The sequence below is a fragment of the Rosa chinensis genome, chromosome 2 (genome assembly GCF_002994745.2).
Source record: "Rosa chinensis cultivar Old Blush chromosome 2, RchiOBHm-V2, whole genome shotgun sequence".
NCBI classification, from domain to species: Eukaryota; Viridiplantae; Streptophyta; class Magnoliopsida; order Rosales; family Rosaceae; genus Rosa; species Rosa chinensis.
In genome coordinates, this window is record NC_037089.1 from 47,381,589 (window position 1) to 47,512,336 (window position 130,748).

Consider the following 130,748-nt stretch of genomic DNA (forward strand, 5'->3'; position numbering starts at 1 on the left):
ATCATTTAGCAATTAATATTGTTAATATAGAATTGTAGATATTGTAGACGAAACGTTGAGGGAGAGAGGTCTGATGGGCACACATCACTATGAGTCTTCTTCAACCTTTATCTTCAATATTTTCATCAATCACCGATCATCCTACTTCATCTCCGGTCTTTATCTTCAACATTTCTCTTCAAAATTGCTCTTTGGTTTCAATCATCTCTACTCTCTCATCACACACATAGAGCACACTCCCTCTCTCTCAACGGGTTAATCACCGGAAACCACCACATTTGATTAAGAAGCCAGTATTCCAGCAATCCGGCTTCATTCGGACCACCACCACCGACTCATCATCGCGCCCTCCTCAACGACGGTACCTTTCTTCTTCTTCTTCACTTCTTCATCGACGAGGATCTAAAAAAAAAAATTTGCAGCACCTAGGCCAGCCACCTACACCGCCTAGACCTCCTAGACAGCCGCTGAGGAGCCAAATGATTAGAGCCATCGCCTAGCCTATAATCCGATCGGTAACCAAGCGCCCAACGCCTAGGGGCCGCCTAAGCGGCCTCCTAGGCCCTTTTTTAGAACCTTGCTCTTAGTTCATACGAACAGTCTTAGTTCGTTAAACGTGAATCCCCACAATTCCACTTTATTAAATAATTGAACCCATGTTCGTATATTGAAAATCCTGCAGAAAATAAAGGAATTTAAAAGACAAGAAAGCAGAAACTTTAATCTTTAAAACTTGTTGAAATTCGGAGCAGATTCGCTTCTGAACAACTCCCACTTCGAATGGTGTACAGATCTCAAAAATACTCCAATAGGGCTGAAATTTGGAGGTCAGATAGAAGAAGCAGAGACGAACAACTTTAATGAAGGAAGGATTTTGATCTGAGGTACCGATCAAGAAGTTTAGGGGCATGTAAACAGGCTGATCTGCACAGGAACGAGCGTGCTGCTGTGCTGCAGGGGCTGTAGGAGGCACATGGGTGCTCAAGGGTTGCAGGAGCAGCGTACAGTATGGCTAGCAAGGGCTAGGAGTTGAAGCAGTTTTTTGTGAAAGAAATTTTGGGTGTTAGGGTTTTTTTTTCTGGCCAGGGCTTGGGTTAGAGTATCGTGCTGATAACGTGTTGTATAAAATTGGATAATTGTATTGTATTCCTCTCACCATGTGGTTTATATAGGGTTACATCATGTATACAAAAGGCAATACATAATAGCTATACTAATCAATCGCATACATTACGAGTCTGTCAATTGCATACATTAAGCAATACCTATTGTATGAATAGTCATTATCATTTACAACAAACACTGCATTCTATTCCCAGTTGTTGAATTTGAATGTTGGTGTTTTTATATTGATCTCACTAAAACATGTACAAGATACAAACTATATAAAGAGGAAGACATAGCAAGCCAATGACCAACGGGTCAAGGACTACATGTGCATCATTAATAACTCTCAACTATGAGCTATAAAACTAGGAACTAGATGGCTTTACTGCATAAGACTTTAGAGTGAGGAGAAGCCTTAAAACAAGGACGACTAAAGACTTCTAAACCAAGAAGAGTACGGGAGCAGGTAAACCTATAATTTTGTAGCTTCTAATACTCCCCCTCAAGTTAGATCAAGAGAGCTCCTTGAGCCAAGCTTAGACAGAAGACGTTCAAACTGAGCGGAAGCGAGAATCTTGGTAAAAGTGTCTGCCAGTTGATTGCATGATCGTGTGTACACTGTTTCAATAAGTTTGGACTGAACTGGATCTCGAACAAAGTGACAATCAACTTCAATATGTTTGGTGCGTTTATGGAAGACTGGATTGGCTGCGATATGCATGGCAGCCTGGTTGTCACAATGTAGAGATATAGGCGCAATGAACACAATACCCAAGTCACCTAACAATTTCTTTAACCATATGAGTTCACAGGTTGTGGATGCCATTGCACGATATTCAGCTTCGGCACTAGAACGAGCAACCACAGTTTGTTTTTTACTTTTCCAAGTAACTAGGTTGCCTCTAATGAAAGTACAGTACTCAGTTGTGGATTTTCGATCGATGGCATTTCCTTCCTAGTCAGAGTCTGAGTAGCCCACAAGGTTGAAGTGACCATTGTTCTTCATAACAATTCCTTGATCAACTGTGCCCTTTAAGTAGCGAAGAATCCTCTTGAAAATCTGTAGATGATGAGTGGTAGGGGAGTGCATGAATTGACTGACCAAACTTACAACATAAGTGAGGTCTGGTCTTGTGATGGTGAGATAGATGAGCTTACCCACAAGGCGTTGATAAACACAAATATTTGAGAGAGGTTCTCCTTCAATATCTATTTTAAGTCTGCTACTAAGAGGAGTGCGTGCAGGCTTACAATCCTTCATTCCTGCCTCATCAAGAAGATCAACAACATATTTGCATTGATTTAAGTACCATTTGAGGAGTGATCCATTTCAATTCGAAGAAAGTACTTCAATGGTCCAAGATCTTTGATGGCAAAGGTATTGTACAAGGCTAACTTGAGAGACTTAATCTCATCCATATTGCCTCCAGTGATGATTAGGTTGTCCACATACACTAGAACAACCAACTTGCCAGCCTTTCCATTTCGAACAAACAGGGAGGAGTCTGCATGACTTCGCTTGAAGCTTGAGGCAAGAAGAAACGAACTCAGTTTGGCATACCAAGCACGTGGGGATGTTTCAAACCATACAAGGCCTTGTGAAGTTTGCACACCGTTCCAGCTTCACTTTCACGTGGATGTCCAGGTGGTAATCTCATATACACATCTTCTTCTAGATCCACATGCAAGAAGGCATTCTTGACGTTCATTTGGTATAGAGACCATCCATAATTCACAGCAACAGATAACAAAACTCGAACTGTGTTCATTTTAGCAAATGGAGCAAAGGTCTCCTTATAATCAACACCAAAGGTTTGAGTGAAGCCACGAGCAACTAACCTTGCCTTATGTCATTCAATTGAACCATCGGAGTTGAACTTGATTTTGTAAATCCATCTTGCCCCTACAATTTTCTGCCCTTTAGGAAGCTTAACTATACTCCAGGTTCTATTATCATCAAGGGCTTTGAGTTCATCATGCTTAGCTTTCTTCCAAACTGGTGATTGATTTGCTTCTTCAAAGTTCCTTGGTTCGGTTTCTTTGGAAATCTTGATAAGGAATGCTCTGTGTGGAGAGGAGCTATTGGTAGAGTGAGCAACTTGTGCAAGAGGATAATGTGGTGTGTAAGTCTCATATTCCTGAAGTCTTGCTGGTAGATGACTCCTCCTTGGTGGGTTTCTTTGAGGTTGGGACGTGTTTGGTACCACCTCTGGTTGATGATCTTGAGTGTTAGAGTCTACCTGTACTCTTCAGTGTCCACAAATTATTGAACTGGTTGTTGTGAACTAGGAGTGTCTACTACAACTTCAATAGGAATTGGCGTGGGAAACAAGTCACAAATATGCTCCCCCTGAGGTTCATTATCAGATAACTGAAAGAAAGAGTCAAACTCATCAAAACGAACATCCCTTGAAACAAACAATTTTATGGTATGTGAATTATAACACTTGTAGCCCTTTGGGGTAGATGAGTACCCTAGGAACAAACATTTGATAGATCTAGGATCAAACTTATCTCGGTGATTTGACTGAACATGTACATAACACGTACAACCAAATACTCGAATGTGTGTTATGTCAACTTTTCGACCTTTTAGAACTTCAAATGGAGATTTGAAATTTAACACACTGCTAGGAAATCTGTTTATGATGTAAGCTACAGTTTGAATCCCTTGAGACCAGAATTTTTTTGGAACATTTGTTTGAAGCATCAAGGCCCTAGCCTTTTCAAGTAAATCTCTATTTTTGCGTTCTGCAATGCCATTTTGTTACGGTGTTCCCACACAACTGGTTTGATGAATAATCCCTTGAGCATTGAGATAATCAGTCATGATTTTGGATGTGTATTCAGTGCCATTGTCTGACCTTATAATGCAAATTTTAGATGAAAAATAATTTGTGACAAGGTTATGAAAATCTTGGAAACACTTGAAGACTTCACTCTTAAATTTCAAAAGATACACAAAAGTGGTTCAAGTGAAATCATCAATAAAGGTGACATAAAACCTATAGCCATCAAATGATTCTAGGGGCGTTGGTCCCCATACATCATAATGTACAATCTCAAAAGGCTTAGTTGCTCTAGATTGAGAGATTTGAAAAGGCAATCTAGTAAACTTTGACATATGACATGTCTCACACTCATGGGAGACTTTACAAAAACTAGGGAACAACATTGACAAAATATGAAAGGAAGGATGAGCTAGGCGTTCATGCCACAATTGTTGCTATGTTGCAGATTTGGACTCTGTTAGAAAACACTTTGAAAAGCTTGATGAAGTTGATATGTAGTACAAGCCATTTAGAAAGAACCCTTCACCAATCTTCTTCTTGGACACTCAATCCTGAAACACAACATTATAAGGAGGGAAAATGGCTAGACAATCCAACAAGTTTGTTAACCTTCCTACAAACAGGAGTTGGAATGGAAATTAGGGTACAAATGACTCAACGATATCTGAAAAAAGCTTTATTTTTCCTTTTCCTGAGATGGGACCATCATTGCCATTTGCAATTGAGACATGTGAAGGTTTTGACAAGGTTTCAAAATCATGTAATATGGAAGAATTGTTTGTCATGTGATCTGAGGCACCTGAATCCACTATCCAAAACTCATGATTCTTACTGACATCTAAAGCAGTAGAAATGGCACAAATAATACCTGGTATATCCTCTAAATAAGCCATATTTGATTTTGCCAGAAAACCAGCAACTTTTCAAGCATAGCAGTTGTGCTTCCATTTTCATTGCTCTCTAAACTGCCTTGCTTCTTTTGAAGATATGTAGCAAACACATTTATAAGAGTTATTGGATTGGATGTGAAGTTCATCATATCTTCAGAAGTGTTGCTAAAGTTTACCTTTGGAGTAGAGATGTAAAAGCTTCTTATGGTGCCTCTTTGATTCTTCTGCTCTTCATTGAACTTAGGTTTCAGTTCTGGATGCAATATCCAACATCTCTTTCTTGTGTGGCCTATACCAGTTCGTCCAATGGGTTCACAATGTGTGCACTTTAGATCTGGCCTCTTTCCCTTGTATGTTCTATTGCTTGTGACACTTTTGTTTGTAGCAAATGCTCTAGCTTCTGACCTTCCAGCACTTGTGTCCACATTCATCACCTTTTTGCTCACTTCTTCACGTTGAATGGAGATGCATACTATTGTGAACGAAGGAAGCTCAGGGCTCATCAAAGGATGGCTTTTGAGATCTTCATATTCAGATTCCAGACTTGCAAGCAGTTGGAACACTTTATCTTTTTTTTTTGGAATAAGAATATTTCATTAAAACAAACGGGCAAAGCCCAACAGAGGCCCAACAAAAGGAGAAACCTCTTAAGCAAATACAGTCGGCCTGCCTGGTACTCCCTCTCAGTCAGGAAAGAAAGAGGAGTTGGAGACCAGTAGCTCAAAAGAAGAGGAGACCCGACTGGGTTCCAACTATACTCTACATATGAGGGCATGGTAATCCATCATTCTTGAGTACCAGAGTGAGAGACGGTGGTGGCGTTTCCGCCCATCTGTAAAGACCCAACGTCCAACTTCCAAGCAAGGCAGCCTCTTGAGCTGCTTGATTTGCTTCCCGGGGAATCCATTCCCAATCCACTTGATCCACAAAGCTCTTCCTCTAATTGATTTCATCAATAATCTGGGAAGCTCTCCAATTCAAGTATTTTCCATTTGAATTCAAATCAGCAATTAGGTTGAGAGAATCTGATTGAATCCTAACATTCTTCATATTCATGTCAATTTCCAGGTTCAGACCGTGGAACACTTTATCTTCTTCAGCTCTTTTCAGCAATATGGTGGCATCAGTGGTGTGAGGTCTATACATATCAAGTTCATTCCACTTAGCTTTTAGGTTGCCAAGATGTTGAACAAATGAGAGATTACCTTGTTGAATCCCTGCAAGATCCTTTCTGAGTTGGAACACTCTTGCTGCATTTTTTTGGCTCCATTGAATTAAGGAGCCATGACATAACAAGTTGGTCTTTGGATAACAAACTTTCATATTCAGATGATGAGGCATCTAGAATGTTGTTTTTGTAGTTGATCGATGAACCTGAGCTTTGATCTTCCACCAAGAGCTAGAGTGATGGCTCTTGACCAAGGAAGGTAGTTGAACTCATTTAGAAGCACTAAGCACTGAGCACAGACGCTGATTTGGATTCCCATCTGGGCTTTCTGTCTTTGTAATGAGAGAACCTTCTCTTTCTATCATCTTAATGAGGATGATAGAGGAACACGAGAATCTTGAAAGAACAATACAGATGCAGGTTCTATGAGGATTTCTGCTCTGATACCATGTTGAATTTGAATGTTTGTGTTTTTATATTGATCACACTAAAACATGTACAAGATACAGACTATATAAAGAGGAAGACATAGCAAGCCAATGACCAATGGGTCAAGGACTGTATCTGCATCATTAATAACTCTCAACTATGAGCTATAAAACTAGGAACTAGATGCCTTTACTGCAGAAGAATTTAGAGTGAGGAGAAACCTTAAAACAAGGAAGACTAAAGACTTCTAAACCAATAAGGGTACGAGAGCAGGTAAGCCTATAATTTTGTAGCTTCTAATACCAGTCGACACCACCACTGAGGTTATTTCATCATTTACTTTCTTTGGAAAGCAAATTTGAATTTCTTCTTCCTCCAAAGAAAGAGCTTTACCCTCTCTGCGCAACTTGTACCCTCTACACCTGTATCAACAGTATGCTCTGACAGTTTAAAGATCAACACTACATCAATCGAGATTATCAGTTGTTACAAGGCCAGGACTAATCCACTATCAACCATATATCCATATACCAGTTGCCATTATTCAATTTTTTTTTTTCAGTTAGTGATGCACGTTTCTTGAGAGAAGGTAAACAATGCAACAACACATTCTTTTGATGAGCTTAGGGAGTAGGGAGAGTCACTCATAGAAACCAGCAGAAAAATGGGCACTATAGTCTCTAGCATTCAGGAAGTAGAAGAGCTTATTCACCACCATTAATAGATCTACATTACTATATGGGCCAAATACTAATTACTACCATGTGGTTTAGGTCCAAAATCAATTCAGTTCCAGGAATTCTAATTTCATCAAAAACACCCCTATACTTTCAATTTTGATCAAATAGGTTCAATTCGTTAATTTTCTGTTGTGGGTTCCAGTTATAGTTAGGTTATTTATTGAAAAACTTACTATTTGATAGATTTGTAATAGTGGGACTCACTCATAAGTTGACTATGCATGTCACCTCAACACTACATTATAAAACATAAGCTCTACGTGCGCCACATCAGCAAGTTAATGGACTCGATTAATGGAAGAGTAACAAATTGGACCTATTAAATCAACATTGAAAATGCAGGGGTGTTTTTGATGAAATTAGAAGTTCAAGGGCTGAATTGATTTTGGACCCAAACTACAGGGTAATAATCAGTATTTAGCCCTTACCATATACATAGAAAGAAAAACACTTGGTTACTTAACTCTACCTCAGACTATACATAAAAGATAAATAAATGAATAAAAACAGGAGCCAAAAGTCAATTCAATATACAAAGTTAACTTCATTTGTAGCTTTTTCATTTGACAATCTTTTCTAAAACTCACATTTTTATTCCTGAAACCTGGATAAGATGTTATTCTTAGTCTTCACTTCAGTAGAACATGAATCTTCATATTACAACTTTAAAAATGAATTGCCTAAGCAGGATTCATCTACAAATCTCCCACTTTAAGCCGCTAGAAATGACATGTTCTAATAGGGTGGGATTACATTGTTCATATTACATAATTTGCACTTCCAAATAGATAGATAGATAGATAGATAGATAGATATATATATATATATATACACACACACACATACAAATACATGTGAAATGCATATATATAATGTGTGTGATTTTTCATCATGTGACATATTTGACAAATTGAAATTAAAAAGAAGTAACATTAGATTACTTCAAAAGTTCAAAATATAGTCTATTATTAGGGTGCGTTTGGTACGGCTTTTAACCTCCTGTGCTTATAAGCAATGTCCCATTTGGTGTTTGGTAAATCAACTTCACGCGGGCTTCTTTTGGAAGCCAGGGCTTATAAGCTGGAAAAGCAGAAGCCAGGGGACCCTTGCTTTTAGAAGCCAGAAGCCGCGGCTACTGTAGCGAAGGTTTAATGAATTTTTCAAAATACCATTGGGTACCCTTATGAACTTCAAGGAATTACACACACGACCAGCCTCTTCTCTTCCTCAACTCTCCCTTTCTGTCTTCTCTCTCTCGGTGCTCTTAGGACGACGTTGTGCATCCATCGGTGCCTCCGCCTTTGCTCTCCCTTGTGGCCACCTCGAGTTCGGTAAGGAGTTTTGTTTGTGATTTTGATTTCTTGGGGTTTGATTTCATTTCTCTCTGTCCTGAAAACCTAAAATTAAATAGTCTCTTGATTTGGGTTCGATAAAATTCTGGGCTTTCTGACTGTATCTTGATCTGGGTTGTTCTGGGTTTCTGTTAAGAGTGAGGTGTGTGATTGTAGTTTGATATCTTGATCTGGGTTGATGATTATGTGTCAATATAGTTTCAATTGTTATGCCCGATTCTAGTTTTTCTAAGAAAGGGCTAATGTATTAACAAAGAATAGCTGCAAGAATTAAGTTCCAAGACAATGACTATTCGATTATCAGTTGTGCAAGGAGATACTCAGTAATAAAGATAGATTATATCCTTATTGGGCAAAATTCTTTTGAAGGCAACTTTTAAACAAAAAAGTGCAACTGGAGTTTTAAATTTGGTTCACGGAGTGGAAAATTTGAGGCCAGGTATGTATGATGTTATGAGCAATGTTGCGATCAGTTTCTTGTGCAAGAGAGGGTTTCATGAGTCTGCATTTGAAGTGTATGCAGTGATGAGGAGGGAAGGGTCGGTTGCAACGAGAAAAACTTATTATTCAATTTTAGAAGGTCTAATTAATGATAGAAAAGAGTGGCTAACTCTGCCTCTTTTAAACATCTTTCTAAAAGAATATGGACTAGTTGAACCTAAAGTAAGCCAGATTCTTGCTTACCACATGTGCCTGAAGGATGTCAATGATGCTTTCTGCTTTTTAGAAAAGATCAAGGACAGACCTACAGCCATTACCTTGCCTATTTCTCTTTTCAAGACACTTATGAAGAAGGGTAAAGTTTTGGTTGCATATCAGCTTTTCATGGAGGCTGAAGATAGTGTACCCGTTCTGGATGCATTTGATTATTCGCACATGGTTGATGGCCTTTGCAAGGGTGGATATATCAGTGAGGCACTAGATCTCTGTGGTTTTGCTAAATCTAAGGGAATCACCCTGAATATTATTGCTTATAATTCAGTTATAAATGGATTGTGCCGCCAAGGTCATCTTGTTGATGCATTTCGGCTATTTGATTCATTAGAGAGAATTAATTTGGTAAAGAAAGTTTTTGGGCAAAGTTCTGCAACATTGCAAATTCATGATAGAACTTAAATAGCTCAAGATAATGGTGGCATGGTATATATATCCTAATCCGTATAAAGCCAAAAGAATATGTTATGACCACTAATTGTGTGTTTCAGCTTTATTTGGTTTCAGCAATCAACTTGTTCTTTCTTTAATTATTTATGACTCCAATCTGGAAGAAATTTTTAACTTAGCATGCAGTCAAGAGATTGTTGAAGATGAACTGGAACCTTGTGGTCCATCTTGGTGAAGCTTATTCTTATTACAAAAATTCTTATTGTGGTCCATCTTGATAGTGCTTGTCTCAGTAAAATGTTTGCTTAACTAATGTGTGCTCCTGTGATCTTTTAGGAAAGCTTCTATTGGAACCGAAGAGTAACCTCTTAAATGAAGAAGTATATGAATTGTAATTAAAAGTGAAAAGTTATTCAAGTAAATATCTTGGTGAATATGGGTAGAGGTCATGGAGCAGATTGGGGGTCAAGTTGCTACTGTCCGAGGCTATACTGTATATAATTATAGTGATGGATGATGATATGCCTAAGGATAAGGACGAGGAAGAACACGAAGATGAGGAAGTAGTTTATAAGGCCACAATTTTAATATTTAGACTTGGTAGTATCTTTTAGTGAACATGTTTATGTTGTTGTCTATTTAGTACATTGATGTTGGATATTAGTTAATCAATGCTACATCTCTATATATTTTTTCTTGGAATAAAAGTGAACGCTTCAATTTGACTGGCATTTGATGCATGTCAATGTTACTAATATATTTGTATACGTTATTTTTAAAATTGTCTAATATTAATCATATGGTTATCATAATTTATAAAAATTGAAAGTCGACAAAAATTAATAAGAATATAATAAAGATTAAAAATAATAACAAGAGTATTTGAACAACATTGTATTATCAAACAATCAAAGTAAAATAATCTCTCATGTCCAATTTAGTCATTCCACAAACAAAAAGCACAAGCCAGTTTGATTTTACCAAACACTTTGTCAATGCTTTTGCCACTGACAGCTCTTATAAAAAGCCAGTTTACCAAACACTCAGCTACTTTGCTTTTCAGCCACTTATTCTCAGAAATAAGCAGAAGCCAGCTTTTCTGAAAAGCCCAGCCGTACCAAACATAGCCTTAGTATTATTATTATTTGGTTGGTACATAGTAAAGAGAAAAAGTACAAGTTCCCCCGATGCCTGTATACAATTAGAAAATGGCTTGTAAAAGTGGAGTTGGCACCTGACGACATGATCAGCAGTCCTTTTAAGTTGGAAACCCAGGCACTGTTTCAGCTTTGATAATCTATGCTGTAAAGGAAACTGGAGGAAATCGACACTGTCATGACATAGGTGGCTGCATAGTGGATCATATTGGCGGCTTTTGTGTACAATGGACACCCTAATTGATGGTGTCCTGTGGCTATTGGTTAATTCTAGTAGTGCTAACATTCCCAGTGAAGAGATCCTCTTATTTCTATTCTAGTTAGCTACTACTAAGGAAAGGACTAACTATTCTTCTCAAGCATGGATCATTATCCTAAAACTTGTAAGGTATACAAAGCTATTTCAATATGTTATCATCAAGAAAGGAAAAGATCTATGGCCAATCATATGATTGTTTTTCGGAAGTGAAGGACCATAAGATAATTTTATGCTCATAATGCTTGCATAGCTAAGACTCGAAATCTGGCCTAAACATGCATATGGTCATTTTCCATCCTTGCAATGTAAATTAGAAATCTGTCGACCAAACCTTAATCCTCATATTGGTTTTGTCAGTGTCATAGATTTCAATTTTTAACAATCTAAAACATCATATACTCAATCCAAGCAAAGACAAAAGAAAAGCTAAACATTTGGATTCAGTATAGAATATTTCTATTCATTGCAGGTACAAGACCAGTGACTTCAATTGCTCTAGAGCCAGTAACCAGAATACTTCTCTAATATTTTGGATTTTTGGTACATCGTCAACTAACAAAGTGCTTCATTAAGTGAACAAAATGTCAAACTATCATTCATATATGAAACACAATACAAAATAAAAAGCAAATCAATTTCAAGCAGCAGGTTACCAATTATTCGTCCAATAAATAAACGTTTATTGTAGTTTGCTGTGATAGAAAAGAAAGACTGACACAATAAGTGAAATTCAAGTGTTAGACAGTAAAAACAAAGTGCAACCATTACATTCATACCTTGAATTTATATTCTATACTTCTGTTTTGGCCCCAGTTAAAATGCTCTTGAGCAAAATGAAGGTAGGAACATGACTAATGGCTTCATAATTTGATCAAGATCCGCAAAGCTTAATGTATTTGTATGTTTGGTCTTTTGGGTGATAGTACATGAAGGCATTACTACTAGAATGAAAGATCACCAAACCTCCATTGTGTATTTCATCGGTTGATATAAGCCAAACGGCCACTGCTTTTCATGACTATGTTTGGACCTAAATTTAGCTACTCTCGTGTACGACCATGTTGAGGAGAAATGGGACTGAGTTGGCACCCATTCAAGATAAATAGTTCGTGAAGTCATACAACCAAGGGAAAAGTGTCGGTCGGTCACCCAGCTTGATTTGTGGTTTTAGGAACGGACGACCGAGGGAAAAGTGAAGTCGTACAACCGAGGGAAAAGTGTCGGTTGGTCACCCAGCTTGATTTGAGGTTTTAGGAACGGACGACCGAGGGAAAAGTGAAGTCATACAACCGAGGGAAAAGTGTCGGTCGGTCACCCATCTTGATTTGAGGTTTTAGGAACGGACGACCCAAAAATCAGTGAGTTGGACCATGCAGCCATATGTTTGGTTTAGTCCGAGTTCAAAAGGGTGTTATGCATGTGGGACGAAATGAGAATTAAAAGTGTTCGGCCAAGTTTAGGCAACAATATCGACTGAGGAATCCTCGCAAGGAAGGAGTTCGAATCAATTATAGATTTCGATTGTGAAGATTTCATATATCAGCCAAGTCAGGATTTTATGAGACGAATCAATCCTAGAAGAAAGGAAAATCCTACTTCAATTCCACGTCTTGGAGGACAAGTTAGCTAGGGTTTTTGACTTGTATATATAGCACATTGTAAATCATTGTAAAAGGTCCTGCACCACACAAACAAATCAATATACAACTTTTACTCAAACTTTTCTCTTACTCTTTCATAGGTACTTTGCCTTCTATTCAACTTTCATAACTTGTTTTCATTTTATAGTTTCTTACTTTTATTTCAGTCGTTACATTCAAGCACTTTACTTTCTTGTTCTTTATTTTATATGTACTTTACTTCTCGCACTTAGGAGTAGTTCGTAACGTAGAGTTATCATCCATTGATCTCTTTTGGCTAGTCCGGATTGGATTGATGCGATTCGCCATTCACACACGTATCATCTCACAACGTTTTGACAACGGAATCCACTTCACCTTCGTCTTTACCGTGATTTGCGAGTATCTTCACCCAATAGATCTCTCGCTTGTCACCTGAACCTTTTAGTTTACCCAAGAAGTGAGTGTGATAGAAGATCCCGGTCAGGATTGACGCCTAACCGAAGTCCTTGCAACAGAGGCATCAGAATTTAAAGGCTGAGAGAGTTCCTTCCTCGGCCTACAATCATTTGAAAGAAGTTAGATCACGCACCATTCAAATCAGAAACCTCGCTTGGCCGTTCGGCCGCGAGTTGGCACGCCCGCACAATTTCAGAAGGACGATTCAACCACAAGTCCCTCGGCTCTCATTTCGGCCGAGACGATTTTGAGGCAAACATCTTTTGGCACACCCGGTGGGACATAAATGTATTAGCATATTTACAAATGAGTTTCTATGAGCCGAATGCAAACGGCTCTAATTCAATATATGATGCCAATGGTCGATACAGCTATGCGACGTACAATAGTTTTGTTGATTTGAATAGTCATGCCGAATGGAGTTTACAAACACCAACAACTCAATATGGTTTTAATGGCCAATACATGGATGGAACATGGACTGATCAAAAGACTGGATATTTGGTCAGCCCACGTCCAAAATTTGTTTCAAATCACCAACAAAATTGTTGGAAAATCATTGAATCCATAGAAAGGAGTACAGAAAGCTTATATGAAAACTCTCGAAAGAGCCAAGAAGAGTTGGATGAATACTTTCAAAAGCGTAAAGAGAAACTGGACGACGATTGGAGGAAGTATGAGGAAGAGTCCATGGAGAGAAGGAGAAAGGTCGAGGAAGATTATCAAGCACAACAAAATGCATATATGATTTCAATGGTATCTCATCCACCTCACCCATTCATCCAACACGACGAAATTTTTTTTAGTTCAGTTGTAGAAGATAAAGTCGGCCCAGAAGCTCCGCGGTTGGCTGATTTAAAGATTGAGCCCAAAATTGGTCACTCAAGTGCGTTCGAAGAAGTAGACAATCATGTGGTTGAGTACGGAGATCAATTGGTTGAAGAAATTGAACATTTTGACATGATTGTTGGAGACAAAGCTGATCAAGAGAAATCACAATCAGCAAAATTTGAGATAAAAGCTAAAGCTTGTGATTCAGAAACATGTCCGAAGGTTGAAATGTTGGCCTACATAGTGGCCAAAAATCAAGAACATACTACAAGGGTTTTGAGTATGATGCTTCATGGACTCCAGAAGTTTGAACCAAATGCTGAAAACAAAGAAACTTATGAGTTTGAACTAAAACATCGCTGGCCACCTCCATAACAGCCACAAGAATTTTTACATTTTGTTTTCTTGCTTTCGTTTTGGTAAATATATAAAAAAAAAAATCTCGGCCGAGGTGACCAAGAGTTGGGTCGGCCGAGATAAGTAAAATGAAATATCGGCCAAGTTAGACCAATAATTTAGTTGGCCGAAACGAAAAAGTATGGTCAGCCGAGTCGAACAAGAATTCGGTTGGTCGAAGTCAAAATAAATCTCAGCCGAGGCGGCCAAGAGTTGGGTTGGCCGAGGAAAAATAAGAAGTATCGACCGAGTTTTAACAAAGAGTTAGGTCGGCCGAGGTAAATAAGAAGAAGGTTGACCAAAGTGTTTCAAAAGTCGGCCGAATCGACCAAGATTTTGTTTGGCCGAAGTGCCTTAGAAGTCAGCCGAGTCGGCCAAGAATTTGGTTGGCTAAAATTCAAAAGTCGGCCGAATCGGCCAAGATTTTGGTTGGCCGAAGTAAAAAATAAATGTCGGCTGAGTTGGATAAAACTTGGTTGGCCGAAGTAAGAAAGAAAGTGTCAGCCGAGTTAGAAAAAAATTTGGTTGGCCGAAATTCAAAAGTCGACCGAATCGACCAAGATTTTGGTTGGCCGAAGTAAATAAAAAAAAGGGGTTGGCCAAAGTGCTTTAGAAGTCGACCGAGTAGACCAAGAATTTGGTTGGATGAAGCAAAATGAAATATCGGCCGAATTGATCAAGATTTTGATTGGTTGAAGTAAAATGGAATATCGGCCGAGTCGACCAAGAATTTGGTTGGTTAAAGTAAAAAAAAATAAAAGTCGATCGAGGTGACCAAGAGTTGGGTCGTCCGAGGTAAATAAGAAATGCTGGCCGAATTTTAACCAAAAGTTGGGTCGGCCGAGGTGGACAAGAAGTGTTGGCCGAGTTTTAATCAAGAGTTAGGTTGGCTGAGGTACTTTAGAAGTCAGCCGAGGCTACTAAGAATTTGGTTGGAATAATAATGTCGGCCAAGTTATCCAAGAGTTTGGTTGGCCGAAGTACTTGAGAAGTCGGTCAAGTCCGCCAAGAATTTTGTTGACCGAAGTAAAAAGAAATCTCGGCCGAGTCAACCAAGAATTTGGTAAACCAAAGTAAAAAGAGAAATGTCGACCAAGGCGATCAAAAAATGGGTCGGCCAAGGTAAACAAGAAGTGTCGGCCGAGTTTAACTAAGAGGATTGGTTGACCGAGATAGAAAAGAGTTGGGGCGGCCAAAATACAGAAATGAGCCGAGTTAGACAATAAAATAGTTGGCCGAGATGTATAAAGAGAGCGGCTAAGTCACTTTACAAAATTAACGGCCGAGTCAACCAAGACCATACACATAAATATAGTAGACACTACAAATGAGCCAAACGGCTTAGTAAAATATCAAAACTCAATGGCTTCTCTATCATTTTCCAAGCCTTGCATGCCGCGATTAACTTTCCGCTTCAAGAAGTCTCTCTTATTGTCACAAGACTTGGCTGAGGACACAATAGAAATACGCATGGCGAGGTCATGTTTTGGATGGAGTTTGAGATAGTTTCAATTTGTTCTTCAGCTACGGCTAATTACCCCTTTAGATCATCCATCTTCACCTTCAGAACATTCACCTTATGCTTCCCCACAACCAAAGAAGTCTTCAGTTTACAAATCTAGTCAAAATTTGTGTGCTTGCGGATTTCATCATCCTCACTTCTCATTTCTCACCTGCTTCAAACTCCTTTCGGGCTTCTAGGTAAGGAGAGAGGCTAAAACTTACAACAGCCGAACAAGCATGAACCTCATAAGCCTCTACCTGAGAGAAATGCTTTTCCTCTACGGGGCTCACGGTGTAGTCTAAAGCATCTAGAAATTGAAGTAGCTCTAAACCGAGATCGTCCGACGTACAGTCTTAAAAAGGTAAAGACATGAGATTAATATAATTCGGCTGAAGGTAAACAAAATTTGAAGTTGTTAAGGCACTCACCACAAGCTCGGCTGATGATGGATTGCAAACTGTAGCTTGCTCACTTGTGGACATCCCTTCGATAGGAAAAGAAGTGAGCGTTCCGAACATAGGGGGATTTGCTTTATTTTGGTTGAGAAGAGCCAACTCTAGGGTCATACTACTGCGAGATTCTCTAACCTGCGCAAACATAAAGCTTTAAGTTTCTTCCTCTAGAGTATTGAAAACAATAAACACCAAGGCGGAATGAAATATACACATACAAGTGGGTGATGGTTAAGCAGTGCTTCTTGGCCGAGCACATTGATATCTTCAGTTTCCTTGGAATAGTTGGTTGAGACTGTAAGTTGTTGGCCGATGCCCGAGGTATTAGGAAGATGAGTCCCACCCAAATCGGCGAATCCTGTAAAAAGAAAGAGTCAACAATCTCAGCCAAGCAAGCATTGAAATCCAAGGAAGGGAATGTGGGAGGCTTACATCCATGTCAATCTCAACCATGGAACTCTCATAAGGAGGCAAAGAGTGATCAATACGGCCATCTCTGTCAAGAAGGAAAAATAATTAGTCAGGCATTCTACATATGACCAAGGTTTAACAGTTTGGTTGTTACTCCACCAAGTTGATTTGTGGGCCAACACAGCCAAGCCTAGAAACAACCACAGCCGAAAAACAATGGCTCAACCAAAGTTAAAGACGACCTAAACCCGGCCAATCTTAACCCAAAGATGTGGACTCAACCAAGCCTAAAGCCTCGGCTAAAGCAAATGGACACCTCGATCAGGCTTTTTCAGTAAGCTGACATGGCCAAATTTTTCTTTTTTAGGCTCGGCCAATTGTTTGTGTCTGGCGAGTTAGCAAAGTAGCACGGCCGAATCTTCGGCCGCTCGACCAAGATAATGGACTGGAATGCTTGATCACTTTGATTCGAATCTCATAACCACTCGGCTTGAGGGCCGATGCTCATGAGACTAGGGGGAATTGTGAATAATTTGAAGCTGATTTGGACTCCCTCTTCCACCATGACCTACCTTGCAGCTCGCCTACGTGGCACCCAAGCCGCAATAACCCACTCTGCAGCCCGCCGACCCCAGATTCTGACTAGTGACCCGCATCGAAACTCGCTGATGTCAGATCAATCCTCTGCAGTCCTAGTTGAATCGGCATCATGCTTAACTCTCGGGTTGGGTACCCGAATCGGAACAAGTCATGAATCTCCACAAAAGTTTCAAAGAATCTAGACTACGAAAGCGTGGACGAATTTTTGAGAGATAAATTTTTGGTTTCGGATCTGGGCGTTTCGTGTTCTTTTCAAAGAAAGGCCTTGCATAGGAATATCTCGGCCCATTTTAAATGCCACAGCCAAGGGTTCAGTGTTGGTCCTTACGACCAAGCTCACAAGTTGTGTACCACCTGACCGAGGTTATCAGTGAAAAAAAAAATGTTTGACTGAATTTCACTCAAGACATCTCGGCCGAGTTTTGGAAATATCATAGGAAATGGCCGTGTAGAAAGCCTTGGCCGAGTAAAAAGTCTTGACCGAGTAAGCAGTCTCAACCGAAGAGGCAGTCTCGACCGAGTAGGTTGTCTCGACCAAGTAGTAGGCCTTCGCCGAGTAGTAGCCTTGACCGAGTAGTAAGTCTCGGTCGGGTTGTTTTTCTTCCCCAAGATAATATGACCGTGCTTTCAAACTTGGGGTGTATCGACCAAGTTTTTTCAAGTTTTTCATGTCAAGGCTGAGTTTTTGTGATTCAAGTTGCACAACCAAATTGAACTATCACGACCAGGTATTTTTGAGATATTCCATTTTTATTCAAGTCTCATAACCACTTGGCTTGAGAGCCAATGCTTATGAGACTGGAGGGGCAATGTTTGGACCTAAATTTAGCTACTCTCGTGTACGACCATGTTGAGGAGAAATGGGACTGAGTTGGCACCCATTCAAGATAAATAGTTCGTGAAGTCATACAACCAAGGGAAAAGTGTCGGTCGGTCACCCAGCTTGATTTGAGGTTTTAGGAACGGACGACCGAGGGAAAAGTGAAGTCGTACAACCGAGGGAAAAGTGTCGGTAGGTCACCCAGCTTGATTTGAGGTTTTAGGAACGGACGACCGAGGGAAAAGTGTCGGTCGGTCACCCATCTTGATTTGAGGTTTTAGGAACGGACGACCCAAAAATCAGTGAGTTGGACCATGCAGCCATATGTTTGGTTTAGTCCGAGTTCAAAAGGGTGTTATGTATGTGGGACGAAATGAGAATTAAAAGTGTTCGGCCAAGTTTAGGCAACAATATCGACTGAGGAATCCTCGCAAGGAAGGAGTTCGAATCAATTATAGATTTCGATTGTGAAGATTTCATATATCAGCCAAGTCAGGATTTTATGAGACGAATCAATCCTAGAAGGAAGGAAAATCCTACTTCAATTCCACGTCTTGGAGGACAAGTTAGCTAGGGTTTTTGACTTGTATATATAGCACATTGTAAATCATTGTAAAAGGTCCTGCACCACACAAACAAATCAATATACAACTTTTACTCAAACCTTTCTCTTACTCTTTCATAGGTACTTTGCCTTCTATTCAACTTTCATAACTTGTTTTCATTTTTAGTTTCTTACTTTTATTTCAGTCGTTACATTCAAGCATTTTACTTTCTTGTTATTTATTTTATATGCACTTTACTTTTCGCACTTAGGAGTAGTTCGTAACATAGAATTATCATCCATTGATCTCTTTCGGCCAGTCTGGATTGGATTGATGCGATTCGCCATTCACACACGTATCATCTCACAAACGTTTTGACAACCGAATCCACTTTACCTTCTTCTTCGCCGTGATTTGCGAGTATCTTCACCCAATAGATCTCTCGCTTGTCACCCGAACCTTTGAGTTCATACAAGAAGTGAGTGTGATAGAAGATCCCGGTCAGGATTGACGCCTAACCGAAGTCCTTGCAACAGAGGCATCAGAACCTAAAGGCCGAGAGGGTTCCTTCCTCGGCCTACAATCATTTGAAAGAAGTCAGATCACGCATCATTCAAATTAGAAACCTCGCTTGGCCATTCGGCCGTGAGTTGGCACGCCCGCGCAATTTCAGAAGGACGATTCAACCACAAGTCCCTCGGCTCTCATTTCGGCCGAGACGATTTTGAGGCAAACAGACTAAAAGTACAAATACATAGTTCGTTCATCCAAGACTTCTCTCCACCATTATCTATCACTACCCACACATTAATGTCATCAAGGAAAGCAACTTCACACACAGAAAGAAAATCACCTAAAACTCCCAAGCTAACATGATGATTACTTGTTCTCAGTTCAAAAGGAAGTGGTGGAACTGACTGGAACCTTCCATTGTCAATGTCAAAAGAATCTATGCAAGACGAAGAAAGCTCACGGTAAAACCAATAGATCACTCCTGTCATATAGGTGGTGAACTCTGCCTTATATCTTGAGAACGAAGCATTTGAGAAGGGAATACTACCAACACATTCCCATGAACCAGTCCCGAGTGTGTGTACCTCAGCTACTTTGCTCTGACGAGGTGTTCCTTCTTCAAAAATTCTTATTACCTTATATTGGTTAGTCTTCAGACTAAAACCAAATCCACACAGAACATATACATCTTCATTGTTAGTATGCTTTGAAGCTTCGGGTAGAAGTATAAACTCTCCGGTTATTGGATTGCGCACAACAAGACGATCACCAAAGATAGGTTCAGAAAAGCAAAGAAATCCATTATAGGAATTCACCACCTTTTACTTGTGCTCATTTGACAAAATCTTGGTCTTGCAGTGCCTTGATTCCTACTATGCACCAGATTAATATCAATTACCTTTTCAGCATTGCGTAGTGGAATTTTATATTTTCCAAGATGTATGTGGACATGACACCAGATACACTTCAATTTTCTGTTGTTGCACTCGTAGTCCTTCAAATCAAAAATCGAGTTATCTTCAGGCTCAAGCCAGTAAAGGGTTCTTGACACACGAGTTGGATGCTAGGGCCACACCAATGGATAGGCCTCTGCTTATGCAAAATGAAGCTTAGCAAACTCAGGCTCCGAAAGTAGATCATGCCAAGTCTTGCATACACATTTGCAGATGATAATACTCTTAGTTGGCAGCCTTTGGAGGACATCTTGAATAACAGACTTTGGAATATTTGTTATAAAAGGATTTGATAGGAGCATAATAATGCAACATTATTATTGTTAACTCCCATATTTACTGTTAGTTTAACTTATTTATGGTTAATTTAGTTGTGTTTATGTTTTATAGGAATTTTTAGCAAAGAAGAAGAAAAGCAGCAAAAGAGGGATTAATTGAAAGGCAAATTTGAAAGGCAAAATCGGCAAATTTGCCTGTGCAGATCAGTCAATTTCTACAGAGTACTGAGACCAGCTCAGAACGAACCAGATGTTCAGCTTTATATTAATGGAAGCCTTGTATGTCTAATTTCCAAATATTTTTACGGCTTGTTAATATCATTTTTCTATAAGAAGTTATGGCCGATTTAGCACAAGAAGGTCAGGCTGCGCGTGAATCTAAGGTTGGACGGGAACTTGTGTTTCGAAGCCCAAATCACACCGGGAAGCCCAAGGCCGAGTTTGTACTTCATATTCCCACTTGATATGGACAAATAGCACAATGTGAATAGTTGGAATGAGTCATCAAGATCAAGAGCCAATAGGAAAACTTCACCTAAGCATGCTAACCCTAATTCTTTTAGGTTTTGGATTTCCTACACAACAAGAAAGATGAAGGCAACCGCTAAGCATATAATAGGAGATCAATATGCAGCAGCTCTCTCTCTTCCTCCCCTTCATTAGTTTGTTTTTTTATTTCTATGTTTAACTAGTTTTTATTAGTTAGGGGGTTGCTTGAAGCCCCTAGACATATTTGACCTTTGATTTTATTTTCTTTTAATTCAAGATTAGACTTTAGTTTACTACTTTTTCATTGATGAATGCTTACTTGTATGCTTTGAGTGCACGCTTAGTACGCATGTTAGGATTCTACCACTTTGATTGTTTGATGCCTGGATCAATAGTTGGATTCCGCAAACCTTCATTGTTAGTTTTCACTATCAAGTAAACTAAGTCCTAGGTTTAGCAAGGCGCTAAGTTTATTGCGATGCCTAGTGACACTACTAGCAAAACAACAATTACCCACGGATTTTAATCTGTGGGTAATAAGACTATCTCACACGGATTTCAGTGTGTGATAGCTTTTACCCACGGTGCACGCACAGATTGGTATTACCGTGTGGTTTGGAGGGGGGGTAATGCTCATCCGCCACGGATTATGTTGTCCGTGTGAAATACTTACGTGGGCCCCACTATAATTCCACAAATATAAATTACCGGAATTAGCTGCAATCCGTGTGAACAACTCTATTTCACACGGATTTCTGTGCCAAATACGTACTTATCTCACACGGATTTCTGTGTCAAATACATACCTATCTCACACGGATTATTTTGTCTGTGTGAATATTAGAAGTGGGCCCCACTATCTTTCCGTAAATATAGATCACCGTAATGGAATGCATCCGTGTGAACAACTCTATTTCACACGGATTTCTGTACCAAATACGTATCAATCTCACACGGATTTCTGTGTCAAATACATACCTATCGCACACGGATTTCTGTGTCAAATCCTTTTACCCTAACTCTCACTGATTTCTGTGTGTAAAAGTAACAGCATGTTAAAAAAAAAAATTTCTGCTAATTAATTTGCAACCTAAACATAATAATACTTTTATTTTTTATTCAAAAAAAATACTTTTATTTTTCTACAATTTAAATATATTACAAATATTTACAATAAAATGAACAAATCCACAACTCAATCGAAAATATTCAAACTTTACATTCATAGCAAGATATTTTTTTACATTTCATACCAATGCTAATTAGAATAAAAATTAGTACATGATCATCAACAATGCAAGTACTACTAATTTCATTGTCTGCCCAAGCTGCAACATTCCAAGTGAAATGTGAAAAGTTTGGATGAGAGCTTGACATAACCGAACTTTGTCTTCGATTACCGGTATTCGTCTGTATGGCAACCAAGACAATGTCATAGAGTAACACGTCTCAAGCAAATTGAAAATCAATATAGGTAGGTAGTTTCTGCAAGACCCACATTTGTGACAGTCCTACGATCATCATATCAAAATTACAAGTCTAACGGATGGTCCGATCTTCACATATCACAAATCGAACTATCAAAATCGATCGAAATTGTAAAATTCACAACTAAATCATACGATATCCAAAATTCACATGCTATATATCAAAATGATCGTATCGACATGTAGAATCTAAAAATGAGCAGAAACTTCTCTTGGGACCCCCGGAACTGGCCGAAAAAGGTCGCCGGAGTTACGGGCAGAGCCGCCGCCGACCACCTCCAATGGTGTTGGGGCCGGGCTTCTCCGCTTCGTTTCATCATTTTGAGAAACATTTATAACTAGCACGAAGTCAGAAAATGAGTAAAAGTGATCGAAAATTACCAAAACAGTCCGGTTTGGCCGGAAAAACTGCAATTTCCGATAGATGCTCCGTTCAACGTAAAAACGGTTGCTTCGGGTCCGGTCCTTCTTTCTGCATGTTCTACTCCTTGATACTAGTTCAACAAACTAAAGAACTCGAGTTTTGGTGGCCGGAGATAGGAGAAATCTCGGTTTGAACCAAAACGGCCGAAAATGGAAACGTGGTTACCGCCGCCGATACAGGCCGTGCCGCCGCTCAAGGCTACCACAGGCAGCTGCACAAGGAAGATACGAAGCTGTAGGATGTGGTTTGGTGTCAAACGGTGGCCGGAGGAGGGAGAACGGAGCCGGAGACTCCATGCTCTGTTTTCAGCTCGGGGAGAGGAGAGAGAGAAATAGGGATCGATATGCTTCAGATTTGGATCAATGTGCTGGTTATAAGCGGAATTGCCACGGATATCCGTGTGAAATACATTTACCCTTGCTACTGATATCCGTGTGTATAGCTCAGTAATCCACAGAAATCCGTGTGTAGTACTACTACGGGAGGGAAATTGAATTTATTCCAAAAAAGTGAGCGGGAAAAAAATTTACCACGAAAATCCGTGTGAGCTACATATCTGTTAGTATTTCTGTTAGTATTTCTATTTCACACGGATTTCTGTGGCTTTTAAGTACAGTAAATCCATGTGTGTTGTTATTTTGTCGAAAATTTTCAGGTTTTAAGTAGCATTATACACAGATATCTGTGTGTTTATAGTATTTCACACGGAAATCCGTGTGAAATACATTTACCTTTGCTACGGATATCCGTGTGTATGTACTTAAGAAATCCACGGAAATCCGTGTGTAATACTACTACGGGAGGGAAATTGAATTTATTCCAAAAAAGTGACGAAAATCCGTGTGAGCTACATATCTGTTAGTATTTCACACGGATTTCTGTTAGTATTTCTATTTCACACGGATTTCTGTGGCTTTTAAATACAGTAAATCCCTATGTGTTGTTATTTTGTGGAAAATTTTCAGGTTTTAAGTAGCATTATACACAGATATCTGTGTGTTTATAGTATTTCACACGGAAATCCGTGTGAAATACATTTACCTTTGCTACGGATATCCGTGTGTATGTACTTAAGAAATCCACGGAAATCCGTGTGTAATACTACTACGGGAGGGAAATTGAATTTGTGCCAAAAAAGTGAGCGGGAAAAAATTTACCACGAAAATCCGTGTGAAATACATATATATTTACCACTGATTTTCGTGTGTATTTATCTTGGTAATATATAACTGTCATGTTAATTATTGTTTACACTGAATTCTGTCTCTATTCTATTTTTGTTCACACGGAATTTAGTAGCTAATTTTTCATTTCACACAAATATTCGTGTGTTGCTCATTTCACAGATAATTCTTTAATAAACACTTGTTGTAACGGAATTCTGTAGCTAATAGAGTTTTTCACACATAATTCTGTAGCGAATGGTTCTTTTCACACGGATTTCTGTGTGTGTTACTTATTTCACACAGATGTCTGTACCAAAAACCGGTCAACCCTTTAAACGCTACTACTTCCCTAAGGGGAGCCGACCCTTGAGGAGATAAAATTTCAGAAATTTTTACATTACTTGATATAGCTTCTACCCATGAGAGCATGAGAGTTTACAGATCAAAAAAATAAGTTACGAGTGAGCGGTTATGAGCATATTAGTTTTATGTAGTCTTTAAAGTTTAGGGTTGACCTACTAGATCGAAACCCAAACGACGACGAAAATAGCTGAAATTTTGAACACAACCATTTATTCTTATCATGATAACATCCTACGGTCGATTTTGATAAAGTCTATTTCCTACGCATTGTTGCTTATGGAAGGTATACTTTTCATTATAACTAATAAACTAGTTATACCACATTAGTAGACATATAAAAATTTTGTGCAATCCAAAAAATAAAAATAAAAAATTGATAAATTTGACATTACTCATCTATTTATAGCGTATTAATAGGTACGGTGTAAAAAAATTAACTCAATCTGCCGTTCTTTCAATATCAAATAAGTGGTGAACTTTATATACACATATACTTTTTCACACGGAATTCTGTAGCTAATTTTTCTTTTCACACGGATATCCGTGTGAATAGGTTTTAGTTTTTACACAGACATCAGTTACTGTTGTTTATTCACACGGATTTCTGTGTGTAGTCTCCTTTTTCACACGGAATTTTGTAGCTCATTGTTCTTTTCACACGGATTTCTGTGTTAACATTTCACACAGATATCTGTGTGTATTACTCATTGCACACAGATGTCTGTACCAAAAACTGGTCAATCCTTTAAAAGCTTCTACTTCCCTAAGGGGAGCCGACCCTTGAGGAGATAAAATTTCAGAAATTTTTACATTACTTGATATAGCTTCTACCCATGAGAGCATAAGAGTTTACAGATCAAAAAAAAAAGTTAGGAGTGTGCGGTTATGAGCATATTAGTTTTATGTAGTATTTAAAGTTTAGGGTTGACCTACTAGATCGAAACCCAAACGACGACGAAAATAGCTGAAATTTTGAACACAACCATTTATTCTTATCATGATAACATCCTACGGTCGATTTTGATAAAGTCTATTTCCTACGCATTGTTGCTTATGGAAGGTATACTTTTCATTATAAGTAATAAATTAGTTATACCACATTAGTAGACATATAAGAATTTTGTGCAATCCAAAAAATAAAAATTGAAAATTAATAAATTTGAGATGGGTATTTATAGCGTATTAATAGGTATGGTGTAAACAAATTAACTCAAATTAAAGCCATTATTTCAATATCAAATAAAGTGGTTAACCTTATATACATCGATACTTCCCTAAGGGGAGTTAAACCACAAGGAGATAAATTTTACAAAATTTTTACATTATTTGGTATACCTCATATTCATGAGAGTATGAGAGCTGACAGATCGAAAAAATAAGTTGCGAATGAGCGGTTATGAGCATATTAGTTTTATGTGGTATTTAGGGTTAATGGTTGATATAGTAGATCGAGACCTAAACGATAACAAAAATAGCTGATATTTTGACCATAACTATTTATTCTAATCATGACAACATCCAACGGTCGATTTTGATAAAATCTATTTGCTCCACATTGTTACTCATTAAATGTATACTTTTCTTGACAACTAATAAACTAGTTATACCACATTAGTAGACATATAAGAATTTGGTGCGAACCAATAAATCAAAATTGAAAATCAATAAATTTGACATTACCCATCTATTTATAGTGTATTAATAGATATTGTGTAAAAAAAATTAACTCAATCAGCCGTTATTTCGATATCAAATAAATGGTCCACCTTATATACACCTATATTTTTTCACACGGAATTTTGTAGCTAATTGTTATTTTCACACAGATATCCGTGTGAAAATGTTTTAGTTTTTACACAGACATCAGTTACTATTGTTTATGCACACGGATTTCTGTGTGTAGTCTCCTTTTTGGCTTTTTCACACGGATTACTGTGTCAACATTTTCACACGGAAATCCGTGTGTATTACTCATTTCACACAGAAATCTGTATCAAATACTTATTGTAACGGAAATCCGTCCCTCCATAATTCACATAACATAAAAAATTAATGATTTCAAAATAAACTAATTTATAATACATACAGAAATCCGTGTGAATTGTTTTTCACACAGATATCCGTGTGAAAATGTTTTAGTTTTTACACAGACATCAGTTACTATTGTTTATGCACACGGATTTCTGTGTGTAGTCTCCTTTTTGGCTTTTTCACACGGATTACTGTGTCAACATTTTCACACGGAAATCCGTGTGTATTACTCATTTCACACAGAAATCTGTATCAAATACTTATTGTAACGGAAATCCGTCCCTCCATAATTCACATAACATAAAAAATTAATGATTTCAAAATAAACTAATTTATAATACATACAGAAATCCGTGTGAATTGTTTTTCACACAGATATCCGTGTGAAAATGTTTTAGTTTTTACACAGACATCAGTTACTATTGTTTATGCACACGGATTTCTGTGTGTAGTCTCCTTTTTGGCTTTTTCTCACGGATTACTGTTTCAACATTTTCACACGGAAATCCGTGTGTATTGCTCATTTCACACAGAAATCTGTATCAAATACTTATTGTAACGGAAATCCGTCCCTCCATAATTCACATAACATAAAAAATTAATGATTTCAAAATAAACTAATTTATAATACATACAGAAATCCGTGTGAATTGTTTTTCACACAGATATCCGTGTGAAAATGTTTTAGTTTTTACACAGATATCTGTGACTATTGTTTATTCACACGGATATCCGTTGATATTGTTATTGTATAAATTATTGTGGGCCCCATTATGCTCATTTCACACGGATTTCTGTCAGTATTTCTATTTCACACGGATATCTGTGGCTTTTAACTACAGTAAATCCGTGTGTGTTGTTATTTTGCTAGTAGTGTGATGTCTCAAACCCTTTTAGAACTTAATGATCTCTTCTTGTTAAATCTAATAAGCGTACCTTTAGGTTGCATGTTAGAGAATAGCCTAGGTGTAGACCACTTCCTGCCTAGCGTACGAAGTAAGAAAGGGTAATAGGTTGTGTTCAAACGTACCGAGCCAACCTACGCATCTTTATCTAGATTAATTGAATTAGGATTGAACAAATTGTCTTGTGTGTGATTGTCCGGGATGGATGTATCTTCCCTAACTATCCTTCATCATATTGTTTTCAAACCATCTTAAAACCAGTTTTTGTTATTTTCAGCTTCTGTACTCTATGCTTTCGTATTTATTTTAAATAGTAAAAGAATTCCAAAAATTTTCAAATTTTGTGTGTTGGACGCCCTGTGTGTCTAGTACATTACTGTAAATTTTTGTAATTTTCTGTATAGTTTAGATTAGGTTTTTAATTAGATGTTCGACTGCTGTTCACTAGGAACAGTGGTCACTTTTGTGACATTGTTTTGAGTAGTTAGAACCTTAGTCTTCTGCAGGAAAGACCCTTATTTACCCTTGCTACAATTGACAATCTTAAATGTGAATAAGGAAAATCATAGCTTATAAATTTAGCTATCATGATCCATGTGCTGAATTTGCTCATCCTTGTTGCCTGCCTGGTTGGTTGGCATTAGTTGGCAACTTTCCTTTTCTTTTCATGATTATGCTATCTAGATCTGGGATAGACGAAAGGCAAAAGAAAACCCTAAACGTGTCAGCATGATTCATTCATGTTGTTCTGATGTTACAACTAGCTGCAATAACGTATGATGAAACAATACTTCAGATAAAGGTTGGTACAAAGAGAGTTTCTATTGGGACCTCCAAATCTGCTCACTTGACCTCACTCTATTATGAATTATTAAATGACATATATAACCTACTATAAAATGACTATTAAGGACAATAATTATACTAAAAAATATTATATTTATTTTATGTAGACTTCCTATTCAATAATATTAGATTGTATCCCTTATTATTTTCTTTATATATTTTCATTTTCCAATTTCACTCCATACTCATTAAAGCATTCATATATATTTACTAAGAATTAAAAATATGATTAAGATCATGTGACATAAAAATGTATGATATATATGTTGAATGCATACTAGTGAGGGAAAACAAAATAAATTCTCTTATGATTTATGACTTAAATCTAAGTCAATCCATTATATTTTGGAAAAAAAAAATTTAAATAATTAATCATGTGGTACAAAAAATACAGAAAAAAAAACATTAAAAAACAAATGATTTTTTTTTAGAATAAAAACAAAATGATTTCTTCTTTTTTTTTTTGCACAGCTAAAATAGAAAAAAAAAACATAATAGTTCATGGCATTTTCTTATTGATTAGACATTAATTTTTGAAACTCAAGTTTGATTAAGAAATGTATATTTAGTTAAGATTTATAGAGTGATTAAATCATTGAAATGACTAAATTTTTTATTTAAAAGATAATTAATAATTTGTTTGCAAATTATATGAGTGAGGTTATTTGAGGAAGTTTAGTGAGGTTTAGTGAGTAAATTTAGTATTTGAAAATTTGATAAGAGGTGTAAAAAGCATAGAGGTCAAGTGAGCAAATTTGGAGATTTCAATATAAAAACTCTAGTACAAATTAAAAATGTACCATCCAGGGAAAAGGAAAAGACCTGAAAGATCGGACCTTTTGGTTAAGAAATTTGGTGATTATAATCAGAACGGCTGAATAAGTTCCACCAATCTGCAAAAAAATAAATAAATAAATAAATAAATAGAGAAGGTAAACCTCAGCTTTAAGAAAAATTTGCACACATATATATCTTGAGATCATGAGCAACATTATCTTTAGTACCAGTATCGCAGCATATCATACTGCAAAGGTGAACTTACGGTGCACTCTGATTCAAGCTTGTTTTACTCTTCCAATAACTCTGAAATTCTTTTCTCCTTGACTATGTCGTCTAGCAAAACTGACTCATCATATCTCCATCTGTGTCCAGGATTCAAGAAAAATATTCTCTTAAATTTAATAAATACAACAGTAGATAGCAACTAGAAACTGCATCAGAAGCTTGAAATATAGCCAATTACGAAGTACTACTTCAAATAGTACTGGTATAGACTTTATTCTAGAGGGTTGAAAACTTAAACTGTGGTTGCATACATGATGTGAAACAATAAAGTAACTTATCAGTGAATTTAACGGATGACAGTATATAAGTCAAATGGTTTTTTGCAGAGTGATCTCTAGTGGTCTAGACAAATGATTGGTGTAAAACATGAAATACACCACAAAACGAAAAGGAGAAATGGCTGTTAAAAAGCCAAATTATGTTAGCATTTCCAATAATTATGTTACCAAATGTAGTTGACAAAAAGTCCTATAAATGTGTTAAAAAGCCATTAAATATGATATCAAGACAGTAATAGCATCATGGTTCAAGAGCATGAAAATTATAAAAAATTTATAATCAACACTACTTCAGTAAAACAAAATATTACATATATCTTCCAGTTTACTTAACCATATGAAGTAGCTGCAGCCCTGAGGGTGCAATCAGATTTCCATTATACTTCCTCTTCTTGCTCCATGGAATCTGCATATCAAGTTGCTTTATCAAGTAAAACTAGACTCTCCATGTAATATTCAAGACATGTGCATCCTGGATCTGTATAAATTCCAAGAAGCTCATTTGTGTTTTTCTTGGGATCATGAAGGACTATCTCTCCCTTCTTTCCTTTATACATTTCTAAAAGAAACTCACCATTCTTGCTAGACCCCAAAACCCTTGTTACCCGATAGTTCGGGGTAAGAATATCGATGGTGAATTGCTTTGTCCATGACTCCACCACCCCATACTCTCTCATAACCCATATATTCCAACAGTTATGTATACTATCATAGTGTTGCACAGAAAGGGACTTGCCAATGACTGAAATGAACATGTTTGGCGCCTCAGAAGCCAAGTCCTCTGGCATTTTAATCTCATGAAAAACCTCTTCACACACATCAAATCCCAAAACAACATTGTGAAAAGCTTCTTCTTTCTTAGAATACCCTATGAAATGGATAAACCCATTAACAAAAACCTGAGACCACATACTCCGAGCAATCTCATGCTTGGGAGAAGCTGCAGTAATGCTTTTCCAAGACCTTGAATTGAGTGAGTAGAGCTCAACTTCAGGGCTACCTCTGTTGTGACCTTCATACACCAGCTGCACTATCTTGTAATCATCTCTCTCAGCATCAAACCCAAACCCATAAACTGTGTAGTCTTCAGAGTGTGGGATATGAGGTTTAGGAATAGTGATGGACTTTCGAATTGAGGGGTTCCATAGAATGAAGTTATTGGTCTCGGTCACGTAATCGTCTGAGAGGAGGATTAATCCATTGCACGAACCCACAATTCGGAAACACTCATTGAAGCTCTTATCTGGAAGTTGTGGTTTTGAGTACTCTTGGAAGGTGTGGTTGTCTAAATGTAGAGAATACTGCTCTACATTGGGCTCTCTGGGGCAATGCCTGAGAAGGAGCAGAGGGCCATCTCTGGTGATTCTGTTTGAAGTGAGTTTGAGGTGGTTTTTGATGAAGGTATTGTGTTTAATAAGGGTGTTCCAAGATTTGCTAACAGAGGTGAACTGAAGGAGAGACTTGATGGGTAGCCTCAGAAGAATTTCGATCATCATTTCTTCAGGAAGGTAGAATGATGAGAATTCCATTTTCATCTGTGTTCTATTTCTCTAGGCTACTTCTTGTGCTTCTGACTCTAAACCCTTTGGGAGACTTATATTATTGAAGATCCATGTAAGATTGGTTTAAGGCATCAACTTCATGCCTCCTAAGATTGTAGTGTAGCTGGTGGGAAAGGAGTAGTAGCCATTTCAAACTTGGCTTACTGATATTCAAAGTCATCGAGTGGTTGACTTTGAAATAGCCAAGGCAAATTGCAAAAGACCAGTCTACTAGTCATGAACTAACTTGGAAGCATCCTTTGATTTTTCAAGAAGTTGGACAGACCTTTCCTAACTTGACCAAGACGTAAACTTCACTTACCTAAGACAAGTTGATGTTTAGACTAGAGATTATAGAACCCAGCAGGAGTTTCTTTTTCCTTTTTAAAATATGTTAGGATTACGCGGTGATAAGGAGTAGTTTTATGTCAAATTGCTTGACATGACATAAACGACATATTTATTAAAGAAAGTGAAATTCACACGTCTCATTTTATAATCCACACTCCTTTTTTTTTTTTTTTTTTGTATCTTCACATTACATTTTTACAATTAAAATTACACAAAGACAAAACTTAAGATACTAAAAAATGAAACTTTGGAGTGTGGATTGTAAAATAGAGAGTGTGAATTTCAATCCCCTTCATCAATCATGTCATATTCTGGCTGACCCACATGCATATCTTAAAATCTAAAAGCTCAAAACCGGCCAGAATCATTATCTACTATCTAAATTAGACCACTACTCATACATTTTATCCAACAAAACCTGCTCATGTTAGGGAGATCAACAAAAAAAGAGTTTCCAATTCAACATTTCACAGCAAGAAATGTTAAGGAAAAAGAAAAAGAACAATATATTCTATATAATGCTAGGTGTCAAAATGCAGTCACTTAACAAAGTAATAACAAGAGTTGATTTTTTATTCGTGCATCTTCGTATGTCGATCCAAACGTTTTTGCCTCGTTTCTAGTAGTAGTTAACCGTAACCTGCTAATTAGTCAATAATGGGCTATCAATATGCCTGCTTCAGCTGGTATATATAACTATCTACACTAGCTGAAGACCTTACAAGTTAATCAATTATGAACTTCTTCAAACACCATTACACAAGATCAAAAATTCACTTGAATGTATTTTTAACTCTTACATGAGTTCAGCCCTTTTATTTTCTCACTTACCTTTCTTTTATAGAAACATTATTTAGCCTTAAAACATCACTGTCATAGGGTTAATACGTTGTGTACCAATTAAACAAATAAGATCGGAGATAGGAATAAAGGGAAAAGATACCCTGAAAGTGAAAGGGGCCACCAAGCTGCAGGGTCAAACACACGCGACAAAGGAAGCGTTGAAACTTCGAAACGCGCGTACACATACTATTCTGGGTTTGAAAGCGATCCAAGCAAACCAAACCAAAATACTAAAATCTTATTGGGATATAACATATCTAGCTGCTTACCTAAGACAACTACTGAAAATTCTAACCTCAGAAAGTGACTGCGATTTTGTGGGGATGTATTCCTCGAGACTGATCAAAGAGCTTGCTGAGCAAGCTAACTTGCACAATAACCAAGAAACATCTGAAAATGAAACAGCCTTTTTTATTTTTATTTCTTTTTTATCACATCAACAACTCAATATAAAAAATATATATAAATAAAAACCCACTTGTTCCAAATTTTGGATAATATTGCACTTCAATTTCCATATACAAGTGACTGAGACCCACTTTTATATGTCAATTTGACGGAATATTGATGGATATAGCTCAATTAGAGCTTTTTGTGAGTTCGTATACTAAGATGATCACTTCAAGACTTCAAGTTCATGTACGAGCGTCCGGTGACCAAATGTATGACCGATCCATTAGAAGCAACCGTCTTTCTTGTGGCTTGTATTATTTTCTAAGATATTGTTCATAGAAAAGAAAAAAAAATTATATACAATCATTGTCATCATAGAATTAATACACCTTTCTTTTTCTCGAATTTTTTCCAGGCGAAAAGAAGTGTTCTTTTATTTACAGAGTCAAAATTTATTGAAGATCGTAGTTCTAATTGAGTGAACTAATCGTTCGCAAGGTATGTACTGGTAAGTATGTGTTAATTGGATTTTCGTACATAACATCCCCTAGCCTAAAGACCATGCCATATATGTGCAGCAGTACAGATGCACTAGTAATATAAGGGGGTTTGAATGATTCAAATCATATAGTATGTATTCAATTTGGTAATATAAGGGGGTTTGAATGATTCAAATCATAGTATGTATTCAATTTGGTATTGAAAAATGTACGTATTCCTGTTACAATTATCTTGCAGACCTTGAAATTTTGCTACATTTTTGCTTCAGAGTCGAGGCTCAAATCTAAATACTTTATGAAGACATTCCTTGATGAATGATGAGCACCAAATTGGCATGCATTCTAATATACTTCTCCCGAATCAATTTTTATTCAGATACAATGTGCAATTGATTTGTAATATACATTCAACGGCAATGAACCCAATCCATCTAGCATGATGGGATTCAAAATTCTGAGCAGCTTGCAGTTGTAGTCATCCTCTTTCTAAAAGTAATGGAACAAATGAACCATTACTGAAGTTGACACCCAGATGTACATATCCTAACAATAACACTCAGTATATACTAAAACCTATAAAGTGGCTTTTCCTTCTGACTCGCGGGCAGTAGCTTCAAAATATCAACTCCTAATGATTTAGAGCTCTGCAAAGGAAAAGGTTGGAAGTTGGAACAAAAAATTGCTGAATATCTGAGACTAGCCCAATATGCTTCATGCCAAATGCTTCACCGAAAAGTGGACTCAAATATGAACTTTCCCAGCATAAATTTACGACACGTCAAGTAAAATTAGCAAAATATTCTGCATTGGTAGTTGCACTACAATCAATCAGTTTACAGAAAACCAGTGTAAATAAAATAAAATAAAACAAGGTTTTGTTACAGGTCACAATAGCTCTGTTTACTCTTAGGACAATTTTAATCGTAGCCCATGGAAGGGGTTTTTCCTTACAGGCAGTACTGTGTTTTAGCAACAATTCCTTACAGGCAGTACTGAGTTTTATTTCCTTTTTACTAGCTGAACTGAAAACTACTTCCCTTACACTTCCTATCTTCCCCTTTCTCTCTATCTAAATAAATGAAGAGAACAAAAGCTCCTTCATTGTAATTTCTCTCTCACCTGCCTAATTACTTGCTCTCATTTGCATTTAAACAAAGAGGAAATTAATGGATGGCAAGAACAGGCTAAAGCATAAGTATAGAGAAAAACCGATCCACCCTTAGCTGAAGGGACAAACAAACGAAAGAGCAAAATCGAAAACAAAATTAACAAAATGAGTAGTAAATATATCTTCTAATAAAAAAGTTTTGCTATAATTTGAAACACAAACGAGGTTCTATTCTCATGAAATTTGGTAGACAATAATTGCAAATTGTGACTTATGTACCAGTTGAATAAACTCACACCAAGAATAATTGTGAAGAGTCCAACTCCTTTTAACATAGTAAATTCATCATGGAAGTAAATGACCGCAACCTGACAAATGCATAAACCAATCAGTATCTCTTCCTGATACACCACATGCAACACTAGGAGAAATGGGAAACACAAACAAATCCAAATACATAGACGCATAAAGCACGCAACAAATCAGCCATCAACAAAAATTTGCGCAGGGATGAACAGCATGTCATCTTCTACAGGAAAAGAACTAGACAATACGCTCTAACCTAAATTGCAATTAATATATTTGTTTGGCTAAAGCCAGGATCCATAACTCCCTTAATTGATTAAAACATGTAGATATCCAATAGAAAAACTGTAAAACCTTACTTTTATAACGGTCATAAATGGAAGTTTCGTATATTTTTTTACAAAGCCAATTTTTATCAGGCGCCAGGTACTGTTTTTCACTCTATGTATCTCGCTTGGCTTTGACAAATTAAGGTGACCAATAAAACTTATAGCATAAGCAGGCGTGTACATGCGCGATAGATGCTACTTCAACATCAGTTTCTACTCTTATAAAAAAAGCCATTCTAGCATTCACATGAGTGAAATCAATATATAATAGTTATGTTTATTGCAATTGTATATAAATTCATATGAAACCAGCACCATGTTACATTGTTTATTTGATGAAGTTCTCTAGAATAAAGAACACAACATACCAATATAGTGAGAGCCTCCTAGACAGAATGCATCTGCACCTGAACAGAATGCATCTAAATTGTACAGAACGCTTCTAAATCTGAACAGAATGCAGAATGCATCAATTTAGCTATGAAGCATCAAGCCATAATTCCCATAAACAAAATGATTAACAGAATGCATAAGCTATTAACAGAACTAGAATGATTAACAGAATGCTTTAGCAGACTACCATTTAGTCATTAACAATAAACATGTATCACCATTCACCCATGTAAACATAGAGAAAAGTCTGGAAAATCAATTGCAGGCAATAATAACGTTCACCATACTACCAAAATTTTCATTTTCAACAACCTATTATACACCAAAGACAAACATCAAAACATTTTTTATTTATTTTGGCTAGATAAACATCACAGCCTCACCAGGGATTGATCCCCAGCACTGATTCTTCTCAAGGAAGGGAGTGTATCATTATGTCTGAAGATTGAAAGCTAGTTCAAAGAAGAAACATATAAGACTCGAGCACACACACATATAATAACAAGAATGATTAATTGAACTATCTGCTGCACTTTTTCATTTAGTCATTATTTAACAGAATGCACTCAATGCAGTAACATGAATAATTGACTAAATCACACTATCACATGTTCACAGCAAACTTAGAACTTAGAAGTAAAAGCAAAATCAGTAATTAACTAATTAACAATCAACAGTTAATTTTTCTCTTCAAACTGAAGAACATTGCGAAGAACTGAAATACAATCAACACCAACACCAATAATCAATAGTTCAAGTGTTGAACAATCAACACCAGTTCATGTATCCAAAATAGATTCAGTAGTCAGTACCCAACTACCCACTAACCAAAATAGTGAAATACCAATTCAAACTTCCAATCGTATCTCTCACTCTATCGATTTTCAATGGAAATTGTAAGAAAATGAATTAAAGGTAGAATCTTTACAACGAAATTAGTTTCCTGTGTGCAGAAGATCATCATGGTTTCAAAGGGTATCAAGCAATGACATGGTTTTGGGATTGATTTTAGCAGACACAAGATTCATTGCGGCTGAAGTTTAGAAATTACAACTTACCGTTTAGAGGCAGAGGCGCGGACCAGAGGGAGTCTAAGGAGCAGAGGCTGCGGTGGCTTGGGTCTGTTTGTTTTGGGGATCGAATGAATCGATCTGTTTTGCGATCGAAAGAAAAGACCTTAAAAAAAAAAAAAAAAAAAAAAAACGCCTAAAGCCGCCTAGCCGCCTGTTAGGATTTAAGCCCTAACTTCTGGGATTCAGGAAGAGTAGGTAGAAATTGAAAGAAAATGGAAAATTGTATTATCAAGCCTGTTCGAGTAGTTACAGAGGGTCAGCTACGTAGCTGAAAACGTCGACATGACTGACAAATGTCACTCGGACACAGGTGACCATCATCACGCGAAGCAACAGTACTCCTCATCGAGGATGACAAAACGATACGTTTAAACAGTAAATGAAACGGTGCGTATCACCAATACATAAACAAATAGGAAGAAAGGCTATTCCTAGTCAACACCAGGACTTTAGTAGAGGAAGACTATCATTTTAGTAGGCTATCATAATTCATAACACCGCCCAGCCAGTCGCCTAAATTATGTGCGCCTAACAGCTCCGATTACCCATTACTCGCCTCGGTGGGCTGGACTAGGCGGCCTGTGCGGCCGTTTTTTAGAACACTGCTTCCTAGGGTGAGAATCCATCGAAATATGGGTCTCCTATGCTCCCTAGCGGAACTCACGGCCTGTGACACCATTATGCCACCTTGTGGCTTCACCATGGCAGCGGCGTTGTGCCCAGCTCCTCTGGGTGGCGCCATGTCCTCTTGAGGGGATATCATTCCTTGCAGGCATGTGTTGTAGCAGATATATATGATCTCATCACTTTTAGGGAATCGAGATGAGACATAATGAAGACAGACCATGGCAATTCCTGTCTTTCCTATTGAAAGTCGACGTTCTAATCTCCCTCTAACGACGGCAAGATTATCTCATCAAAGTGACAATCCGCAAATCTAGCCGTAAAGAGATCACCTGTTAAGGGTTTTATATGGCGGACTTATATTGGAGATTTATATCCAACACAAATACGTATCTATTCGTCGCTAACGACCCATTTTGATGCATTGTGGCAGCGCGATTGGCACATAAACCATGCAGTCAAAATATGCGTAAGTATGAGATATCAGACTCGCACTCAATCACTAGCTGTAACACAAAGAAAGGTTGGAGTGCAGTGGGTTGTAGACGAATTAGCATATCTACATGCAATATTGCATAACCCCAAGCGGAAATATTGGTGCGCATTACCAATGTCCAGGCTACCATTGTAGTCATTTAATGGTGACTTTTCCGTGAGACCATTTAGGTGTGTACATGAGAATATGTTGCCTAACATCAATCACCAATGATATGTAATAGTCATCGAAAGTCTTCGATGGAAACTCTCTAGCATTATCATTTGGAAGTCCACGAAGAAAAAGATAAAGAAATAAAATTCAAAAGCAGGAACTTTAATCATAAAACTTACTTGGTGTTTCTTGATGCTTTATTTTCTTGTTTTTCTTGTAATCTTCTTCAAAGTAGCATGCAAGTGGTGGCAACGTGCAAGAAGGTGGTGCATGGCACATGAGAAAATCCTAGGGTAGGGTTCTAGGGTTTCATGGCTTAGAGAAAAGAATTTTTGGCTTCTGATTCAGGGTTATGGCTCGTGTTGATAACGTCTTTAAGAATTCCTTTGCTTGTAGAGAGAATTGCGAAAATAGTTTTCTTTCATTGATAATAGGAGCCTCTATATATAGAAGATAAAAGTACATAATCTTTTAGTACAAAGAATCGTATTCTAATTAGAACTAGGAATTTAGAACAATCTTCTCCTATTACAACAATAGAAACTACTCCTAGTTTAGTAAGACACACATAATAGAATGTCCTTCAACATCAGCATGATTCATTCATGTTGTACTGATGTTACAACTAGCTGCAGTAACGTATGATGAAACAATACTTCAGATAAAGGATGGAACAAATTAAAAATGTACCATCCGGGGAAAAGGAAATGTTAGATCAACTAATGCACATTGGAATTTTCTAGATCTATCTCTAGCTATCTAGATCATATGTGTAGAACATGTCTTAATCTAGAATAATCTTTTAGTTAATCATGTGTAGTGTGTTCTAGAATTATCTATTAGTGAGTGGTTAGTAATTAACCACATATGTCATGTCGGTGGACTTGGTCTCTATATATATGTATCAATTAAGCCTTGTAGTAATGTAATGAATTAACCAACGTCACCACAGCTCCTCTGTTATTTACAACCATCTCCTCTGTTTCTAAACTCAAAACATCTCCTCTGTTTCAAACTTCCAAGTTCTTTCCTTAACACCCTTGTCCTAACAAATCTTTCACACATTGTCCTAAGAACTAACCTTCTTTACCTTCTAAACACCATCAGTTGTATCAGAGCAGTTTTGATCAATTCGGGGCGTAACACTTGGGTCCACCATGTCAGCCTCTACATCCAATCAAACATCTCTTCCTCTTCCAATCTTCTCAGGGGAGAATTACGACTTCTGGAGCATCAAAATGAGAACCTATTTTATGTCCCAAGATCTATGGGACATAGTTGACAAAGGGTTCTCAACGCCGGAAAATCCCACGGTGGAGCAATTACGGCAAGAAAAGAAGGAGAAACAAAGAGATGCGGATGCTCTCTACGCTATTCAACAAGCCGTAGATGATGCAAACTTCTCAAGAATCATGGGAGCTTCTACGACGAAGGAAGCTTGGGACATGTTGAAGGAGGAGTTTCAAGGGACGGCAAAGGTACGTGCTGTTAAACTACAAACAATAATGAGAGATCTAGAAAACTTGAAAATGAAAGATTCTGAGATCGTTAAAGATTATTATTCCAGACTCAAGGAAATTGTGAATCAAATAAGAGCCTATGGTGAAAATATTAGTGAGACTAGAGTAGTCGAAAAAATACTTATTAGTCCCACTGAAAAATATGACCCAATAGTTACTGCCATAAAAAATTCTAAAGACATAACAACTCTTTCGGTGACAGAACTAATAGGCTCTTTAGAAGCTTATGAAAAAAGATTGAGTAGTCGGAATGAAACTCCTGTAGAGAGTGCATTCCAGTCTAAACTCAATCTACGATCTCAGAAATATAAAAAAGATGCAAAGTTGAATGAATCTTCTAGAGGAGGAGAAAGACCCAAAATTGGGAAAATAAAAAAGATATAAGGGAGAAAAGAAATTATCCTCCTTGCGGAATTTGTAAAAAGATTAATCATCGAGAAATAGACTATTGGTTCCGGGGCAAACCAAAATGCCGAAATTGCAATAGATTTGGCCATATAGAGAAAATTTGTCAACTCAAGAAGAAACCCCGAGCCAATTTTTCAGAAGAGAATGTGGAGGACGAGCACCTGTTCTATTCTTGTCAAGCTGCATTCGAGGAGAAGAACAGGAAGTGGTTTGTAGACAGTGGCTGTAGCAATCACATGTGTGGCGATGAATCCATCTTCACCACCCTTGATACATCAAGGAAGTCAAAAGTGAAATTGGGGAATGGTGACTTGGTGCACACAAAAGGAAAAGGTACGATCTCAATCCAGACTAATTTAGTAACTAAATATATTGATGATGTTTTATTAGTTCCTACTTTAGAGCACAATTTACTCAGTGTTGGCCAAATGATGGAAAATGGTTATGCTCTATTATTTTCTGGAGACTCCTGCAAAATATTTGATAAAAAAATAAGGTTGAATTTTAAAATAAGGATGGAAAATAGAAATTTTCCTATCTAGTGGCTACATATGGCCATGAAAGCAGAAGTAGAAGATTCATGGCTATGGCATAAACGATTCAGCCACTTTAATCTCCGTGCACTAAAAAATCTCTCTAAAAAAAAGATTGACAGGACCCGCCCCGGATTTCACCCTAAAATCCGAAGTGGACTTGCGGGGCCCACCTTAGAAGAAATTTTGCCAAAAATTTAGCAAAACTTCCCCTAAAGTGGACAACCCAAAACCTGTCGAAAGAAAATTTACACTTCTAAATCACCCATCCTTATTCTCCTGGAGCCACCCTGCTCCCCCAAACAACATCAACCAAAATCATATGACACAAAACACAACTTAAATAACATTAATTTCCTCAGGTAATCAGAGCAAATCTAATAGCAAGGGTGATCAAGGAAAACTTAAATCAAATAAAAACGCGGAAGCCACGTTGTTGTCTATGCCTCAACTCCAATGTACGCCCGACCTCAACTAATTTCGCCTGCAAACTGGGCATTTCAAACCGAAGGGCCCAGGGGAAAGTAATTGAAAAACACGTTAGCGTGAGTGGACAAAAATAAATAATTTAATATGAATAAAACAAAATAAAACTTCATACTTTCCCATATTTTTTTATATATATATAAAATCCGGATGCATGCAACATTTATAAAACACTTAATAAAATAATCCGAAAAACATTGAACTCCAGAAAACCGACTAGCCCCGCTAGCCACAACAACAGAGTAAAAGATCGAAATTTCAATACTCGAAAATATAATACCAGCCCCGCTGGTTAAGAAAACTCAGACTAGTCCCCGCTAATCAAAAATAGTATAAGTAGGGGAAGATGATAGCCATACAAGTGAGCCTCCCAGGCTCGGGTGATAGCCTCCCAGGCTAAAATACTCTCATTACTCCCGTAATATACCCTTACGCCACTAAGTGTAGCGATAGGATACCGGGCTACAGAATTACTGTCACATAGACAGTAACCTGCGCCACAAAGGCGGAGGGCTACGGTGATCCCATCACCGCGCCACAAAGGCGGAAAAATCAATGCTAGCATGATAAAATCACCCCTCAGTATGGCACAGGGTAACATAACCGAAAATCCAGTAAATCCAAAATACATAGGGCTTCCCCCATCTCTCGTAAAAGAATTTCCAACGACGTGTCCCACACGCCAAAAGTATCTCCAAATCAATAGCAAAAAGGTGAGAAATAATAATAAATCGTAATCCCCGTAAACCGAAACAAAACCAATTCTAAAATCATCATCAAGGCATTCCCAATGCCAAAATCGAAAGTCGATAAATAAATAGGAAAGATCAATAAGTCAACGGCGTGTCCCACATGCCAAAATATTCTCGGGTCAATAATGAATAAGCAAGGAAGTTCAATAATAAACTAATATTTCATTTTGGAAAATACCATGGAAAATACTTTGTTGAAAAACAACATAATTCAAAGTTTCGAATCCGGGCATGACAAAATTAATATCCAAAAAAACACAACCGGAATAATTCATAATCACTTCATGAAACTCATCAATGAAAGTAATTCCTCGTGATAAATCAAAATCAGGAATCCGAAAACAATTATATGCTCAAAATGTAATATGATAAATAACTAGAGCATGACTTTAAGAAATAAATACATGCATCATTATTTAGAAACAAAAGTCCACTCACAGTACTATTCAGGCGATCACGTATACGAGTTCCTTCATCGAGCAAAAGCTCGGTACCTCGTCCTGTACACAATTATTCGTACATAAATAATTACCAGACGGAAAATAATTTTACGATAATCAATAATTAAATCTCAAAACCCATAACCTCAACTTCTCCAATCCTCTTCCACATCCAACCAAACTTCACCAACACTGCCTACTCGTCGATTTCAGACTATATAACAACTATGGAGGAAATCCGACAATCGAATTCACGATTAACATTAACCGAAAACCAAATCTTTAGAAATTTATAACCAATTCAAAACTCCACCAATCCTCACCAAACTTCATATATAAGTTCTATGATAATTATAACATTTAACTAGCCAGAAATTGAAATTAAAAAGCTACCCTAGCCGCCGCCCATAGTGCCGGCGCCGCCGCTACTGCCACCAACTCCAATGGCCACCAAAATTTGGCAGTAGCACCTTCTCAACACACCCATTAATTCTTTCAACTGTGACCAAGTTAGAAAATAAGCAGAAGTACCTCAACAATTAAGGGGAAGGTTGAACCCGAATCGTGAATAGTAACCTCCAACTTCAAACCGTCGATTCTTCCTCCACGCTTCAAATCTCAGCAAAAGCTTCGGGGAGCATCATCTACGTCCCAAGGCGCTTCCAATGGACTAAGGTTTATCGCCGGAGGTGGCCGGAATCGGAAGATATCAACCGGTGAAGGGAGGCGATTTCCAGCTCGAGCTGTGCAGCTTCTCGGCCTTGCAGCGCCCTCCACAGTTCGGTTTTCACCCCGATGTCTTCTGAGAAGTTATAGACGACGTCAAGGTGAGAAAAATTGCTTTTGGAATCAAGTCGATTGGAGGCCTGTGGAGGAAGATATGGCCGGACAAAGAAGACCCCAGAAAAATGCGACGGGGAGCGCAGAGGAGAAAAAGGGAGAGCTCGGTAAGTTTCCATATTTTTATGGAAACTTACCGCAGTATTTTCTCTATATATAGAAAGTTACCATAAACAGTAATTTTAGTATTTTGGCCATAACTTTTGCTTACGAACTCCGATTTTTACGTACCACACATGCACGCGTTTGGTTTAATGTCCTCTACGACTTTCATGAAGAGCATTTTCTCAAATTTTTTACCCGAACAAAAAGTCAACTTTTTGGGCCACTAAAAGTATCGAAACAAAGTAAAAAGTAAAAGTAATTGTCGTTTACCGTCCAAATGACTAGCAAACTGGTAAATTGAGGTACGGGACGTAACAAAGATGATGAGAGACTTGCCAAGCATAAAGGAGATTGAAGGTGTCTGTAAAGGCTGTCATCTTGGCAAGCAACATCGACAAGCATTTCCTTCAGGAAAAGCTTGGAAAGCAAAAGATTATTTGGAACTAGTGCATACCGATGTCTGTGGACCCATGAGGACGCCATCTCTTGATCAAAGCAGGTACTTCATTCCTTTTATAGATGATTATACAAGAATGACATGGGTCTACTTTCTACGTGAGAAGTCTGAAGTATTCAAGATTTTTCAGAAGTTCAAAAATCATGTTGAAAAACAAAGTGGCCGATATATCAAAGTTCTCATAAGTGATAGAGGTAAAGAATATACCTCTAATCAATTCAATAAATTCTGTGAAGATGAAGGAGTAGAGCACCAGTTGACAATGGGCTATACTCCAGAACAAAATGGAGTCTCAGAAAGAAAAAATAGAACTATGATGGAGATGGCAAGGTCAATGTTATATGAAAAAGGCCTGCCAAAGACCTTTTGGGCAGAGGTTGTATATACAGCAGTATACCTGCTAAATAGATGCCCAACGAAAACTCTACAAGACAAGACCCCAATTAAAGCTTGGAACAATCGAAAGCCGTCGGTGAAGCATCTCAAAGTCTTTGGGTGCATATGTTATGTCCATATTCCAGCAGTTAAAAGACATAAACTGGAAGAAAAATCAGAAGTTGGCATATTTGTCGGCTACAGCTCGCAGTCTAAAGGCTATCGAGTATATAATCCAAAAACCAAGAAGCTTATGATCAGCAGAGATGTCAAGTTTGATGAATCTGCTTCTTGGAATTGGGATAAACAAGAAGTTGAGAAGAAAATTTTTGTCCCAACAAGAAAGAAGCAAATCACTCCTCCAAACCAGTTGAGAGAAGAAGCATATGAAGAAGCAACTTCAGAACCTCCAGGTACGCCCTCTAATACTCTTCCACCAAACCAAAATGATTTTGATCCAGAGTCACCACCTAGAAGAGTGAAGTCATTGAGGGATATATATGAAACATGCAATTTCATGTCTTTAGAACCTGAGAGTTTTGAAGTTGCAGTAAAAGAAGAAAATTGAAGAAAATCTATGGAAGAAGAAATTAAAACAATTGAAAAAAATAAAACATGGGAGCTTGTAGAGCGCCCATCAAATAAAGAGATAATTGGTGTCAAATGGGTCTATAAGACCAAGTTCAATCCCGATGGCTCAATACAAAAGTATAAAGCAAGACTAGTAGCTAAAGGCTACTCACAACAGCCAGGGATAGATTACAATGAGACCTTTGCACCAGTTGCAAGGTTCGACACCATAAGGGCTCTTGTAGCTCTTGCAGCTCAAAAGAAATGGAAAATTTACCAACTTGATGTTAAGTCAGCATTTCTGAATGGGGAACTTGAAGAAGAAATCTATATGGAGCAACCACAAGGTTTCATAAAGCAAGGAGGAGAAGATAAAGTGTTCAGATTAAAGAAAGCTCTATATGGGCTTAAGCAAGCACCACGAGCATGGAACAGTCGCATTGGCAAATACTTTATCAATGCCGGATTCAGGAGGAGTCACAGTGAGCCAACACTCTACACCAAAACTCAAGGTAACTCTATCCTCATCGTCTCTTTATATGTGGATGATCTAATTTATACTAGTGATAATGAAGAAATAATTCAAGAATTCAAACGAGACATGATGAGGACATTTGAGATGACTGATCTTGGCCTAATGCACTATTTTCTTGGTATTGAGATAAACCAAGAAGAAAATGGGATTTTTATATGCCAAAAGAAGTATACACAAAATCTTTTGAAAAAGTTCAAGATGAATGGGTGCAAGGCCGTGGCTACTCCACTCATCACTAATGAGAAACTTCGAAAGGAGGATGGATCTCCGAAAGCAAATGCATCATGCTATAGAAGTCTCTTTGGGAGCTTACTTTATTTGACTACTACTCGACCCGATATTATGTACGCAACAAGCCTTCTATCAAGATTCATGCATAGTCCAAGTCGAACGCATTATGGTGCAGCAAAAAGAATCTTAAGATATATTCAAGGCACCATTAACTATGGTATCTGGTATCGGCCTACATCAAAAACAAGGCTAGTTGGCCATGATTCAGAACTGTTTGGCTACACAGACAGTGACTGGGCCGGATCAAAGGATGACATGAAAAGCACTTCAGGCTATGCATTCACAATTGGGTTTGGTATATTCTCATGGTCTTCAAGAAAACAAGATACAGTGGCTCTGTCATCAGCTGAAGCAGAGTACATAGCAGCGGCAAGCTCAGCATGTCAAGCAATATGGTTGAGAAGAATTTTTGAAGACATGGGTGAGCACCAAGCAAATGCTACAAAGATTTTCAGCGACAACAAGTCAGCTATTGCAATGACAAAGAATCCGGTATTTCACAACAGAACGAAGCACATCGATATCAAGCATCACTTCTTAAGAGAAGCATCAACCATCAAAGAAATTGAGCTCCAGTACTGCAAGACAGAGTTGCAACTAGCAGATATCTTCACGAAGGCGCTCACAAGATCAAGATTTGAAATGCTTCGAGGCATGCTCGGAGTAACACCAATGCGCATTAAGGAGGAGTGCTAGATCAACTAATGCACATTGGAATTTTCTAGATCTATCTCTAGCTATCTAGATCATATGTCTAGAACATGTCTTAATCTAGAATAATCTTTTAGTTAATCATGTGTAGTGTGTTCTAGAATTATCTATTAGTGAGTGGTTAGTAATTAACCACATGCATACGTCATGTCGGTGGACTTGGTCTCTATATATATGTATCAATTAAGCCTTGTAGTAATGTAATGAATTAACCAACGTCACCACAGCTCCTCTGTTTTACAACCATCTCCTCTGTTTCTAAACTCAAAACATCTCCTCTGTTTCAAACTTCCAAGTTCTTTCCTTAACACCCTTGTCCTAACAAATCTTTCACACATTGTCCTAAGAACTAACCTTCTTTACCTTCTAAAAACCATCAGGAAAAGGCCTGAAAGATCTGACCTTTGGTTAAGAAATTTGGTGATTATAATCAGAATGCCTGGGTAAGTTCCACCAATCTGCAACCAAAAAAAAAAATAGAGAGAGAGAGAAGGTAAAACCCAGCTTTAAGAAAAATCTGCACACATATCTTGAGATTATCAGCAACATTATCCTTAGTACCCGAATCAGAGCATCATACTGCAATGGTGAACTTAAGGTGCACTCTGATTCAAGCTTGTTTTACTCTGTCAATAACTCTCAAATTTTTTTCTCCTTGACTATGTTGTCTAGCAAAACTCACTAAACATATCTCCATCTGTGTCCAGGATTCAAGAAAAATATTCTCTTAAATTTAATAAATACAACAGTAGCTAGCAACTAGAAACTGCATCAGAAGCTTGAAATATAGCCAATTACGAAGTACTACTTCAAATACTGGTATAGACTTTATTCTAGAGGGTTGCAAACTTAAAATTTGTTTGCATACATGATGTGAAACAATATTAAGTACCTTATCAGTGAATTTAACTGATGACAGTATATATGTCATATGGTTTTTTGCAAGTGATCTAGAAAAATGATTGGTAATCATGAAATACACCACAAAATGAAAAGGAGAAATGGGTGTTAAAAAGCCAAATTATGTTAGCATTTCCATTTAATTATGTTACTAAATGTAGTTGATCGAAAGTCCTTTAAATGTGTTAAAAAGCCATTAAAGATGATATCAAGACAGTAATAGCAACATGCTTCAAGAGCATGAACATTTAAAAAATTATAATTCAACATTACTTCAGTAATACAAAATATTACATATATCGATCTTTTAGTATTGTTAACATATGAAATAGCTGCACCCCTGAGGGTGCAATTCAAAAACACTGATCAGATTTCAATTATTCTTCCTCTTCTTGCTCCATGGAATCTGCAAATGAAGTTGCTTTATCAAGCAAAACTAGACTTTCCATGTAATGTTCAAGACTTGTGTACCCTGGATCTGTATAAATTCCAAGATGCTCATTTGTGTTTTTCTTGGGATCATGAAGGACTATCTCTCCCTTCTTTGCTTTATACGTTTCTAAAAGAAATTCACCATTCTTCCTAGACCCCAAAACCTTTGTTACCCGAAAGTTCGGGGTGAGAAAATCAATGGAGAATTGCTTTGTCCATGACTCCACCACACCATACTCTCTCATAACCCATACATTGCAACACTTATGTTTACTATCATAGTGTTGCAGAGCAAGGGACTTGCCACTAACTGCAATGAGTTCCATGTCTGGCACCTCAGAAGCCAAGTCCCTTGGCATTTTAATCTCATGAAAAACCTCTTCACACACATTAAATCCCAAAACAACATTGTCATAAGCTTCTCCTTTCTTAGAATACCCTATGAAATGGATAAACCCATTAACAAAAACCTGAGACCACATCGTCGGAGCAATCTCATGCTTGGGAGAAGCTGCAGTAATGGCTTTCCAAGACCCTGAATTGAGTGAGTAGAGCACAACTTCAGGGCCAGCTCTGTTGTGACCTTCATACACCAACTGCACTATCTTGTAATCATCTTTCTTAGCATCAAACCCAAACCCATAAACTGTATAGTATTCAGAGTGTCGGATATGAGGTTTAGGAAGAGTGATGGACTTTCGAATTGAGGGGTTCCATAGAACGAAGGTATTGGTCTCGGTCAGGTAATCGTCTGAGAGGAGGATTAATCCATTGCAGGAACCCACAATTCGGAAACACTCATTGAAGCTCTTAGCTGTAAGTTGTGGTTTTGAGTACTCTTGGAAGGTGTGGTTGTCTAAATGTAGAGAATACTGCTCTACATTGGGCTCTCTGGGGCAATGCCTGAGAAGGAGCAAAGGGCCATCCCTGGCGATTCTGTTTGAAGTGAGTTTGAGGTGGTCTTTGATGAAGGTATTGTGTTTAATAAGGGAGTTCCAATATTTGGAAACAGAGGTGAACTGAAGGAGAGACTTGATGGGTAGCCTCAGAAGAATTTCGATCATCATTTCTTCAGGAAGGTAGCATGATGAGAATTCCATGCTCATCTATGTTTTATTTCTCTAGGCTATTTTTTGTGCTTCTGAATCTAAACCCTTTGGGAGACTTATATTATTGAAGATCCATGTAAGATTGGTTTAAGCCTTTAAAATATCCAAGCAAATTGCAAAAGAGCAGAGTCTACTCATGGACTAATTAACTAGGAAGTTTCCCCTGATTTTTCAAGTTGGACAGACCTCGACTTGACCAAGTCATAAACTTCACTTACCAACACAACTTGATGTTTAGACTCGAGATTCTAGAATCCAGCAGGAGTTTCTTTTTCCTTTTTAAAATATGTTCTGGTAAAGCTAGGATTACGCGGTGATAATGAGTAGTTGAATGTCAAATTACTTGACATAATTAAAAAGACATATTCATTAAGGAGAGTGAAATTCACACTTCTCATTTTACAATCCACATTTTTAATATCTTCACATTATATTTTTACAATCCATATTACAAAAAGACAAAACTTAAAATACGAAAAACTATTGTGGATTGTAAAATAAATTGTGAATTTCAACCCCCTTCATCAATCATACCATGTTCTGGCTGATCCACAGGCATATTTCTTAAGAACTCAAAACTCAAAACAGGCCAGAATCATTATCTACTATCTAAATTAGACCGCTACCTTTCTTTGATAGAAACATTATTTAGCCTTAAACATCACTGTCATAGGGTTGTTACACAACGCGTACCAATTAAACAAATAAGATCGAAGATAGGAACAAAGGGAAAAGATACCTGAAAAGTGAAAGGGGCCTCATATTCGATCTTCGTAGAGGAATCCCAGTAGGTTCCACCAAGCTGCAGGGTCAAACACACGACACTAAGCAAGCGTTTGAATGCAATCCAGTTTGCAAATACTAAAATCTAGCTACTTACCTATGCAAATACTAAAATCTAGCTACTTACCTATTCCTCGAGACTGATCAAAGAGCTTGCTGAGGAAGCTAACTTGAACAATAACCAAGAAACATCTGAAAATGAAAGAGCCTTTTTTATTTTCATTTCTTTTTAATTACATCAACAACTCAATATAAAAAAAATAAAAACCTACTTGTTCCAAATATTGATGGATATACCTCAATTAGAGCTTTCCGTGAGAAAGATGATCACTTCAAGACTTCAAGTTCAGGTACGAGTGTCCGTTGACCAAATGTATGACCGATTCATCAGAAGCAACCATCTTTCTTGTGGCTTGTATTATTTTCTAAGATATTGTTCATAGAAAAGAAAGAAAGAAAATTATATACAATCCAAAGTATAGTCATCATAGAATTAATGCACCTTTCTTTTTCTCAATTTTTTCTACGCGAAAAGAAGTGTTCTTTCATTTACTGAGTCAAAAATTTATTGAAGAACGTAGTTCTAATTGAGCGAACTAATCGGTCGCAAGGTATGTATTGGTAGGTATGTGTTAATTGGATTTTCGTGCATAACATCCTCCACCCTAAAGACCACGCCATATATGTGCAGCAGTACAGATGCACTAGTAATATACGGGGGTTTGAATGATTCAAATCGTAGTATGTATTCATGTTGGTATTGAAAAATGTACGTATTCCTGTTACAATTATCTTGCAGACCTTGAAATTTTGATACATTTTTGCTTCAGAGTCGAGACTCAAATCTAAATACTTTATGAAGACATTCCTTGATGAATGATGAGAAATGATTGGTAATCATGAAATACACCACAAAATGAAAAGGAGAAATGGGTGTTAAAAAGCCAAATTATGTTAGCATTTCCATTTAATTATGTTACTAAATGTAGTTGATCGAAAGTCCTTTAAGGCCTCGTTTGGTTCACGGAAATGAAAGTAATTCCTTTGTCTTTCCCGTGGGAAGGGAAATGAAACTTCCCAACAACTTTCCATTCCAATGTTTGGTAACGTAAGGAAAATTATCAGGAAAGTTGTTAAAAAGTTTGTAAATAATATAATAAAATAATATGTTGTGAGTAATAAATGCAAGGAAAGAATGAGGGAAAGTGATTCCTTTGGGGTTTCGAAGGAACCACTTTCCCCCTTATTTTCCCTTCTCTCAGGAAATGATTTCCTTTCCTTTTGCATCCCAAACGCAGGAAAGGAACAAGTTTCCTTTCCTGATGCTTACTTTCCGCGAACCAAACGTGGCCTAAATGTGTTAAAAAGCCATTAAAAATGGGAAAAAACTTGGCTGACCAGCCCTGGTCAGGATGGGCTGACCACAACCACTAATAATCTGACACCTGTGTATTTTTTTTGGCCTCTCTTCTCCTCCTTCAGTTCTTCCTCCTCTGTTCTCCTTCCTCTTCTCCATTCCCATGGCTGCCCATCGACTCTGCTTCGATCTCATCTCCATCGTCGCTCTCTCAGTTCAGCGTCCCTTTCTCTTCTCCTTCTTCAGTTCTTCCTCCTCTGTTCTCCTTCCTCTTCTCCACTCCCATGGCTGCCCATCGACTCTGCTTCGATCTCCGCCGTCGCTCTCTCAGTTCGGCGTCCCTTTCTCTTCTCCTTCTCCGCAGCCCAGAAGCCACCGGAGCCGCTCCTCTGCTTCGATCTCATCTCCGCCATCGCCGAAAAGCCCAAGGTCCCGCTGATATGTCGAAGAAGGAGAACAGAGGGGGGAGAACAGAAAGGGGAAGAGGCAAAAAAAAAAAAAAAGACAGGTGTCAAATTATTAGTGGCTGTGGTCAGCCCATCCTGACCAGGGCTGGTCAGCCAAGTTCTTTCCTTAAAAATGATATCAAGACAGTAATAGCAACATGCTTCAAGAGCATGAACATTTAAAAAATTATAATTCAACATTACTTCAGTAATACAAAATATTACATATATCGATCTTCTAGTATTGTTAACATATGAAGTAGCTGCACCCCTGATGGTGCAATTCAAAAACACTGATCAGATTTCCATTATTCTTCCTCTTCTTGCTCCATGGAATCTGCAAATGAAGTTGCTTGATCAAGTAAAACTAGACTCTCCGTGTAATATTCAAGACTTGTGTACCCTGGTTCTGTATAAATTCCAAGATGCTCATTTGTGTTTTTCTTGGGATCATGAAGGACTATCTCTCCCTTCTTGGCTTCATACGTTTCTAAAAGAAATTCACCATTCTTCCTAGACCCCAAAACCTTTGTTACCCGAAAGTTCTGGGTGAGAAAATCAATGGTGCATTGCTTTGTCCATGACTCCACCACACCATACTCTCTCATAACCCATACATTGCAACACTTATGTTTACTATCATAGTGTTGCACAGCAAGGGACTTGCCAATAACTGAAATGACCATGTTTGGCACCTCAGAAGCCAGGTCCTTTGGCAGTTTAATCTCATGAAAAACCTCTTCACACACATCAAATCCCAAAACAACATTGCCAAAAGCTTCTCCTTCCATACAATACCCTATGAAATGGATAAACCCATTAACAAAAACCTGAGACCACATTGTTCGAGCAATCTCATACTTGGGAGAAGCTGCAGTGATGCTTCTCCAAGACCTTGAATTGAGTGAGTAGAGCTCAACTTCAGGGCTAGCTCTGCTGTGACCTTCATACACCATCTTCACTATCTTGTAATCATCTCTCTCAGCATCAAACCCAAACCCATAAACTGTATGGTATTGAGAGTGTGGGATATGAGGCTTGGGAAGAGTGATGGACTTTCGAATTGAGGGGTTCCATAGAATGAAGGTATTGGTCTCGGTCAGGTAATCGTCTGAGAGGAGGATTAATCCATTGCACGAACCCACAATTCGGAAACACTCATTGAAGCTCTTAGCTGGAAGTTGTGGTTTTGAGTACTCTTGGAAGGTGTGGTTGTCTAAATGTAGAGAATACTGCTCTACATTGGGCTCCCTGGGGCAATGCCTGAGAAGGAGCAAAGGGCCATCTCTGGAGATTCTGTTTGAAGTGAGTTTGAGGTGCTTTTTGATGAAGGTATTGCGTTTAATAAGGGAGTTCCAAGGTTTGCAAACAGAGGTGGACTGAAGGATAGACTTGATGGGTAGCCTCAGAAGAATTTCCATCATCATTTCTTCAGGAAGGTAGCAGAATGGTGAGAATTCCATACTCATCTATGTTCTATTTCTCTAGGCTATATCTTGTGCTTCTGATTTCTTAAACCAGGATTGACACCTTGGGTGGGCTTGGATTTCTTAAACCAAAATAAAAAAAATTATAAGACACAATATAAGCCACAATTTTATATGCACAATGAAGAGAAAAGAAAAAAGTACCTTGGAAAGCAGTAGATTTCAGCTACTCTAATAATGGGAAAGCTATTCATTGCCTACGTCGGGACTTCTAAAGAATTGCCCTCTGATAACTCTTGGGGAAATGTATACTGCATTACTGCATCAGTACTTCAGTAGCAAAGATATCCAATAAGTTGAATGAAATGCTACAATTGTAACTATATAGAAATTTCTAGTACAAAGCAGAGTAGATGCCAAACAGCTAAAATTTATATGGAATATATATAGATTCTATCGTCCAACACAAGCTAAACTCTCCATGTAACGATACATAACAACCTCATCCCTATAGAATTCATCATCTAAAGCAACAAAACGTTCTTTATTGGCCATCTCAACAGATGTCATGAAGGTCTTATCCCTCAGATTATAAGATATGACCGTACCTGGCATATGCAACAAAAGATCAGCTGAAGAATCATCTTCATTATCTTTTTCCTCCTAACTCCTAAAGACCTACTGACCTAGATAAGTTTTCAAATCAAAAACCCACAACGCAATTGAATATAGTTCCATGACTTCCATCAAGTAAACCCACATCAGATTATCACAAACCAGTTTATTTCATTCATTATACATAAAAAGCTAAGAACACAATAAATTGCAGCACAAGGAGACTGAGACAAGTAGAATACTGCATACCAGATTACCAAAGCAATTGAATTTGACCGCAATCTTCAATCCACTACAACCTACGAAATTGAATTTCACATCAATCCTTAACCCTATAAATTGCCCCAAATTGGATTGATTAAATTAAACAAATTTGAATTTTCATTGAATTCATTGCCCCAAATTGAAGAGGGAGAGTAAGAGAAGTAGATACGAGTTGATCTCTGAGAGAAGTGGAGAAGGGCAGAAGGCGAGAGACTGGAGAAGGACGCGTTGATAATGAATAGTTTTATGTTGTATTTGTGTCGAATTACTTGACATAAACGACCTATTTATTAAGGAGACTGAAATGAGTGAAATCCACTCCTCATTTTACAATTTATACTTCATAAAAATTTTTAGTATTTTTTACATTACATTTTTACAGTCTACATAACTCAAAAAAAACTTAAGATACTAACAAAGGAAACATGAAGTTTGGATTGTAAAATGGAGAGTATGAATTTCAATCCCCTGCATTGGGAGGACTTTGTATGTGATTCAGATCATATTAAAAACAAATAAGGCTTGGCAACATGAAGCATGGTGTGCGAGCTAGAAACACACTGCAGTGAGAGAATTGAACAGTTTTGGATTTGGGGTTTCTGGAAATTAGTTTGAATGAGGGTTTGGGAAAATGGCTGAAAGTTAGACTTATGCTTGAAGGCGTGATTTTCTATAGATGTTTCAAAGTTTTCTAAGTTTTGCTCAATTATGCTGGATCGTTGCTCTCTCCCCCAAACCTCCCTTTATATACACTATTGGGAACTCACGGTTTATGGATAAAGCATTTCTTCTTCAATCCACACACAATTCATGCCTTAAATCCAGGGAAACAGAAGCTTACTTAAGAGATGAAGTTTTGGGAGGAAGAGACAGTAGTTGCAGCAATAGACAATGATTGCAGCAAAGTATCTGCGGTGACCCAAATCCTGGAACGAGGTGGACGAGGAACCTTGGGAACTGTGGTCTAATTGTTTACAAAAGAAGAGGATATCCCTCTACTGGTCAGAAAGCTTCTTCCTCACCAACTAACAGAAGGAATCACTATTCCTCAGGGACTTTGGTTTGATCTGTGTTTTCAATTGCTACGGGGAGAAAACAAGGCTAGAACAAAGTGGAAGAAAGTGTTGGGTTTTTGGGCTTTCCTTCTTTTGGGTTTTAGGCAGTAACAGAAGGTTCAGGCTTTCTTTTCTTTTGGGTTTTGGGTTTTGAGGAAAATGTTTGCCCAAATCTCATATTCACCATTTCGTTATTGATTTAAGTCATCGATCTTAGATTTCGGGCCCCAAGACCTAAATCACCAATGACGCTAAATCAATAGACGAGCATTATGTGTTTCCGTAACATTCCACACCACACCCACTTCTGCAAGCCCCAAGAGCATAGTTGTGGCTTGGGTCCACATGCGTGGCATGAAGGTTCGAGAAGATATGTAATTTTTTGTATTTCCGAATGCGGTTTGCATGTGTATTTCCTTATCAGGGTTGAAATGTGCATACGGCATGGTTTGTGCTTTTTTGCGTATCAACACTAGCCCCCTTAAATATGTGCGTTATGCAATGACAATGAAATGAGCCACATAATTAAAAGAAAGAATTGGAAGCATGAGATCAAATATTTTAAAGTGTTGAGTGTGAAAGATAATGCTTGTGTATAGACTTGATGATGTATAAAGCAATATATATAAAGATTAGGCTTTATTAGAGATGCTTAAAATGATGCATTTTAAAAGTCATATAGTAAGTGAGTAGGCATAGATGTAAAATGAATTGAATAAGTGGAGGCCTCATGAAAAGAAATCGTGAAAATTTTGAGTAGAAGTGAGACATGTGGAATTTGTAAAGAGTAAAAAATATAATGAATATATTAATTCGAAAATAGAATAGTAATAGAGCATGTGCTTTCAGTATCAAATGTATGGAAAGTTGGCAATAAATATTTAAAAATAGACGGATACGTCAATACATAGAAAATCAAAAATGATTTTTGATTAAATCAAAGTATGTAATTCTATATATGTGATGAAAGGGCATGACATTGGAATTGAAGTAAGAGAATGGTTGAAAATGATGTAGCATAAAAGAAAAATTGTACGTTATTGTGGCTTAAGCAATTGAAAATGAAGAAATATAAGGATGGTTTGCAAGGTTGAGCATGACCTGAATGTTCAAGTAAAGCGAATATAAATTCTGAAAAGCAATGTTCTTTGCTTGAATTCATTTTTGCTTGGATTAATGAATATAGAATATAGAATGGTTGCATGTGGTATATAAAGATTTCTTGCATTCACCTTAGTTTGCTTGATTTTTCCTTAATGATTAATATGTGTATTGCAATTGCTTGACTTTAAGTAGATTTAGCTTGTGGCGATCTTGCATAGGCATGTGTTTTGATTGCTTCGGCTTGTGGTTGCCTTTTGTATTTGAATGACCGTGAAAGAGCGCATGTGCATTGAAAAGTATGTGCTTTGGAGATGGGCTTGGTGTGGCTCTATCATGGCAAGATAAGCTTTTGAATAGATTCATATGCATGTTGTTTGTATGCTTGGAGTAATCCTCTTAGTCATGAATCCGCTAGGCAAGGGATTGAGCTTGGCATGGTCATAAGCTTGGAGAATGAATTAGATTGTCACATATAGACATGAGTTTGGTCTATGAATTTCATGACATTTCCATCTTAAGTGTATGTAGGAGTTAGGAAAGAGCATGTGGCTTGATCTATTGACCTGGTGCTTACACAAGCTTGATATTGTAATAGCAATTTGATGCAAGTATATTAGAGCAACTCATAGTGTAGCATGAGATTAGCAATGACCTATAGCATTCTCACAATCATATATGGATTTATAGCAGTGTCAGTTGCAACTTGAAAGTGAACATGACAACTCTCGAACCTTGCAATTTATAAACTGCAATAATTGTGAACATTGCAATAACTAAGACCAGACTTCAGAATCAACCTCGTAGGATAACATACAACTGATAGTCTTTTTTCTGCATATATACATGGCTTTATAGCATTGGCTATGTAGCCACATCTTGTGTTTGAGCATGAGAAAGTGACTTATAGCATGGTAGCAGTAATGTATGTTTTTTCAGCACTATCGATTATAGCAGAAAATTAATTAATAGCGACAACTTTTCCTTTGCAATGCATGTACAACAAAAACAAGATTTCTGAAACTGTGGTTCTCCCGCAGTGACATATTGGCAATGATTTTCTGCTTTCTGCACAGTTGTTTGGACCTAAATCTAGCCACTCCTATGTAAAGCTATCTGGAAACTCGGCCTAAGGGATGTCGGGTCATGCATCCGAGTTGAAGGTGTTGTCTAACCCAGGAAATGATTTTTGGAATCATAGAACTGTGAAGAGTGCGATTGTTCGGCTGCCTGGCCGAGATTTGAGACTTTGGGTTGGGTGACCTATAATTAGAAAATGGGCAACTCAGCCAAACTATTAGACTATCCAAATGAGAAAAGGGTAGATTCACAAACAGGCCCAGAAGGGGACTAGGAATGTTCGGCCAAACACAAGCGATAAGTTCGGCCGAGAGGTCATTCAAGGAAGGAATCCTTACAAGGAAAGAGTTCGAATCAATTATGGATTTCGATTGCGAAGATTTCAGATATCAGCCAGGTCAGGGTTTTATGAGACGAATCAATCTTAGAAGGAAGGAGAATCCTACTCAATTTCCACGTCTTGGAGGACAAGTTAGCTAGGGTTTCTGATTTGTATATATAGAACATTGTAAATCATTGTAAAAGGTCCTGCACCACACAAACAAATCAATATACAACTTTTACTCAAACTTTTCTCTTACTCTTTCATAGGTACTTTGCCTTCTATTCAACTTTCATAACTTGTTTTCATTTTTAGTTTCTTACTTTTATTTCAGTCGTTACATTCAAGCACTTTACCTTCTTGTTTCTTTATTTTATATGTACTTTACTTTTCGCACTTAGGAGTAGTTCGTAACATAGAATTATCATCCATTGATCTCTTTCGGCCAGTCCGGATTGGATTGATGCGATTCACCGTTTACACACATATCATCTCACAACGTTTTGACAAACGAATCCACTTCACCTTCGTCTTCACCGTGATTTGCGAGTACGTTCAGGATTGACGCCTAACCAAAGTCCTTGGAACAGAGGCACTAGAACCTAACGGCCGAGAGGGTTCCTTCCTCGGCCTACAATCACTTGAAAGTAGTCGGATACAAGCGCAAATCAGATCTGAACCTCAGTCGGCCATTCGGCCGCGAGTTGGCACGCCCGCGCAATTTCAGAAGGACGATTCAACCACAAGTCCCTCGGCTCTCATTTCGGCCGAGACGATTTTGAGGCAAACATCTTTTGGCACGCCCAGTGGGACCTAAAACACTAAGGCGTCATTTTTGGATGCACTCCAATCCATACTCAGTATATCGGGGAAATACTTGTCTTAAGTGCAACGAAGTCAGCCATACCTCGGCCGAGTGTCCGAAGCGAAAGTATACAAGAACACCTTCAGCCATGAGTAGTGGATCAGGGACATCAGGTAGCGTGACACCATCACATACCTCAACCCCGGTCACGTCTACGGTCACGACTGGTCAGGTAACTACGGCCGCAACCCAGGCCGTCCTAGGGGCTACCAACACCTCAACCATAGGAGTGCCAAGTATGGCCATGATCATACCAAGCATTCAGACTGAATCTACATCTGTAACACCATTTGGAATGTCTTCCGGACAAATGGTTCTTTCGCATCAAAACTTATCACAGTCTGGACAAAACCAGTGGGGGATTTATCCAAATTTCAACCCCTCGGCCGAAGAGATGGCTCGAATGATGGCCGATGAGTCTAGGAGGACTGTCCATGAGTTAAGGCTCTCAGTAGATGGTTTGGGTCGAGATTTGGCAGCAAGCATCAACAATAACACCAGTACCCAAATGGGAAATCTCAATAACACCCTGCTCCTCATCTACCAACAATTGTTGGCTAACGGGAATAATGGAGCGCACGAAATCGTGGGACATCAACATAACATGCAAGCTCAAGTCCAACCCAACCAAGTCAACATGGCTGCTCCAAACCAGACGAATATGCTACAACAGCCAAGGATGCCAAATATGCAACAGCAGCCAAGGATGCCGTATCCGCTTTATGGCATGCCACCCGAAATGGGATTCGGCCAAGGATTCATCCCTCAGCCGAACCAAGTAAACAACAATGTAGCTCAAAACCATCAGCAGAACAATCATCAAGGAGGAGGTCAAGACCGACCGGTTCGGCTCAATGAGTTTCAAAATTTAGTTGAAGATCTTATGGGAGTCTTACCTAGACGGGTGGAGAGACCAAGTTATGCTAAACCTTATCCTGCATATATTGATACCATCCCGTACCCAGCAGGATATCGCATTCCCTCATTCACATTGTTCTCTGGAGATGCATATCAATCCACTGTAGAACACATTGGCCGATTCACGGCCCAGTGCGGAGAGGCTAGCTCTGATGACAACAAGCTAAGGCTATTCGTCCACTCCCTCACGGGACCAGCCTTCACTTGGTTCATCAATCTTCCGCCCAACTCAGTCAATAATTGGAGGGAAATGGAACGAGCTTTCCATGATCAATACTATCGAGCGCAACAAGAGATCAGGTTGGCTGACTTAGCCAAGACGTCGCAGATGAGTCATGAAACCGCACAAGAATACTTAAGCCGCTTCAAATTAGCTAGAGCACGATGCCGAGTAAGATTGCCTGAATCAGAGTTCGTAGATATGGCGGTAGCTGGTTTGAGCTTCAAATTCAGAGAACATTTTGAAGGTGTTACTTTCAATGATCTGTTCGAGCTCGAGACAAGAATTGACCGGTATGATGCCATCTTAAGGGAGGAAGCTCAAAAGCGGGCAGCCTCAAAGGGTACATATTACAAGAACCAGGCCGTTAATGCGGTCGACCAGTTTGGAGCGGACTTAAACGAAGACTCGGTTGAAGTGGATTCGGCCGAAGTGGTGATTAAGCAGCCCCGTGTGTGCAAGGCTTTGGAACGGGTTGACCCAAAGCAAACCAAACCACCACTAACCCAAAGCACAAACACGACAAAGACTAACACACGCACTTACACTTTCAATATAGCTAAGGCCGATTTGATCTTTGATCAACTCTTGGCCGAGAAGATGATTCAACTTTCTTTCGGCCATATACTCCCCAAGGCCGAAGCAATCAAGGGGAATACTTTTTGCAAGTATCATAATTCATGGAAGCATGCAACTAACAATTGTGTTATTTTTCGTGATATGATACAGGATCTCATTGACGCAGGAACTCTCAAGTTCCCTGAAAGTAAGCCAGCAATGAAGGTTGACACCAACCCGTTTCCTGAAGCTCAAGTGAACATGGTGTATGTCAGAGTCCCTAAGGATGGGGATGCCCCAAGGAAAATGGTAGATGATAGCAAGACTACTGATAAGCTCCAATCATCGGTCCAGCCAACGGCCGAAGGACTTACTATTGGGAGTATCAAGCTTGAGCCACCAAAAGTAGCTGTTCTATGCACTCGGTGCCAGGAAGAAGTCATGCTTGAAGGGGTTTTAAAACTCCAGAGGCCAGAGCAGGTTGGTAACAGGGGTTTTAAAACTTCTAATTCGACTCAAAAAGCCGAGAGTACACCAACAGGAACCAAAATAGGGAATACACCCGAACAGGTGCATTCTAGAGTAGAACCTCGGGACAAAGGAATTATCTCAGCCAAAGTAGGTAAGGCCGAGGCTGACAAACAGAGATTCAGGTCTCAGGTTACCACAAAGCGACCATTGACCCCAGATGCATCGGACAAGTATGGTCCGCACAGTCCAAGGGAAAATTCGAAGGGTGTGTTTCATCGTCTTGATAAACCGGACGGAAGATTCTCAGAGAGGGAGCCAGTTAGGCGGCGCCTAAACTTTGATCGGCCATTTTATGATGAAGAATATTACGGCCGAAACGAGAGGGACAAAAAGAGATATCATAGAGACGAGGGTTGTAGCCGTGATAGCTATGACCGTGATGGAAACCCCCGTCCACTAAGGACTTTCAAGCCTCCTTTGGTTTCTGATAACCGTTGGTACGGCCGTATTTCAAGGGACCAGCCAATTGCCCCCATGACGAAAACACAATTGAGAAGACAGCAAAGGCAAGTAGCTGAGGCTAAGAAAGCCCGACTGAGCGAGACAACCAGAACTTCACCTCCGCGAGCCGTTAAAAGGTCTGGATACGAAACGGCACCGAGAAGGTTTAGAACATACGTGAAAAAGAGCACTGATCCTCCTGTGGATAAATCCACTCGAGATACTGAAGACATGCAAATCGACTCAAGCAGAAAGGGGGTATTGAAGGTTCACTTCAAAGAGGCCCCTCGCCCAAAACCATTGGTTGTAGTGGATAGGAGTCGGAATCCACCCTTTACGGCCGAGGGACTCGTAACTATGCGAAACTATCATCTTTTGCATTCGGCCATCGATTGGTATGGTTTGACTAAGGAGGAAAACAAGCTTTTTAACTTAGTGCGTAGGGATTGCAATAGATGCGAAGAACTCTGGGCGCCTAATGTGAGAAGAGGTGTGAGAGCCAAGTATCAAGCTTATTTGGAAGGTCAGGAAATAAAGGCTGATTATAATTCTCTTCCCATTTCGAAAGACGACTTACAGTATTTGAGAGAATACTTTAGTGTGCACTCGGCCGAAGAATTGTTCGGCCTAACAATTGAGGAACAAAGACTTGCGTTCATATTTGAGGAACGCATGGAGAAGATGGATAGAGAAAGATGGGACATTCTTCACGCCCCAAGTTCCCCCAAGTCTTCATCAGGTACACCGGCATCAGGTGAAGAGGAAGAAGAAATTTCTGAATCAAATGGTGATGAAGAGCCTTTCGTAAAACTTTACAAGGACCTGAACCCGCCCTTTTCAGTTAAGGGACTTAAGAGAATGAAGGAGTATCATCGAAAGAATTCTGCTCTTGCATTGTACGGACCAACAAACAAGGAGATGGACATACTACATATGATCGCTGAATGCCCAAAGTCAGCAACCCTTTTGTTGGACTTGGATTCTAGCCTTGGTTTAAAGGTTGCTTACCAGGCTGTCCAAGAAGGCATAGAGCTTAAAGTTGGTAATGAGGAAATTCCAATCTCAGATAGAGATCTGAAGTATTTAAAGAGGTTCCATAAGATCCAATCTGCGGTCGAGATGTATGGGATGATTACTCAGGAAAGAGAGTTGATGAAACGTTTCGACCACCATGTCCGAGAAGAAGAGAATTGTCAGCAAGCTCAAGCAAACCAAGACTTGGCCAAATGGTTAGAAGACTCTGATACAAATGATAAGCAAGACCAACATTTGGATGACTTGGATGGCCAGAGTGATAAGGGCATATTGGAGGACGATGAAGGCCTATTGGATGAGGATATGGGGGATTATGATGACATAGGGGATTATGAGGAACAGGTTGACTATGATGATGCCGATCAGGTTCCTGATGTCCTGAGCTCTAATCCACGGGTTCATACCACCATGAACACTTTGAATGAGACAAGTGTACAACCTTCGGCCAGGGAGGCCAACGAAGCTACTGTCCCAACATCTCAGGGCATCGATGACTTTATGGTGAATATGATTAGCGTACGGTCAACAATTAAGAATGATTTCGGCCTGGTGCAGAAAGAGAGGGATTCGGCCGGAGTATATTTTTCTCGGCCGAGCGAGTCCATGACCCAAGTCAAAGATCCCATCCTTATAGATGCTTATATAGGCGGATACCGATTTTCAAGGGTTTTAGTGGATGGAGGATCAGCTGTCAACATCCTTCCTTGCTCTATTATACGTCAACTCCACCCTACTAGGTATGGCTTTGTTCCAACTGATATTTCTATTTACGACTATACAGGGGAAGAAGCTGAAGTCAGAGGAGCATTGCCATTAACAGTAACTGTAGGAAAGAAAAGCTCGACAACTTGTTTCTTTGTCATCCCCACCGACAACTCGTGCACCGCCATACTGGGTCGTGATTGGATTCACCAAAATACTTGTATCCCATCTTCAGTACATCAATTTCTTGTTTTGTGGAATGGGAATGAGGTCGAGGTCGTACGGTCGGTTCGAACCGAAGATAAAGAAGATACTGCCATTGATATGGTGTATGTGCTCCCGCTCGAGTTTCAGGCTCAGCCAGGACAGTCGGACGGGATGGAGGGAGATGTCCGAGAAGAAAGTGAATGCCCAACTCCAATCCAAGACTTGGCCAAAGCCTACTTTCCAAAGCCAACACCAGCTATGTCTAAGCATATCAAGCCATTGTATATCACGGCTCATTTCGAGGGATATCCGATCTCTAAAGTGTTGGTAGACGGCGGAGCAGCCGTGAATGTTATCCCTATTTCGATTGCCGAAAAATTGAAGAAGACCGACAAAGATATTGTATCATCTGAAATCGCCATCCGAGATTTTTCAGGTGGTAGGAAGCAAACCAAGGGAATTCTACCCTTAGAGGTCACAGTAGGCAAAAAGAGCATGATGACCGGTTTCTTTGTCATAGATTCCAAGCCTTGTTATAATGCTATCCTTGGGAGAGACTGGATACATCAGAGTATGTGCATCCCGTCGTCCATGCATCAGCTTCTGGTTTTCTGGAATGGGGACACCGTGGAAGTAGTGGAAGCTGACTTTCAACCATTGAAAGCTTCGGCCAATGCAATTGATGCCCAATACTACGAAGAGGAAATTGGGTGCTCAGAAATTCAGAGGGAAGATGGTACTGGCCGAATTACAAGGATAACCATGCGAAGAGCACTGGCCCTAGGCGCCGAGAAAGTCCGTGAGGACTCGGAGCGGCCAGCATTGGCGGACCTGTTTGATCCCATAATCCATGGATAGTGGCCTAGAGAACGAGACACTATCGGCCGCGGTTAAATCAACAATGAGGAAACTGTTGGCTCATTGGGCCGAAAACTCTCTTCAGAATGATTCGGCCATGAATTTGATAGAATTTATCTCAGAAGGAGCACCAGAGGATGAGTTGAAGATAGAAGACATCGGCCCTGCACCGGCCGAGTTGGAAGACGACCTTACTGAAACTCAAGACCCTCTAGAAGAACTAAATTTAGGGACCACCGATGAGCCTCGGATAGTCCGGATCAGCAAACTCCTGCCACCCAAGATGAAGGAAGATTTGAAGGCTTTGCTAACTGAGTTTCAAGATTGTTTTGCATGGAATTACCATGAAATGCCAGGTTTAGATAGAAATATAGTAGAACATAGGTTGCCTATACAGTCCAATTGTAAGCCTTACAAACAACCTCCTCGGCGATGTGCCGCCGAGGTTTTGCCTGAAATTAAAGAAGAAATGGAACGTTTATTAAAGGCCGGTTTTATTCGAACGGCCAGATATGTTGAATGGTTATCTAATATTGTGCCAGTAAGGAAAAAGAATGGAAAAATGCGCATATGTGTTGATTTTCGAAATCTCAACTTGGCCACACCAAAGGATGAGTACCCAATGCCCGTGGCCGACTTGCTCGTGGATGGTGCGGCCAAACATGAAATTCTTTCTTTCATGGATGGGCACGCCGGATATAATCAAATTTTTATAGCTGAGGAAGATGTTCACAAAACGGCGTTCAGATGCCCAGGTGCAATAGGAACATTTGAGTGGCTCGTTATGCCATTTGGACTCAAAAACGCCGGCGCAACCTATCAAAGGGCCATGAATATGATCTTTCACGACCTTATTGGCCACACAGTCGAAGTATACATTGATGACATTGTGGTAAAGTCGGCCAAGACGCAAAATCATTTGGCCGACCTTCGACAGACATTCGTACGGATGCGAACCCACAAACTAAAAATGAATCCTGACAAATGCCTTTTTGGAGTATCAGCTGGTATGTTCCTTGGTTTTGTAGTTCATAAAAGGGGAATTGAAATCGACAAAAACAAAGCCAAGGCCATAATGGATGCGCCTGCTCCTAGCACGAAGAAGGAACTCCAATCTTTCCTGGGAAAAGTGAATTTTCTAAGGCGTTTCATCTCTAACTCGGCTGGCAAGATTCAGCCATTCTCTTCACTTTTGAGAACTAAGGCCGAAAATGAGTTTGTTTGGAGAACAGAACATCAAGCGGCATTCGACCAAGTCAAACGATATTTATCAAACCCACCCGTCCTAGTACCCCCAGTACGTGGGAGGCCTTTGAAGTTATACATATCGGCGTCGGATAACTCAATAGGAAGCCTATTGGCACAAGACAATGACAATGGCAAGGAATGTGCTGTGCATTACTTGAGCCGGATCCTCACTGATGTGGAAACTCGGTATACGCCTATTGAGAGGCTTTGTCTTGCATTGTTCTTTTCGGCAATCCGGCTTCGGCATTACATGTTACCCTCGGTTGTCCAAGTCATATCCAAGACCGATTTAGTAAAATACATGCTGACTCGACCCATCATACGAGGCCGAATTGGAAAATGGACCATGGCGTTGTCTGAGTTCACGTTTCAATATGTGTCTCAAAAGTCAGTCAAAGGCCAAGCATTGGCCGACTTTCTTGCTCATCACCCTTCGACCGAGTTTGAGGGAGCCGAAGAGGTAGATATTGGGATCATATATGTGGCTTCCATGACCAATAACCATTGGACCATGTATTTCGATGGATCTAGTACTGAATTTTCAGCCGGGGCTGGTGTTGTCATTGAAATGCCTGAAGGACAAAAGTTCCCGTTCGCCTTCCAATTAGACTTTACGTGCACAAACAATCAGGCAGAATATGAGGCTCTGATTGTTGGTTTGGAGATTCTCCAAGAGTTGGGAGCACGGCGAGTTTTGGTGTTTGGGGATTCTCAACTAGTCATTAATCAAATGAATAAGGAGTTCAAATGCACGAGCTGGGGACTTTTATCCTATCACGCTTTAGCTGACCAGCTCGCCAACACGTTCGACCGAATCTCTTTCGCTCACCTCCCAAGGGGACGAAACATGGAGGCCAATGAGATGGCTCAATTAGCCTCAGGGTTACGGATCCCCGAAGGAGACGACTCTCGAGTCATCAAGATTGCCAAACGTACCCTCCCAGCTTTGGAAGAGAGAGGAGTCTCAGAGGATGTTTTTGTTATCGACATCGAGCCCGATGATTGGAGACTCCCCATTATCAAGTTCCACAAAAATCCTCAAGGTAATCATGATCGGAAGACTCGATACTTGGCTGGACATTTCGTTATATACAAAGAAGCAGTGTACCGCAAAAGCTCGGATGATCTACTCCTTCTTTGTATAGGGGGGCAAGAGACTTTGGAAGTCATGAGAGATGTCCATGAGGGGATATGTGGTGCACACCAGGCCGGAATCAAAATGAGGTGGTTAATTCGAAGACATGGCTTCTATTGGCCAACAATCCTAAAGGATTGCATTGAATTCGCAAAGAGCTGCAAGAAATGTCAAATTCATGCACCTGTGCAAAGGGTTCCGGCCGACGTCCTCCATCCAATTGTTAAGCCATGGCCATTTCGAGGTTGGGCCATGGACATTATAGGGAGTATTAGACCACCATCATCAAAACAACACGTATGGATCTTGGTCGCCACTGATTATTTCACTAAATGGGTAGAAGCCAAACCATACGTTACTATTTCAAGTCAGACAGTGATCAAGTTTGTGGAGGAAAACATTGTACACAGGTTTGGGATACCTGAAACCATAACGGCCGATAGGGGTTCGGTTTTCATAGCCGAGGCAATGCATGAACTCACAGATAGTCTGGGTATCAAGTTAACTCACTCGACACCTTACTATGCCCAAGCAAATGGTCAGGCCGAAGCTAGCAATAAAGGCATTATAAATATACTCAAGAAGATGGTTCAAGAGAATCCTAGAGATTGGCACAATCTGCTATCTGAGACATTGTGGGCTTTTCGGACCTCCAAACGTACAGCCACAGGAACAACGCCTTTTGCACTAACATATGGCCACGATGCTATGTTACCTGTCGAGGTGAAACTGAAATCACTTAGATTCGCTGCTCAAAATGAAATGGTGGCTGACGACTACACTCAGGCAATGATTCAGGAACTTGAAGAACTCGACCAAGAGCGAATGGACGCCTACAACCGAATGGAAGCACAGAAAAAGGCTGTGGCTCGTGCATACAACAAGCGAGTTAAGTCTAAGTCATTTGCTGAGGAAGATTTAGTTTGGAAAGCTGTTTTGCCTATCGGAACTAAAGATAGACGTTTCGGAAAATGGTCGCCAAGGTGGGAAGGCCCGTTTATCATCGATCAAGTGCTAGGAAAAGGTGCATATCAACTTAGGGATCAAGATGGAGAGCTGCATGCAATGCCTATCAACGGGCAATTTCTTAAGAAATACTACCCCACGACATGGGAGATGAGGGAGCAAGAATCGTAATGTACTATCTATAGAACATCGGCCGAGTATTTGGGTTTGTAAACTCGGCCGCCCTTTTTATTTTTGATGTTTTTATATGAACAACATTTTAGTGTCTTTTTACATCCCTTTACTCATATTTTTGAAATTTACCTTTACTTTTGTTGGCCAAAGCTAAATAAGAGGTATTCGGCCGAACCAACCATATTTGTTTTGGCCGAAGTCAAGTAATTATTTTGGCCGAGTTAAACAAGAAGTGTTGACCGAGACGACTGAGGTAATCTCGGCCGAAGTGAACAAGAGTTTCAGCCGAGCTCGAATTGTTGATTTGGTTGACTAAAATGTTGAGTTTTTCGTTGGCCAAAGTTAAAATGTTGGCCGAAGTGAGGTAATCTCGGCCGAGGTGAACAAGAGTTTCAGCCAAGTTCGAGTTGTTGATTTGGTTGACTAGAGTTTTTTTCATTGGCCAAAGCTAAATAAGAGGTATTCGGCCGAACCAACCATATTTGTTTTGGCCGAAGTCAAGTAATTATTTTGGCCGAGTTAAACAAGAAGTGTTGGCCGAGACGACTGAGGTAATCTCGGCCGAAGTGAACAAGAGTTTCAGCCGAGCTCGAATTGTTGATTTGGTTGACTAAAATGTTGAGTTTTTCGTTGGCCAAAGTTAAAATGTTGGCCGAAGTGAGGTAATCTCGGCCGAGGTGAACAAGAGTTTTAGCCAAGTTCGAGTTGTTGATTTGGTTGACTAGAGTTTTTTCATTGGCCAAAGCTAAATAAGAGGTAACGGCCGAACCAACCATCATAGTGTTGGCCGAAGTCAAGTAATGTTGGCCGAGACGACTGAGGTAATCTTGGCCGAAGTGAGGTAATCTCGGCCGAGGTGAACAAGACATTATAGGGAGTATTAGACCACCATCATCAAAACAACACGTATGGATCTTGGTCGCCACTGATTATTTCACTAAATGGGTAGAAGCCAAACCATACGTTACTATTTCAAGTCAGACAGTGATCAAGTTTGTGGAGGAAAACATTGTACACAGGTTTGGGATACCTGAAACCATAACGGCCGATAGGGGTTCGGTTTTCATAGCCGAGGCAATGCATGAACTCACAGATAGTCTGGGTATCAAGTTAACTCACTCGACACCTTACTATGCCCAAGCAAATGGTCAGGCCGAAGCTAGCAATAAAGGCATTATAAATATACTCAAGAAGATGGTTCAAGAGAATCCTAGAGATTGGCACAATCTGCTATCTGAGACATTGTGGGCTTTTCGGACCTCCAAACGTACAGCCACAGGAACAACGCCTTTTGCACTAACATATGGCCACGATGCTATGTTACCTGTCGAGGTGAAACTGAAATCACTTAGATTCGCTGCTCAAAATGAAATGGTGGCTGACGACTACACTCAGGCAATGATTCAGGAACTTGAAGAACTCGACCAAGAGCGAATGGACGCCTACAACCGAATGGAAGCACAGAAAAAGGCTGTGGCTCGTGCATACAACAAGCGAGTTAAGTCTAAGTCATTTGCTGAGGAAGATTTAGTTTGGAAAGCTGTTTTGCCTATCGGAACTAAAGATAGACGTTTCGGAAAATGGTCGCCAAGGTGGGAAGGCCCGTTTATCATCGATCAAGTGCTAGGAAAAGGTGCATATCAACTTAGGGATCAAGATGGAGAGCTGCATGCAATGCCTATCAACGGGCAATTTCTTAAGAAATACTACCCCACGACATGGGAGATGAGGGAGCAAGAATCGTAATGTACTATCTATAGAACATCGGCCGAGTATTTGGGTTTGTAAACTCGGCCGCCCTTTTTATTTTTGATGTTTTTATATGAACAACATTTTAGTGTCTTTTTACATCCCTTTACTCATATTTTTGAAATTTACCTTTACTTTTGTTGGCCAAAGCTAAATAAGAGGTATTCGGCCGAACCAACCATATTTGTTTTGGCCGAAGTCAAGTAATTATTTTGGCCGAGTTAAACAAGAAGTGTTGACCGAGACGACTGAGGTAATCTCGGCCGAAGTGAACAAGAGTTTCAGCCGAGCTCGAATTGTTGATTTGGTTGACTAAAATGTTGAGTTTTTCGTTGGCCAAAGTTAAAATGTTGGCCGAAGTGAGGTAATCTCGGCCGAGGTGAACAAGAGTTTCAGCCAAGTTCGAGTTGTTGATTTGGTTGACTAGAGTTTTTTTCATTGGCCAAAGCTAAATAAGAGGTATTCGGCCGAACCAACCATATTTGTTTTGGCCGAAGTCAAGTAATTATTTTGGCCGAGTTAAACAAGAAGTGTTGGCCGAGACGACTGAGGTAATCTCGGCCGAAGTGAACAAGAGTTTCAGCCGAGCTCGAATTGTTGATTTGGTTGACTAAAATGTTGAGTTTTTCGTTGGCCAAAGTTAAAATGTTGGCCGAAGTGAGGTAATCTCGGCCGAGGTGAACAAGAGTTTTAGCCAAGTTCGAGTTGTTGATTTGGTTGACTAGAGTTTTTTCATTGGCCAAAGCTAAATAAGAGGTAACGGCCGAACCAACCATCATAGTGTTGGCCGAAGTCAAGTAATGTTGGCCGAGACGACTGAGGTAATCTTGGCCGAAGTGAGGTAATCTCGGCCGAGGTGAACAAGACATTATAGGGAGTATTAGACCACCATCATCAAAACAACACGTATGGATCTTGGTCGCCACTGATTATTTCACTAAATGGGTAGAAGCCAAACCATACGTTACTATTTCAAGTCAGACAGTGATCAAGTTTGTGGAGGAAAACATTGTACACAGGTTTGGGATACCTGAAACCATAACGGCCGATAGGGGTTCGGTTTTCATAGCCGAGGCAATGCATGAACTCACAGATAGTCTGGGTATCAAGTTAACTCACTCGACACCTTACTATGCCCAAGCAAATGGTCAGGCCGAAGCTAGCAATAAAGGCATTATAAATATACTCAAGAAGATGGTTCAAGAGAATCCTAGAGATTGGCACAATCTGCTATCTGAGACATTGTGGGCTTTTCGGACCTCCAAACGTACAGCCACAGGAACAACGCCTTTTGCACTAACATATGGCCACGATGCTATGTTACCTGTCGAGGTGAAACTGAAATCACTTAGATTCGCTGCTCAAAATGAAATGGTGGCTGACGACTACACTCAGGCAATGATTCAGGAACTTGAAGAACTCGACCAAGAGCGAATGGACGCCTACAACCGAATGGAAGCACAGAAAAAGGCTGTGGCTCGTGCATACAACAAGCGAGTTAAGTCTAAGTCATTTGCTGAGGAAGATTTAGTTTGGAAAGCTGTTTTGCCTATCGGAACTAAAGATAGACGTTTCGGAAAATGGTCGCCAAGGTGGGAAGGCCCGTTTATCATCGATCAAGTGCTAGGAAAAGGTGCATATCAACTTAGGGATCAAGATGGAGAGCTGCATGCAATGCCTATCAACGGGCAATTTCTTAAGAAATACTACCCCACGACATGGGAGATGAGGGAGCAAGAATCGTAATGTACTATCTATAGAACATCGGCCGAGTATTTGGGTTTGTAAACTCGGCCGCCCTTTTTATTTTTGATGTTTTTATATGAACAACATTTTAGTGTCTTTTTACATCCCTTTACTCATATTTTTGAAATTTACCTTTACTTTTGTTGGCCAAAGCTAAATAAGAGGTATTCGGCCGAACCAACCATATTTGTTTTGGCCGAAGTCAAGTAATTATTTTGGCCGAGTTAAACAAGAAGTGTTGACCGAGACGACTGAGGTAATCTCGGCCGAAGTGAACAAGAGTTTCAGCCGAGCTCGAATTGTTGATTTGGTTGACTAAAATGTTGAGTTTTTCGTTGGCCAAAGTTAAAATGTTGGCCGAAGTGAGGTAATCTCGGCCGAGGTGAACAAGAGTTTCAGCCAAGTTCGAGTTGTTGATTTGGTTGACTAGAGTTTTTTTCATTGGCCAAAGCTAAATAAGAGGTATTCGGCCGAACCAACCATATTTGTTTTGGCCGAAGTCAAGTAATTATTTTGGCCGAGTTAAACAAGAAGTGTTGGCCGAGACGACTGAGGTAATCTCGGCCGAAGTGAACAAGAGTTTCAGCCGAGCTCGAATTGTTGATTTGGTTGACTAAAATGTTGAGTTTTTCGTTGGCCAAAGTTAAAATGTTGGCCGAAGTGAGGTAATCTCGGCCGAGGTGAACAAGAGTTTTAGCCAAGTTCGAGTTGTTGATTTGGTTGACTAGAGTTTTTTCATTGGCCAAAGCTAAATAAGAGGTAACGGCCGAACCAACCATCATAGTGTTGGCCGAAGTCAAGTAATGTTGGCCGAGACGACTGAGGTAATCTTGGCCGAAGTGAGGTAATCTCGGCCGAGGTGAACAAGACTTTCAGCCGAGCTCGAATTGTTGATTTGGTTGACTAAAATGTTGAGTTTTTCGTTGGCCAAAGTTAAAATGTTGGCCGAAGTGAGGTAATCTCGGCCGAGGTGAACAAGACTTTCAGCCGAGCTCAAGTTGTTGATTTGGTTGACTAGAGTTTTTTCATTGGCCAAAGCTAAATAAGAGGTAATGGCCGAACCAACCATCGTAGTGTTGGCCGAAGTCAAGTAATTATTTTGGCTAAGTTAAACAAGAAGTGTTGGGCGTGACGACTGAGGTCATCTCGGCCGAAGTGAACAGGAGTTTCAGCCTAGTTCAAGATGTTGATTTGGTCGAGCTCAAAATTAAAATGCATGACAAGCAAAAAGACTTAGGTGACCGAAATATATGAAGTCGAAAGAGGCCGAGTCAATTGACAAAATAGCGGCCGGGTGATCAACGGTCACATTCACAAAATTAGCGTTTGAGTCATACAAAGAAGGCCGGCCAAACTCTCCAAAAACGTGTCAACCGGCTGAGTTACGGGCCTAAGGCCATGTACAAAATATAAGCCTAGATGAATGTCACATCCTAAAGTAACTAATCAGTGGGCAAGAGTGACCGAAGAGCTTCTTTAACATCTTCCAAGTCTTGCATACCTTGGTCGACCTTTCGCTTCAAGATGCCCCTCTTCTTGTTATATGACTTGACCGATGACAGAATCAAGCTATACTTGGTGAGATCTTGTTGGGGAACAATGTTTCGGATGGCGGCCGAAGTGACTTTGACTTGCTTTTCAGCTTCGGCCAACTGCTTCCTCAGATCAAGCACTTTTTGCCTTCCTTCGTCCAAAGAAGTCTTTAACTTCTGGAGTTGGCCAAGATCGGTGGACTGGCGAATGTCATCGTACTCACTTTTCAGCTTCTCGCCTGCTTCAAACTCTTTTTGTGCTTCTAGACAAGGAGAGAGACTAAAATTTACAACAGCCAAACGAGCATGAACTTCATAAGCCTCTACCTGAGAGAAATGTTTGGCTGAAATAAGTACTTCAACCGCTTCCTTCAAAGAGAGAAAACTAGCCTCGGTCACTGTTCTCACATCACAACCCAAAAACTGTCTGACCGTCTCAAGTGCCTTTTTGGTTTCGGCTGTTTCAAGTTTTTCCTCTTCGGGACTCGTGGTGTTGTCTAGAGTATTTAGGAATTGAAGTAGGTCCAAACCAAGATCACCCGCTGTATGATCCTAAAAAAAAAAAAAAAAAAAAAAAAAAATGGAACTGAATTAATTCGGCTAAAAGCAAACCAGACTTGAAGTTACCAGGGCACTCACCACAAGCTCGGCCGAAGATGGAGCGCAAACGATAGCTTGCTCACTTTGACACATCCCGTCATTAGGAGGAGAGGTAAGTGTTCCGAACATAGGAGGATGTGGCTCAGTTTGGTTGAGAAGAGCCAATTCTAGGGTTGTACTGCTTCGAGATTCTCCCACCTACATGATAACAACTTTTCAAGTTGTTTCGTATAGGATTTTGGAAAATTAAACACCAAGGCGGGATGAAATATCTTACCTGAACCAATGTCTGATGGATAAGTAGTGTTTCTCGGCCACGTGCATCTGTGTTTTCAACATCCTTGGAAAAGTTGTTTGATATGGCAAGCTGTTGGCCGATGCTCGATGTGTTGTGCAGTTGGCTCTCACCCAAGTCCTGTGAAATGAAAGAAGTCAATAATCTCAGACAAGCAAGAAATGAAATCCAAGAAAGGAATGGGGGAGGCTTACATCCATGTCAATCTCAATCATGGAGTTTTCAAGTGGGGGCAAAGAATGATCAATGCGGCCATCTCTCTATCAAAATAAAGGGAAGGTTCTTAGCCAAGTACGAATCGTATAACCAAGTTGACAGAGAAGCACACAACTCTAGATTAGGAACTTACCTCTTGATCGCCACTTTCTGATTGAGCTTCTTCCGAATAACCTTCGCTATCGGCCGAGTCCGCGCTATGGATCGAGGCGTCACCAGTTTCGGCCATATCCTCAATTTCAGACGTATTTCGGTTTTCAGCCAAAGCATCGTGGCCATCATCCATATTAGCCTCAAAAAATATGTCTTCACTAACCATAGTGTCCATCGGGTTTGTGACCGAATTCTCCACCATATCCGATGATTTCTTTGTTTTCTTGGCGTTCCGAGTATACCCCAATGTTGAGCCACGTTTCTTCGATGTTTGTCCTGAAGAGTTGCACCACATTAGAAGAAAAATGTGTAAACAGAAATCGGAAAGATTGGTTTGAAGATTACCTTGTTTAGAGGATCCTTTGGTTGATTTTAACTTGCCATCCGGTGCTTTCTTCTTACCATTACCTGGATCAAAGAGGTAAGAGATCAATATAAGGAAAAGTTGGCTCAAGATAGAACAATAAGCCAAATTAACTTACCTTCCTTGGGGCCTAGCAAGTTCGGAAGTCCTTGTAATGCAGCACGTTGGGTCCCAGCCAAGTCATTTCCAAGATTTTTCATGATAAAAGTCGACCACCAAGCTTGGAAGTGTGGGGTGGCTCTATGATCAGGACAACGAGGCTTTAGGCCGGATCTCTCAAACTTGCCAAATTGCTCTTCATAGTAGTTACCAACGGCCGAACACTGAGAAGTTCGTGTGAACCCATCTCTCCATGACGAGAAGTGGTTTCTTGACATCAAGAATAAGGCCGGACAACTCTGTATGAAGCCAAGCTGACGTGCAACAAAATTGGGAAGATAGACCTCCGCACCATACCGACCCACGGTGCCTTTGAGGCCATAGTTCAGGTCTCGAGAGATCAGAAAACTCCCCCAAGTCAGAATCACATCCAATTCAAATTTTTTATCCCATGGTTTTGATATGTTGATCTCAAGGCAAGAAGGGTGATCTCGGCTGTAACATATGGCAAACTCGTCTTTGGACATAGTCTTTTTTGAACAAAAGAAAGCAAAACACTGCGCGGCTGAATGTGTACGAGTGCCAAGGGCAATAATCTGACGGCCAAGTGTCATTGTGGGGACAAATGGAGGACATGTCGGCCGGAGCTCATGAAAATAGGTCTGTATCCACACTTGAAACATCCATAATGGCCCTCCAATATCCAAATTCATATTATCGATCACTGCATTGCGTAAAGCACGGTAGAGGCGAGCAAGAACAAATGGCCCAAGGGCTAGAGGCCTACCCACGCTGAGAGCTTCTGCAATACCAACAAATTCAAAAGTGCACTTATTTGACTTGGAGCAAAATACAAACTTACAAAGCCAATAGAGAAGGAAGGCGGCGTGTTCGTGCTGTTTTGGAGGTTGCCTCCTAGTTTCTGAAACTGCTTCATCAACTGCATGTGTGGCATAAAAGGTTTCAGACTAGCATGGAAGGAACTAGGGAATTTGGCTGTAGCACAAACAGCCTCGCCATTCGGCCGAAACCCAAATATTGCGGCCATGTCTAACAAAGTAGGGGTCATGGGACCGAAAGGCAAGTTGATGGTGTTGGTTGCAGACGACCAGAAGCATAAGCTCGCCGCAAGAAGGGGCCGATCCATATGAATCTCTTGCTCAGTCATCTTTATACTATCATATATTCCATAGTCCTTCCATTTTTGAGCAAAGAAATGCTCCATCCTTGGCACCCATTTGCCCCACTCAGGGGTCAGTTTCGGCCAAACCCGCGGAAGTTTGAACTCAGAACTCCAGGTGGACCAACTAGCCCCATAAGCAAGACATGACGTGTCAACTAATGAGCCCTCTAGTACCTCCTTCATGGCCAGCGGCATGCCCGCGTAGTAATGCGGCCCCAGTGTGCACATTCCCAGCGGTTCTTTGTTTTTTGCCAGCTGACAAACCACGGAATTTTGAAGTGTGTCTTTGGAAGCATCAAAAGCCTTCTTAAATTTTGTGGCAAACTCGGCCGAATTTTTGGTTAGTGTGTCGCTACCTTCTGACCCGGCCTCGAGTTCCGAAGCATCGTCGGCCATGGAGCACTTTGCCTTTTAACCAAAAAGCTTCACTAAGCCTGCAAAGACCACAAAACAAAAACAATTGAGCAGCTGCAACATTGACCACCGTATAATGCAATGGAAGTCATTGAGATACAACACTAGAATCAAGAGAGAGCATATGTCAGGGGATGACGTCTAGGCAGGCCATTGCCACCCAAAAGGCATTTTGAAATTTAAATTTTTGAAATCTAAACTACTGACTGGTGTGGAGACTGACTAGTCAAATGGTCAAAGTAGGCTTTCTGGGTATGGAGCACTTTGTCACACAGCAACTCTAGAGCAGCTCCCTACAGAAGGCATTTCGTAATTAACTCCAAATCCTAGGAAATTATACTCTAAGTCTCTAATTAAGGGCTTCGATCTTTCAAAGTCGTGGTTGATGCTATCTATGCAAATTTTGGGGCAGGAATACAAAAGATGCATATACAAGGTGCAAGTCCTAGTCTAGATTCAACAAACAGAGAGCCAAGAAGAGTAAAGCATGATGCCCAGTACCTAATTAAAGTAAATGCATAACTGGAGACTAGAAGAAAAACAAAACTGTATAAAAAGCAGAACAAGCTACTTTGAAATTTGGGAAGAATAGGAATTTCATACCTCAATGTTCAGCTTGACTCAAAGTATGACGCTCTAAGCCATCATACCCAGGCCACAAACTATCTTCATAACTGCCGGCACCAGATCAACCATAGCCCGCCGGCACCGAACGTGATCTCGAGATGAGCGCCTAGATTAGCTCAAGGTCTTCTTCAGCTGAGGTATGATTTTGAATCTCTGCGGTGCTCAGTGCGGAGGGTTGAGATTCAGTTTGATTTGGAAGCATTTGAGTCTGAAGGATCTGAGCTTATTTTGAGAAGGAAAGTTTATCTGGGTCGGCACTCGTTCTTGAAATTGAAGGAAGAACCACAGGTCAGGGTTATCCAAAGGGATGTGTGTATAATTATGTTATATAATTATATATATGTTCATGAGCTAACGGAATGCACGTGTGTGTTTGTATATGTATATAAATATATATATATATATATAAAGATTATGGCCATGTTTGGCAACCAAGATAGGAATGGATTAGATTACATAATTGGATTGGATTGGATTTAAATTGGATTTGATAAGGAATCCTTAACCTTATACTTTGTTTGTTACATTAGATTTTGAATTGGATTGGAACTCTCACCTTTCCAGAAAAACCAAGAACCAAAAAACAAAAAATTCAAAAGAACATTCATAGCTCAAAGCCTCAGAGACCAGAGAGAGAAAATACACGCTTTGATATTCCATTGACTGAGTTTTGGGTTTGATATTGCAGGAAAGGAGATGGATCTATTTGTTATTGGAGATTTTCGTATCGGCGACCCGATGGCTGGAGACGAAGAGCACAAATGTCAATGGAGGTTGGAGATGGCCTAAACTTGCCCAGAAATTGCCGGATTTTAGCCCAAGAGTTTGAATTAGCCATCGACCATTCATGGTGAGGTTCACCATGAGGATGCGATGACGTTTTGGGAACCAATAATTGAGACGCAAGAGGAGGAATAGATCGCCGGACTTGGCCTGAGATGTCTGGGTTCTGCCGGAGATGGCCGGAATCAAAAGGAAATGGCCGTCGAAAATGGGACGGAGATGAAGGTGGTGGTGGTTGTTAGCGCGAATATGTTTCGCGATTGAGTGGGTCTCTTTGTCAAAGTGATATCTGCTTCTTATCCCACCTATTCAACAAGATTTGATATCCAACTCTGATAGGAATTGAAATTTCCAATCCATAGATATCCATATTGCCAAACAACTCAAAACAGCTTAACAGGTCATTTTTAATCCTATCAAGCTACTTAACCGGGCAAACAAACGCGCCCTATATATCATTGGGATGTGTATATAATTATATTATATAATTATATATATGTTCATGAGCTAACTGATATACATGCACGTGTATGTTTATATATATATATATATATATATATATATATATATAAAGATCATGATATGGTGCCGATTGACCAGGTGCATGCATTAGTGCATTACTATAAGTATTGCAATTAAGAATGACTTTTCAAACTGGGATGTTGTACCCCACCATTATTTTTGGCATTTGGTTGCTGCGACCAATTTTCCAAACTTTGGATTTCACTCAGTTAAGGTTGAAATATGGATGGGGTCGGCCGAAGATTTAAGTTTCGGCTGAGGTTGCAAGTTAGTCAAGATTTTATCTACTATTGGGCATGGCCGAAATATAGTGTGTCGGCCGAATTAGTTTTTTATTTTGGACAAACAATACCAAGTTTTATTGGTTGGAGGACTTTGGTCGAGGCTCAGACTCTTGCTATTGCCGTGCTAGTCATCACCCCACTGGGCTTTTGGTCTAGTAAATTGTATTAGAGACAATGGGTTGACTTGGCCAAAATACGCAGATTGGATGTATTGAACAGATCTTCACAACCAATATGTTTTGGCTAGATCTCAGGCGAATCTCCATGTATTGGCCAACAAGACCAATTTTAAATAGTTGGGCAATTCGGCCAAGGTTTAGGATCTCAGCGTCGGATGTCATTCCATTATGTCCTTTGAAAAATAGCATTGTACTCTGTGGGCCAATTCGGCCAAGTTTTATATATTAGATATCCCGGCCAAGACTTCAAAGCAAGTATGCTTCAGCCGGGTTCGGCCGAATTTCAGGAATTTGGGTTGATCAGCCATGTTTCGTGTTTCAAGAGACTCTCTTCAAGTCTCATAAGCACTCAGTCTGAGAGCCAAGACTCATGAGACTGGGGGGGCAATGTTTGGACCTAAATCTAGCCACTCCTATGTAAAGCTATCTGGAAACTCGGCCTAAGGGATGTCGGGTCATGCATCCGAGTTGAAGGTGTTGTCTAACCCAGGAAATGATTTTTGGAATCATAGAACTGTGAAGAGTGCGATTGTTCGGCTGCCTGGCCGAGATTTGAGACTTTGGGTTGGGTGACCTATAATTAGAAAATGGGCAACTCAGCCAAACTATTAGACTATCCAAATGAGAAAAGGGTAGATTCACAAACAGGCCCAGAAGGGGACTAGGAATGTTCGGCCAAACACAAGCGATAAGTTCGGCCGAGAGGTCATTCAAGGAAGGAATCCTTACAAGGAAAGAGTTCGAATCAATTATGGATTTCGATTGCGAAGATTTCAGATATCAGCCAGGTCAGGGTTTTATGAGACGAATCAATCTTAGAAGGAAGGAGAATCCTACTCAATTTCCACGTCTTGGAGGACAAGTTAGCTAGGGTTTCTGATTTGTATATATAGAACATTGTAAATCATTGTAAAAGGTCCTGCACCACACAAACAAATCAATATACAACTTTTACTCAAACTTTTCTCTTACTCTTTCATAGGTACTTTGCCTTCTATTCAACTTTCATAACTTGTTTTCATTTTTAGTTTCTTACTTTTATTTCAGTCGTTACATTCAAGCACTTTACCTTCTTGTTTCTTTATTTTATATGTACTTTACTTTTCGCACTTAGGAGTAGTTCGTAACATAGAATTATCATCCATTGATCTCTTTCGGCCAGTCCGGATTGGATTGATGCGATTCACCGTTTACACACATATCATCTCACAACGTTTTGACAAACGAATCCACTTCACCTTCGTCTTCACCGTGATTTGCGAGTACGTTCAGGATTGACGCCTAACCAAAGTCCTTGGAACAGAGGCACTAGAACCTAACGGCCGAGAGGGTTCCTTCCTCGGCCTACAATCACTTGAAAGTAGTCGGATACAAGCGCAAATCAGATCTGAACCTCAGTCGGCCATTCGGCCGCGAGTTGGCACGCCCGCGCAATTTCAGAAGGACGATTCAACCACAAGTCCCTCGGCTCTCATTTCGGCCGAGACGATTTTGAGGCAAACAACAGTAATATAGAGATTTACAATAATGAAAGTGTAGCAGCATCTTGTATATATGAAAAATGAGCCTGACAAAGGAATTGGTGCTTTCTTAATAGGATTTTTGATAGGGTAATTTGGAAAATTGACCATTAGGAGAGCTAGAGATAATGTTCATAGTACTTATGGATATAATTTATGAGCTAAAAGGTATAGTTGGGGATCATTAAAGACTCAAAGGATACGAGACTTATGTTTGTCTAATGCTTGAAGTTTAAGAAAATGGGTTAGGGCATGTTGGTTCTTATTGTGATTGAAGCACTTCACTGGTATTACGAAGATTATAGTTGCTGCAGTAGTAAATTCAATGTTCTAAAACTCGGGCGCCCAGGCCACCTAGGATCTGGGCGGTGGGTCTCCGCCTCGATTAATGGCAAGTTGGTGGGTTGGGTGGGTTTTGGGTTTTGGGCGGCCGCCTAGGTGGCGTAGGCGGGTGACTAGGCGTCTGGGCGGGGATGAACTGGGCTGGGCTGTTGGGTTAGGCGGTCTTTGGTAGCTGCTGTTGGTGAGTTTCGTTAGGTGCCGAAGATTGTCACTCATCTTTCTCCGTCGTCGATCACTGTGATAATTGCATCCTCACGTCATCGCTTAAGAGAGTTCCGCCCTTTGGTAATTGTCACTAAGAGCATTTGGGTTTTCTTCAACTTTGTTGGGCTCTGGAATATCATCATCATCATCATCATCAACTGTACTATTTAAAGCTAATATAGCATCTGGGCTTTCTTCAACTTTGTTCTTTTTATCTTGATCCTCCTTTGTGCATAACATTCCAATATGAGAAATGGGTCTAGATAATTGTGAGCATTTGTGGTTTTTTTTTTCTTTTTTTTTCGAATTTGCTGTCGGCGTTGATCGTGAAAGAGCAGCCTTGCTTATTAGAAGAGAGAGAGAGCAAGCTGTCACCGCTGCAGACTCTGGGCATTTGTGGTTGAAAAGGTATGAGGTATGATATGGCATATTGATTGAATTATTATTGAAAATTATGATGGTAGGATAAGAACAAAAGTGAGTTTAGGTGGTGTCGAGTGGAGGTAGTAACGAATGGTCATTGAGATGAGCAAAGAGAGGGTATGGAAGAAACATAAGTTTTTTTAACTATATATTTATTTGTGAACCACAAATTTATTAATCTTTAAATTTTTATATATTCTTACTTATATAGTTATATGTTATAAATAAAATAAAATAAAATAAAATAAAAACTGCCTAGGCACCCGCCTAGTCCCCTGGGCGCTGATCCTCTGTCCACCGCCCGACTAGCTTCTAGCGATGTTTCGAACCTTGAGTAAATTAAGTAAGACAAGTATTGGGGTTGGCTAAAGTTATTGTCGTTGACTAAGATTGTTGTGCTATTCAGTGCTTCTATGAAAGAAAGACTGTTATGATGACACTAAGAATGATTCTCATGCTAGCTACAGAGAAAGGAGAAAGACTCTTATGTCACTCATACCGGAATGATTGGCTTGATGTATGAGTGTCTTGCCTCTTTTTTATAAGCATGTTTGCTTGGTATGAAGGTAATAGGTCATAACATGAGTCATATGAGATTAGCAAATCAGCATGTAGCTAATCATGAAGTTATTGCAGTGACATAACACAAGCTTGAACTAAGTCCTCAAGACTTAGGTGTAAACTATGCCTGTTATTGATTTCACACCTCATCTTTGGAAGACAATTACACCATTTTGGCATAGAAGTTAGTATAGGAAAACAGATAATCAAGAATTGAATATTTCATCTGCATAAATTATTTTCTCAAGCTTATCTGCATCCCAAATAGTAAAACTTTATCTTAGAGAATCATCAAATAGTAATTTTAATGTTTCTATTTTTAGGTCCCATTGAGCAAATAGAGCTGAAATGAGCATAAAGGAGAAAGAGAAGCTAGAAAATGTTGGAAAGGGCTAAGGCAAGGCACAAGGGCTGCAAAAATAAGCTAAAACGAAGAAATTAAATTTTCCTGGCCCAACCAGGAAATCCTGATCCAGCCAGGAAATCCTGTTCAAAATAGGAAACTTTGTCAAAGCAAGACTCCTGAGTCAACTAGGAATCATGGTCGGAAAAATGAAGAGAAATGGCAAAATATGAGGAGTCCTGATGACAATAGGATACCTGGGTGGACTAGGAGAGCCCAAGAACAAGCTCAAAACGTCCTCTACAAAGGTGATATGGATTAAGAGTCATTTTTGGCAAGAAAAGATGGTTAAAAATCAGATTTTGGGTCTGTATCAGACACAAACTGATTTTGGCCGAATTTCAAGAATATATATGGATAATGACATCTCAATTAAATCCTAAATGCATCTAGACATGATTATGGCCAAAGGGAGACTTCGACAGATAAGGAAGGAGAATTTAAAGGGATTACAACAATCAGAAAGGTTGAAAACAGGTCCAGATACATTCCTTGATGTCCACATTCATTATGAAATTGAGGACATAAATCAGAAAATAATCATGTAATCAATGCAAAAATAATCTCCCTTAAATCAAAGTGTTATTTTGGAGGTTTCTCATTGGTTGGATGACACAAGAATGCTGACGTGGATGTATTTGATTGGTTGGAGCTATGTGGCTCAAGCAGATAATTCCTATAAATTAAACGAAGGATCCAGAAAGCTTGGACATGCTCCTATAAATAGGAGCATCATTGACACCACAACACACACCACTTCTCCCACAATTCTAAACACAAAAAATTCTCCCCATTCTTTAGTCTTCAGAAGTTCTGCGTTTCAAGCAAAGAGAAAAAGAAGTCATGCAATACATCAAGTTTCTAGCTGTCATCCATCGTCCCTAGAAGATTGCTTGCTTTCAAGGATCTTCAAGTTCTTCGTCTCAAGGCTTTATCATTCATCTTTCACAGTGTATTTCATACTTTCTTTTGCTTTCCTTTGTTTGATTCGTAGAGTTATGAATTCTAGTTAACATGATGTTAAGGGCAAAGTTTAAAGCCCATTTATATGTTTTGATAATAAAGTTGTGATTTTTATATGTTGATTTCTATGTTGCTTATGTGAGATTGCTTGATTGATTTTGGATTATAGAAACCTTTTGCATGTTTGTGTTCTTTGGTGGCCAACTTAGGATATATGCATGTAATTGGTGCTAGATTTAGGTAAACAATTCACCTAATAGTTTTGTAAACCTATTTCAAAAGTAGTAAAGGCTTTAGACAAAAGTCGAAATCAATTAAGGAGGATTACAAATAGATTAACTTTTTCATACTAGGTTGTGCACTTTGGTTGACATCCTTTCTTTGTTCTTAATGCATTAAATGTGTTCTTGATTAGCTAGCTTTCTAGACTATGATTGCATGTTCAATAGGATTGATTTAGGTGCTTTCACTTAGATCAATTATTCAAGGAAAGTAAAATATGGGAAATCGTTTGCTTATTAACGTTTCACATGGTCAAATTCTTTCTCATGACATAAAAAATCAACTATAGGAATTGTAATTGGATTTCATTCATATGATTGTGGTTTTGATCTTTGTTCCTTGCGTTTCCACCCTTGTATATGTATTTTACATTTTTATTTTTGTTTCTTTTAATTTTTTAATTTAAAAATCTAAAACCCCCTATTTGTGTTTACTTGTATATATTTTTATTTTTATTTTGTTTTATTTTTGTAAATTATACTTTTTACCTATATTAATTCTTTATTTGTTTTTGCAATTGCAAGTGTACCCTCAATCCCCCGCTAGAACGATCCCTATTTATTTGATACCGACAACTACATTTTGCAGGGTTAAATTGCGTGCTTGCTTTTAGCGTGTAAGACGAGTGCAGTAGTAGGATTAGGCAATAACGAATGCAGGAGCAAAACACGAGTAGCAGAATTGGACGTGTATGAGTGCAGTAGCAAAATTAGACGATGAGATGAGAATAATAGGAGAGTGAGGTTTTGTAAAGTAACCTAAAGAAATTATTCTCAAGGAAGAAAAAAAAAAGTAATATAAACGGATTATTCTCATAAAAAAAAAGTAACATAAATGGATTATTCTAAAAAAAAATGAAAAAATGGGATTAAAAGTCAAAAGACGTAGTTAAGGGTAAAAAAGTGAATTAACTCATGACATGTGGCAAGTGGAGAGCAGATTGTCCTTATTTGTAAGATTTAATCTTTATAAAGAAATTAGAAGTCAAAAGAAGTAGTTACAGGCAAAAAAATTAAATTAACTCATGACATGTGGCAAGTGGAGAGCACATTGTCCTTATTTATAATATTTAGTCCTTATATGTTTAATTCAATCTTTAGAGAATGTATTTGTTAAGTTACCTTTTGTCAATAACTTATATGTAATTTGTTATTTTTTATTCTTATTTCTTTTTAATTAAATCAATGACTCAATATAAAAAAAATATAAAAAATGGCAGCTTATTTGTTCCAAATTTTGGACAATATTGGACATCGATTTCTATATACCAGTGACTGAGACACATTTTAAGTCAATTTGACGGAATATTGATGGATATACCTCAATTAGAGCGTTCCGTGAGTTCGTATACTAAGATGAACGCTTCAAGTTCAGGTACGAGTGTCCGGTGACCAAATGTATGACCGATCCACCGGCAGCAATTCTTGTGGCTTTTTTTTTTTTTTTTTCTTGGTCATAGGAAAAAAATAAAAATAAAAAATCATATACAATCTAAAGTATGGTCATCCTAGAATTAATGTACCTTTTTTTCCTCTCAATTTTTCCAGGCGAAAGGAAGTGTTCTTTCATTTGCAGAGTCAAAAATTTATAGAACGTAGTTTTAATTGAGTGAACTAATCGGTCGCAAGGTTTGTATTGGTAAGTAAGCGTTAATTGGATTTTCGTACATAACATCCTCAAGCCTAAAGACCATGCCATATATGTGCACCAGTACAGATGCATTAATAATATAAGGGGGTTTGAATAATTCAAATCTCCCATTCAAATCATAGTATGTATTCATGTTGGTATTGAAAAATGTACGTATTCCTGTGCAGACCCTGAAATTTTGCTACATTTTTGCTACACTCAAATCTAAATACTTTATGAAGACATTCATTGATGAATGATGAGCACCAAATTGGCATTCTAATATACTTCTCCCAAATCAATTTTTATTCAGATACAATATGCAATTGATTTGTAATATACATTCATGGGCAATGAACCCAATCCATCTAGCATGATGGGATTCAAAATTCTGGGCAGCTTGCAGTTGCAGTCATCCTCTTTCTAAAAGTAATGGAACAAATGAACCATTACTGAAGTTGACACCCAGATGTACATATCCTAACAATAACACTCAGTATATACTAAAACCTATAAAGTGGCTTTTCCTTCTGACCCATGGGCAGTTGCTTCAAAATATCAACTCCTAATGATTTAGAGCTCTGCAAAGGTAAAGGTTGGAAATAGGAACACAAAATTGCTGAATATCTGAGACTAGCCAAATGTGCTTCATGCCAAACGCTTCACTGAAAAGTGGACTCAAATATGAACTTTCCCTGCATAAATTTACCACATGCCAAGTTAAATTAGCAAAATATTCTGCATCAGTAGTTGCACGACAATCACAGTTTACAGAATACCAGTATAAATAAAATAAAATAAAACAAGGTTTTGTTACAGGTCACAATAGCTCTGTTCACTCTTAGGACAAGTTTAATCGTAAGCCCATGGAAGGGGTTTTTCCTTAAATAAGTTATATCCACAACTAGGATATATCCCCCTTCATTGCGGCACCTCTTATTCCAGGTCCAAAAAATAATAATCCACCTTGGAACTAAGCAGACAACTTCAGAATCCAATTTGACCAAAATAACACATAATAAAAGATTAAAGCCCATTAAGATGTAGAAGTTTTTCAAATTGGTATGCCTATATCAATAATAAGAAAATTTTGCCAAAAGTGCATTTTGAACAGTTAATTGCATCGTATACTATCTAGTTTATAATTCTGAAGTAAGATATAATTAAAAAGAAAAAGAGAAATATAATGCACACATGGCAGACAGTTGACTGTATAAGATGTTGGACCTCACCTAACCTCTTAATGCTTAAGAAGTTGATAAGTGAATGACGTATACTCATCAAATTTACAATCATTGATTAACTTGCTTCGGATTCAGATAAATGGACTTACTGAAGCTCTTATGTGCCATCATCTTGCTCATCTGTCTCTTCAAGAATAACATATTTTGCAGCATTATTTATCACGACTGATTCCTCCATGTCGTCTTCACTAGTGTGACCCTTCTTTAGTTTTTCGTACCTATAATAACACTCATTTATAAAGAGATACATGGGAATGATACGATACAGTAAAGATCCATGAGTTATAGCAACAGTTCCTTACTGTGTTTTATTTCCTTTTTACTACACTTCATATCTTCCCCTTTCTCTCTATCTAAATAAATGAAGAGAACAAAAGCTCCTTCATTGTAATTTCTCTCTCTCACCTGCCTAATTACTAGCTCTCATTTGCATTTAAACAAAGAGGAAATTAATGGATGGCAAGAACATGCTAAAGCATAAGTGCTAAAGCATAAGTATAGAGAAAAACCGATCCACCTTTTGCTGGAGGGCCAAACAAACGAAAGAGCAAAATCGAAAACAAAATTAACAAAATGAGTAGTAAATTTATCTTCTAATAAAAAAGTTTTGCTATAATTTGAAACATGAACGAGGTTCTATTACAAAACTCATGAAATTTGGTAGACAAGAATTGCAAATTGTGACTTACTTGTACCAGTTGAATAAACTCACACCAAGAATAATTGTGAAGAGTCCAACTCCTTTTAACATAGTAAATTCATCATGGAAGTAAATGACTGCAACCTGACAAATGCATAAACCAATCAGTATCTCTTCCTGATACACCATATGCAACACTAGGAGAAATGGGAAACACGAACAAATCCAAATACATAGACGCATAAAGCACGCAACAAATCCGCCATCAACAAAAATTTGTACAGGGATGAAGAGCATGTCACCTTTTACAGGAAAAGAACAAGACTACACTCTAGCCTAAATTGCAATTAATATATTTATTTGGCTAAAGCCAGGATCCATAACTCCCTTAATTGATTAAAACAAGTAGATGTCCAATAGCAAAACTGTAAAACCATATGTCTACAACGGTCATCAATGGAAATTTCCTATATTTTTTTACAAAGCCGATTTTTATCAGGCGCTAGGTACTGTTCTTCACTCTATGTATCTTGCTTGGCTTTGACAAATTAAGGTGACCAATAAAACTTATAGCATAAGCAGGCCTGTACGTGCACGATAGATGCTACTTCATCAGTTTCTACTCTTATAAAAAAGCTATTCTAGCATTCACATGTATGAAATCATTAGATAATAGTTATGTTTATTGCATTGTATATAAATTCATACGAAACCAGCACCATGTTACATTGTTTATTTGATGAAGTTCTCCAGTATAAAGAACACAACATACCAATATAGTGAGAGCCTCCTTGACAACACCTGCGATTGTGACAGTGACAGCACTGGTCACTGAGACAAGAATGAATTCTGTTAATACCTGCAGCAAACGGACAGCTATGTCAGTCATGTTGCAAAGATTTATAAGAATACGAAAGTGAGAAACATAGCCCAGAAGCGTTTATATATATCCACACTAAACATGCATACGATGTAATTTTTTTTTTTTCATATCCACAGAAACCACCAAACCCACTTCAAGAAACCTGGCCTCGTAATTCGGCCTCCTGCCAAACCCTACCATCTTTAGGAAACAGAAGACACTACCAAAAAAAAAAAAGAACTAGGTAGGTATTATGTGTGGGTTCGCATTACCATTCCTACCAATCACTTTTTGGTACTGCTATATGTATACTGAATAATCAGAACTGGTCACATATCTCTTAACCGATTATCTCTGCAAAGAAATAGCCACGTTGGAAACCATTTTGATCATCTAAAATGGTGAAACTCTGCAGAAAAAGTCTGTCAGATGAAACTGAACTAAAAGTGAAATGAAGATGAGTATAATCAAATGGCTAACTAGTTCTGATTTGACTAATTATCCACAGGAATAATCCTTCTTTGTCCTTCAATGGTTAGGATCTTGGTAACATAGATTGCTCCCTAAATCACTATACTCAGAAACTTTTCTTTCTCACTTTATTATCCTACCCGCCCGAATCATGAAATAAATCAGTGCATACTATTTTGCTTTTTTCTTTTCCCATTTTCAAGAAGTTCTTCTGCCAAGCCAATCTGATATATTATACTCCTTCATGGCCATCCTAATCTACAGCACAACTAGCCTCAATTGTAGGTCCAAGAGAAGAAAAGGTTGGACATGCAGAAGGCACCATGAAAGAACAAATAATGATTAGTGATGGGAAACTATCACATTAGACTTGCCTGAACTAATGATATCTACATTAACTCAAGCAACTAAAGAAAGAAGAAAAAGATTTTAGAAAAAGAAATCGTGTAATGTTATTCAGGGTTGTTGGCTGAAGTTGTACAGGGTGGGTGAAAAAGAGAACAAAAATCTCTTGTGGGAATGGGAAGATGTAGTGAGAGTGGTTGAGCAAAGATAGAAAAATAAAGTGATGTGAGAAAGATAACTTATGATTGGGTTTACCGATTTCAGCAATTTATTTCGGTGAGGGAAGTTGTTTTTTCCCCCTCTCAAGTCAATGCCATATTTAATCTTAAACTTTGAAACTAATTGCACCGAAAAGCCAAAAACTTTTCTAATTTAATAGTGCCACTGATACTGACCCAATATAATGCAGTGGCAGAGCAAAGATTTCATAGTAGTGTTGGCACCTAAGAAGATATTTAACAATGACACTCATACCACAAACAAAAACACTGACATTATTTGGTAAAATTACAATTCACAATATTTGAAATTTTATCATGTATACAAACGATTTGCAAAATATGAACAGCTAAAATATATATATATATATATATATATATATATATATATATATTTATATATATATCGAGAGTACTGGTTTGCAGCTAAATTAAGTAATGAAACTTTGTCTATTTTACTTTATCTAAACTCAAGACAGCTCGACAATCCTCATCTTATTTCCACAATTTACTTTTTCTTGGACCAAAAAAAAAAAAGAAAAACCAACCAACGACTATAACTATATTAAACTATAGAATGACGAGAAAGAATGCAAATCTAATAAGAAGTTGGACATATGTATTCCTACCATGAAAAAGGCAAGGGTTCCACCAAAAAGCATCAGCAAGCAACTTCGACTGATATGCTCAGGATTATTGAAGTAATTGTTTCTTCTAAGTTCATCCCATGGATCAAAAATAAAAGACAGCAGGGCAGTCACCACTGCCATAACCGGAGTCACATAGCTCATCAAAGTAAGTGGATTTTTCAAACCTAAAACAATTCAACATAACCATTGTGAGAAGGGTAAGATAACAGCTAAAAACATGAGGTTGTATCAATATCCTAAAACAGGTATATATAAACTTTTGAAGACACCAAAGTTGTCATTTTTGTTGGGTCATAATCAACCTGGTGAAAGAGCATGTAACCATAACATGCTTCAGATACAACCCCAGGTGATGGAAACAAGTTTATTACATCCCATCCCATATATTCAAGCTAGGCAAACAAAACAATTAAAAGATATGTACTAAATTCAAGCACATTTCAGCATCAGATCCTGGAACATTTATGCATTGACATCTACTAACTAAGTTTACAAACAAGGCTTCTGATATTTCCAGGAAACCACATGCATCCACATATGGCTTAATGTTTGAAGTCTAATGAATAACAATGTTGCACAAGTTTTACTATGAATCTATGATCATTTCACTATAATCAAATCCACATTATTTGAATTACATGAAATGATTATATCATGGCCACAACTGATGATCCTATACATTGTGCAAGAACCCTACAGAAGACAGACATTTGAATGTCCTCACTGAAATCTAGCAAAAATGAGATTTCAAAAACAGAATATAGCACTTACCATATGATTCTTTCTTTATTTCGAATTTGGAATGAACGTGGATGAGCAGAAGGCATGACAAAGTAACCATGAAAGATGTAAGCAGATGTAGTTGTCATTTGTTAAGACATCAGTAAAATAGTAGAAACTTATCATATATGTTGGGTGAAAACTAGAAGCAGAAAAAATGCATACCTGAAGAAGAATTTGAGTCATACACCATCGGAAACCAGACATAACAGCAGCAAGCATGACAAAAATGAATCCCCAGAAATCAAATTCTGTCTCCTTTGCAACTGCACATGATTCAAAATGGAAAGATAACATTAACACTAGAAATTCAGATGCTAACTTTTTCACTTATTTTTCTTTTGTTACAAATCAAGAAAAGCAAGGACGACTAGCATTCAGGTAAAATATTGGTTCAGTTCAGATCTTTTAGATCTCAAGGAACCTTTATATGTCCATATGTTCATTGGTTATTGTTACAAGTAAAGGAAAACAGAGGTCAATGTTGGCTGCTGCCTACAACTTCTATATGTTTTTCTTATAGCTATTGTGAGCTATGCATATAGCTAGGCAGTTTTATTTCAGCTTTTCATTAGATGTTTAATGCATTTTCACACATGCATAAGTGAAATTGTATAAGTTTTACCATAGACAAAGCTTTAATGCCCTGTCTGGTCTTTGGTAGTAAGGTGCCTATATAATGCCACCATATGTTGTATGTTTCAATCACCTAAATATCAGAAATAAGATCAAGAGGAATGATACTCTTTCAATCATATTTTATCAGTTATGATTTCATAGCCACCCTGATATATGGAACTTGTTAGGGTCATTCACTGTCTACTTACAGCAACAAAAATGAATAGACAATGTTGTAAAATATTAATCAGGAATGAAAATCCGGATTTTAAGTTGTCAAAGAAACAGCAAAAAGCAAAATGATATTTTATGACGAATAAAAGCATGACACGCCTAGTTTAGCTTTCTTCATAGCAGACATAATATACAAAGTCTTGGGCACAAATTTTTTTGGGAGCATTACTGCACTGGCCTAGAAATACAAGAGTAAGAAAACATTGAAATAATTTATGAGAGAGAATGGAATTGAGGTAAAGTAGAGACAGTAGTTTCTAAAAGGAAAAGTGAAAGGAGAGGAAGGAAAGAGTAGGATAATAATGACAGAACTTTCTATGGAAGAAATGTAAACAAAGGGGAAAAACATTTGATGGAGAAGTAGAAAGAAAATATGCTCAAATTTAATGGAAATCAAGCTAAGTACCTGTTAGAAGTATTCCAATGGATATAACCAATATGATTCCCGAAAGTTTATAGCTCGGAGATTCCAACCTTCCAATCAAATTATTTGCATTAAACAGCAGAAAAGGATGCCAAAATCAGAGAGAGAATGAAGATGACATCACTCAAAGCATAAAATCAAGATACAGGGTGACAAGATACTAACATGCACGAGAAATGCAATTAAAAAATACACACACACACACACACACACATATATATATATATATATAGAAAGAGAGAGAGAATGAGCACATGCATAAGATAATATATAGTTCACTTGCATTTTAACTTTTGACTTGGAATACGTTTTCGCATCATAATGGTGAAGAAGACTTCAAGATGCAGATAAGAGTTACTAGAGGAGGAAAACTTAATAGAAAATTTTGATTCAGGAAAAAATATATATGCACATAATTAGGGGAGTTGGTTAGAAAACTCAAGGCAAGAAATTCCACCTGAAAGCGAAAGCAAATAGAAGGAGAAATATTGGAGCGGCGGATTTACACTGCAAGATTAAAAAGGAAGTAAATTAGGTGATTGATAAAGAAAAACAGTATAATGTGAACAATGCAGAGAAAGAAAACCAACCATTGTGGCAAATGTGACCGATATAAAAACAAGGGATGCATTGCTTAGATTAACATCCATTGCTGTTCCAAGAGCCGTTGGTACAACTGTGAAAGGCAAAGTCCCTCTGTAGCATTAGTTGATAGAAAAGTTAATTTAACAACAAGAAGTAGACAACCACTAGGTCATTAAAAATGGAAGGATACTTTTAAGAGATGTTAACATCTAGGCATTAAAGATTTTACCATAAAGTAAGGAAATCAAATGGCACACTATAAATACTTATTTAAATGTAAAATTTCAGAAAACTGTATTTCCTTCTTCAAAATTGACATTTGTGGATAACACTCTACCAGCTGAGAAATGAATCAAATTCCTATTATAAAAAGTAAATGATGCAGCCCTCTGTAACTTATGATTGAATGTTTTCCCACATATTAATTAAATACCTATGGTTTGCAACCAGAAATAAAGCAAAGAAAGGAGAAAAATCAAGCCTGTTATTTGCAGCACTTATTTTAAATTTAACAAGATAGAAAGTTTAAAGTACCAATTTCCATATCACGTAGTAACTTGACAGCTGCTGGTCCATTCCAACCACTTATGTCTATCCATCTAGATCACATAAGCATGAGCAACGCTGCCAAGATCTTAATGTGGGCAGTGAACTCTACTCGAAGTCTACATCTAAATCTAATTTCAGTTTTCTAAAAATTAATCCTATCACATACTTAGGCATGTAACAACTTTGTGGAGTGACGGAAAACGCACAACAAAAGTACACAACAAGGGAACCTTGGAAAGAAGACAGAAGAATGAAAGACAAGAATAATAGATACTACTGCAACACTAATACTAGGGAATGGTTGGCGTTGTTCTGTGCAGTCTTGGTTCTGTGGAAGGCTTTGGTGGAGGAAAAAGGAACAACCTGTGCAGTTGGTAGTCATTTGGGTCATTTGGATGGGAAAGGACAGAAAAAAAATCCTTCAGATTGTAGAAAAGCAGGAGTAGAGAAATCATGGGATAGGCTGGTTCTGGGTCCTGTTTCTGTGCATCTGTTTTATTTGCTTTTGGGGTCACAAGTATTTCATTCATTTTGTTGGATTGGAAGGCATCTGTTAGTTAAAAGTCTGTAACAAGAATTCAGTTTTTGTTCTGGTTGATGTGGTTTCCCGACTGTTTGTAATATCTGAGTGTTAGATAATCATATCTTCTTATCTGAAGGAAGCTTAGACATCAAATAATCCTCCAAAACAACTTCCCAAATGAGAGTACCTTTCAAAACATGACCGACTTAGCTTATGAAGGACTCTAGCAATCCTAAGACTCTAAGAGTCTTAAGACGTGGACTCCATTTTGATAATGGAACCTGTAAGACCCAACTAAATAGAAAATTAGTGACACTTAAAAAGCTCAATAAAACAAACCAGACACACTTTAACTCTAGAATCTTTTTTTTTTTTTTTTTTTTTTGAGAATATAACTCTTGAATCTGTGGGAGGGGGGAGGAAAAAAGAAACAAGCAGAAGAACAGCAGCTTCAAAAGAAAAACTATAGAACCTTTTTTTTTGTCTGAATAAAACTAATTCAATCGAACTAGTTTAGCATATTGCAACCAACACTACAAAACTATTTTCTTTGCTTATTGTTAATAAATAGGTATCTTTTGTTCCTGGTGCATACTCTTCTTTTCCTACTGTTTTTCAAAAATATGCCATGCTGGCTTACTTTTATCCAGGTTGATGTTTATGGGTAAGAGAGAATGTAATATGTGCATGCTCCAAGTTTGACCAAGACGGTCTCCCTTGAAAATCATACAATTCTATGCTTGTTGGGTTGAGAGTCCAAGCCATTATATTTAGCTTACACGTGTTACCAACTGTCTTATACTACCTAGCTCCTTTGGATATGAATATAGCTTTGTTAACAAAATCGAACTGAACTGGATGGTAGAGTTCAATAGATGAAATACATGGAACATCTCAATCTTTTCTCATGCAACAATTATATCATTACAATAATATAATATACCTTTTAAAAATTTCAGACCACTTGATTCTAGGAAAAGAACATTACATAGTTTATTTAAGAAATTGTAATCCATTTACTCATTTATAAAATGAACTTCTCTGTCCTACCAAACAAAATGAAAATGGAAATTTCAGACCGACGTAGTATAAGAAGTTGGCAAAAGTGTTTAAAGAATTTCATTCACTTCAGACATACAAAATTACATAACAAAGCAAGAGGATAATGAGTTTACGGTGTTTACCTTTAGCAAAATAATCTCTCCAAGACATAGTGACGCTGGTTTTGAACCTATGAGACCAGTACCACGTGATTGCCTTTGATAAAATAGCTTGCATTGTAAAGTGAACAGTATTCATCAATAAGGGAGCGGGGAACTTTCCCAAATTATCTCCTAACAGACTTTTGTTATACCTAACCAATTCAGAAAACAATGCAGCATAGATAAATAATTTTCCATCATCAAATAAATTTTAAATCAAAAAAATGTATGGTAATGATTGATGACGTAGAAAGGGAACTTACAAGGTCAAAAATAGGCTGCAAGTGTACCATACAAGTACAAAGAACAATGTTTTCAGTATAATTGCAGCAGAAATGGGATACTTTGAATTAGAGGATAGTGCCTTGTGGTCATCAACAGAAGTAGAGTGATCTATGTCCTGTAGCTCCCTTTCAGACCCCTTCTCAACGTCAAAAGGCAAAAGCTTTGCTTGATCATTTCCATCTAGCTGGACTGTAGCACTACCAAAGGTATCACCACCGTTCAAGCGCTTACTTCCCCTTGGAGATATACGGTCCCTGTCCATATCTAAACCCTTGTTTTCTAGCTCTCCCTGTTGGGGCAGAGGCAATTCAAATTCAGGGTCTTCTTCTACCGTCGCATCCGCATTTACCAAATCACCTTGCACTCTCCCATCTTCATCAAACCAGCGAGAGAATGAGGGATCCCTGTGAAGACCTGATGCTTGGCTTCCACTCTGAGAGACTTTGGCTCCTGAATTCTCAACCTTATCTGTGTCCAAACCACTCTGTACCATCTCCTACCCAAATTTAAATTAAAGCCATCGATACCCTCCGACATAATCCATCATACCCAGTGGGCTAAGAGTATGACTGGTTTCCGCAAAATCAGACAACAGCATCTATTAACTTAAGTGCATTATAAATCTAGCATTCCAAGTATCAGATTCTTGGCCACAGGTCAAAAGTACTCAAAACACCAGCACAAAGGATTAGCTACACGACCCTCGAACAGCTATGTTTGGATCAATCTAAAGCCTCCAACATTTCCTGTACATAATCAAAATATCCATCAAAAAAAGCTAAAACTCCAAAATATTAGCTAAACTGAATCTAACATGTCTCAACTCGATGATGATAGAAAACTTCAAAAGGAAATGTTCCAACTACTCTATATATAAATGATCACTGAGCTGAGCTGTTCTAAGACTTGCCCAGAAATATCTCAAAGTAAAGTTTGTAACTTTGTATCATACAATTTCACAGGAACCAAACAGAGCCTTGAACCAAATAAAAGAAATGTCTTGCTGCATTACAGCTAAAACAGAAAACATACAACCAACGTTGTTATTGTTTCCTCTAAAACATCCAGATCAAACAAAACCCAAAATGAATAAGTGATAAGCAGACAAACATCAATACATGTATACAAACACAGATTATACATACGCACATGACAACTAGCTGAGATTACAAGAAGAACCCAGAAACTCTGGGCCAAAATCCTTCCATGAAAACACGTACGGTACAAAATATATGTACATATACAGAGAGTTTTTAGATTAAATGCAATGCGTTAGAAATTGAATGGGAGAGAAGAGAGGATTGAACTGACCTCAGATTGGCTTTGGCTTAAGAAAGGCGGAGAGAGAGATCTATTAGCTGAAGAAAGGAAGGTGGAAATAGGAAGAGATCCAATCTGGGATTTGTTTTGGAGATTTATATGTACTTGGTTTTTTGTAGGTGCGAAGTCAGACCCCAGAGCCACACGGGAGAGACAAGGGCTTTTGCTTATTGCTTAATGTTTGGTTTGCACTTTGCTTCTTTTGGTTTTTTTTTTTTCTTTTTTTTTTGTAGGTGACATTGTTCATTTCATTGTTACTGTCCAAGGTCCGAGGCCGATGACATGTCAAAACTCAAAAAAGTGTTGGTTATTATTGTTGTTGGCCTCTTTTCTAACATTACGTACATGCAAAGTCCATAATATCGAAGTTCATCTCCATTAGGGTGAGTCAGAGGAGAAAATTCTCGACAATGATGGAGAAAAATAGAAAAAACATTGAATTGATGAAGTGCGTGAGAACAATATGTGGACGTTTTCTCTCATTTCAACGATAACGAGTGCCACATATGTGTACATGAGGTTTTTTAAAAATAATGTTTATAATATTTGTCGGAGATGTATTAAATTGAAGAAGTGGGTGAGAAATAAAATTTTGACGTTCTCTCTCCTTTCAACGATAACTAGTGCATCATATGTGTATAAAGTTTTGTAAAAATAATGTTTATGAAATTTATTGGAGTTGTTCTCGCATAACAAATTTTGACATTTGCATAAATATCACCACTTTTTAGGTTGTCGTTATCCATAAAAAAATGCCACCACTAACTAAGCTAAAAGATTACCTGCAACTCTAACACCAAAAACTAATGACCGAAGCCAAAAGTTTCTGACCCTAAACGGAAAATCTAATGTCCCCAACCTATGCCAAATACTACAAATCCACACTTACAGACTTGACGTAAAACTTAAACAAGTAGGAACTTGTTCTTTGGAAACTCATTCAATAAATGACTAATGTTATTTTGTTGGTCTTGTTGCCGTGAATGTACAATTGGTCACCTATCGTACATCAAATCAATGTTGGTTAACCTCCAACGCTCTAGCTAGTAGCTACCTTTCACATTTCTCTGTTGTTTTCTACCTAAGTATGAATATTTATACTCACATCAAGATCTTCATGCACATATTTTAGTTTTAATCCATGTATCAAGATCTTCATGCACATATTTTAGTTTTAATCCATGTATCAAGGCTCGTCTCTACTCTCGTCCTTATGTTGTAGACTTTACTTATTTTCCATCTTTTTTCTTGGCTTAAAAAATTAGTGGTCTTATTAAGATAAGATATCAGATTTTGATTCTTTGGAGTAATTTGTGATTTGGTTTGAATTCATTTTATATACCTAACTTTTACACCTAAAATCATTTATTTCCCTCCATTTCCAGATTGATTATATATGCCATTCACCATGTTATTTTTTTCTGTTTACCTTGTATCGTAGACTTTATTTTTATGAATTGAATAGGATTGGCTAAAGTCACAGCATTGCTTTGTTTCGAAGATAACAGAAATCCATTAGCCTACCACCGGCCTTGAAGTTTGGTGGTACACTACCAATGTGATTTTGACCCAAGTTTGATGCATAAGTAACCTATTATTGAAAGAATTTTGTCCTATGTATTTAAAGAAAAAAAGAATGGAATTATGAATTCTATAATTATTGTAGAATGACCCAACTCACCAACCTTTTTTTTTTGGTCAAGGGGATCGATTAAACTGCCCCAAAGCTAGCCCAATGGATAGATAATAAAAACATTTAACCAGTCTGTTGGACAGGCCCAACTAGACAGAAACTAGAAAGGAAAATTAATTTCCTCCTGAGCTCCAAAAGATCCAGAATCAGGAAATTAATCCTTAAAACAATGAAAACTAAAGCATAGGCTCGATAAGAGGCCCAGCCCACTACTGAGACCCTTGCCGTCCAACCCGCACCGCTAGCCACAAACCATCGTCGAAGTAACGCCATAAGCAGAACAACCAAAAATTCTGTAATGGTGAACCGTTGTCATTCAACTCCTACAACACAAATCAAAATAGAACCAACAACCAAAGGGATGAGATCCCTCATAACAACATCGTTTCCTCCACCATCAAGACCAAGAAGAAGCCATGGCTGAACAGGATCAGAGATCCAAAGCAAAGAACCAGAACAAGAACAGTAACAATGGACAATGGGGGGTGAAAAACCCATGCGTGAGCACCCATACTTGCCTAGGTAAGTGACTTGCACTTTTAAATTGCAGCCATGAGATACCTGTTGGAGGTTGAGGATAGAGAGAAGAGATTTGATATGGGGTTGGTTGATTATTGACCTAGAAACGTGAGGGATCTTCTGACAATGAGAAGAAAAATAGAGAAAAAACAAGGAACAAAATCCTTCCTTGCTGGACATAGCCAGGATATACACCACAGAGGGTACAAAATCACCACAAGGGTGAGAGAAAGCTCGAAAAGCTTGAGGAAGGAGATGATGAACAGTGTGGATGGAAGGACAGAGACTCAGAGTCCAAGCCGTAGCTAGAGTGTCCTCCCCCATCTCTCCAACAGTCAATCTAGATCCGGATGGATCAAGATCTGGGTGAGAGAGTGGGGGGAGGGGATTTGAAATTCAGATCTGGTTTCTCTCTCTAGGTTTTAGAGAGAGAGGCTCTGGTTTTTAGTCAAACTAACTTGGCCAACTCACCAACCTACATATGTAAGAGTTGTCGAAAAAAAAGGGTTTTTTTACTTCAATAGTGTCTGAACTCTTCGAGGACTTTTGAAATGATACCTAAACTTTCAAAGTGATCAAGGTGATACCTGGACTCAAGTTTTCTTATCAACGTCGTACCTGCGTCAAAATTCTGTTACGGCTCCGTTAAATATGAGCACGTGACTTCCATGTGACTGGAATTTGAAGGATAAAATTGTCATTTGACTCTATTTGTTTTTTTTTTGTTGACAGAGTAATAGAGATTTCATTTAATCCCAAAGCCAGAACTGCACATACAAATAAGCCCTATATGCTTGTACCCTACATCAGTGGTCAAGCAGGTAAGGGAATACGGGTACCATCCACTAGTACAATGAAGTTCACTTATTTGAAAGCCTACAACCTATAACAATTCCATCAACACAAAGAAAACTATTGTGAACCTCCCTTTGTCAATGCACTCAATTGTGGTACTTCGAGAGATTCATTAACTAGGTGTAAAAAGAACCCATAGCTTGTAGACTAGAAACACACGAAGTGTCCTGAATGGGCCGAAACCCACTGGGTTCCCCAAAATGTAGGGAGTTATTTAGAAAAAAAAAAAAACTAAATCTATAAAAAAGAGCCCTAAAAACCCAAAATCCAGCCCAAGGCCCAAATAAAGAGACTGGCCTATCTCAGGCCCAAACCTAACACAGGTCCGTGACAGAACCTCGTTGCCGGAGCAGCAACACCAGACACTCGTCGTCGCACCAACCCGCAGCCCAAGAAGCTCCCATCATCGTCAAGATCGCCTAGTATCCTCCCCGCCCAACTTAGTTCAGCCACATACCAGTCAACACCATCAGCACAACCATCATCAACTTGAGACCAGAGGAATAACGAGTCGCCCGACTGGCCAACCACACCTCCCCTTGAATCGCCTTGACCAGATCGCACCCCAGTGCTGCTTGCCACCACCTGCATCGCTGGTCGCCCTCGGTTCAGCCTCCCCCTCTGTCCCTGCCTAACAGCCTCTTTCAGGAGCCACCAAGCTCCCCTAAAAAAATTCCATGCCTGGCTGTACTCACCGCACTCCGACAAGGCCAGAGGCCAGGCTCGGCGCAGGAGCCGCCGGACGAGAATGGATAGGAAGGTAGCGAAATCCTATAACGGAGCCACCAGTAGGGTTTTGTTTTTTAAAAATCTATCATTTTTTACTCTAATTTATTATTAGAAAATAAAATAAAAGGGAAATTTGAAATTCTTCATAAACTTGCGTTGACAAAAAAAAGGCCTTTCCTAATGCAGGCTCTCCTCCTCCTCCTCGACTACACGAAGAAAACGACACGAATCCTCAACCTCTCAGCCCCACCTTCTCCATCACCGCCGTCACCCAAACCCTAGACGACTACTCCTCCTCCGGCTACACCACCATATCCCCGGAATCAACCTGAACCCTATGATTGGATATTATCTCCGGCAAATCTGCTCATCCTTTTGGTATCAAACTCCTGAAATCTGCTCATCCTTTTGGTATCAAACTCCTGAAACAACTGCCCGGCCACAATCAGCCTCAATGGCTCGTCATTCTAATCGCAACCTCCATCCTCCTCCTCCTCTCTCTCCTCGCCCTAACCATAACCTACACCAAGTACTCCTCCTCCACCAGCCCTGACTTCCCCTACAACCACCGTCGATTCCCTAATCCGAATTCTGAATTTCGAATTCCGATTCCCTGTTCCACGGTCTATTCTTCTCAGCCCTGATTTCCTCAATTTGTTCACCTAATTCCTATTTCTGGATAAGCTCAAAGCCGGAAGAGTCGTCCTGATTCAAATTTTTTTGATTTGAAATCTGAAATCGGGGATTTTGATTTCACATTTGATCTAATCTTTCGAAATTGCCACCGCGAAACTTCATTACACTTTGTAGCACCATCTCTAGAGCTCTAAGGTCAGCTGAGCATGGATGACGAGGTCCGACCTGACTTCCCATGACCGTATTGCTACGAGGACTTTAACATCGCGTCGTTGTGTTCGTTCCTCGAGGACGAGCACCCGTGCGAATCTAGAGTCACCGTACCTGATTATAAGAGAAATGATCGAGCATGGTAATGGAGGTAGGTTAGAGTCTAGAGTGAGAGAGATTGCATTTGATTCTTTGAAGAAGAACAGCGGCGGAGACAGTAGAAGAAGACGATGAGAGGTGGAGATGATAGAAAAAAACGATTAAACAAAAAAAAAAGAAAAAGGTAAATACATTTAAAAAAAAAATTAAAAATAGGTAAAATGTCAGATATACCCCTAGATTTAGGGCAAATTAGTCTTTTCATCATCATTTAGTCTCTCACGTGCGTCACATGTGCTAGGATTAACGGAGCCGTAACAGAATTTTGACGCAGGTACGACGTTGATAAGAAAACTTGAGTCCAGGTATCACCTTGATCACTTTGAAAGTTCAGGTATCATTTCAAAAGTCCTCGAAGAGTTCAGACACTGTTAAAGTAAAAAAAAAAAAAAAAACCTATATATGTAAGAGAGATTGATGCAAAACATGCAATCTTGAGTTGGCCGCTCTAGACAAGCTTATAAATGAAATACTCGTGTGAAATGGTTAACATATTTGAAGTTTGGTAGCATATGAAAATAGTGTTCTAAAAATTTTTTTAGGCGCTAGGTCTCTCCTCACTATTTACCTGCTGTCTAGCAATTTTTAGAATATTGTATAAAAAATATTAATTCAAGCAGTCAAGAATTGAGATTAAAAATACTAATTTGGATTAATTTCAGTTTACCCCCCTGAGGTTTGGGGGTGTCATCATTTCACCCCCTGTACTTTCAATTTTGAATTTTTACCCCCTTAACTTTCCAATTTCAATCCGACGTATCCAATTTCTACTATTCCGTCCAAATTGGACGTTAAGTTTGACTTTTGAGGGATAAAATGGTCATTTCAACATTAAATTTTTTTTTTTTTTGTTTTTTAGTTTTTTTTTTTTGTTTCTTCGTTTTTTTTTTATGTTTTTTTTTTTTTTCTTCAACCTATACACCACAAGTTATAATAGGTTTATGAAAACAAAAAAAATACTCTAGGTAGTTGAAAGCCGCTCGCTGGTCTACGATATTTGTGACATATCTCCGATAAAGTGAAGAATTTAGGATATATCCCCAATAAAGTGAAGATATATCTGTAAAAAATAATTTTACACTTTATCTGTAAATAAATATATGTAAAAAATGATTTTACACAGATATTTCTTCACTTTATTGAGGATATATAGATATTTATAGATAAAGTGTAAAATCATATTTTACAGATATTTCTTCACTTTATTGGGGATATATCATAAAATTCTTCAATTTATTGGAGATATATCACAAATATTGTAGACCAAAAATGATTTTACACAGATATTTCTTCACTTTATTGGGGATATATCCAAAAATTCTTCACTTTATCAGAGATATATCACAAATATCATAGACCAGCGAGCGGCTTTCAACCACGTAGAGTATTTTTTTTTTTATAAACCTATTATAACTTGTGGTGTATAGGTTGAAGACAAAATAAATAAAAAAATAAAAATAAAAAAAAATGAAGAAAAAAATAAATAAATAATTTTTTTTAATTTTTAATTTTTTTATGTTGAAATGACCATTTTAACCCTCAAAAGTCAAACTTAACGACCAATTTGGACGGAATAGTAGAAATTGGACACGGTTTATTGAAATTGGAAAGTTTAGGGGGTAAAAATTCAAAATTGAAAATACAGGGGGTGAAATGATGACACCCCCAAACCTCAGGGGAGTAAACTGAAATTAATCCTACTAATTTTAAGTGTTTTAATCTCAATCCTTGAAACTTAATTCAAATGCGATAAGAGTGAATGACCACAAAATTCTTAATTATCTCGTGATACTACTCTGTAAAATATATAATAGTGAGATGGTCTCCAAATAACCAGACAAACCGGTGCTGTAGTGAACTTTTGTGTTCTTAATTGAATTAACTAAGCGCACTTAAAAGATTGTCACTTTGTCAGATCCAATACAATTTTTATGGTTAGAATTACTTGGGTAGATAGGTGGGTTTTTAATACCTTATCTACGGAAATCAAACTTGGTTAGCCACAAGCTTTGACTGAAACAGACAATCTCTCTGAATGTTTGGTGAAAGAGAAATACTTGCTTTCCATAATCTATGATGCAGTACTGCATAGTCACATCTCCCTTCCTCTTTAATTAAGAGAGGTTTATCATAAACAAGACTTTTTTGGCAAGCTGCTTAAGAGATTTAACAGAAACATGGGATTGTATAACAAGCACTAACAAAATTGAATAATGTCAAAATCTGTTTCTAATGTCTACTGCCTGCACCATCAATTTAACAAAGAAGAAAGCTATCTATTAAGCAAATACAAACTCCCTGCAACCTCTGATAACATTTAGTCATTTACATACAAAGGCTAATGAATATCTCTAATTCCACACTACATCAGAAGTAATCAAATATTCACCTGATATGCACTACAAGTCTACAAGAACGAGCTGAAAAATTCTAATGGCTTCTAGAAAGTACATACTAAGTAATTGTATTTAAAGTTTAAAATGTATATATTGAGTTTTTACATTATAAGGCCAGTTGGAACTATGTAGCTGGAGTGAGGCGCCCTATTTGGTTTGTAAAGTTATCTACACTATCTGTGTTCCACCAAAGCTTTTTCTGAGCAGCTGCATTGGTATCACCCGCTCCGCCATCACCATCCCTTCTTTCCGATTGTACTTCCTGTGCATCTTCTAAACCGGGGGTCTCTGTTAGACATTGCTCCCAAAAGACATCATTTGCTGCAGCAGGCTCAGCGGTTGTCATTTCTACTACCCTTTCTTTTGGAGCCTCAACTGCAAGTGCACTATCAGGCTTAGAGTTCATATCAAGTCCTGAAGATTTAGTCCTGAAATCAACAGTTTGACACATTGATGATATAGCAAGGATGTCGAAAAAATTTGCAGACCCAGCCTCTGGGGATGAATGAACATTCATTGAAGTCGGCGAAGATAAATTCGATATAGGTGAGCACGGCCTGCTATTCATGCCAAGGTCTTGCATTTCTGAAACAATGATGGGAGATGCCTCAGACAAAGGGCCAATATCATTTACTTCTTCAGGTATAGCCTCAATACCACGTAGAAAATCTTCCCAAAAGTTTAAGGAAGACTCCATTTTCTCAAGCCGGTCTGACTTTGATGTGGAAGTTGAAACTGAATCCAGGTTCTCTTTCTGTGAATTCAAATTCAAACCTTCCATACTGAAGTCATCAGGAAAGAGGTTAGGTTTCAACAGTCTTCTCTTTTTGTTATGATTTTCCGATTGTTGCATAAGTAAAGAGGCAAACCCTGGTTTCTTCAATACTTGAGCTAGGAAGGTCGTATATTGCCTCTGCTGAAGTTCCATCTTTTGCAATTGTTCATTTAACAATTGCATTTGCAATTCAAACTCCTGATTCTCCTTTTGATGTCTTTGTAGATCTACCTCGAGCAAGCGCTTCTCCTGATTCAGTCTATTGATTTTATTTTCATATTCTTCTCTTTCTTTCTCGCTTAAAGGAATTGAAGAATACTCGTGATTTTGCATGGAGTGACTATGAATTGGCTTGCGACGGTGAATATTCTTCAGTAGATGCCTTCCTCCTCTTACGAATTCCTCATTTGCAAACTCCCACTGCTCAGGATCAACCTTCCTAAACCCCTGCTCATGAAGAACACCAACTTTTAATAATTAGGAACCATAAATGCAAACATTAAAGAACTCAAAAGGAAGGAAGATACACATTGGTGGTGGTGTCAGATAAGCAAATACAATTATCAAGCACAGACAACAATAAAACTAATATAAATTATTTAAGCTTCCAAATCTCCTCAGCAATATAACTTAAATCCTTTCTGGTGCAGCTTTTTGATCTCTCATCTATACAGTAGCAAAACCTTTTCCCTCTACTTGAATGAAAATTTAAGGCCATTTCTGATAGCAGTTAACTCGGGAAATAGTCGACAAAAACATGGTAACATGTCTTAGAACCTTTCTACTGAGGACTAACAGAGTATGCCAACTGCTAATGTAGCTAATCAATGTGACCCCTTACACTTTCTCAAGCACTTCAAGCTATATAGATATCCTTATTCTATGCTTTCACATAACCTCATTGATTGAATATCAAACCACGTTATTTAATGTTCTGTGTTCATCCTCAATAATAGCACCCTAGTAACTATCACAGTTGATCCAAACAACACCAAATGCAAAACCACCTCTTGTGATTCCCATTCAGATGAAGGAAGTACTTCTTGCTTTCTACAAATTAGCTTCCTTCATTTTGCAGTTTGAGACCCCAGACTTAACAATATTGTATGGGCTTAGCGTATAAAAGAAAGAGCATCAATGATTAGTAGCTACTGGTGCTCCAAAGTACAAGCCATATTCCAGTCCTCTTATCGAATAATTTGGCATTTTTAATTCTTACTCCACTAAGTTCTCAGAACCACCTCTTTATCAAGATTAAGTGTATCAGAAAAACGAGCTACCTAGAGTCCTAAACAAAATTGATTACCTTTTAGAAAAAGAGATCAAATAGGTGATACTTCAACTGTTGCACAAAACTGACTGCAAAACCTACTCCACTATACACAAAGTGTGGTGTCCATTGTCCAACTCCTAAATAACACCCCTCTGGCCTTTCGAGCAAAAAGTACAGCAGTTTACTCTTACAAATCGTGAAGACATTCTTCTCCGAGAAGAGTATGCAATAACACTATAATAGAAATTGGGAGGAAAAAAATAAACAGGCAATTTTGGATCTTAAAGACAAGGTAGTGATCAAAACAACATGTTTTCAATGCTTAGGTAGTGCAGTCAGAAATACTCCAACAGATCAGATAATTGATTTGTAAAAATGAAGATGCCTAGTTGGAAATGTAAAGCATGAAAAGGCACAAACTTTAGAAGAGAACTAACACAGAGAATAGAAACTGTAAACATTCTAATCATTTATAAGTCTATAATGCCATTAAGCTATCATTCATTTCAGCCGGACCGATGATACTAAAATTGAACACAAACAAATATCAAAATGAATAATTTGCAAACGAAATTAACATAGAAATGAACAGCTTCAAAAGTAAAGAGATACTAGAATACCTACATATGTATTAAGCTGCCTGACAAAACTCGAAAAATTGTTGTGCTTGAAATACATGGGAAGCAAATCCTTGGCAAACTCTGTGGGATCCCAGACTACAAAACTACAACCAGTTTCACTCCAAGACACCACATGGTTGGTTGAAGGATCATCCACCAAGTCATATGTTTTCGAAAGAAAGGGAGCTGGTGCATTCGAACCACCTTGAGACCCATCCATAACTTCAAAGTTCAAACCACAAGTTCAATCAGGCTTTTGCAAGTAGATCAAATATCAAAAACCCAGAAACCTTCTCAAGTTAATGAAAACTCAAGTCTATGACCTGATGTTCAAAACCCAGGAACCTTGGATGAAAAACAGCTCAAATTGAATCAACTAACGGCAAGTCAACTCTAGGAACAATGAACCAAAACTGGGTTTTGTTTTTCTCAATCTGGGTACGTGCTTAGCGAATCACTCAATCTAATTTAAAAGAAAAACTTCCAAGTTGGCTTCTGGAAGAATTAAAAACCCAACAAAATCCAAGCCAATTAAACAACTTTTCTCCAAATCAAACTTGGGATTGCCTCAAACAATACCAACAACCAAGGAAACAGAGAACGGGAAAGATTACAACCTAATCCTCGGAAGTGGGTGGGGAGAGATGAATGAAATAATCAGACAAATGGAAAAGAACAAAGACTGAGGAACGAGAAAGGAACTTGGTTCGCGCAGAGCTTTGACTATATGACCAATCTAAACGCGCTACTTGGAGAGAAAGCAAGCAAAGAGAGAGAGATAGTTTGAAAAAATATTGGAGTCATGCAGAAGATGAGCATCGGTTGGGGTTTTATTTAAGGGTGTGTAAAGGCATCATTGCTTTGTTGGGTTTGAAAGTCCTCTCACGGACACAGACCTGGAAGTTGAATGGTCAGCGAAAATAAAAGAAGACTACGATTTTTGTCATGAGGTACAGTACTACTGTGTAATTCTGGAAAGCTAACCAGCGTTGACTGGAGTTCCATTCAACTTTCCACATAAGTGGAGAAGAACTGGTCTTTATTCTTGTTGCACAGTTGCACACTCCCACACCACACCATTTTTTCTGTTTAATACAATCCTTTCCCTCTCATTGTTTAGAGAATGATCGGATCTAGAAATGCTTTACCTTTTTGTTTTTTAATTGAAATGAGATAATAATTCATTCATGAATAAAAATGTTACAAACATTTAAACATTTGAGTTGTTTCAAATTAATTTAATTAGTTATTACCGTAATATTTTAAGAGAAAAACGAATATTCACATAGAGCAAACTTTGCAAGACCATGAACCACGTTGTTTCCTTGCTGGAGTTGGAATTGAAAATCTACAATCCTAGTTGCACATAGCAACACCTTGATGTCCTCGACGAGTCTTAGACCAACATGGTTCTTAAAATTTTAGTAAATGGACTGGTAGCTTCTAAACAATCAGTTTTTAAAATGAGGGACAATTGTTGCATCTAGATCAAATTGTTTAGTTTGTAGAGGCCTTGTGGAGGAGTCTATCTCTCCATCTAAGATCTTTCCAAGATTTAACTTTGTTTTGAGGTTTTGTCTGCCTCAATGAACTCCTCAAGAGCTTCGAGACCATTCATGAGAGCAACATCTTTTTCGGACAAGTAGCACTATATTTCCCTATCATTGATTGTTTCTTTCATACCATAAGGACCAGCAAATATAGGCAAAAATATCGATCGATCCTAGAACTTACAGATTAAAAGGCAGGATGCTAGGCAGTCATCGAAAGCATGGAGCTTTTACAATCAGTTTTTACAATGAGGGACAATTGTTGTATCAAGATCAAATTGTTTAGTTTGTAGAGGCCTTGTGGAGGAGGAGTCTATCACTCCATCTAAGATCTTTCCAAGATTTAACTTTGTTTTGAGGTTTTGTTTGCCTCAATGAATTCCTCAAGCTTCGAGACCAACTAGTTTCACTCCAAGACACCAGTAGCACTATATTTCCCTATCATTGTTGTTTCTTTCATACCATAAGGACCAGCAAATATAGGCAAAAATATCACTCGATCCTAGAACTTACAGTTTAAAAGACAGGATGCTAGGCTGTCATCGAAAGCATGGAGCTTTTGGTCTATATTTTTCCATTCCGTCAATTTCTAGACTTTCTTACTAAAAGAACAACCAAAGATTCCATGTGTAGGTGATTCCAAGGGCGGATGCACTAAGGGGCACACTGGGTCACGGGACCCAGTAAATTTTTCAGACCAAATATATATTATATTGATACTACTGGTGCAACGGTGCAATCTTGGAATGGAAATAAACTCTAGGAGGCAATAAGGTAATTGCCAACCCATGAATTGAAAGCCATAATTAAGCTGATCTAGGCTAGGCCTGGGCTCGGGTCGGGTCGGGCCCGAAATTTGGTGAAACCGAGACCGAGCCCGAAATAATCGGTTCGGGCCGGTTCGGGCTTTTTCAAAAGTGAAACCCGATAGAAACCGATCCCAAACGGGCCGGTTCGGTCTTCGGGCTTTTCGGGCCCAAATTTCCAGCTTTATCTGCAAGTTCAATAATGTGCAAAATATACCCAAAATTCGGTAAGAGGTGAGGTTTGAACCGCCGACCTCTAACACGAAAGTATTAGACCCAACCACTGGAGTACAAGATGCTCTTGACATTGTGCCTGCAAAGTTTATATTTATTTTCTCTTAGGAAGCTTTTCTTGGTTGCGGAGACCAAGAAAGTGGAGACAACTTTCTTTTCTTTTCTTTCTTTTCTTTTCTTCTCCTCCCTTCCACGGTTCCACCCGTCCTTTCTTTGCTTCTTCTCCTTGGTAGTTGCAGCAACTTGTCTTTTGTTTAATGCTTGGGAGGCAACTTTTCTTGGTGGTGGGAGACAATGATAACTTTCTTTTCTTTTCTTTTCTTCTCCTCCACTTCCACCCGGCCCTTTCTTTTCTTAGCTGCAGCAATTCCGATTATGCAGTTTCTATTTACCATATATTCATCAAATCAACACCATAGATCATCCTCACCGAAAACCCATAATCCCCAGATTCTTTCTTCAGTTCCTTCCTCTTCCTCGTCTTTCATCAACTGCAAAATACTCTCCTCTTTCTTCCAGTTCATTCTTCATCAATCTACTGCAATCTCAAGCTCAGGAGGCCATCAAGAAAAGCCGGGGCGGCATGGGAGAGAAGAGGAGTGAGGATGAGATTGATGATCCTAAGCTTAAAGAGTTTTTTGCAGGTGATCCAACCTAGGATAGCAGAAGAGAGAGCAGAGGAAGAAGGGGAATGAAGAAAGAGCAGAACAGAAGGATGATTCGGTCCGTATCGGTCTCTCGGTCCCAAAAAATATCAAGCCCGAGACCGACCCGATAAATTGTAATTCGGGTCGGGCTTTGCACCGAACCGGAATTTTCCGATACAAAACCGAACCGAATCGGGCTTTTTTGATCGGTTCGGGCCGGGTTCTCGGGTTTTCGGGTCCAGACGCCCAGTCCTAATCTAGGCAACTCCTTAGGGCATCTCCCACCATAGGCTATAATCCCATTTATAGCCTAAAACATCCTCCCTCGGTAAGCTATTTCCCATGGACCAAGAAAAAAATTTGGCCTTCTCAAATTTGTTAGGCCAAATTTGGGCTCAGATTTGATAAGTCAAATGGTGGGCCCTGCTGACTTTGTTTTTTTGTTTATTTAAGAATATGAATTTTATATTTAAGAAAAATCATTTTTCTTATATATATGGATTATTTATAATGTTACTAAATATTAAAATTGCATTATTGTAAATATCTTGTTGAGATCTTCAATATGAGCCTAATATTTGATATGTTTAGAATTTTTAAAATAAATGTGTAATCATTAATTTTATGATATACTTATTTTCATTTAACTAAAACGACTAGTTTTATTAATAGCCTTGTCAAAACCATACTCAAAAATATATTCTGAGCTGGGAATTATAGTCATTTTCAAATTATAGCCGTTAGATGTGATGATATTTGATTTTTAGTTTACAGAATTTGGCCTACAGTGGCAGCACTGCTTTTTGTGGTAGGCCAAAAAAGCATATTAGAGGGAATATTCTATTTTTAATAGGCTAAACACATTTGGCTTTTAGCCTACCATGGGAGATGCTCTTAAAGGAGTAGTCAAAATGATCGAGATCCTTCCAAACAGCAACTGTCAAACCATGATTCTTAATATATCATATAATATACTCACTAGTCAACATTAAATATATTAAACTAGCATAATAATTTAGATGGGTACTATTTCTTGCTCAATACTCATAGACTTGTCTTTTTTTTTGAAAAAAAATGTGGATTTCATTAACACATGCCAAGATGGCCATTACATATCCTTCTGCTACCTTCGACTAGACAGATCAAGAAGTTGTAGTAAATAAACTACTGTGATACATAGAAACAGACCACCTATATTTGAACTAACCGCTCACTTATTTAAAGTGAGCCTATAAACTATGGAGAATAGTAAGACATAGTAAATAGGCCCCTACCTCACTTATCTATATTTTTTCCTTACCCATCAAGCTCGGGCTAGGAGATTTTGTCAAACACAAAACTTGTCCAGTCCATAGAGATTGGGCCTAACAGTAGGGTGAAGTGGGCCCCACAACTGCCCAAACTCTTAAAGATTCGAATTGATTTTTCAAGGAATAGCTCGAGCCCTTCACCCTCTTTTTGCATCTTCATTTTCTGGCCCATAACAGCCTTAAGCATGGGCCCAAAAGTTTGCCCTAGCTCATTGGGGCCCAAACCCAATCTCACAAAGGTAGTAGCCTCTCTACTACAGCCCCCGCCATCTCCATCGCAGGGAGTAACCCAACCACCTGGACCACCGTTCGAGACCAACGCAATTTTTTGAGAACACCACCAAGCAATCATCATCACAATCACCAAGAACTGGGCTCGGGTATGAGCCAAAAAACCGTCCCGCCCTATTGATTTGGACACCCAAATCCATTGGCAAGTCACGGGAAATTCTGACCACGTCTGCAGCGACGCCCAAGCTCCATGCAACAGCGAGTCCGGATCTATAACCTCTACATTGCACCTTTGTTCAACGCCCCCTGTCATTTGCGCCTCAGGCAATGACGATGACGCCATTGAAGACATAGAGAGAGAGATTGGGAGGTCTTTAGCAGCCATATTGTTTCGCCGCCGCCCCTACCATAGCCCCGGAGATTAGGCCACCACTTTAGGCTTTCATCGAGCAGAAATCTGCTCTTCCAAGAAGGATTATTCCCATCACCCGCGAAGGTAACAAAGATTGGACCCAAAAGTTTTGGGCTTGGGAGTCGGTCGGAACCGCCATATGCAATTATGCATCGTCGACAGAAGGCGGCGTTAGAGTGAGTGCTAGAATAAGCATGGTGAGAGAGAGTAGGGTTGGTTCACCCATTCTTCAATATACCATTCACCTCTTTTGAGAGAAATATAACTCACAGACTAGCCCTTGTGCAAGTCCACATTGCCGGACTCCGGCGACTAGTCACCTGAATCCCGAATTTCGGCGTCTAAATTTATTGCCCCCTAATGATACCCAGTAACTACATTATTGCGCCCCCCCCCCCAATAATCATATTATTGGCTCCAAATAATCACCGGAATCCCGAATCCGTCGTATGATTTTATTTCCCCCTAACAATACCCAGTAATCATATTATTGTCTTCCAATAAACATATTATTGCCCCACAGTATACATATTATTTCCTCCCAATACTCATATTATTGCCTCCCAATAATCATATTATTGCCCCTAATAATCATATTATTGTCATCCACTAATCATATTATTGCCCATCGGTGAATTGCATAAGCTCCCAGAATCAAAATGAATACACTACATGCACAATTGATCAATTTATATGTTCAATTTTACATGTTCACTCCACGTGTTATCATAAGCATTCATTTTTTTGTTCCCTCTTTTCTTTCATTATTGGCCTTCTGCCACCATTTACCCAAAAAAAAAAAATCAGAACAGTGCGATTTCGCGAGCTCCGACCCTGAACAAAGCCCTGACCGGAACTCCCGTGCTATAGGACTTGCAGAGGCAACAATTGTGAACATCCAATCACCTGGCTGAGGTCGATGGACGTATTACGCGCGGTCGGAGTTCAAAGCATCAGCGAGATCGACGTCCACCAAATCCAAAGACTTCTCTCGAAGCAACCCCACCACGTCCTCCACCTCGACGACACCTGCAAACTCCACCGTGAGCTCGACTTCCTGCCCTGCCGCAAGGTCTCCCAGTCTCTCTAGTGCCACCCTTGATCTTCGAAACATACCAGTGACGACAATAGGCTATGGATTGGATTCACGAAGTTCATGGAAGGTTTGATGGAAGAAGAGGTAGTGGTGAAGGAGGCGATGGAAGCTTTCAGGCGAAACAGAGATCTGAGGCACAGAGAGAGAGAGAGAGAGAGAGAGAGAGAGAGAATGGGGGATGAGAGAGAAAGAGCAGATCGGGGAGAGTGGAGAGAGATAAGGAGATGCACATGTAATTAAATAATTGAGTTAAGGGCAAAACTGTTTTATTAAATTGGGTAAATGGGAGTAAAAAACTCTTAGTAGAGTAAGTGAGAGTATATTGGCCCAAATTTGGGTATGTGGTCACGGCCCCTAAGTTATAAGACTAATATGAAATCTCATTGTAATAGATATAAATTTCAATTAGAGAATTTTATATTTGATATTATTATTATGGGCTAATTACTGTTTAGTACCATGTGGTATAGGTCGAACATCAATTCAGTCCCTCGACTTTCAATTTCATCAAAAACACCCCTACACTATCATTTCTTGTCCAATAGATCCATCAGTTATGATTCCGTTAATTTTAGCCGTTTAGCTAATGACGTGGCATTCTAAGTCAGCACAGGTGGGGCCCACACGGAAGTGAAATTCCCAAACTGACCCTGGCCAACCAAATATGGAAAAATCTAAAATAAATGGTATTGCAATATTACAAACAAAAATAACATATGTATAATAGTTTAAAACACACTTTATCATCCTCCTTCTCCACCACCTCTCTCCTCCTCTCTTCTTCTTCCTCTGTGCCTTCCCAGTTCATCGCGATTCACGACCTCAAAGAATTGCAGCTCCGTCAGCTTCCTCTTGCAGGAGCCGGCAGCTCTTCTTGTCTTTCTGGGCACCGATAGGCAGGTGACTACTGCCAAAATTTTGCTGGCTTCCGATTTTGGGGTGCGGCAGCACTCGTCTTTGAGGACGACATTGTTTGTGGCTTCTTGTTGTTGTGGATGAGGTTTGGGGGTTTGGATTTTGATGGAGAGGAGTGATCGCATGAGGGATGGAAGGTCTTGGCACAAGTCTAGACCAGTGGTGGCCATGGTGATATGTATGTATGTGTGTGTGTGTGGATTGTAGAAGACATAAGATATGGATGGAGATGATGGACAGATCGATATATGATGGTGTGGAATATTATGGAGGTGTCGATAGTTTTATATAATCTGCGGTAAAGGGTCTAAATTCTCTTTATCGATCTCAAGCTAAGTTGGGCAACGTGTTAAAGAGTGGGAAGGCACAGAGGAAGAAGAAGAGGAAAGGACGAGAGAGGTGGGTGGACAAAGTGTTTTTTTAACTATTATACATATGTTATTTTTGTTTGTAATATTGCAATACCATGCAAGTGGTCTGGTGGTTGGGGTTTTCATTTACTTATGTGTTGGTGTGGGTTTGAGTCTCCCCAAACTCAAAGTCTGGAATTTATTTTGGATTTTTCCATATTTGGTTGGTAAGGGTCAGTTTGGGAATTTCACTTCATTATGGTCCCCACCTGTGCTGACTTGGAACGCCACGTCATCAGCTAAACAGCTGAAATTGACTGAATCATAATGGATGGACCTATTGGACGAGAAATGATAGTGTGGGGGTGCTTTTGATGAAATTGAAAGTCGAGGGACTGAATTGATGTTTGACCAATACCACAGGGTACTAAACAGTAATTAGCCCTATTATTTTATTGGGTTTTCTAAATGTACCCAGCAAAGTTCTAACTGTACCCAACAAAATATTTTATTCTGATTATCTTTAATTTATGTTAAATGTAACCAACTAATTTTCCCAAATCCCTCAAAAACAATGTACCTAGCAGAACAAAACATTCTACCCAGATCTTTATGCTCGTTCATCCCCATCATACCCTACCCAGTTGAGATCAGGAGATTTATTTGTTTTGTGCTTCTGAGCACTATGAAAACCATGATCGGATAATGCTTGCAGCATTGCAGCAACAAAACTTCCATATATATATACATGTAGAACAATAAGAGATCTCATTCATTATTGTCGAACTAGTTCATACATTAATAATTGATTAATTAAAAGGAAAAAAAATGGATTTTCCCATTGAAACATGAAAACAAAAAAAATGTAACAACGCCATATAATTAAGAGCATGCAGCTGGTGCTATTTATGTTCAAATTCTTGATTTTTTTTTTGGTCAAAACTTCTTGCTTATGAGTTACGCTTGTATTTTCTATGTTTAACAATGATTTTTTTCCCCCAGATTGACACAGGTGTTCCTCAAAGTGGTCCTCGTCCATTGAACTTCTATCATGGGGAGACAAAGCAACTATATTGAGCAATCTGGGGACTTAGTTGAAGATGTTGCAAAGACTATAGTAGGCGCAGGGGAAACTCTGGAATATTGTGAAGAGCAGAAGTACTTTGACTTACCAGAGTAGTATGAGATGAAAGCAATGATCAAATATCTTCTGATTGATTGATGTGGAGGGACTTCAAGTTGGGCACACAACCAGTTCTTGGGGAATGCACGTATTAGTTCGGTGATAATTTTGGCAGAAACAAGTGTTTTGCAATTGAACAAAGATTCAAAATGCAGTGGCCTATTCCATTTTGCTACATGAATTGTTGTCCACCGTTGAGCCTGGGCAGAAACCTAGGTAGGGCATGATAGGGATGAACAAGCATAAAGATCTGGGTTGAGACGTGTAGAGTCGTAGAGTATGTTTTGTTTTGCTAGGTACATTGTTTTTTAGGGCATTTTGGGCAAATCAGTTGGTTAAATTTAACATAAATTAAAGGTAATAAAAAGAAAATATTTTGCTAGGTATACTTAGAACTTTGCTGGGTACATTTAGAAAGACCCTATTTTATTTTGTGCCCCAGTAAGTTCAAAATTCTGGCTCCGCCACTGGGTGATTCTTTAGCTTCATGCTTGTTGCATCTGAAACAAAGTGGGTTGTAGTCATATTCCTTCTTAATAGGCTTTAAGCACAAAGCAAAATGTTATATTCCTTTTGAATAGACTTTAACCACAGAGAAAAATATTAGATGAGGCTCTCCATAAGAACAGATGAATTTTCTTCTAAATAGCATTTAAGAGTTTTTCATTGCATCCTTATTAGAGCTCTCTCCTGTTCCTTCTTGCTTGGTAGTTGGCTGTGGCTTGGTGATAACTAATTCGACTTTGTATTTCTCGTCCAATTAATATAACCATCTAGGTTGATCATCAAACCTCTCGTCTCTAATTGAGATGCTAAGAATGAGCTCGGCATCATCTTTCCAAAAAGAGTTGTAAATGAGTTTTGAGTTCCAACCCCTAGAGGAAAGCATTAATTATTCCATCACCTTTGATAAAAAGGAGTTTCCCATGCCTACATTTGACTATTCCTATTAATCTTTCTCTCATATTTCTAAGGACTTTGAATCTATCTCTTCCCAATATCGTTGGAAAACCAAGGTAACATTCATGGAACTCCACCACCTTCATTCCCATATCAAACCCCCAAAAACCTCATTTCCTCCTCATTACTAGTACTAACGCTAAACGAAATAGTGGACTTTCCCCATTTAACTTTTTGTTTGGAAGCCACTTTATGAATAGCACATCTTTGAGACGTTTGCACTCTTGCAAAGTTGCTTCACTGAAAATAAGACACATCGGCAAAGATCAAGTGGTTTATAGGGGAAGCATACTCCGCTATTCTCACCTAGAGGTGGCAAACAGGCCACTAGATAAGAGCACTACATGGGCCCAGCAGGTTTAAAAGTGGTTCGGCACGGCCCAAACCCGTTAGTGACTTGACACGACCCAAGCATGTTAGAATAATGGGTTAGGTTGGGCCTAAGAATATTGGCCCGGCCTGGGCCAAGCCCGTTATGGGCACGGCACGGCCCGAACACGACATTTTAGATGTAGGCCACTTACAAACACAAAATTTCATTTTGATTTTAGAAATACTAAAAAATTACAATGATGAGATTCAAACATTAGACTTCTTTATTCAAAATCTCAGGACAATTCCACCAATGCTATTTCATTAATATTGTCAAATTAGTGAAATAAAACATTATAACCTTGTTTTGTTTTTTAAATATTAAATGTATGTTTATTAATAAACACTAATCTCACAATAATACAACTATAGAATGAAGAAAAAAATATGATACTAAATCTTCGTTTTATTAATAAAGATTAATTTCACAATAATATACTAAAAAACAAAATATTTTTGAATATTTTTGTCTATCTTTCTTATAATGTAATATAATATTTTTTTAGAAAACTAATCTTAAAAAAGGAAGATTAAGAAAAATGTTGTAATGACCTTGATTTTCGTTATTAATTTCTTGTAATTTTCTGAAAACTAATAAAGTCCTAGTCAGTACAAATTCTTGTTCTTGTGTCTTGTTCGTACATTAATTGTAAAATAGAAATTATTTCTGACGATTATTTGCTCGAAACGCTTTGTTTCGAGAGCTCAAAGGTTGACTTTTTATTTGTTATATTTTTGTGAAAACTTCCTTCACGGAAATCATAGAGCGCGTCGATATGAGTTCGTAAACATATGGCAAACAAAAATTGGAGTTCATATGAAAAAGTTATGGTCAGCGGAAAAATTTTCCAATTTTGGAAATTTCCTATAAACACAGATTTTTTCCAAAATTAATATAAGAATTTTCAAGTTTTCAAATCCGGACTTGACCGGGATTTGAAAACCCTAATTCTCTCTCAAATTGGACCGACCTGACCGGGACTTGCTTGACCCCACCCGATTACAACTTCGCCGTCCGGCGATCTTACCACGCCACTGGCCTAGACTTCTTCGCCGTCATGTTGGTTGCATCACGAGTATGAAAATATATGCAAATTTGTGTGATGTTATCTACTCTCAATATTAGGAGGTCCAAGTTTTAGTAAAGGGGAAAAGTAAGAGTATCGTACCCAAGGGATTGAGTAACTCTACCCTAGCTAGATCAACGCGAAAATAAACCTAGCAAACACATGCAAAGTCTACATTTTTACAAGTTCAATAGTTTTGGCCCTTTGGAAGCCTAACTACCAAACAGTGATTTTAACAATGGATAGTAGTGAATCAACTTTTGAATTGATTTTAACTATATTAAAACTAAAGTGCAAATAAAGTAAACTAAACTAACAAAGTGTAAGAGATTTGATCAAATGAGATTAAATAGGTTGTAAGGCATCACACCTGACCTCCTTTGTGCCAAATCTAAGTAACTAAATCTAACATACTCATGCCAAGATGAAATCCCCCTCGGTTCTCTTGATTATCGAGTAACCAAGAAACAATTATACTAGAGAATGTATTTATGCTACCAATTGATTATCATAAATAACTCTCCTCCAAACCTTTTAGTTTCTACTCATTCCTTGATTATCGGATACAAGTAAACCTATGTAAATGCAAGCTAAGATCCCTTGATTATCGGACACCTAAGCCACATCCACATGATAAGCTCAATTATAAGGACCCAAGCAACCTTATTTGATTGTCACAAGATTACCATTTCTACATTTGCAACATGCTTTAGTTTACTAAGTTTGTCAAGCCAAGCATACTTCCATGAAATTATCAACACTTACCAACCTTAGGTGACAAATCTAAGATGCATAAATGAAGAACAGCAAAGTAGAAATTCATGACATGATCTATATTAAATTTAACTATATAGTTTGTACACAAATTCAGCTAGGCTAAACCCCAGCCCCAAATTTATTCTACTCACAACCCATAGTTCCATAAATTAAAACCATAAACATAATAAACATCAAGTAAAAGAGAGGAAGAGTGGAGAAAGTCGTTCTTTACCAAACTAGCTCCCCTTGATGCAAAACAAGTGAGAGATGTTTCAAAGTATGGAAATTTGGGTTCTTTCAAACCCAAATTACTATAAAATTCCACAAAACTCTTAGAAACTATGAAGAACAAGGCTTAATCTATGAAAACTAGAGTGTGATTGATCAAAGATAGATTATGTGGTCCTAGAACAAAACCAAGAAGCTATACACTTTTCTATACACAAAAACTTTAGGAACTAACTAAAAGATGAAGAACTAAGGAAAATGGAGAGATAAAGAAGATGAAATGGATAAAGGAAAGTATGAAAAACGTCCAAATAAGGGGAGGGTGTTTTTATAGGCCAAAAATGATGAATGGAGGGTGAAGATCAAAGGAAATGAAGTGCTAGATGTGATTGACAAATGTGTAAGCACAAAATGAGGATCTAGTCTTTAACTCCACATAGAAATGATCTAGAAAGCTCATAGATTTTTTGGTGAAGGAGAAAAAGTAAGGGTATGATGGTCATTGTGTAAGGAAACAAGGTAATAAATGGGAGACAAAGGTGTAAGGTGTAAGAATTTGACAATTTGTCATCTTTCAAATTTTGAATTTCAAAATAACCTAGACCTAAAGTTTTCTCACCTAAAGTCTCTAACCCTAGTTAGCTCTTCCTTGTCCGACACACATGTTCTCGGCAGACCAACTCGGTCGAAAATGTCCGGAATCCGGTGTTGACCACCGTTGACCCATTTTTTGTTCGTTTGTGCATTTTCTTCTCCTTTCTTCCTTCAATTGAAACTCCACTAAGAGTTCGAAATTGGATTTTGACTTCTCATACCAAATGTTCCTCCATGAGTGTAGATTATCCTGGTAAAATTTCAGACCTTAGTTCACCATGGTTTGGCCAGAACTACTGCAGGAATCTGGACAGGTTCGGTTTTACAGTTTTTGTCTTTTAGTCAGAAACTTTGGCTAATATTTTGAAGGCCTTCCACTCTGAACTAGCTCTTTCACTCTTCATATGAAATGATCCTTAGGATGTCTAGAATATATTTGAAAAGTTTCAACTCATTTGGAGTTCATTTGTTTAGTCTGCTATTTCTCCTTCCTTGCCTAGCTCGCTTTCTCTTAGCTGGAGTAAGAAAATGGGCTAAGATTGACTTTTTAGTGCATTTCCAAGCTTCTCCATTATTTCCTAGAATGATAAGGAAAACATAATAAATATATATAAATAAACACAATGATTAAGCAAAAGTGCAAGATTAGGGAAATAATTACTAGGTAATTATGGACCTAACAAAACCGAAGTATCTTTACACTTTTGATCAATCACAACTCTAGTTCATATATTCAAGCCTTGTTCATCATAGTTCTAAGATATTTGTGGAATTGTATGGTGTTTTTGGTTCCTTTCTCTTATTAGAAACCAAAAATACCATACTAGCTAGGAAGCATTTCTCACTTTGTTTTGCATCTTGAAGGGTAGAAAGTGTTCTTAGAGGTACGGTTTGGTTCTTTTTGGAACCAAACCGGTGGGTATTCCTTCCTTTCTCTACTCTTTTTTCTCTTGACTTGATGCTTTATAAGTTTATGGCTTTAATTTATGTAACTATGGGTTGTTAGTAGAATAAATTTGGGGCTAGAGTTTAGCTCTAGTCAAATTTGTGTACAAACTATGTAGCTAAATTTAATATGGATCATGCCATGAATTTCTACTTTGCTAGTTTAATTGTTCTTCATTTATGCATCTTAGATTTGTCACCTAAGGTTAGTAAGTGTTGATAATTTCTTGGAAGTATGCTAGGCTTCACAAACTTAGTAAACTAAAACATGTTGCAAATGTAGAAATGGTAATCTTGTCATAATCAAATAAGGTTGCTTGGGTTCCTTACAATTGGGCTCAACATGTGGGTATGGGTTAGGTTTCTGATAATCAAGGGATCGTAGCTTGCATTTACATAGGTCTACTTGTATCCTATAATCAAGGAATGGGTAGAAACTAAAAGGTTTGAAGGAGAGTCATTTCCGATAATCAAGGGGTAGCTTAAATATATTCTCTAGTATAATTGTGTGTTTGTTGTTCGATAATCAAGAGAACTGAGGGGGAGTCCATTTTGGCATGAGCATGTTAGATTTGGTTACTTAGACTTGCACAAAGGAGGTTAGGTGTGATGCCTTACAACCCCATTTTAATCTCATTTGACCAAATCTCTTACACTTCGTTAGTTTAGTTTTCTTTATTTGCAATTTAGTTTTAATATAGTTAAAATCAATTAAAAAGCCGATTTGGTTCTATCCATTGTTAATATCACTATTTGGTGGTTAGGCTTCCAAATGGCCAAAACTATTGAACTTGTAAAAAGGTAGACATTGCATATTTTTTCTAGGTTTTCTTGCGGTAAGCTAGCTAGGGTGGAGTTTCCCCCAATCCCTTGGGCACAATACTCTACACTTTCCCTTACTAAAACTTGACCTTCTACACTTGAGAGTAAGGAACATCATACACAAATTTGCACCCACTTTCATACTCAATGATGTTTCCAACAAGTTTTTGGCAAGTCACCTCACTGTCTTCCCTGTCAGTCTGGTTTCCACCAATTCATGCTGGAAACAATGGATCAAAGCTTGATCTCCACGGCAGCGGTACCCTGATTGAAGCTTTTGATTTCGGCAGCGGTTGGGCTCAAAACCACCCCTGTTTTGAAGCTCTCTTCGTGCTGATTCCAACCATATAAGCCTCACAACTTGATTTGAAGTGTGGAGTTCTGATTTTCGATTTGAAGTTTTTGGCTTTTGCCAGCGATCTAGGTCGATCCCCACCAAATCAACCTCAGCTCCAGCTATGAAAGTTGTTCCTCTCATCAAGATCTTCATTCTGGACCCTTGGATTGTGTTGGTTTGAAAGTTGAAGTGGCGGTGCATGTGGCGTTTGAAAGTTGAAGTGGCGGCGCATGGGGCCCACGCCCAGCTACTTGTGGTGGCGCGTCTGACAATTTTTTGCTCTTCTCTTTTGTGTCTGTCTTCTACTCTTCAATACGAACTTGTTGATATATTATAGGGTCATGTTGTTATCTTTTGAAGCATGTTAGGTTTAACATAGTTTTGGTTTGTTCGATTTGTAATCCATGAAGATCTGACCATTGGATCATCGTATAATTTTGAGAAATTGATTCTAGAAATGTTCTGGAGACTTTGGGAAGTTGAGGAGAAAGTTTTGTCTCGATTGATGAAATCTTCAGTTTTGGTTCAAGTGCTCGATTTGAATTGCAACCGTTTTTGTTTTTAGTTGTGTACTAAGTTGAGACGGAGTCTATTCTATATGTTATTTTCTATGTGAGAGAAGATGCAGCGGGATTTTGAGATTAGTAAATCTCATGAGATTCATTTATAAACGGAGTTCACTTTATTGTTTTGGATTAATTGTTAAATTGTGAAATCGTTTCCGAAAATAAATATTTGTTTTGAATTTGACTTGATGCATAAACTCTCGCAAGCGTATGAATCGTGTCAAGCAAGGGAAATATTTGGATCTTAGTTTATCATACCTTAGGGATTAGGTGTTGGACCTAACCAACATAATTGGCACTAGGACAACTCAAATGCATACAAGAAAAATAAAAATAAAATAAAGTAAAATAATATTCACAAAGCACCAAGCCTTGGCAATGCTCAGCTTAGCTCACAACAAGCCTGTTCAAAGCCACTAACTTGTAGCGCAAATGAGTTATGCACAATGGAAGGTAGAATTTTGTTTGGGAGTTTTGAATTGGGAATTAACTAAATTTAATGCAAACTAAAATAAAAGCAAACAACTAATTATCAAGCAAGAAATTAAATTCGGATTTCAAATTAATGGGAACATGGGAGTGTCGGGTGATTCACACTAACTATCTTGCAAATATCGATGCCAATTTCACAAATGCATGCATTCCCTATATGTGTTAAGTCCCGTATCTAGTACCGGTCAAGCCTATTATACCAATTATCTTTTCGGTGTATTGATAATGCCGGTTAGGGCCATAATCAACTCTCTAACTTAGGCATTACGCCAGTCAAGGCCGCAACATCTAAAATTAGAGGCCTAGAGAGCAAGATAATAGAGATCCAATGTCACGCCCCTGATTTTACACACATGAAAATCGATATATATAATCCCATAATTATACATGCGTGAACGTTCAGTCATCAATACAAAATACCTGGAAACTTTTTTCCTTTTAACCCAAGTACATATTGATGCCCTGAACCCACAAAGTTAATATACACTCGTTCCATAGAGTTATATATTACACAAGCTTACGAATTAAATTGTCAACAACAAGATAAAACGTAAATGCTCCTCAGAGCTCACTACAACGGAAGTCCAAATAACGGTAAAGTCACAAAATTGGCTTCCTACCGTAAAGCTGCTAGCTCGCTGCCTCAGTTTCAGCCACGATTATCCTGACCTACAGGATTAACCCCTACACCGTTTGAATGGTGCACCGGGTTGCCACACAACGAACCCGGTAAGCTTTTGCAAGCCCGTATGAGTAACTCAAACCATACACAACTCACACCAATCACGAGAATAACTCACACGTTTAAATCAATAAACAAACACGAGATAAACTCACTCAAATCATGTTTAAATCAATAAACAAATCACGAGGTAAACTCACTCAAATCACGTTTAAATCAATAAACAAACACGAGATAAACTCACTCAAATCACGTTTAAATCAATAAACAAATCACGAGATAAACTCACTCAAATCACGTTTAAATCAATAAACAAATCACGAAATAAACTCACTCAAATCACGTTTAAATCAATAAACAAACACGGCGGACAGACTAGAGCTCTAACTGATCATATCCACAAACCCGGCCAAAGGCATGAAGTCCCGATTTTCCCACCCACGATCACATTTCGTGACCCACGATCCTCGACTCGTAAGTCTTTGGACCCGCGGTATAAATACCAAAACATTAAAGGAGTCACAATAGACCCAAAATGTTACACGAATCTAAAATGAAAGATTCCCCGTAATTGACCCCTATCAATTACTCCCAGTATAAAACCCACATTTAAATAAACTAACCGCGAACTAAAATGTTCCATAAATACACAAATCTCAACGCTTTTCAAAACAAATCGAAATCAATATTTCCACAATCATTTGTTTTCCAAAAGCCACAACCCAAAACAATAAAAAGCATCATTTCATGCATATTGTTTCAAAATCCACAAACCACCAAAACATATATATTTCACGTAAATATATATATACTACTCATCCGCTCAGGAATGTCTACTAATACCAACTATAGTTTGCAGTTAACTAAATAACTCTCAAAACAATATGGTGAACCCGTTCGTGAATGAACTTCGTGAGATTACTCACCTCAGAATCCCGCTGCGTCTTCTATACAGAACCAAACTAACACTATCACCAACAACTCGTCCAATTCACCTTTAGAAGCACCTAATCACCAATGATCTCAATCAGTAACGATTCACATTTGATTTAAGTTCGAAACCCCTGTTTTGAACTAAAATCCCCAAAGTGGCGCCAATCGAGGCAAAACCACATCCGAGACCTCCCAAAGTCTCCGGAATACGTCTACGATCGATGTGACCAAACCACAAGTCGATCGGATGCTCGAATCCTCACGGAACGAGTAATTTCACCGATATGAAACTGCAAAAATCATAACAATTCCATACGAACTCCAAAACTTGCATATTATATATCAAAACGCTCGTATCAACGAGTAGAACATATATAATACCAAAAACAGTTCCTTAAGTGGCCAGAACACCGCCAGAACGCAGCCACAAGTGGCGGTGTGCCAAAACTCAATATTTCACAAAACTCCCAACATCAAAGTTCTTCATCTAAGCATGCTTGTGAACTTTCATAACTAGCTTGAAGTCAGAAAACAAGCATAAGGAGTCGAAAACTACCTCACAAGCCGTGAACAGTAATCCAAACTGAGTTGAACAAGGTTTAACGTGAATCGATCCAAACAACCACCAAGGATCGATCAAGGAGGCTGCTCTAAGCTCAACCAAGAAGACTTGAAGCCTCGCCGACGTCGGAACAAGGATTTCTGCCGGGTCTGAAATCCCCAATCTGCACCGCCTTGCTGCACTTCCTCCACCGAGAATCGGCGCTAGAGAACACCACAGGGAGGAGCGCACGGAGGAGGCGAACCGATTTGGGCTCGTCTGGTGGTCTGCCATTGCCAGAGCTCGCCGGAAAATCCGGGTCGGATCACCGGGTTCGGGTCGGGTCGAGCGCGGGTGATGAGAGGGAACGGAGCGTTTCTGGTTTCCGGAAAAGGAAAATGCAAAAATGGAAATAGTGACTTTCCCGAAATGGAAACCTCTATATATAGCAACTTTCCAAAATTTTCAAACGCTCATAACTTTCTCATACGAACTCCGATTTCTGCGTTCCATATGTCCACGAACTTGTATCGACGTGCCCTACAACTTTGGTGAAGGAAGTTTTTGGAGAATCCCAACGTATCAAAAGTCAACCTTTGCGGCCCCCCTAAATCCACACTTTTCGAATAAAAATTCATCCGAAACACTTCCGCTCCGTCCACGAGCCACGAAACAGTCCAATGACAACAATTTAGATTCCGGAAAATCCTCGGAAAATAAATACGAATTTCCGGGGCATCACATCCAAGCAAGCTTAGCTACAATTATGCTAACTAATAGTCACCACACTTAAAAATCCTATATGCAACAAGACTAATAAGTTGTCAATTTATCAATCTATTCATCACAATTGCCCACAATATAATTTCAAAGGTTTATAAAGCCTAGAAACATGCTTTTAAGGACCAATAAATTCATATTTAAAGCATACACAATGAAAATTGCATTTATTAAAAGTTGAGCATTAATATTTATACAAGATGAGTTAGAGCTTCACAACCCTAACTCCCAAAATTGAACTACTCACAACCCATTATCAATTACATCATTAAATACATAAGAAATTAAGAGAAATGATAGGGGAGAGAGGGAACACAAGCTAGGCTCACAATTTGCTATAGGCAAACATAAACCCAACTTGAAATTAAGCCCCCATTCTTTACCAAAGTCAAAATCTCTTTGTGGTGATGAGCCTTGATGATGTGAAGTGAAAGCCCATTAATTGTTTCTAGAGAAAAATGGTAGAGAGTGATATTGAGAAGTGAGAGAAAATGGGAGAATAGAAATGGAGGTGGGTTGCTACTACCAGTGGCGGAGCCAGAATTTTGAACTTACTGGGACAAAAAAAAAATATCAAATATAAAATTCTCTAATTGAAATTTATATTTATTACAATGAGATTTCATATTAGTCTTATAACTTATACTAGTAAAAATGTATTTCTCAATATGAAATAAAGTAGAAAATTTGGTTTTTGAGAATTATAAAATTTTATACATGAATGAAGAGGAGAGGTTCTATGAAAACTACAAATTGACTACCACAATTCACTAAAAATTAACTCACCGTAATATATATATATATATATATAGGCATAAATTACATGTCAATAGAAAATTATTATTATTATTATTATTATTATTATTATTATTATTATTATTTGTTGATAATGGACCTGCACAAAGGTAAGTCTGTGAGTATTGAGCAAGAAATAGTACCCATCTAAATTATTATGCTAGTTTAATATATTTAATGTTGACTAGTGAGTATATATATTATATATATGATATATTAAGAATCATGGTTTGACAGTTGCTGTTTGAAGGAGCTCGGTCATTTTGACTACTCATTTAAGGAGTTGCCTAGATCAGCTTAATTATGGCTTTCAATGCATGGGTTGGCAATTACCTTATTGCCTCCTAGAGTTTATTTCCATTCCAAGGTTACACCGTTGGACCAGCATCAGTATAATATATATTAGGTCAGAAAAATTTACTGGGTCCCGTGACCCAGTGTGCCCCTTGGCGACTACTGTTGAAGAGAGGAGGAGAGATTCCTTCTGGGGTCTCAGGTCTGTGTATATATATGTGGCTGGTCTCAAAAGAAGAAGTGGATGAAGGATGGATGGTTGTGATTAAAAGAAGAGATAATCCTACTGCTAGAAAAAGGGAAAGGAGTTTGGTGGGGGAAGTCACGTGAGAGCTTGTAGCTGTTGATGCTAGTAGGCCTGGCAACGTGCTGGTACCGTGCAGGTTATTAACGGACCGGGTTCTTAATGGGCCAACCCGGTAAGAACCCGTTATCTTAACGGGTTTTACGGGCTAAACTTGACGGGTTTGCGGGTTATCCGTTGGAACCTGTTAAAACCCGTTAAGACCTGTGAATAGAATTTTTTTTTTTCCCTTTCAAACTCATTGAAACCCGCAGACCCGTAAGCCCAAAAGCAATTTTTATTATTATTATTATTTTTTTTTCAAACTCAATTAATAGACTCTCTGCTGTTTCTTCTATTGTGCCTAGTAACCTTTCTCTCTCATCATAATCATGGATCTTCCCTGCTTCTTTCTTCTTCCTTTACTTCCTTCTCCGAACTCAATTCTTTTTTATCTCTTTCTTCTCTCCCTAAAAACAAAGCAAAACCATTGTTTTGGTTAATATCCAACATGGTATGCAGGTTGCCAGGTTATACTATCATTCATTCATTCTGAACATACCGAACCCAAACCCGAAACCCATAATACTCTTTAGCTAACTATGCCAAAACAACCAGAACAAGAGAAACAAAAACTTTATACGACTCAAAACACTCTGTAGCAGCACATACCTATCAAGCAAGGCACACTCAAAAACACAAATTAAAACCCAATGTGATCAAAGTCCCGTAACACCAAAACCATTCCAACCAAAGCAATTGAAGCAAAAACGTGACATTCCCACTATTGAAAACCCAACATGGTATGCAGAATGTCAATTAGCTAATCACCTCAGTAATCTTCAATCAATAAACAGACCCAAATTGAATACAATGCAAATGAGATTGCAGAAATAAAACCCAGATCACGAATGAAGCCAGAAGCGGATTAATCAAAGCAACCTTAATAAATAAAACCCAGAAGTGGATTAATCAAAGCAACCTTAACAAATAAAACCCAGAAGCGGATTAATCAAATTATCAAAGCAATAAAGACAGAATATCTCAGCTCAGATTTCTTTCGCAGAAGATGAACATGAACTAATGAAGGTACCTTGTTTCAGAACTTGTTTCCAAATTCCAATCCCAGCTCAGATCTCTCTTGCTCTAAAATTGTGGATGAAGCAGAGAGAGACGTAGGGCGGAGGCTAGTCGGCTATCTCGAAGCCATTGTTGGATAACTTGGATTGCTGAAAGAGAGCGGAGTAGAAAGAGTTTTAATTTTGAGAAATGATTTAACGGGTTCCAATGGGGCTAGCGGGTTTAGCACGACCTGACCCGTTAATTTGCGGGTTTTTGGCGTGCGGGCTTTTTTCAGCACGGATTAATAATTGGATGGGTTCGTGCGGGCTTTTAGAGTGCGGGTTTCGTGCGGGTTAGCGGGTAACGGGTTCAAATGCTAGGCCTAATGCTAGTTGACCTCATAGCTAGCCTTTTCAATTAAAGCAAAGCCAACAGACCACCAAGGCACCAAGTGACCAGCAATTATACAACTAAGCAATTAAGCAACACGTCTAATTAAGTAATTAGGTGGTTAATTAACCAAACTTTAATTGCTTAATTAAATGGTTAATTAATCAAAACTTAATTACTTAATTAAGACATTGATTTTGTCGAAAATTCTACTTTGCTCCCACATTGCATCATTTTCTCTCGATTTCTGTAACTCCGCTTATTACCTATAAATATAAAAAAATGGGTTAATTACATATTAATTGACTCGAGGATTAACTTAATTCTAGTATTGAAGATATAATTACGTGCATGAAAATGCAGGTAATCAGTAATTATATGAACTTGATCGTCTAATCGTCTAAGGTTCATTGGTAAGTTAAAATGAAGTTTTGTTACAAAAATAATTTTTCTCGGGTTTTATAATTTATAAACTGTAGTTTGTATTAATAGCATTACTGAGCGGATGACCTCGTATATGTATATGTGTGTGTATATATACATATATATATATATATATATTTATACATACGTAATATATATCTTGGTGTAGTTGTGTAGTGTGGTAGAATTAGTATGTTTTGTGAGTTTGATCATGCTATTTTTTGTGATTTGATTTTCTAAGGAAATAAATGAGTTTTGGATGTCAATAATTGTATTATTGACTTTTCATATTTGAGAGTTATATGTGTCACATTGTGCTGGTTATTGAGGTGTGAAAACAATATTTTGAAATTGATATCTATATTGTTTTTGAGATTGGAGTTGAGTTTTGGAAACACAATTATTTGTTGCAGTCAATTATATTGTTTTGAATTGGTTTTAAATTGTGAAACTGATTATTGTTAAGAGTATAATTTCGCTATGGTGTTCATTGATAGTTTTGAGACTTGATTTTCAAGGAAAAACAATTTATTGTGAAAAGTGTGATTTCTACTGTTTTGGAAGAGTATTTTGAGTTGTGGTGTAACATTTTTTGGTCTTGTGTAAGCTCTTTAAATGTTTTTGTCTTTGTACCGAGGGTCACAGTAGTGACAGAGGGCACGTATATCCTGAACCATGCATGTCGCCGGGTTTATGATTACGATCAATTAGAGCTCTAGTCTGTCTGCCACTATATGTCATAGGGGTAACAAGGAGTTTACTTGCCACTCATGAATACGTACTTTAAAATAGAGTCTCGAGTGTATTCTTTCTTTTATTGTCCATGAAGGGCTTGATTCATATTTAAATTGTGAGTTACAATTATTATGATTTTGTCACTTTAGTGATGTGTGTTATCCTTAAGATGTAAGAATGTCGAGTTTTAAAAATGAATCATTTTGTGTGATTGTTTTACTTGAGTTGAAAGGGCGATTTTGTGGAGTTAAATGTTGTTGCTTTACTTTATTCTTAGGTTGAGAAAATTATAAGCATGTGTTGATTAAGTTGTTTTATTTGAGTTTACTCATACAAGCTTAAAAAGCTTATTGGGTTTGCTGTTGTAACTCGATGCACAATACAATGGTGTAGAGGTTATTCCTGCAGGTCAGAACAATCAGGGTTGAGACTGCGACTTGTTTTGGCAGCACTGTTAGGTTTAGAATCTATTTTGCTTATTTTAATGTTGTTTGTAGTATGTTCTTTGTGAGCGTTTACATTTTACATTGATGTTATCAAGTTGGTGTAAACCTTTGTAATGTAATATGTGACTCAAGAAAACAAGTTGGTATTGACATTGTGGGCTCGGTTTGTTTTTTATGCTTAGATTAAGTGAAAAAAATAATTCTAAGCATTTTGTACGAATTATTGAGTTATCGCGTTTCGGATTTGAATTCTCTTTAGTTAAAATTTAGGGCATGACAGTTTGGTATTAGAGCATAAGGTACATGCCTAGTGATAATCAGTACTACTTGAGTGATGACCCTTCTGCAGCGGATCCCCATCAGATACTCTTAGGTATTGACATTGGGTATGTGGGAATGTTATATGTTGTTTTGAACATGAAGTCATCAGAGCATAGGTCGGCTCTGTAGGTAAAGCATAGACGCTTTTTGTAGCTTCTTTTGAGTTATAGTCTATTGAGGAATGAGAATCTCCAGATTGAACTCTTGTTTGACATAGGGGATTTTGTTTGGGGAAATGTATCCTCTTTGTGTTAGTGTTTTGGTTGATGCGGTCATAGTATTTGATCTATACTTATGTTTAGGTTTTATACAAGTGTTGACCAAGTGTTGCTAATGCTCCTTAGGTGATGGATCCTTAGAGATGTAGAACTAGGGGCCAAGGCAGACCCCGAGGTGGGGGTAGGGCCAGAGGTAGAGGTAGGGTTTTCCCTCACGAAGAGCTATATCTTGAAAAGGAGGTGGTGCAACCTATTCCGCATGTTGTTGAGGTAGTTGATACTATTCACCTATCTAGGTTGGCTAGGGAGGTCACTAGACTGGGAGCAGTCACATTTCAGGGTGGTATAGATTACATGTTGGCTGATTAATGGATCAAGAACATGGAGACCTGCTTTGATATGGTCGTCTGCACTAACATGGAGAAGAAGAAGATAGCTACGTTCCTCCTCCAAGACAGTGGTGGAACTTTGTACAGAGGACTAGGGATATATCCCCCATGACTTGTGAGGGTTTTGTGGAACTCTTCCGAGACATGTACTTTCCTGCTTCAGTGTGGGAGCGGTTGGAGATTGACTTGATTACTCTAGTTCAGGAAACCATGAGTATCAGGGACTAAGGCGCAGTTCTCACAGTTGTATTAGTTTGTGAGGCCAATGGATGCAGAGGCTTTGACTCAGAAGTTCCAGTGGGGACTGAATCTTATGATCAGAGAGAGTGTGGCTCATCTTCAGCTACCTATTGTGACACTTATCTCGGCTAGTGCTATGTCAATATATTAAGCAGGAAAACCAGGATTATTAGAGAGAGACAACAGCTTTAGGGGATTCCCCAGGAAGGGAAAGGCATTTTTGGAGTGCAGTAGTATGCCAGGTACTCAGGGTGGGTCCTGAAAGAGGCAAGTGACTCACTACAAGAATTTACCCTTGTAATCACAAAATTATAGGTGACAAACCTTAAAATTGTGACCTATTGTAGGAATGGGTCACAAAATTTCTAATTTTTTCACCAATACTTTTCTCATTTGGACCAACAATGTTCCCCATTCATTTTTGTCATGCCCCGATTTTTAAACAACATAAAAATCAATATATAATCTCATAATTAAACATGTGTGATGGTTCAACCATCAATACAAAATACTTGGAAAACTTTTTCCTTTTTAAACCAAGTACATATTGATGCCCTGAACCCACTATGTCAATACAGACTCGCTCCGTAAAGTCAAATATTACACAAATTTACAAATTAAATTGTCACAACAAAATAATAAGTAAATGCTCCTCAAAGCTTACTACAATCAGTAGTCTTAATAACGGTAAAGTCACACAAAACTGGCTTCCTACCGTGAAGCTGCTAGCACGCTACCTCAGTTTCAGCCACGATTACCCTGACCCGCAGGATTAACCCCTATACCATTGAATAGTGCACCGGGTTGCCACATAACAAACTCGGTAAGCTTTTGAAAGCTCGTATGAGTAACTCAAACACACACGCACAACTCACCCAACGAGGAAAACCTATCAACTCGTGAAAAAGGCACACACCTCCTGTTTTCCCCAAAACAACATATTCTTTTCCCAAAAGAAAACAAACACATTATTTTCCCAAAAGAAAACAACACAAGTCACCCCGTGAAAAAAATCATATTAATTGAAACTCTAACAATTCAAATATGCTTATCCCCCAAACAACACAACAAAAGTCACACCGTGACAAAATCATATAAATTGAAACTCTGACAATTTAAATATGATACACAAGTTCACCCCGGACGTTTAAGAGAAACAATCCCCGAAACTCCCTTTTAAAACACGTTCTCAAATAAAAAAAAGTCACCCAATGAAAAAATCATAATAATTGATATTCTGACAATTAAATATGATACACAAGTCCACCCTAGACATTTAAAAGAAAGAATCCCCGACACTCCCTTTTAAAACACGTACTCATGAGCATCAAATAGTTCCCCGCTACCCCCTATGATGTACAATGGCAACAAACTAGAGCTCTAACTGATCGTATCCAGTAACCCGGCCAAAGGTGTGAAGTCCCGATATATATACCTGAGGTCACTCCCAGAAACCTGAATCCTCAGGCCTCCCCGGTCATCAGATCAAAACATTTCAAAGCGGTCACTCAGGACCCAAAATATTAAATCAAATCAAAAGGAGAAATCACCACTTATGACTCTCAGATCTTCCGACCCCCGGTCATTAGATCAAAACGTTCAAATCACATTAAAGCAACTCACACCAAATCTTGACACTTTTCAAACAATAGACATTCCCAATTCCTAAAAAAATGTTTCCCGAAAAGTCAAGCCTCAAAACAATAGAATGAAACCCATCAATCCCTATTGCTTAAATCACTCATCAACCCATAAGAATATACATATTTCACGTAAATACACACAGACACACACACACACACATATATATATACATGGTCATTCACTCTCACCAACTACACTCTCACCAACAACTCGTCCAAATCACCTTGAGAAACACCTAATCACCAAGGGTCTCAAATCAGTACACGAAGAGATTAAAGTTTGAATCCCCTAATCAAACAATAACCTTGAGAGTAACACCAATCGAGGCGAAACCTCATCCAAGACCATCCAAAGTCTCCAGAATGCTACTACTATCGATATGCCAAAACCACAAGTCGATCGAACGCTCGAATCCTCACCAATCGAATAATCGAACGGTTCGAAACAGTAAAAATCATAACATATTCATTTGATCTCCAAAAATAATGTATTA

At 38.4% G+C, this 130,748-nt stretch overlaps 6 protein-coding genes and 1 long non-coding RNA gene across 14 annotated transcripts; 1 reads left to right on the top strand and 6 right to left on the bottom strand.

Annotated features, from left to right (window-relative positions):
- The first annotated feature begins 8,100 nt into the window (after positions 1-8,100).
- On the top strand, positions 8,101-10,313 carry LOC121051414. The gene is made up of 2 exons (XR_005805652.1): positions 8,101-8,457; positions 9,919-10,313. It is a non-coding gene; the product is annotated as an uncharacterized LOC121051414 (long non-coding RNA).
- An 18,592-nt stretch (positions 10,314-28,905) lies between these two features.
- LOC112189519 (F-box/kelch-repeat protein At3g23880) lies at positions 28,906-31,050 on the bottom strand. 4 transcript variants are annotated; one of them, XR_005806017.1, is made up of 3 exons: positions 30,008-31,050; positions 29,133-29,232; positions 28,906-28,983 (listed from the first exon to the last, which is right to left on the bottom strand). XR_005806017.1 is itself a non-coding variant. In XM_040514044.1 (2 exons), the coding sequence occupies exons 1-2, from the start codon at positions 30,966-30,968 to the stop codon at positions 29,811-29,813; spliced, it is 990 nt and encodes a 329-aa protein (XP_040369978.1). In that variant the 5' UTR covers positions 30,969-31,049; the 3' UTR covers positions 29,697-29,810. The 4 variants fall into 4 exon arrangements, 1 of the variants encoding a protein (XP_040369978.1); XR_005806016.1 differs by lacking the exon at positions 28,906-28,983 and adding an exon at positions 29,745-29,839 and having other exon boundaries at positions 29,138-29,232; XR_005806015.1 differs by lacking the exon at positions 28,906-28,983 and having other exon boundaries at positions 29,139-29,232; positions 29,768-31,049.
- Positions 31,051-33,369: 2,319 nt separating this feature from the next.
- LOC112189019 (F-box/kelch-repeat protein At3g23880) lies at positions 33,370-48,110 on the bottom strand. The gene is made up of 4 exons (XM_024328280.2): positions 45,930-48,110; positions 36,256-38,633; positions 34,441-34,537; positions 33,370-33,705 (listed from the first exon to the last, which is right to left on the bottom strand). Exon 1 carries the CDS (start codon positions 48,002-48,004, stop codon positions 46,844-46,846), a length of 1,161 nt encoding a protein of 386 aa, XP_024184048.1. The 5' UTR covers positions 48,005-48,110; the 3' UTR covers positions 33,370-33,705; positions 34,441-34,537; positions 36,256-38,633; positions 45,930-46,843.
- Positions 33,370-94,533, bottom strand: LOC112189016 (probable sugar phosphate/phosphate translocator At1g06470). Of its 4 annotated transcripts, none has more exons than XM_024328275.2 (13): positions 94,330-94,533; positions 92,997-93,764; positions 92,716-92,885; positions 90,465-90,550; positions 90,332-90,381; positions 89,857-89,924; positions 88,764-88,864; positions 88,590-88,602; positions 87,798-87,982; positions 86,045-86,131; positions 85,322-85,416; positions 84,722-84,850; positions 33,370-33,819 (listed from the first exon to the last, which is right to left on the bottom strand). In XM_024328275.2, exons 2-12 carry the CDS (start codon positions 93,509-93,511, stop codon positions 84,730-84,732), a joined length of 1,491 nt encoding a protein of 496 aa, XP_024184043.1. In that variant the 5' UTR covers positions 93,512-93,764; positions 94,330-94,533; the 3' UTR covers positions 33,370-33,819; positions 84,722-84,729. The 4 variants fall into 4 exon arrangements, 3 of the variants coding, with proteins under 3 accessions (XP_024184043.1, XP_024184041.1, XP_024184042.1); XM_024328274.2 differs by lacking the exon at positions 33,370-33,819 and adding an exon at positions 83,944-84,083; XM_024328273.2 differs by lacking the exons at positions 33,370-33,819; positions 84,722-84,850 and adding an exon at positions 83,642-84,083.
- On the bottom strand, positions 50,879-52,327 carry LOC112189018 (F-box/kelch-repeat protein At3g23880). The gene is made up of 2 exons (XM_024328278.2): positions 52,225-52,327; positions 50,879-52,142 (listed from the first exon to the last, which is right to left on the bottom strand). Exon 2 carries the CDS (start codon positions 52,060-52,062, stop codon positions 50,902-50,904), a length of 1,161 nt encoding a protein of 386 aa, XP_024184046.1. The 5' UTR covers positions 52,063-52,142; positions 52,225-52,327; the 3' UTR covers positions 50,879-50,901.
- LOC112184408 lies at positions 71,238-75,601 on the bottom strand. 2 transcript variants are annotated; one of them, XM_024322665.2, is made up of 8 exons: positions 75,270-75,601; positions 73,089-74,686; positions 72,952-73,014; positions 72,587-72,882; positions 72,432-72,497; positions 72,220-72,357; positions 71,982-72,140; positions 71,238-71,894 (listed from the first exon to the last, which is right to left on the bottom strand). In XM_024322665.2, exons 2-8 carry the CDS (start codon positions 73,780-73,782, stop codon positions 71,253-71,255), a joined length of 2,058 nt encoding a protein of 685 aa, XP_024178433.2. In that variant the 5' UTR covers positions 73,783-74,686; positions 75,270-75,601; the 3' UTR covers positions 71,238-71,252. The 2 variants fall into 2 exon arrangements, with proteins under 2 accessions (XP_024178433.2, XP_040370708.1); XM_040514774.1 differs by lacking the exon at positions 71,982-72,140.
- Positions 94,534-101,418: 6,885 nt separating the features above from the next.
- On the bottom strand, positions 101,419-105,070 carry LOC112186979 (heat stress transcription factor A-4c). Its single transcript, XM_024325564.2, has 2 exons — positions 104,208-105,070; positions 101,419-102,757 (listed from the first exon to the last, which is right to left on the bottom strand). Exons 1-2 carry the CDS (start codon positions 104,421-104,423, stop codon positions 101,660-101,662), a joined length of 1,314 nt encoding a protein of 437 aa, XP_024181332.1. The 5' UTR covers positions 104,424-105,070; the 3' UTR covers positions 101,419-101,659.
- Positions 105,071-130,748: the final 25,678 nt, after the last annotated feature.

Coding starts and splice junctions, on each gene's coding strand:
- LOC112189016 (XM_024328273.2), bottom strand. CDS start 93,511: ATGGTACAGAGTGGTTTGGACACAGATAAGGTTGAGAATTCAGGAGCC. Junction 90,382..90,464: donor CGGTCACATTTGCCACAATG/GTTGGTTTTCTT, acceptor TTAATCTTGCAG/TGTAAATCCGCCGCTCCAAT. Junction 85,417..86,044: donor AGGAGGCTCTCACTATATTG/GTATGTTGTGTT, acceptor TGCATTTGTCAG/GTTGCAGTCATTTACTTCCA.
- LOC112189519 (XM_040514044.1), bottom strand. CDS start 30,968: ATGAAAATGGAATTCTCATCATTCTACCTTCCTGAAGAAATGATGATC. Junction 29,840..30,007: donor TTTGGGGTCTAGCAAGAATG/GTGAGTTTCTTT, acceptor CTTGATATGCAG/ATTCCATGGAGCAAGAAGAG.
- LOC112184408 (XM_024322665.2), bottom strand. CDS start 73,782: ATGAATTTGGATATTGGAGGGCCATTATGGATGTTTCAAGTGTGGATA. Junction 72,883..72,951: donor CAAAGGATCCTCTAAACAAG/GTAATCTTCAAA, acceptor GCAACTCTTCAG/GACAAACATCGAAGAAACGT. Junction 72,498..72,586: donor CAGAAAGTGGCGATCAAGAG/GTAAGTTCCTAA, acceptor TTATTTTGATAG/AGAGATGGCCGCATTGATCA.
- LOC112186979 (XM_024325564.2), bottom strand. CDS start 104,423: ATGGATGGGTCTCAAGGTGGTTCGAATGCACCAGCTCCCTTTCTTTCG. Junction 102,758..104,207: donor TCAGGCAGCTTAATACATAT/GTAGGTATTCTA, acceptor CTTCATGAGCAG/GGGTTTAGGAAGGTTGATCC.
- LOC112189019 (XM_024328280.2), bottom strand. CDS start 48,004: ATGAGCATGGAATTCTCATCATGCTACCTTCCTGAAGAAATGATGATC.
- LOC112189018 (XM_024328278.2), bottom strand. CDS start 52,062: ATGAGTATGGAATTCTCACCATTCTGCTACCTTCCTGAAGAAATGATG.